The 144179-nt window shown below is 30.7% G+C and overlaps 6 protein-coding genes across 6 annotated transcripts; 2 read left to right on the top strand and 4 right to left on the bottom strand.

Moving 5' to 3' along the window:
- Nucleotides 1–8062: 8062 nt before the first annotated feature.
- On the bottom strand, nucleotides 8063–8711 carry LOC135955824 (tRNA-specific adenosine deaminase 2). Its single transcript, XM_065506194.1, has one exon. It carries the CDS (start codon nucleotides 8654–8656, stop codon nucleotides 8171–8173), a length of 486 nt encoding a protein of 161 aa, XP_065362266.1. The 5' UTR covers nucleotides 8657–8711; the 3' UTR covers nucleotides 8063–8170.
- A 1525-nt stretch (nucleotides 8712–10236) lies between these two features.
- Nucleotides 10237–10923, bottom strand: Det (Deterin). Its single transcript, XM_065506206.1, has 2 exons — nucleotides 10530–10923; nucleotides 10237–10462 (listed from the first exon to the last, which is right to left on the bottom strand). The coding sequence occupies exons 1-2, from the start codon at nucleotides 10836–10838 to the stop codon at nucleotides 10313–10315; spliced, it is 459 nt and encodes a 152-aa protein (XP_065362278.1). The 5' UTR covers nucleotides 10839–10923; the 3' UTR covers nucleotides 10237–10312.
- Nucleotides 10924–13289: 2366 nt separating this feature from the next.
- On the bottom strand, nucleotides 13290–15391 carry Smug (Single-strand-selective monofunctional uracil-DNA glycosylase). Its single transcript, XM_065502142.1, has 3 exons — nucleotides 15082–15391; nucleotides 14721–14950; nucleotides 13290–14003 (listed from the first exon to the last, which is right to left on the bottom strand). Exons 1-3 carry the CDS (start codon nucleotides 15389–15391, stop codon nucleotides 13467–13469), a joined length of 1077 nt encoding a protein of 358 aa, XP_065358214.1. The 3' UTR covers nucleotides 13290–13466.
- Nucleotides 15392–15629: 238 nt separating this feature from the next.
- On the bottom strand, nucleotides 15630–93074 carry LOC135963646 (serine-rich adhesin for platelets-like). Its single transcript, XM_065515582.1, has 3 exons — nucleotides 92900–93074; nucleotides 16517–27225; nucleotides 15630–16452 (listed from the first exon to the last, which is right to left on the bottom strand). Exons 1-3 carry the CDS (start codon nucleotides 93036–93038, stop codon nucleotides 16165–16167), a joined length of 11136 nt encoding a protein of 3711 aa, XP_065371654.1. The 5' UTR covers nucleotides 93039–93074; the 3' UTR covers nucleotides 15630–16164.
- On the top strand, nucleotides 32093–33117 carry LOC135955844 (phosphatidylinositol transfer protein alpha isoform-like). Its single transcript, XM_065506215.1, has one exon. The coding sequence runs from the start codon at nucleotides 32180–32182 to the stop codon at nucleotides 33008–33010; it is 831 nt and encodes a 276-aa protein (XP_065362287.1). The 5' UTR covers nucleotides 32093–32179; the 3' UTR covers nucleotides 33011–33117.
- A 40548-nt stretch (nucleotides 93075–133622) lies between the features above and the next one.
- Nucleotides 133623–135475, top strand: LOC135955855 (uncharacterized). Its single transcript, XM_065506225.1, has 2 exons — nucleotides 133623–135200; nucleotides 135265–135475. Exon 1 carries the CDS (start codon nucleotides 133669–133671, stop codon nucleotides 135058–135060), a length of 1392 nt encoding a protein of 463 aa, XP_065362297.1. The 5' UTR covers nucleotides 133623–133668; the 3' UTR covers nucleotides 135061–135200; nucleotides 135265–135475.
- Nucleotides 135476–144179: the final 8704 nt, after the last annotated feature.

The raw sequence follows: 144179 nt of genomic DNA on the forward strand, positions 1-144179 counted from the left end.
GGTTTTGATATTTCCGCAAAATTTGGTATAAATCGTCTAAACCACGAACAAGTTTGTAAGAATGATATAAGTTGTTTGAGATTTTTGGGAGTTGGACGTTTCAAAATAGCTGTTGTCTTTTCAGGATCAATTTCAATTCCATTTACTGTTAAAATATGACCTAAGTATTTTACCTTGGGCTTGCAAAAATAACATTTTTCTTTATTTAGATGAAATCCAATTGCTTTTAGCTTATTTAGAATGAGATCTAGATCAGATAAGTGAGTATTGAAATCTTTAGAACAAATAATAATATCATCTAAGTATGCTAGAATAAGAACATTTGGAAGGCTTGATTTTATCTTATCGATTACTCTTTGAAATGTTGCAGGAGCATTCTTGAGTCCAAAAGGCATTCTGTTGAAAACATATATTCCAAAAGGAGTAGTAAATGCAGTTTTTAACTTATCTTCCTCATTCATTTCAATTTGCCAGTATCCAGATTTTAAATCGATTGTTGACATATAAGGCGTAGTTTTGGCAGCATGTAATAGATCTTCCATTCTGGGTAAAGGGTAAGTATCGGTTACAGTTATGGTATTAAGTCTACGATAGTCGACGCAAAGGCGTATTGAATTATCCTTTTTTGGTATTAAAACAACCGGAAAGGACCAGGGAGATTCCTTTTCTTCTATAATTCCTTTCGATAACATGTCGTTTAGTTCCATTTTTAATTTTTCTTTCATAGTAGGTGAAATTCTGTAAGGTGGGTTAGTTATAGGTGAATGATTTCCTGTATCAATTTTATGTTTAATTCCTATAATAGGGGAGCTAATATTTTCAAAAACACATTTATACGATTTCAAAAGTTTTATTAAATTTTCTTTGTCGTTTACATTTAAATTAGATTTTTCATTTTCACAAATATTAAAATCGATGGCGTTTATGGGAAACGCTTTTATTAAAGGAGACTGCGAACTTGTTCTCTTCTTCTTCAATGGGGGAAATAAATCATCGTCCTTTTCCTTCGGCATCTCAAAGTTTTGTGGCAATGCATCTTCGAAAATCTTCAGGATTCCTCTTGGCGAATAGTCATTTTGTGGAGAGTAAATTGATTTTAAAGTTGGTATATTTTCTGAATCATTTTTGTTGTTAGATTCAAACCAGGACACAAAATTATTAATTTGGCAAACGTTGGATGAACTTGGTTTATCATCATTTATGTTGGCTTGGTTTAAATAAACTGCATCTTTAACCTTAGATGGTTTTGATTTAAATTCAAATATCTTAAGAGGTTCATCTTTATAATGCCAAGTTCTTTGGGCTAGATCCATTACAATACCGGCTTGCTCCAAAAAGTCAATGCCGAGTAAGGTTCTATTATCTTTGGCCTTTGGAAGGCAAATGAAACGAATCCGCTTTAAGCGATTTCCAATAATAATGTCAACGATAGTTGAATACACATTCTCTTTTCGAGATATTCCATCAGCTAGGGTTATTTCCGCAAAGACTGACTGGAATTTAACTTTTTTCTCTATCAGCTGTTTGTACAGGAAATATCCAGCAATACTGGTTCTGGCAGCTGTATCCAGGTAAGCTTCACCTTTTAGACCACTTACATTAATTTCTACAGTTGGCACATTTCGACCCACAATATTTGTTTGGATGCTATGGAAATCCATTTCTTTTGGGCTTTCTAATACCGTTTTGTAGTTACATGTAGGGCAATTCGACCTATAGAAACCTACAGCTCCACAACCATAGCAATTTATCTTGGTTTCTTCGGGTTTTTTCTTCTTCTCCATCTCTAGGCGTTTGTAGCAAACATCAGCCGTGTGGTTCTTCTTCCGACAAAAAGAGCATTTTACTTGGATATTGTCTTTTACCTCACTGGATCTTTTGAAGGATTGTGGATTGTTTTCATTATTTAATAATTCGACATCACGAGCTTTCGAGAGCAAATCTTGGAAAGTTTCTATGCTTTCGCGAGCAATTTTTTCTCGTATTTGGATGTTTATTAATGAAAACACCATGTTAATTTTAGTGCTTTCTGGAAGTCTTTCTTTCAGCTGAGCAAATAGACGTCTTTTCCTGCAAATGAAGCTATCTATAGACTCAGACAACTTCTGTTTGTCCTGAAAGATTTCCGCAAATATTCTCCAATCTGGTTTAGGCGGAGCAAAGGCAGTACGTAAGAGTTCTATAGCTTCATCGAAATTGTTAGCCTCATGCTTCACACCTTGCCACCATGACGATGCGTAACCTTCAAGCAATAAAGGTAAACTAATTAGGGCCATTTGGTCAGAAATATGTTCAGCTTCCTTGAATACTAAAATTGTTGCAATAAAATCTTCTACTTTCGACGTACTACGGCCACCATTAAAACGGGCACTACAGGAGCTAAATGTCGTTTTAATCTCTTGACGAACTTGTAGCGAGCCTAGGAGGTCAGAAAATTGACGTTCTGTCAAGTTAATGTTCATGGGAGCATTGGGAACGGATGTTGGTGTTGGGTTGGTTCCATTTGGAGCAGAAGAACTTTGCTTAATGCTAGTACTACTGGTTTGCCTATTCATAGAAGAATTTGTAGGAACCACAGGGGTCGAAACATTATTTGTTTTTTGCATTTCAGCAATATTCATCGAATTCATAGTTGATCTCGGCATCCTTCTGAAAACCCTTCTTATAACTCCTTCAAATTAACCACGCTCTTTATCTTATGCTTATTAGAGATAATTTTCTCTTAAAAAAATCTCTTAATATTATTTATTAAACAAACGTGACTGATGTAAAAACAACGCATATACTTTTGAAGAGAGTTATAGTTGTGATGAATTTAAAAAAAGTAGCAAAATTGGAGAAAAAAACACCGTTTTATAGCAACAACACTTCAGGCAGATGATAATCAAAGAAACAAATATCGTTGACAACAACAACAACTACTGCAGCTTTTGGTTTCTATAAAGTTCTTCTTCCAATTGTTTTTTTTTTAAATTTATTTTGCAAAAATTTGTCCAATATTTATTGGAATTTTACGTTGGGCGCCAGTTGTAATAAAGTACATTTACTTTATTAAGGGGGTTTTATTATTTTATAAAATTTATTTAAATTATAACTAGGTCAAACAAGGCTGAAGCCAGTGTTCGTCCGTAGTTTTGTTAGTCACAGTAGCCTTAAGGTCTTCCTGCGACAGAACAATTATTAATTTATTATTTTTTTAATTTTTAGTTTAAATCAAACTACCCGCTTTGTATTTTAAAAGTTCTTTATTATTCAAGCGTTAGTTCATGAATGATAATAACTTGCATGTGCAATGACCTTATTTGATTTTAGTCAAATCATACAGTCGTCTAGTACATAAATAATGAAAATAATACAAAAACAAATCAGTACAAATAATAATGAGTGTGAGAGCGAATGATCAATAATACTCTTTTAGTGATGAATATTTGGTTAATGATTATTGATTACAAAATGATTATGGTTACATTGTTAGGGTGTCCGGTACATAAATAAAAACAAAACAAGTAGTCACTGGTAATAATTGAATAAAATAATGAATTAAATTTAAGAAAGTAAACAATAATAATGACATATAATTAACAAAATTGTAAATAATAAAGAAATGCAAATGATTTTAGGTTTTAGTAATAAAATAATAATTCAATATAAAGATATGTAATCTAGGCTGCTACATAACTCATTTAACCATGGTACAATTATTAGAGAGAGTTTCCAATATTCACCCCTAAGCGTCAAACTATGTATATATTTAATTACGTAACTTTTTTTTAATTTGTTGAAATTAGTATACAATAATTTAAAAAATTAGTCTTTCTTCAATTATAAATCAATTTATGGTTGAAATTGAATTTTTTTGTAAGAAAAATTAAAATTCAATTATTTTTTTTTAGACATTTCCTTTCATATTTTTCATTTTCTATTAGTTGTGTTCGCGTAAATGATAATTTGTAATAATTTGTACAAATTATCACTGGAAGTTACGGGATTCCGTTCGTTTACTTTTAAAAACTTGTAACGAGAGAGCAAGAGAGTGTTAAAAGTGACAGTTCGTAGATAGAAAACATGATATTTTTTACTGGACATTTTTTGTCCAGTAAAAAATATCAACATAAAATTGTGTTTAAAACATGTGGTTGCAAATGTAAACAGGACTAAAAAGTTGAAAATTAATACAATTTACAAGTTTTGCAAAGAAAAGAAGTAAAATAACCAAAAACAAACGTTTTAAATTGATTTATAATAAAATACAACTTATTTTTACAAATTGTTGTTCGCGTACTTTTTTGGATATTTTCTTAGATTGAGAGTAAAGCTGAATTCACCCATGAAACATTTTTTGTTCGGAACAATTTTTTTTTTATATTTAGTGAAGTCTCTCTCAAAAATAGAATGTCAAACTACATATAAAAAAAAAATTTTTCCGAACAAAAAATGTTTCTGAAACTCATGGGTGAATTCAGCTTAATTTATTTTTACTCTCTAAAATAAAGTTACTGGATATTTTTTACTGGAAAGTACGCGAACACACCTATTGTTTGACGTTATAGGGAATATATATTTGAGAACATACTATCTAATAATTGTACCTTGCTAGTACTGCCACGCATTTAACTACATTTTTTTATTGAAAACTATTATTGTGATAATATTGTTTATACGTTTTCAAATATTTTGCTTTCAATAAAATAAATAAATAAATAAATATTTGAAAAAAAAACTTCAAACCGAAAATCATTTAAGTTGTGGGTAATACGCTAACCATAGAATAAACACATAGAACGGAAGGAGAGAGTAATGTATATTGAAAAATTACTCTCTTTTCACACATACGGGTGATACAATAACAAAATACATGCAATACATTCTCATGAATTAGGTTTTTCACAACAGACTTAGGTTTTTGGCTCTCAGTTACCTATCTAGTTATTGTCTATGACGCTAACCTTTTTTAAATTTTTTGGAGTATGTATTGAACTGTATGCAATCTTTGAAAAATTCAAATATTTGCAACAAAATATGTACATGTGATCTGAATAAGATGAAAAACATAGAATAAACGCTTAGAACGGAAGGAGAGAGGAAAACAATTACTCTCTTTTCACGCATACGGGTGATACAGAAACAAAATACATGCAATACATTCTCATGAATTAGGTTTTTCACAACAGACTTAGGTTTTTGGCTCTCAGTTACCTATCTAGTTGTTGTCTATGATGAAAAATATGATGCTATGATTGGCTATGATTAATTTTATTTCAGGAGTTTGTCTTATTATCGAGTATAACAGATAAAAAATATAATTTTTAGTAATAAATACTGATGCATGGCGATATTACTATTGTTTTCAGCGGAAATTATGATACCGAAAACGATAACATTGTTTTCTGGATAAACAATATCAGATATCACCTATATGATATCGTTTGGTTTATTGGGTACATACTCGCATTATGAAATTAAACATGACGTAGTTTTTGTTATTGATTTTTTTTTGTTTTATAAATTTTTTATTAAGTTTATTGTTTTAAAAGATAGAGGCTTACGCCTGTAATTTTTGATGGCGTTATGAATTTATTAGGTCAAATAGACTCTCCTATTTACGAGGAAACTTTAAATAATCAAAATCAACGATAAACAAAGTTTGCAAATCAAAAGTTTTATTCAAATTTACTAGATTGTAGTAAAATAAAAATTTCAAAAAAAAACCTGTACATTCCCTAATGCATATAAAGTATTTTTGCTGAATGTAGGGGTTGGCTTTTTGCAATTTTCTTTATATATTTGGCATTTACAGTCGGATCTTAAAGTACGATATATCAATATTTTGTTCCAAAAAGACCAATATTTTGCTCTACATTTAACTACGATACTGCCTATTTGCAATATACGTAGAGATCTATGTGTATTTATCTAAGGTCTATGCTAAATATGATATAACTGATTTTGGCAAAATTTTTGACATACCACCACGTGATGGCCAATGTTGTATAAGTAATGAAAATCATTTTTTTAGGTCACTTGGAATCAAAAACATCACGCACCAACAGCAATTTCTAAAATAAACCAAATTTTTTTTCACTGAAAAATTATATAAATAATTTCATTTTTTTTTTGCAAGTGTGACGAATACTTCCCTTATTTAAAAATTATTTTATTACATACAGTTGTTATTAAAATAAAATATATTGTATTTCGAAATAATTGAAAATATTCAATGAAAAACTTTATTGCGTTTGGTGCGTGAACTTTTTTAACAACCGCGAAAAAATAATACTGTGGTTTTTCATATTTTTTAATGCTCTATCCGACTATGCTATGCCAATTTGCAAAAATTGTCAATAGTTATATCTCTAATGTACATACATACAGTGCCGAACTTAAGTATTGGCACAGGATGCCCATTGTACTTTAAGGTCTATTTAGAGGCATTATTGTAGAGATTTTTAATAAAAAAATATTTTTACCAGATAGACTGTTGAATTTCCTATAAAATATTACCTACTTCATTTCAACAATTTAATACCACTATTTATTAATAACAAAACAACATAAAAAATACTTCATTTCAATGAACAAAATTATTGGCACACTTCATTAAAAGCTAAAAAAACATTTGATTTAGGAAGCAACATTGCAAAATTTAGTATATAGTTGCAAGTGATTTTTGCTTTATAACTGCCTCGAGTAGCTTAGGCATGAATCCACCAACTTGTTTGTGATATCTGACCCAATACTTTGCCCTTCTTCAACTAATTCCTTTTTCACTCGCTTATCTAGCTCTTCCCACAGATGCTCTATTGGGTTGAGATCCGGAGATTGTGGATGGTGTGGTAGGGCATGCGAAATATTGTATAAAAGCCACATACGTCCAGTATAGGCTGAATTTTTGGGGTCATTGTCATTTTGAAAAGTGAAAGAAAATGGTAAAATTAACTTTTCTGCACTTTTTCTGAGGTGTATCCATATATTTCACTTTGTCCATTATTTCGTCAATGAACACCAGCTCTCCAACCCCTGCAGCGGACATACAACCCCACACAATTACCTCTCCAGCACCATGTTTTACTGTTGAAGCAATATTTTGTTTTTCCAGCTCTTTATTGGGTTTTCTCCATACCGTTTGACGGCCATCAGAGCGAAAATTATTAATTTTGCTTTCATCAGAGAGTAGCACTTGGTGCTAAAAATCATGTGGCTTATGTAAATTCCTAAACGGCATATTCTAAACGCTTATTTCGGCTCACAGATGAAATAAATGGTTTAGTCTAGCAATACGACAACTATAGTTTGTCTTCTGGAGCATTCTTCTGGCTATTGCTGCGTGAACTTCTTTCCCAAACTCTTCTTTAATCTCTGCAGCAACCTCTGTTAAAGATATTTTTGGACATAACATGACCTTTTTGATTATATGGCAGCATTTACGCTCACTTAAGTATCTAGGACGACCTGTATGTTTAGCACTTTCAATTGTTGATGCTCCCTTAAAACGTTGCGCGATAATCCGAATTGTAAAACGGCTCCTTTCCATAATCTCTACAATCTCAGCATACGATTTTCCTTGATTGTGCAAGTGAAAAATGATTTTGCGCTCAGATTCTGTTGTTTCCATTTTTTTGTTAGATATTTTCATCAAAATTAATAATTATTGTGCAAATTTTTTACAAATTGACATTAACAGTTTTAGAAACGAAAACTGTTAAATAAAAGAAGATAAAATGGCATTTTCTATGAACAAAAAGTGGATAGATTGATAAAATTTGAAGAATCTGGTTAAGTGTGCCAATAGTTTTGTTCGACGGAATTGGGGAATTTTTCGTCTTTTTATTATTAGTAAATAATATTGCAAAATTGTTGAAATAAAGTTGGTGGTATTTTGTAGGAAATTCATCAATCTATCTGATAAATATATTTTTTTATTAAAAATGTCAACAATATGGCCTTTAAATCGATCTTAAAGTACAATGAGCATCCTGTGCCAATACTTAAGTTTGGCACTATATGTCTATTTGAAAGTAGATGAAAAGTTCTTTATTATAGACATTTGAATTTAATAAACAAATTTTAGTTAGTTGTCTATAAAGTATCAAAGGAAAATGCCCGTTTTATTTATTGTATATAAAACTACTTCACTTATAATATAAATAATAACTATGTACCTATACTAAAATCACCGTTTACTTTTTGCCATAGGCGCCGATGGATTTTCGCCCTTATAAAAATCTTTAAGCAACTCCATGGCCTCGTCGGCCCTCAAACCACCTTTAATATTCAAATGGTGACCCACAACTAGTGGCACATCAACTACTGTCTTACCACCAAAACGATCGTTAGCACAACCATAAACGATTTCTTTAACTCTCAGATCATGCAAAGCCGCCGAACACATTATACATGGCTCCACTGTTACTACGACTGAAATGTGTGGAAAAACTTCTGAATGTTTCAACTTATTTGATGAGCAGTATTGCAAGACCTGATCGATGCAGATGAATTCAGCATGGCGGCTGGCATTTTTAGTTGCATTAACTTGATTACCACCACGAGCTATAATGGCACCATTGTATATGAAAACACAGCCCACTGGAACTTCGCCGGAGGCCAGAGCTTGGCGAGCTTCTGCAAATGCCTCTTCCATAAAGTCATCAACTGCCATGATTAAAGTGTGTTTGGGTTAAATTTATTTTATTTTGTCTTACAAATTTAAACAATAGTTTTTGTTTACAAAAAGAAAATATGTCAAGTTGTGGAAATGTTGTCAACAATTTAATAATTATAAAAGCGTTGAAATAATAATTCATACAAATGTAAATTGACTTTTGGAGTAGTATCTTCAAAATCGTATTTTAAAATTAATGGGTTTGGATTTTTACCTCCGCAGTAGTGTCGAAAAAACCGGCAAATTCAAAAACACACTTTTTCGGTTAAACCGGAAAGTGTGTTTTTGAAAAACCGGGTTTGGCTATTGTCTTTTAAAAAACTGTTTAAACGGTTTCGGTTTTTTAAAGACAAAAACCGTTAACCGGTTTATATTAAATTTTTATTTAGCACTTTTTAATTTTTAAAGCTCTATCATTATACAATTATTTTATTTATTTTACGAAATATTGTCAAACGCTACAATTTTCTTTAAAATAATTCAATATTTTTAAAAATTGTATCAAAGTTTTTTTAAATATGTTTGATTGAGCTTTAGAAAATATATTTCATTAAAACCGGTTAAACATCTTACAAAAACCGGTATGTCAAAAAACCGAAACCGGTGGAGTTTACAAAGATAAAAAACCGGTTGACCGGTTTTCGGTTTTGGATACTCTACTCCGGAGTATGTCAATAAGCAGTTTCGCATATTTTTTTAATAGTCCACTTCTAAACATTATACACCTTAAGATTCTGAAAGTCTATTAATTGTAAAAAAATTAAGGGCCTCATTTATTACTCTGAATAGTTCAATTTTTTTAAATTATATTTTCGTGAGTAGCACTTTTAACAGTAAAAAGTGAAGCACAAAACAATGCACGTTTTTTGCTCACTTATAGTTTAGGAGTTATATGTTAATACCTCCTTACCGGTTTGTCCGATATTAATAATATTAATGTCATATACATAATTTAAGAACAAATCAAGATCCCAGTAACTGTTTATATTTATATAATTTTTTTTTATATTTTCATAATTTTCTGTTATGCCAGGCATCGGCCGGGGAATTTTTATTCATTATTGGCCTGATATATTTTGACTTTATAACATTAACGTATAACATTTTAGTGTTTATAATTATGAGAGCTATCAACAAAAAAATTATTAAAATGCAAGCTGTTTCAACGATGTTTATTTATGCCCAAGTTTAAAAATATCAGTGTTCAAGGTTGTATATCTTTTGAAAGTTTTTGTCAATGTATTTCAAATGTTATATAATTTGTTGAAATCGGATATATGGCAGATGTGATATCTATGATTACATTTCAAATCTTTAAATGCAAAACAAATTTCTACATCAAAATACAAAAAAATCCGCTGGAGTTTTTTTTCCCATTTTTAACACTGAATTTGAATAGGAAAAAGATCCCGCAATTCAGTCATATATTTAAGCGATTTTTTACTCAGTTGAAGACCTTTGTACAAAATAAATCACAATATTTGTCGATTTAAAAAATGCTACATTGACAAATAGCCATTTAAACAGCTGCTGCCTACAACATTTGTAATAGCGACCACTATATTTCAAAACAAGCGTTCACATTTTATATATTTTATTAAAACCAATATAGAAATGTCATTATATGCTAAGATTATGATAAAAAAATTATTGCTAATGTATGCACTTTCCGATTTTTTTTTCTGCTATATACTTGTCTAATTCCGCAGAGGACAAAACACTAAACCGAGTCTTCACAGCATTCATACATTTCATCAATTTATTACGAAGCACAGCCGAGAGTATATTTAAGAATTCTTCCAACTTGAGAAAAAAAAAATAATATAAATTAGCATTTACTTGTACATAAAAAACAAACAAGAGTACTTACCGTCAATTCACTTTCTCTATGACCATATTTAACAAATTGACACTGAGGTGCATGTTTGATATGTTCCTTCCAGGGATCATCGGTGGGATCCCAACCATGCAATTGTTTGCTACAGACGAAACATGTAGCGGCATCGTCTTCTTCTTTATTTCGGTTACCCGTCCAATAGAAACCAGCTTCAGCCATTTTTGTAATACTGCATGATGAAGTTTCATCATACGGCCACTTTTCAAAACTATCAATGCGATGCTGCTCCATGAGATACACTTCCTTAAACTTGTCAAATTTATCAGATGTAATTTCACTCATCTTTTTATCAATTTTGAAGCGTTTTTAAACAGCAATTTGCACAAAAATGTAATAAATAACTCGCAGCTTACTTTGATTTGTACACTTCGTTTTAATAGGCGTCACTTTCGCGGTCTGATTGTTGTTGTTTGCAGTTTGGCGTTTGAATTTTTTCTGTAACCTTATTCATTTAAGTTGGCAACGTTATGAAGTGTCATTTAAAAAAAGAAAAGTCTGTCAACGAATTTTTATCGACGGCGGTAAAAGATTAAAAATTGTCGGCGTTGCACAGTGCGTTGTCACATAGGTAAAAATTCGGCCACCACAATTTGTAATATACTTTTTGAAAGCTAATAATCCATACTATAACTAGAATGGCCACCTTTTGAAATTTCCAAAACGGGACACCACTAAATGATCAGAGAAAAAAATCAAACAAATTCGTTTATAATTATTATCCTATTTTATTTATTAAATATAACACATTAATTTTAATTGTGTAAAATCTGGTGAACTATCTCTGTGAAAGTCTTCGAACTTTATACGAGCCAATTTCTTATCTGTGTAGGAAGTCTAACCAAAAATGGGACTGATCGGAATAGGGGGCGTGGTACGTTCTATAGAGATTAAATAGTTATTTTCGAATATCTGGAGAACTATAATTGTGGAAATCTTAAAATTTTGCCCTAATATCACCCTTACTATTATACATAGTCTGGGTGAAAATGTTATTGTATTAGTGGGCGTGGCACTTCTCATACAAAGTAAATAGTTAATTTCGAATATCTGGAGTATTATAATTGTAATGTATTTAAACTTTGTATGAATCATATTATCACTATACGGAGTTTGGCTGTAAATGGGCGAGATTGGATTTTTTGAAAGTAAATAGTTATTTTCAAATATGAATCAATTATATCACGACACGAAGTTTAACCAAAAATGGGAAGAATCGGAACAGGGGTTAGCCACCTACCACACAAAGGAAAAGAACCGGCTGTCGTGGGAATGTTATTTTTAGTTGTGTAGTTTGGTTCTACATATGTAGTCCTATTAAATGTGAGTACCAAATTTCATTTGTCTTAAAGCCGAGTTTTTAACGTTTTATAATATGAACTGGCAGCACCGCTGTAAAATATAATTAATTTGTTTCAAACTATATTTTATAACAACTCTAATTTGTTAATGATATACATATGTAATACAAATTATAGAGTATTTCGTTTGCTAGCTTCTACAAATTAGTTTTATATTGGCACCTAAAATGTAAATGACGTATCTTCATTTATACAAATTTTAAAGTGATGGGCGAATATACCTATTTTGATCTTGAGTGGCTCATATAATGTAGATAATAAAATTTCGAAATAAATTTCGAATATAAATAAAGTAGAAATTTATAACCGATTATGGCCAATAAGCTAGGTTGTTGGAAAAAAAAAATAATAAATAAATATAAAAAACCCTGTTCTGTAAATCGTGTGATTTCAAATATAAGCGATTTCCAAAAACGAATAATTGATAAATTCATGTTCTGCACATCTCACGATTTTGTACATTGAAACAGTATTGTGTAATCGAAAAAAATGTGGATTCGATTTACAGAACACTAGGGATGATAAACGAGGCTGGGTTATACAAATCCCGGGATTCGGGATTTTAGAAATGGAATGTAATCTTCCTAAAATATCAAAAATCTCGTAACTTTTCGGGATTGGCATCCCTACAGTTCACCAAATCATGTGAATTCGTTTTAAAATCAAATCAGATTCTGTAAATCGGAATCGAGTAACGATTTGGTGCCACAATTATATATACATATTATGTTAAACGCACTAAATAGGCTAAATATAAAAAGCAGATTAGAGTTAAACATTTATACGAAAAATGAAAAGAGGGAAAGCACCAGCACAACCATATAGTCTGAGAAATACCGATGATTTCAGACTACAGCGATCCATGGGAAAAAATATATATAATTCATTACCAAATAATGTAAAATCTGAAACAAATGAATATATATATTTCAAAGTATTAATAATACTAATAAACATAATTGGGGGGTATTCACACGGTCTACTATTTGGTCATATTGTCATAATGTCCTAATATATTAGATAGTTTAAACAAATTTTTGTTGTGTTTCAAACAAAAAAGTTCTAAACAAATAACACTATTTGAAGCTTGTTTATTGTTTTGCCATAAAATAATTCTTTTTTTTTTGTTTAAAACACAACAACAGCTATTGTAATATATTAGGACATTATGACAATATGACTAATAGCAGGCCATGTGAATACCCCAAATAATAATAATCTCTTGGACGAAATTTATTAGCTATAAAAAATTAAAATAACTCGAAAATTAACTTGTCATTTACAAGCAGTTTTTATAATTGGCGAATTTCTAAACGAACGATTCGTATATAAACTAATTCGTTACAAATATTATAAATTAAACTATTTAGTACAATTCGAGTTTAATGTTTTTATTTTTAAACATAGTACATATAAAAAATTAAATATAAATGAATTCAATTCTTTTTTTTTTGTTATGCATACATTTTAAAATAAGTCCAGCTTATTTGCATATTAAATTGTAAGAATTAAAATGACTTAAAATGAAAACTACAAAAACTATTAAATTGCTTCAAGTTGCATATAATTCATTTCTCAAATACTTTAGCAAATCCTCATCGTTCAAAAAATTTTCTGCTTTCTCTGGCCAATTGTTATTATTTAACGATCTGGGACTGGGGTGTGCCAGGCGTAATAGACGTTTATTTTTACAATATTCAGATTTTTTAAGAGTATCATGCACATACGCCCCAATAGCTACAATGATTTCTGGTTGTATTATTTGCAATATTTGTTCAGTGGTGCGTAAACATTCATCGCGAATTTGTTGCTTATAAGGACCTTTTAATTCACTTGGTGTGATATTGTTACCATTGCTGTTAAAAAACACTAGTGGGCAAAAGTTGTGTACAAAACACTGCTCAAAAAATGTATCAAGAGATCCCTTTGATAACTTCTGAAATAAAGTCCATAGACGTTTGCCACTTGGTTCTTCACGTGTACTTGCCAAGCCCTCGACAGGACGCTTGGGATGAATTATGGTCGGTTTGTCAACTGTACCGCGAAGTCCCATAATATTTTTTACGGTTGTGATATTGCCAAAGGGTATCTGAAAGAAATGAAAACGTTAAACTTCAACTCAAAATATGAGGAAATAAGATGGACAATTAACATTTTTCAATTCAAAAACATTTTTAAGATCTATTAAGATTTCCAAGACTGGCTACCGATTCGAAACGATTAAAAGGTTGTAGATTTCATTAAACTCAATTGTTGAAATAAAGAGTTTGTAGTTTTATAATTCAAATTGTGGAATAATATAGGGAATATTGGTTAAGGTATTAAAAGGTAATGGTATTTTAGAGGTAAAGGTAGTTGAGTTGAAAGGGTATGTTAGGAGTGACGGTAGCCAACCTTAATGTTTTCTGAATTGATGAAATATAATTTTGACCAAATACTTTTTTGTTACATTTTAAATTCAAATTGTTCCAATGTGCCTGCGTTTAAAAGTTATTTTTAAATTCATCCAGACTAGTGAATGGTATGAAAAGCTAATATTTTGCAAATTTTAATGAAAACAAAAAACGTAGACAATACTAAAAATTCAGGAATTTTATTTCTATTTCGATTAATCGCTATCAAAAACCGACTTCAGCATAAAAATCGGAGTATATGATGGATCACGAAATAATCGTTTTTAGACCCTGAAAATCGATTTTCGACCATAATCGTAATCGATTTACCATTTACTAAACCAGACAATCCTACTTTTGTTATTAAAATGTCCATGTTATAATTTGTAATTTACACTCTGTTAACTACTTACACCTGTCTGCACCATACCATTAGGTCCTGGATTCAAACCAATGAACAATAATTTTTGCCGTCCATTCAAATATTTTTTAAGATAAGCACAATGTATATCAGAGGCATACTCAACTGGATTATAAATATGAGATATTACTGGATTTGGTAGAAAATGTCTAAGTTTTTCATTTAAGTCCGTCTCTAAATTGTGAAATTGTCTCCATAGTTCTAGAGATGGATTGTTTTCGGCTAACATTTAAACAACACAATTATTTTATGCTTTCTGTAATTTTATTTTGCAACTACTCGCCCTCAACAATTTTTCAGTTGTGTATGTACATCAGCAGCATTTTTATCACTCACCCCAGTTTGCCCCATACCATCGTGTCCCGGATTCATACCAATAAACAATAACTTTTTAGTTCCTTTTAAATAATGCTTCAGATATTCGCAGTGCAGTTGGGCTGCATATTCAACGGGATTGTAAATGTGTGTTATTTCATGGCCAGGCTGGAAATGGCATAGGTTTTCATTTAGTTGACATTCTAAATTATAGACATGTTGCCACAAGGATGTGGAAAATAAATGTGACGTTTTTAATGCCTTGATATTATTGTTTGTCTCCTGCAAATTAATGTCGTTAGTAACAACTTTGTTTGTTGCTCTTCTGACCAACTTTTTCTTTAACATGTTTCTTTTGAATTTGGCAATTATTTAAAAAATCCGTTTTTAATAAAAAGTTTGTTTATTGTTATTATTTTTATGTATTTGTTTTGTTTGGAAAGCAATAGTCAGCTGTTTTGTGACATTCAATGGGAATGACTAACAAGAGCGATTTGGCTTCAACAGGGTGTGTATTTTTTAAATATTACAAAAATATTTTAACGGTTTTTCACGCGTTTGCAGATAATTCCCCAGTAAAAGAACGTTTTATTTTTATTTAATACAAAATTTAAATTTTTATTTTCATTCGTTTACTTAAATCTACATACTTTTTATGGCATTTTATTGTAATAATATTTTAAATAATTTATTTCAATAATTAGTTATTAAAAAATACCTTTTTAAAAATATCCTAAAATAAGAATAGAAAAACTGCTTACAACCTAAATGAACGGAAATTGGCAATATATGGAATTAACTTAATTAACTTAAAATATCCGACCATTTTCCTCTTTTCTAAAAGAAATCAAAAAACCAACACCGATACCCAATAGTTTTTCTTAGAATTAAAATACGTATTTGTTTAAATCTAAAATAAATATTGCTTATAGTCCATCATTTGTTATGCCTGCAAGAAAGTGGGGAAATGGAATACAACCAAAAAGAAATTAGGTCCGTATGTCGATATTTTGCAAGCATAGCAAACGAATCTTTTATTTAATATTACAATCTTAAAGCCTAACTAAGTCTAAGTAAGTATTTAGTAGGAGGGAAAGAGGGCGTATGGTGGCATTAATAATTTAAATTTTAAGATTTCTACGTCTATTGCCAATATTTGACCATTCCACTGGTATCGATGATGAGACATCATACTTGGTTGTTGCACAATTTTGCAATTTCTGTGTACGTTCGCAACGGCGACTTATTGACCAATAGGTGAAACCTTTAGGACATCTAAATATTTGTCCTTCTAAGCGTTGAGTTTGGGTTGAAAATTGACATTTCACAAAGAGCTGAGCGCATTCATCATTATTTAAGGCAAAGTGTCCGTCTTTGGGACACAGGGGTGTAGTTGAACGAATTTGAATCTAAACAAATTAAAAAAAAATTAAAACAGAGTTATTTAAATTGAATTGTTCTACTCTAACTTACCATATGACTGTGCTTGTACTCCTCTTCATATAATGCTGTTTGCGTTCTAGACTTTGTCTCACAATCTTCACCAGGCTTTGGGACATCACATCTATTGAGATTTTCGTGGTATACAGTGCCATTGGGACATTTAAAGACAACTATACTTTGATCATAGCTATCGGCATTTTCAGTACATTGATAGAACATGTTACAATGTTTTGGATGACGTCTGAAGCCTGTCGGACATATGAACAGATTTTGACCTGCACTGGTTGGTGGACAGGGAGCTGTTGTATTGCTAGAAGTTTCTGGTTGTGTTGTGGTTTGACCGGTAATTGGTTCAAGTGTTGTTGTTTCGGGTTTCGTAGTGGTTGTAGTGTCCTTAGATGTCTCCGTAGTTTCTAGAGGCTTGTCTGTGGTAGTACTTTCTAAAGGTTGAGAAGTTGTTGTGGTATCCTTAGGAATTTCAGTTGTAGTTGGTTCCGGTTTGCCCGTAGTAGTGGTGTCTTTGGGATTTTCAGTTGTTGTAGGTTCTGGTTTGTCCGTAGTAGTGGTGTCTTTGGGATATTCAGTTGTTGTAGTTTCTGGTTTTCCCATGATTGTGGTATCCTTGGGATTTTCGGTAGTTGTAGTTTCAGGTTTTCCCATGGTTGTGGTTTCCTTAGGTTTTTCAGTTGTAGTGGGATCTGTTGTGGCAATTGTGGTAGTTTCTTTTGGATTTTCAGTTGTTGTCTCAGGTTTTTCCGTAGTTGTAGTATCCTTAGCATTCTCAGTTGTTGTTGACTCCGGTTTGCCTGTTGAACTAATTTCAGTTGTTGAAGGATATTCAGTTGTTGAAGAACCTGATGAACAATTGCCCGATACTTTATCGGCATAGTTGCAAGTATCTAATGAAGTATCCCATACAGTACCTTTGGGACAACGGAAACTATATACTTGATAATTACCATTTTTATCTGCATCTACACAACGATAATAACGATTACAATCATCCGCATCCGGGAAGAAACCTTCACCAGAACAGGTATGATTTATGGGTTCCATTGTAGTACTTTCATAATACTCGGTAGTCGTAGACATTGGTGAAGTTTCAGTAGTGGTGGGTACGTATCCAGGCTTGTCAGTGGGTTTCATAGTCGTGGGGTAGTAGGTAGTAGTTTCTGCCGTTGTAGGAGAACTCGTAGTTGTGGAGGGTTCATATCCTGGTTTAACCGTTGACTGGACAGTGGTGTTGGGAGTTTCTGTCGTTGTAGGAGATTCCGTTGTAGTGGGCACATATCCTGGTTTATCTGTTGGCTGCTCAGTGGTTGTAGGTTTTGTCATTGCCATAGTGGTGGTTTCTACAGGCATTGTGGTGGTTTTTATTGTTGTACTATCTGTTGGCTTATCTGTAGTTGTTTCGTATCCAGTTGTTGTGGTGTCTGGTTCTTCTATTTGTCCTTCGCATCGCTCTATATTGGCCGCATGATCACAAGTTTGTTTGTCTTCACTCCAACCTGTTCCTTTGCCGCACATAAACTCATGCTGTTCTAATTTTTCACCATTCATTATACATCTGTAGAATTTACGACAATTATCAGGATCGGCCATGAATCCTTCACCTGGACATTTCTTACCGGGTGGAAGATTTGGCACTTGTGTGGTTGTGGTAGTCTGCATGGTTGTCGTATAATCCGTGGTAGTGGATGGAAAATCAGTTGAACTGGTCGCGGATTCAGTGGTTGGCTTGGTAATGGGCAGTGCGGTTGTAGGTGTTTGGGTAGTAGTGGTTGGTTTAAGTGAGGTCATGGTAGTTGTCTCATAACCTGTTGTAGTCTTATCATTTTCGGTCGTAGTTTGACTTGGAGGTGTGGTAGTTGGTTTAGTTGTGGTATATTCCATAGTTGTAGTTTCTATATCTGGTTCTTCAGTTTGTCCCTGACAGCGATCGATGTTGTCTCTATGATCACATGTCTGCTTCTCTTCACTCCATCCAGTACCTTTGGCACACATAAACTCATGTTTGGAGTAGCCGTTACCACTCTTCTCACAGCGATAGAATTTGCGACAATTATCGGGATCAGCCATGAAACCTTCCCCATTGCAGTTCTTTCCTGGTGGTAAGTTTGGTACAGGGGTGGTTGATGTTGGTTGCATGGTGGTAGTGTAATCTGTAGTAGTGGATTGTAAAGTAGTTGTTGGTAATTGTGTAGTTGACGTTGGTTTTTGTGAGGTCATGGTACTTGTCTCATACGAAGTAGTTGTAGTCACGGGTTTTTCATATTCCGTAGTAGTAGTTGGTTTTTCATAGCCAGTAGTTGTTGTGGGGCTACCAGTGGTATATTCCATTGTTGTGGTTTCCGGTTCAGGCTCTTCGGTTTGTCCTTGACAACGTTCAATGTTATCTCTGTGGTCACAGGTCTGTTTTTCTTCATTCCAACCCGTGCCCCTAGCACACATAAATTCATGTTTGGAGTAACCTTTTCCGCTTTTCTCACAGCGATAGAACTTGCGACAATTGTCAGGGTCAGCCATAAAACCTTCTCCATTACAGTTCTTTCCAGGTGGTAAATTAGGTACTGGAGTAGTGGATGTAGGTTGCATAGTGGTAGTGTAATCTGTGGTAGTACTTGGTTCAGTATTTGTAGGATTTGTAGGTGCTGTTGCAGTTGTGGGGAATTGAGTTGTAGGGGTGGGCTTTAGAGTTTCCATTGTAGTTGATTCATATGAGGCTGTTGTAGTTGTGGGTTTTTCAAATCCGGTTGTAGTAGTGGGTTTCTCATATCCGGTCGTAGTAGTCTCACTTGCAGTACTAGTAATTGGCCTATAAGTGGTATACTCTGCTGTAGTTGTTTCAGGATCTGGTAGTTCAGTTTGTCCCTGACAACGGTCAATGTTGTCTCTGTGGTCACAGGTTTGTTTCTCTTCATTCCAGCCTGTACCTTTAGCGCACATAAATTCATGTTTCGAAAAACCATTGCCCGTTTTTTCACAACGATAGAATTTACGACAATTATCGGGGTCTGCCATAAAACCTTCTCCGTTACATTTGTCGCCTGGTGGTAAGTTGGGAACAGGAGTGGTTGAAGTCGGTTGCATTGTGGTAGTGTAATCTGTAGTAGTACTTGATTCAGTACTAGTAGGTTTCATGCTAGTTGTGGGAAATTGTGTTGTTGTAGTTGTGGGCTTCTCATAACCAGTTGTAGTTGTTCCACTTACTGAACTGCTGGTCGTGTAGTCCATGGTTGTAGTTTCAGGTTCTGGTTCCTCAGTTTGTCCTTGACAACGTTCTATATTATCTCTGTGATCACATGTTTGTTTCTCCTCATTCCATCCAGTGCCCCTGGTACACATAAAATCATGCTTGGAGTAGCCATTACCATTTTTCTCACAGCGGTAGAACTTTCGACAATTATCGGGGTCAGCCATAAAGCCTTCTCCGCTGCACTGCTTTCCTGGAGGAAGATTTGGAACAGGTGTGGTTGATGTTGGTTGCATGGTTGTAGTATAATCGGTAGTTGAGGTGCTTGGCTCAGTAGTGGTAGGCATTGTGGTTGGTTTTTGAGCAGCAATAGTTGTGGTCTCATATGATGTTGTGGGTTTCTCATATCCCGTAGTTGTTGTAGGTTTTTCATAACCCGTTGTAGTACTTTCGCTGGTTGTTGGTCCATATGTGGTATATTCCATTGTAGTTGATTCAGGGTCTGGTTGTTCAGTTTGTCCCTGGCAACGATCGATTGAGTCTCTATGATCACATGTCTGCTTCACTTCGCTCCAGCCTGTTCCCTTGGCACACATAAATTCATGTTTGGAATAACCGTTGCCACTCTTTTCACAGCGATAGAATTTACGACAATTATCGGGGTCAGCCATAAAACCTTCTCCGCTGCACTGCTTTCCTGGAGGAAGATTTGGAACAGGTGTGGTTGATGTTGGTTTCATGGTTGTAGTATAATCGGTAGTTGAGGTGCTTGGCTCAGTAGTGGTAGGCATTGTGGTTGGTTTTTGAGCAGCAATAGTTGTGGTCTCATATGATGTTGTGGGTTTCTCATATCCCGTAGTTGTTGTAGGTTTTTCATAACCCGTTGTAGTACTTTCGCTGGTTGTTGGTCCGTATGTGGTATATTCCATAGTAGTTGATTCAGGGTCTGGTTGTTCAGTTTGTCCCTGACAACGATCGATGGTGTCTCTATGATCACATGTCTGCTTCACTTCGCTCCAGCCTGTTCCCTTGGAACACATAAATTCATGTTTGGAATAACCGTTACCACTCTTTTCACAGCGATAGAATTTACGACAATTATCGGGGTCAGCCATGAATCCTTCTCCTTCACACTTAGTGCCTGGGGTTAAGTTGGGTACAGGTGTTGTAGAAGAAGGTTGCATAGTAGTAGTATAATCTGTGGGTGTAGATGTGGTTGTACTAGACTCTTCGACTATTGTTGAGGTAGCAGGGTAAGTAGTTGTAGGTTTAAATGTGGTAGTCGGCTTCATAGTTGTTGGCTTCTCAAAGGTTTCAGTAGTCGACATAATTGTGGTAGAAGAATATTTTTCAGTTGTTGTTGTGCTCTGATATTCGATAGTAGTTGTTTCTGGTTCTGATTCCTCTGTTTGTCCGCGACAGCGATCTACATTATCTCGATGATCACACGTTTGGTTTTCTTCATTCCAAGCTGTATTTTTAGCACATTTAAATTCATGTCGTTCGTAATCTTCAGCAGTTTGAATACAACGGTAGAATATTCGACAGTTATCTGGATCAGCCATAAAACCCTCTCCTTGACATTTTTTACCGGGTGGTAAATTTGGTATCGGTGTGGTAGAAGTTGGTTGCATAGTTGTTGTCAAGTCGCCAGTTGGCATGGATTCTGTGGACGCAGTGGTTGGTTTGTACGTTGTAGTTGGATTTGCGCTTCCAGTTGTGCTCTCGTATTTAGCTGTAGTAGTGGTATAATAAGAGTCAGTAGTTGTTGGCATACCGGTAGGAGTTACGATACGACATCTAGGATCCGCTACATTAGCAGGATGATTACAACTTTCAATTTCTGCGTCCCATACAGTGTTATTTCCGCATTTGAATGAATGCTTTTCGAAATTACCGTTGCCGTTGTCAATACATCTATAGAACTTTTGACAGTCTTGGCTGTCACCGAAGAAACCTTCTTTTGAGCATTTGTCATTAGATGATATGGGCTCGTTTGGATTGGGTTTTATGGTAGTGGTTATAGGTTGACTGGTAGTTTCTGGATATTTACCGGATGTTGTAGTGTCGGGATATTTATCGGTTGTTGTTTGAGGATATTCTGTAGTGGGCTGGTAACCTGGCTTACCAGTTGTAGTATCTTGAGGTGTTTGAGTAGTTGTAGTTGGTTGATAACCTGGTTGCATAGTTGTTGTTTGAGTTATTTGGGTGGTAGGTACATATTCAGGTTTTCCAGTTGTTGTTTCCTGCGGTGTTTGTGTGGTAGGTTCATATCCTGGTTTTATTGTTGTTGTTTCTTGTGGTGTCTGTGAACTTGGTTCATATCCAGGTTTTCCAGTTGTTCCTTGTGGTGCTTGTGTAGTTGGTTGATATCCCGGTTTCGTTGTTGTATCTTGTGGCCTTTGGGTAGTTGGTTCATATCCCGGCTTGCTGGTAGTGCTAGTAGTGGTTTGAGGCTTCTGAGAAGGTGGTAAATAACCAGGACCTGAAGTGGTTACCTGTTGTGGTTTTTGTGTCGAAGGTCCTTCGCCACCAGAATTCACAATACATTTATTCAAATCGTGGTTACATGTTTGCAATTCACTGTCCCATACTGTGCCTTTACCACATCTGAAAGAATATTGTGTAAATTTTCCATTTCCATTATCTACACAACGATAGAAACGCGAACAATCATTCGGATCTCCTGTGAAACCTTCCGTTTTGCAAATTTCCTGGGAAGGAGGTTGGGTAGATGTCGCTCCTTCCATTGTAGGCTTCTGTGTCGATGATGGTTTAGACGTAGTTGGTTTTAAGGTAGAGGGTTTTTGTGTAGGCGAACTGGTAGGTTTTTGTTCCGATGGTTTGCTAGTTGTAAGTGTGCCGCTGTGTGGTCGCTGTGTGGTTGGTTTCGTTGTTGTTTGTTGTGTTCCCGGTTGAGTTCCGGAATCGGAACCTGTACCGCATTTTTTGTTTTTAACTGCCCATGCATGATTACATCCCTCAATTTGACTATCCCATACAGTGCCGGGTCCACAAGTAAATACTACCTTATCATATCCTCCTTTGCTATTTTTTACGCAACGATAGAATTTTGCACAGTCTTTGGAATCATCTAAATATTGATTGTTGCCTTTGCAAGTGCCAACGGGATTTTGTTGCTGAGATGATGATCCTGATTGGGATGATGATCCTGATTGAGATGATGAACTTGATTGTGTTGAATTTGATCCTGATCCTTGAGTTGTCGATGATGTATTTGATCCTGATGATTGATTATTTGACGAGGATGAAGAACCCGATTGGGAAGAAGACTGATTGCTATTGTTTTGCTCTGTGGTGGATGAACCTGTCGTGGAACTTGAACCAGAAGATTGATTATTGGATGAAGAAGATGATGTAGAACTGCTGGTTTCCGTTGATGATGACGACCCTTGGTTATTGTTGCTACTACCAGAAGACTGAGATCCACTTGATCCTGATGACTGATTATTTGAGGATGATGATGATCCCGATTGGGAAGAAGACTGATTGCTATTGTTTTGCTCTGTGGTGGATGAACCTGTCGTGGAACTTGAACCAGAAGATTGATTATTGGATGAAGAACTGCTTGATTCTGTTGATGATGACTCTTGGTTATTGTTGCTACTACTAGAAGACTGAGATTCACTTGAACCAGTTGACTGATTATTTGAGGAAGATGATGAACCAGATTGGGAAGAAGACTGATTATTATTGTTTTGCTCTGTGGTGGATGAGCCTGTTGTGGAACTTGAACCAGAAGATTGATTATTGGATGAAGAAGATGATGAACCGCTTGATTCTGTTGATGATGACGAACCTTGAGTATTGCTACCAGTTGAATTTTGACCACTACTTGATGTCATTTTACAGTTAAGATTTTGAACTTGTGCTGGATGATCACAACTGTTAGCTGGAGGATTCCATACAGTATCTGGTGGACATTTGAATGATACTTTATTATATCCTCCTTTACCGTCATCAATACATCTGTAGAATTTATTGCAATCTTCTTTGTCTTCCAAAAATGTTTCTTCGCTTTCGCAATGTGTTGCTGGTTTGAACGGTTTTTGTGTTGTGGTAGTTTGATTGTTATTATTGTTGGATTGAGATGAAGAAGAGGAAGTTGATGATCCTTGATTACTTGCAGAAGAGGAAGATGATGATTGATTGGATGAGCCGCTTTGATTATTACTGCTAGATGAAGATGATGATTGATTTGATCCTGATTGTGAGCTCGATGATGATTGGTTAGAGGAACCACTTTGATTATTGTTGTTGTTGGATGAAGATGTCGATGAATTGGAATTTTGATTGTTAGATCCTTGATTTTGGTTATTTGATGAAGACGATGATTGATTTGATTCGGTAGTTGCTGTAGAACCTTGTTGTGATCCTGATTGTGAAGTAGATGATGATTGGTTAGAGGAACCACTCTGATTATTATTGTTGTTCGATGAAGATGAACTAGAGCTTTGATTGCTAGATCCTTGATTTTGGTTACTCGACGAAGATGATGATTGATTTGTAGCTGTTGTAGAACCTTGTTGGGAACCTGATTGTGAACTAGATGATGATTGGTTAGATGAACCACTTTGATTATTATTGTTGTTTGATGACGATGAGCTAGAACCTTGATTGTTGGATCCTTGATTTTGATTGTTCGACGAAGATGACTGATTTGATTCGGTTTGTTGTGATCCTGTTTGCGACGATCCACTTTGATTATTATTTGAAGAAGAGTTAGATCCTTGATTATTTGATGATGACTGGTTGGACGAACCATTTTGGTTGTTATTGTTTGATGAAGATGAGTTGGAGTTAGAACCTTGATTGTTCGATGCTGATTCATTAGATCCAGAACTTGTAGAAGATCCTTGTTGATTAGATGATGAAGATTGATTTGCTTCTGTAGATGTTGAGGAACCAGAAGATGATGAAGACGTTTCATTACTTGCCATTACCCTGCATTGTTCTTTTTGTACATCTGTTGGATGATTGCAACCCTTTGAGTCTGGATCCCAAACAGTACCAGGGGCACAATCAAAAGCTATTGTATCGAAACCACCATTACCATTATCTACGCAACGATAAAACCGTGCACAGTCATATTTATCTTGTAGATAAGTTTCAGAATCTTGACATTTGCCATCAGGATTTGAAGGTTTTTGTGGTTTACTCTGTTGCTGTCCTTCATTGGAGCTTTGTTGATTGTTGGATGATGTAGATTGATTGCCGGAAGACTGATTATTTGAGGAACCTGATTGATTGTTGTTGTTCGATGATGATCCAGACTGATTACTAGATGAACTGGATTGATTGCTGCCGTTTGACACAGATTGGTTATTTGATTGATTATTTGAAGATCCTGACTGATTATTAGATGTATTCGATTGGTTATTATTGTTTGCTGATGTATTCGATTGGTTGTTACTACTTGTTGATGATCCAGATTGATTATTACCGTTCGATGATGACGATCCAGACTGATTGTTAGATGAACCAGATTGATTGTTACTATTTGACGAAGATCCAGACTGATTGTTACTGTTCGATGATGATCCTGATTGATTGTTACTGCCTGATGATGATCCCGATTGATTATTAGAATTTGATTGATTGCTGTTCGATCCAGATTGGTTGTTAGAGTGACTAGATTGATTGTTACTATTTGATGATGATCCAGATTGATTATTTGATGAACTTGATTGATTGTTATTATTATTTGAAGATGATCCGGATTGAATATTTGAAGAACTGGATGATCCTGATTGATTTCCAGAAGATGTACCTTGTTGTTTACATTTCTCACGTTGTGAATCAGTTGGTAAATCGCAAACTTTATCATCCTGATTCCAAACAGTTCCAGGTCCACAAGTGAAAGGCACTATTTCTAAACCAGCATTTCCATTATCACGACAACGGTAGAATTTAGCGCAATCTTCTTTGTCAGCTATATAAGTATTGTCATCTACGCAATCAGTGGCTGAGGGTTGATTGGAAGTGCTATTCGAGTTGGATGAACTTTCTTGTTGATTGTTATTATTTTGAGATTGTGAGTTAGACGAAGTTGTTGATTCGATGTTAGATCCGGAATTTTGGGAATTCGAAGTTGATGAACCCTGATTGTTTGTGTTTTGTGTATTAGAATTTGAGTTTTGTTGATTGTTGTTATTGTTAGAGTTTTGGGAATTAGAACTTCCGCTATTTGAATTAGAGTTTGAGTTTTGTTGATTGTTATTATTTGAGGAGTTTTGGGAATTAGAATCTTGATTGCTACTGGAGTTCTCGGAATTAGAGTTGTCACTATTGGAGTTTGAGTTCTGTTGACCGGTATTTGAGTTTTCGGCATTCGAATTGGAGTTTTCCTGATTGCTGCTACTTTGGTTTGAAGAAGATTGGTTACTTGAACTTTGTGTGGAATTGTCATGACTAGACGATGAGGTGGAAGATTGTTGATTGTTTGAAGAAGACGAAGAACTTTCTGTGCTACTAGATTGTTGAGATGATGATGACGAAGAGCTCGATGTAGATGAGGAACTACTAGAGCTTTGTTGTGAACTTGATGATGACGAGGATGTACTATTCTGATAATTTGTGTGTGACGATTGTGTTGATGTCTGCTCATTGTTATACTCATCCATTTGTATGCCTTGTTTACCTTGACATCCACCATTAGCACGTACACTTAACAAGTGATTACATGATTGCAATGATTCATCCCATGCTGTACCATCCGAGCACCGGAAGCCAATTTTATTAAATGTACGACCATTCGAAATACAACGATAAAATACAGTGCAGTCATCTGGATCGCTCATAAATCCATCATCTTCGCATGGTGGCCCTTGGTCATTATCTGTACTGCTGCTACTGCTACCGCTGCCCGTGCCAGCCGAGCGTGCTGATGAAGTTGAAAAGGAAATTACCGAAACACCACTTAATCCTGTGAGGCCATAATTTTGCCAATGATTGTATGCGCCATCCATAGCATTGCCGTTATTTGCAATGCCACCCTTAACTTTGGCTGTATTGAGAACATGCATCAAACGACTATCAATACTATCGCCATCATCATCAACTGAACTATTAATAACATCACCACCATAACCCCCAAAATAAACGCCTTGTCTCTTGTCACCTGCTGCCACTTCAGCTCCAGCTCCAGCTCCAATAACAACATTATCATCATCACTTGCCAATGTATCAATTTCATTTATATATTGTTGACATTCCTCGCGATTGGCCAGCATGGCTGGCATACACAATTTCAAATCACGTGAAAATATTGTACCTTTTTTGCAGTTTAACAAATATGCTTTAATGTAGCCATTTGTTTGAGCTTCACAACGATAGTACAATTGACATTCATAATTGTGTGCATATAAACCTTCCGCTGGACACGTGAATACTTCTGGCATTTCCATATTGCTAGTGCCAGTTGGGTTGCTACTGCTGCTGTTGCTGACATCGCCTTCCTCGTCATGGTAGATGGAATTTTCATTGTCATTGTAATGGTGCAGTAATGTTGGTGATACTTCTATATCTGGAATGAAAAGAAAGAAACGATTGCTTGTTGAAATAAAGTTGAATATTTTCAATCTTAGTTAGATGTATGTAACAGGATGTTAGATATAACGTTGTAGTTGTAGCAAACGTAGTTTTGGTTCCTGTTGCAGGAGATTTATTTGTTTCTGTTTTTTTTTCTTTAAAGAAATATACGGAAATAAGATAAAGAATATTTGAATTTTTAGTTAAGATTAAAGTGAGATTTTTCTGGTGGTTGGGAATTTGCGATGGAATTTAAATCGTATTAAACATGAATTGTAGAGACTATTTATTTGTAATAAATTGCATAAAACATTTTAAACTTCTTCTGTATTTACTCTAAATTAATTATTATTTCTTGCAACCCAACCATAACTCTTGGCACAAATACATACCTATAGAAAACGATTGATGTATTTTCTTTCTCTCTATAATTTATAACTCAATAAAATTCTAATTTATTTCTAAGTATGACTATCATGTTATAGGCTTCCTGTAATTATGAATGTTGGGGAGAATTTATTTGCAGACATGTGGAGGCAACAGTTTAAAGTCCTGTTGCCTACTAGTCACTAACTCAATTTATATCAATTTCCTTCCGTTAACAATTATTTACAATTTATAAAAAAAAAAATGTTTTTCTTTGCTACAAACAGTCGGTTTGTCGTTGTAATTGTATATGTTTGAAGCATTTATAAAAAAGGATCACATTTAATTTAATAGCTATTAAATAAAAATGAAATTTTATTTGATAAATTACAAGATAACATACAATTGTTAAAAAAAGTATACATATGTATATGTTTGTATGAATTCAAATAAACATTATGGCGGCCTCTTTGGCTACTAGAAATTCAGTTTTTGGCTCCTCTTACTTCTCATCCGAAAAATGGCAATAAAACGTTTACAAATATATTTTTATAGCGAAAATAATTTATGTTTTGTAGGGATTTAAAACAAGTGTCAGTTGCATAAAAAAATATTGTATTTATATGTATGTATGTTAAAATATACATCTCATACTCTTACACCCAAACAGGCTCAATGTTGGATAATCATAGGTTTTTTTTTTTGGAAGGTTATTCTTTATTATTTTCGGTTATGTAAAACAAAGCCAAACGATTTTTTTTTAAATATATACATTCATTTAATTTCCATATCGCCAACCATGTGTTTTACATGGTATATATTACGGCGATACATTATACAATATTTTTAGTACACTCTAGTAAAAAGGAAATTCATTTGTTAAGTTCATCCATTAGTTGAGGAGAACAAAATGAAGTTCTCTCATATTTAGCTTGACATTCTTATTTAATATGTATTGAAAAGCCCCGATGTCTGACGTAAGATATGCCGTTCCGCGGCATGTGACAAATTTATCTTCAACAAATAACCAGGATCAGTATTGTAGAAATTCTAGAGGGAAAGGAACCGGCACTGAACTGGTCCCGTAATTGACCGTTTTTTTTAGTATGAATCGGTTCTAACTCTAACACTTTATATGAAAGAGAATATGTTGAAGTGCATTGATGTAGGAGTTTGGCAAACTGCATTATTTTAGACATTATTTTTAACAAACTACGAAGCGTTCTGTCACTTGGATAATAAAATTAATATATTCGCTTTTAACATGTCACGGGTTTAAAACAATTGACACAAAATTTAAGACGACAAAAAAAATCAACGAATTCCTTGGAATTAATTCAGTTATTGGACCTAAATATATGCCAGGTGTAGAAGATATGCCAAATTTATGTTTGGAAATTGATCCCGTACATATGATATCCTCGAACATGTTAATAGCGATCCATTATTTAAATCCAATTTTCCGTCAATTTTCAACTCATATAAGGCGGTTCACCTCCTCTAATATTGTTGACTAGTAACCATAAGCCAAGGACCTAACATAAAGCTATATTAATAAATCAATTTGACGAACTTTCTCTTAAATATATCAATTGTTTGACCAGCAATATTCCATGTGCCACCATCTAGTTGGAACTGCTATATATATCTGATATCAAACAAACGATCATTAAATTCTATTGAAAGAATGAAAAAATGAGACAAAAATGAGCTACCAGGGTCTTCGGCAATAAGCTCAAACATAGTCCTACCAAATAGAACTTCGCAAATAAAAAGCATGCCTTCTGATAACATTTTTCTTCGCCACCATTATTTTGAGTATATCTCTGCTAACGAACCAGTATTTTTTACTGGGCTATAATGTGGTAAGAATATGAAGAGTGGTAAAAATAAAGCGAAACGAAAACGTTGAATAACTGAATTAACAATTATTTCTTTTTAACAAATATGCGACTATTGGTCCTTCGAACCCTTATAATAAAATTAAATCCATATAAAAATTACATTTAAGGAAAATAATATGTTTAACAGAAGTGACAAAGGAATACCGACAATTTTATTAATTTTTAGATGTAAACAACACGAATCAGCAAACACATGTCATATTCTGTATGTACCTCGTTTCTATATTGTATGGGAGAAACTTTTCATTCGAAGTATTTAAACACAGGACGAGTAAGAGTTTCAGTGTATTTAGTGTGAACGTTATCTGACTTTGTAAAATTGTTTCGATTCGAAAACTTCTCACAAGCCGGTCACTGAAGTAGTAGTTTGTGAAATCAATCATTTACTGATCAAAATATATTTGAAATACAGCAGATTTCAATGTTAATTAATACGTGAAATTCACTTTTAGAATGATTTTTTTTAAAACGATTAAAAAGATTAAAAAGATTGAAAAATGGACTTACAAGTTTTGTTGTTCAATTGATTTTAACAATCTGAAACTTTTGGTCTTTCGAACCTTATGAACCAAATATTTCATTTAACCTAAATCCTTGTCCAAATAGGCTTATAACACCAAAAACAATGTTTGCTGATTGTATGAAAAACGGTATCTCCTATTCGTTAAAGTCTTGCATATTTCCAGTTTACAAATAAATCAATGTTTCAGATTTGTGCAAATGTGTAAACAAGGAGTAAAAAACGTTCTCATTTTATTTTATTTTTATTTTATACCATCATGTTACATATACACATAACAAGTCAGTTTTATTTACACATTGCAAAAATTCGTAAAAAAAACTTAAAAATATAAATTTCAAACCTTTTTTTTGCGCACAATTTTGTATTACATAAAACAATTGGGGGGGGGGGAAATAACAACAACAAACATTGTCGCCTACCAAATTTTGAATAACAATAAATTATCAGTTTATAGTGAATGCCTTCAACCATTATTTTTGGGCAAAATAACAAAGAGAGCAAAAAATAAAGCATGAATGAAAAAAAGAACAAAAAAAAAACGGAAGTTACGCCATTTCAATTTTGACAAAATCAATGGTGGCTTGTCGATTTCCTTTGGGCCAAAAAATATCATTATTATTGGGTGATTTTGCGTTTGTGTGTTCTCAAACACATAAAAACTAAAAAAACACAAAAAGTGACCTCTCGCCCGGAAAAATCATAAAAATTGTTATAGTTGAACAGTTTGTTACGCTGATGGATTTTTATAAACATTTGTTTTTTTTTTGGTTGGACTTGTATTATTTTTTTATATCAATTTCGAGGACGACTGACTGTTTATATGTATGTATGTACATCATACATATGTATAAACATTTGGCGCCTAAACATTTGGTAATTACATTACATACCTACCTATGTTAGTATGTATGTTTTTTTTCCTTCTACTAGTTGTTGTTGTGGTTACTTACTGTTGTACATGACTGGTGGCTATAAAAATGTTTTGGTTTTTTAACGTTTTTATTTTAAATTACTTGTTTTTTATTTTGTTACAAACATTTTTATTTTGAAATATGTATTTGAAAAAAATAAACAAAATTTATTGCTACTAGGAAGTTATGAATTGAAATTTCCATGGGAAATTTATTTATAATTGAATTGGAATAAAGAGAAAATAAAATTTATAAATGCTTTTATACACTTCTTTATATGGTTTATAATTGGTTTTGTCTTTTCAAGGCGTAGGCATATCAAAAATAAAGTTCAATTAATTTTGAATTTTTTTTAATCGTAGGACTAAAATGGCAGTATAATAATAATATATTTCAAGTATAATCCTGGTTTTCTGAAACGGTGTTTCTAAAAAAACAGTTACTAAAACTACAATCCATAGAAGACAACTACATAGATAGGTAACTGAGAGCCAAAAGCATATAGAATTATATATAGAGACGAGACACTCCGATTTTTCAAATAAAAATACAACAAATCATGTTTGATACAAAAACAAAATACATTGACTAGCATGTATTTTGTTGTTGTAAGAGTTAGATTTTTGACAACATACTTAAGTTTTTGACAATTACGTCTCGTCTCTGTGTTACCCTATGTTACCCTATGGTTCTATTGTTTCTATTTGTTTATTCTATGCCATTGTAGAATTAGCAAGGTACAATTATTAGAAAGTATGTTCTCAATTATACATTCCCTATAACGTCAAACAAAAGAAAATTAAAAAAATATAAAAAGGAAATGCCAAAAAAAAAATAATTGAATTTAAATTTTTATTACAAAAATTTACTAACAATTGGAGAAAAACTATATTTTTTTAATAAGTGTGTATAATTTCAGTTAAAACGTAACAAATTTAAAAAATATCGCGGTAACAAATTAAAAAAGTAAAGTGATTAAATGCATAGTTTGACGTTTTAGGGGTGAACATTGGAAATTCTCTCTAATAATTGTACCTGGTAACTGATTGTACCATGATTCTATGCTACAATCCATTGCATATATTCTTATTTTCATTTTCTTTTGTCACTTTGATCCCTGACAATTTTTATATTACCAACTTTTTGTTGATCATATTTTATTTTCTATCAATACTTCTTAACATATTTTAAACCAAATTCGAAATGCTTTAAACAAATCTTTAAAAATTAAATTTATATTACAACATGCAAATCATTGAATATCGCATAACTTTACCTCTCACCTTGGAAGAATATCAAGTGGCTCAATTGTTTACCCTAAATGAAAGTTTAAAAGCGGAAACCAATAGTGGCAAAATTCTGATATTACGCAACGAATGTTTTAACAATTATCCTCTACTCAATGGCTGCAAGTTCACCTGCGGACAATATACATCCAAAATCTATCAATGGTCTACAAAAATTCCACAATTTTTTAAATCAATCTTGCCCCACGAAGCCATGGATGTGCACGAAGAGGCCTGGGATGCATATCCCTATTGTCGCACCATTATTACGAATTCCTTTTATCTGAAAGAACGTTTCTACATCAAAATTGAGTCGCTGCACTTGGCCAATGATCGCGGAGATCAAGATAATGTTCATGAATTGCCTGAAGAGTTGATGCGGCAACGTAAAGTGATTCACATTGATATAGCGAATGATGCCATAAGCCCGAAAGATTATAAAGCTCATGAAGATCCCACAAAATTTCAGTCCGTAAAGACGGGCCGTGGTCCTTTGTTGGGTCCATTGTGGCGCAAAACTTGCCAGCCAGTAATGACTTGCTATAAATTGGTAACATGTGAATTTAAATCGTTTGGTTTACAAAACACTTTGGAAACATTACTACAGAGATTTGAGAGAAGAATTTTTACCAATTTTCATCGTCAATTATTTTGTTTAATCGATCGTTGGTATGATTTGGGGTTGGACGATGTGAGAGGGGACAAGGCCAATAAATGCGAGGATGATAAGTGTAATAAGAGTGAAGAAATGGACTTGGCTGAAGGGGTTGAAACGAAGGGAACTCCTTAAGGTCTTTAAAAATATATGTGTTATTAATGACCAATAGCTTGGTTCATCGTACCACAACAAGAAATTTAAATACAATAATCCCATTTCGAATTAAATAAATTATCTTATTGGAGTGGTTTTCGTTATTCAAACGTGCATAGTAAAGACCTGCACATGCAGCATTGTTTAACATGAAGACAATTGCCACATGATGCTTTTGTCATGTCATGTTATGTTCTTTTACCTACTTAACAGCAACACGCAAAGGCAATGTATATCAAAACAAAAAACAAATTCAGCATCATTTTAACAACATCATAACACACACAACATTAAAAAAATTAACAGATGCATGGATGACATGGAAAATAATTTCAAGTCATTTAAATCATGTATGAGGCATTGTTTGTATGAGATGATTTCAATTCATTTGTGGTATTTATTGTGTGCAATAAGAAAAAATTGACTATAAAAATACAACTGGAATTTATATTTATATTATACTAGCTAAAACCCGGTGTGCTTCGCTACCCGTACCGTAAAGATTTACAATATATTTAGTCTATCTAAAATTAGTTTCTGCTCATGTGAAAAACATGGATTTTCTAGATTTAGTCCGCAAACTTGCAAACACTGACGTTGAGCTTTATCAATTATCATTGCAAATACTAAGCAAATAGGAAACTGCAATCGAATAAAATCAAATGGCATTTCCGAAGTTATAATTCCCAGTTATAAAGGGAAGTGTTCATTAATTGCCTTACTGTAAGTCGAGTGCCATTACAAATACGCAAACAATCAAACACACAAACAAACACACATTGACTTTTATATATACATATATAAGGGTTTCAAATGTATACATACAAATTTTAACATTTACTTAATATTTTTGGTAGTCCGCGCATTTCTGTACTAAATATTAATATTGATAGCTGCTATAGCTGTCCCTATATATAATTTTTCATCACATCTATGGGAGGTGCCACGCCCACTATTGCTATTTCGCCCATTTTTGGCCTAAATAAGTAGTTCATACAAAATTTGAACGCTTTACATACTACAATTATACAGAAAGATATGAATTTTAGTATTTATATTGTTTGGGAAGTGCCACGCCCACTATTTTAGTCCGCCCATTCTTGTCCTAAATATTAAAATTGATGGTAGAATATCCGTACAAAATGTATGGATTCTATCTCTTATTGTATCCCATATATTCGATTTTTTAAATAATCATCATATGGGAGGTGCCACGCCCTCTGTGGCTACTACTCCCATTTTTGCCGCAAATATTTAAACAAACAGTGGAATTGCTCATGCAAAATTTGAGGACTATAGCTATTATAGTTTCCTAAATATTTGATTTTAAAAATTAACTTTGTATGGGAGGTACCACGCCCACTTAAAATTTCAAAACAAAAAGTAGCCTATAGCTCCTTCCAGACATACATAAATATACTGTAAAAATTTCAAGCAAATCGGTTCAGCCGTTTAGCCGTCTATAGATCCCAAACTAAAAATAATAAACATACATACATACAGACACACATTCACTTTTATATATATAGATAGAGGTCAAAATAAAAATACGAAAGTACATCAATGGGTTTTTCAATGTTGTTTTGAAAAATTTTACAATATTTAGTAATATTACCTGTTATATTATTACTTAAAAAGGAATACGTTGAATATAAGCCATAAAATGCCAATAATTTTCATGGAATTTAATGTTTTTCACATACATATTTTAAATACTACCTGACTTAGGTACAACCGCTCGAATATTATTAACGGGGCATTTAATAATTACATTGCTAAATAAAATAAAACTCCATGAACAAAGCCAATTGGCCTATTAGACGGTGTTTAATTAAAGAAAATTAAATTAATGTATACATCCTTAACGGTGAAGTTTATAATATATTTAATGATATTAAAGACAAACGTGTTTATTATTATACGCGTTGTAAAAACGTGTTTAAATTTAATGAAGTGTCTCTGAATCATTCGCGGCATAATTGCTACAAAAATATAAATCTACGAAAATGTTCCAATGGAACAAATGCATCTGTCCAACGATTTGAAGAAAAAGTGTAGGGCATTTATTGCGTAACTTCACAGAAATTTTTTTCCTATTTTTTGTTTTCAAATAAAATCTAGGAGGCTTGAACAAAATTATTTAAATTTTCTGGTATATTTTTATGTTGTTCAAAAATGTTTGAAATTTTTCTTGGAAAATATTTAATTTTTTTATGATTTTCAGCTATATAATGAGAAAATATGGGCTAAATTTACTGCATTTTTAATACATTTAGAAATATTGGCCAATATTTTTTTTACTTTTCTACTTCTACTTTTATAATTTTTACATTTCTACTTTTTACATTTTTACTTTTATAATTTTTTACATTTCTACTTTTATAACTTTTTACTTTTTTACATTTCTACTTTCATAATTTTTTTGCTTTTCTACTTTTTATAATTTTTACTTTTCTACTTTTATAATTTTTACTTTTTTATTTTCTACTTTTCTACTTTTTTACATTTCTACTTTTATAATTTTTTGCTTTTTACTTTTCTACTTTTTCTACTTTTTTTACTTTTCTACTTTTATAATTTTTACTTTTTTCTTTTCTACTTTTTACTTTTTTACATTTCTATTTTTATAATTTTTTGCTTTTCTACTATTTTTTACTTTTCTACTTCTACTTTTATAATTTTTACTTTTTACATTTTACATTTTTACTTTTATAATTTTTTGAACAAAATTATTTAAATTTTCTGGTATATTTTTATGTTGTTCAAAAATGTTTGAAATTTTTCTTGGAAAATATTAAATTTTTTTATGATTTTCAGCTATATAATGAGAAAATATGGGCTAAATTTACTGCATTTTGTAATACATTTAGAAATATTGGCCAATATTGGGATATTATACAAAAATATTTGAACTACATAATGCAATTTATTATAAAATAGCAACAAATTTGTGTAAAAAAAGCAAACATTTCCTTCATGTACAATTTTATAATATTTATGAACATGTTCTTATTCTGAATGAAAAAAGTTTGTAAAAAATTCTTGTTCGATTAATAATATTTATTAAAAAATTCATTCCAATTATGAATTTATTTTTCCTGTGTTACACTTTATTATTTATATTTTTTAAAAATCCTTATATTATTTGTTCTAAATATTTAAAAAAAAAAATATAATGCTAAATAATAATAGTTCTCAGATTTTCACAGTTCAGCAGTTGTGTACAATTTCATTCTGCTATGCAATTTTATTCTGCCTAACAATGCGACACTTGTTAACATGAATTCAATTCATGCTACCACACATAACAACAGCATCATCAACAGTTATAGACATGACATGGCACAACACGGTTTTCGCGGGGCGATGACATGGTACAACATGGTTTTTGCGGCGCGATGACATTGAACAACATGATGTGCGCGTCGACACAACAAAACAAAGCATCAAATTTTGAAGTAAGAAATTTTTCTACAAAATGTTGTCTTGTGCAGGCCTTTAGTGCATAGCTCAATAGTCAATGATTATATTGGTCTATTACCATCATTTACAAATTTAATAGGAAAGTAAACAGTCCTATTATAGAAATGTTTCTTAAACTGTCATAAATGTAATTATATTTCATTACAAAATAAGTATAATTTATTTTAAAATCATCTAGCCAAAATTTCTCAGAATAAATAGGGAGATACGAAAGTATACTATTAGAAAGCTAAAACACATTAAGCCATTAAATGCTTTATAATATAAAAAAAAAACAAATAATCGTTTTTAATTTTATTCTGTTAGTATTATGGTATAAAATATGAACATACACAACAGAACTCATATAAAAGAACATTCAGTCATTTACATGAATAGAAGCAAAAAAGATGAAATTAAAATCCCCAAAAAAAAAATCAACACTAATGGCACTAAACCAACGTCACAGTGGGGTCGATCATAAAAAAACGTGGTAATAAATCTGAATCTTCTAAACTACTGGTCCGATTACAAAATCATGTATGAACGAATTGTAAATGAGGAAATAGGCTTTAAGATTTCAAATTTGTGACCATGTAGTAAGTTTGTAATTTTTTTTTTACAAATCAGAAAAAATAATTTTGGGCAATTAAAAAAAATTGCTACTGACAAATTGTTTATTTTAACAAAAATCGTCTCTCCTGACCACGTCCCATAAATACGTTTATTATCATTTGTAAACAAATTTAAAAACCAATGCAGAATCAATGTTTAAAAACTAGATATGAATTTTTGTTTGAATAATAAACTTATAACGTTTTAACTATGGTAGACCATTGCCTGAAGTAGGGTACCTATTTGTATCGATTTGACAATTTTTAGAGTGTGAAAACATATATTTAATAACATTTTATTAAAAAATCTTTGAGAAATATTAAAAACAATTAAGCTCAAAGTGTTGCTCAAATGTTGCCATTTTTAAAACTCATTTAAAAGTTTTGAAATGTAGTTATAAAACATTTTATTAGAAATAAGACGATATTTTTAGAAAAATAATGTCTAAATATTTTTCTAAAAATATCGTCTTACATAAAGTCAAGGTTAAATACGAAAATTTCCAAATTTAAACTTAAATATCTTCTAAACTCTAAGATATAAACATGAATTTCTATACCTTTTCAATAGTTTTATCACAAAACTATATTTTTTCTAGCAAGAAGCAGAACCAAGAACTTTACTTTTCTTAAAGCCTATGCCCTCTTCTACGATTCCTTTATACATAATTTTACTATCGGAACTGTAGCTTAGAAGATTTAGATTTTTTATCACGTTTTTTTTTTCGATTGAGCCCACTGTGCAACATGGTAGACCAGAACGTAGTTAAAATTGAATTGGGTGTGTGTGTGTGGGTACACACACTCATGGAAGAATACATGAATGAATATAAAGTACAATTGACCGTTTTATTATTTTAATTATGCATAAATGTGTGTACTTTCTAACTTATGAGCAGAGTAAATTTGTTTACCGCACTCAGTTTACTTATTTAATACCTAGAAGCACACATATTTAAACTCATTCCGATACATTAGACTGCTGCAAGCAGAAATAGGTAAAAAGGTATTAAGTTAAGGGGCGATGTACCTTTTGAGATTGTTAAAATACTGGTTTGTTAGATCAGGTTCTCTTACCAGAGATTCGAGCGTCCATCAAATAAGAAATACAAAAAAAACCTGTTTTGGTCTGGCAACTTTGGATGGATTGAGGATCACACTTCCCTTTTGTCATGCACCAACGTTTCTATACGATATTTAGATATTTAGCATACATTTTCCACTTTAGGGATCTCAATCTTCTGTCAATTAAGGAAATTCAATAATATTAATTTCGATAGTAAAATCAACGTTACATCTTAAAAGTTCTAGTTTCAGAGATAAGAAACGGTCTGTGACTGTCGCTCCCATTACAACAGATTACTGAGTAGTTCAACTTTAGGATTTTGGGGGAATGTTAGGCCCAATCGGCCTGCTATATGTTGGTGTATTCGCACTCTCATGTAAACTCAAACTTCTAACTTATCGGTCAGCTTGAATGCCAGGAATTCTAGAACCAAAATGGTCTGTTAATAAATAATATGCGACGGAAGGAGGTTTCACACAACACTGGTAACAATAGAGATGGTTAAGTAGATGGAGGTTATTACATTTAGGAACTAAAAATAAAATTAAACTAAAAAAGTTGAAATTATATGATTTGTTGTGCTGATGATTCAACAGGAATTATATGGGTTTCTTTTAGAACGGGTTGAATAACGTCTCGGAATTATCTGAAGCGAACAATTAAGATTATTGATATACATTTGATTATGGGATACTGAGAGGTTGATTATAATGACTACGGCAGGAGTAGTTAGAAACCCCTATTCAGCCGTAGACTAACTGTGTTGAAAAATAGATTCGTAGAATCAATGACGATCTAATAGAAATAGATCCCAGATTGATCTATTTCTTCAAAAGGGGACCTACAGATTATTTCGACTCTTTATATAGAGAATCAAATAGAAATATATCTCAGATTGTTGTGCTTTGGTAATCAGTAATCAGCCAGAGAGATTCGGGGTTCCTGAAACATAATCATATGAGCCAAAATGTAAAGAGTGATTTTTATTAAAATGTTTTAAAAATTCTTCAAAACGCGATCCTACCTACTACAGAATTTAGATTTATTTTATTTTTGTATGTAATAAAATCTGGCAGCAAGAGAGTATTTAACAAACCTTTACTTACAAACAATTTTTGTTTAAATTAGATAATTTTCCTTTGTAAACTCATCCATACTTTTTATGTATTTCTCACCACAACTGACTAAAATCTATATATATAAAAGAGTAACGTTACTGACTGACTGACTGACTGACTGACTGACTGATTCATCATCGCACAGCCCAAACGGCTGAAGCTAGAATCACGAAATTTTAACTGTGGGTTCCTCCCTCCCCAAAACGATCCGATAAGAAGGGATTTTTGGAAATTCGAACGTTTAGGGGGTAAAAAAGGGTAAAAACGGGTAAATTCGGTAACCTTATATCTTCAAAACTAATAAAGATACAAAAAAACTTAAAGTTGCATGTTACTCCATTTAAAAAATAAGCTGACAGGTGTTTCGTACTTTTTCGAAATTCAAAACATTTAGGGGAGAAAACGGGTAAAAACTGTATTTTGGTACTTTTTTTGCACCCTATGTATCTTTTAAACCAATAAACATATAAACAAATTTTAAATCGCATTCTTTACTTATCAAAAAATAAAAAATATAAGTTTGGTACTTTTTGGAAATTCGAACCCTTAAGGAATAAAAATTGTGTTTATTTTTGGTACTTTTTCATAAAATAAGTTTTTCTATAATTTGACATAGGCATACGAATATTTTATTATGAGCTCCCACCACGATACAGAAATTTATTTGAATTAAATTTTACCAAAGCAATGGGGATAAAAAAGGTACCAAAAAGGGGATAAAATCGGAAAAATACATTTTATTGAAATTATTAAGCCAATTTTGATAATTTTTTTAACACTGGTTTCTGGATTCATACAAAAATTAACTAACAGGGTGTTATTTGGAACTCGAGTGCCAAGGTGTATATTGGGCCAAATCCGGGTAAACAGTTTGGTACTTTTTTAAAACATATTTTTTCTTGGGCACATTAACACAAATTTTAATATTTTGAGACATGTCTGTAGCATAAACAATTTTGGCAAAATGGAATATTTTTAAAGGTCGAACTTGAGGGGTGTTCGAGGAAGAAAAGGGAAATTGGTACTTTTCTCCTAATGGTACTTTTTTAATATTTTAAATTATTGCACTAATCGACATTAAAGTTAGCTGATTTGTATCTGAGTGAAGTTTGTGTTAGGCATAGGGTATAATATTTAGATACCAAAATGTGTGAACAGAACTATAGGTACTTTTTTGTTCATCTAATGGTACTTTTTTGAAATTTCTATAATAATGGACTTAGAAACATGAAATTAAACATATATGGTCCTAAGTGAGTGAGAATTCTAGGGGGAGACTTTTTGGTACTTTTTCTTTATTGGAATGGTACTTTTTGTAATTTCTTCACCAATGAACCTAGAAACATAAAATAAAGCTTATATATAAACCGAGTGAGTAGGAAACCACAAGTGTGGGTTTTTTGGTACTTTTTCTATATTCTAATGGTACTTTTTTGAATTTTCTATAACAATGGACTTAGAGACATGAAATTAAGCATATATGGCCCTAAGTGAGTGAGAATTCTAGGGGGAGACTTTTTGGTACTTTTTCTTTATTCGAATGGTACTTTTTGTAATTTCTTCGCCAATGAACCTAAAAACATGAAATTAAGCTTATACGGACCGGAGTGAGTGGGAATCTACAAGTGACTGCTTTTTGGTACTTTTTCTATATTCTAATGGTACTTTTTGAATTTTCTGTAATAATGGACATAGAAATATGAAGTTAAGCATATATGGTTCTAAGTGAGTGAGAATTCTAAGGGGAGAGTTTTTGGTACTTTTTGTTTATTCTAATGGTACTTTTTTGAATTTTCTATAACAATGGACTTAGAAACATGAAATTAAGCATACACGGTCCTAAGTCAGTGAGAATTCTAGGGAGAGATTTTTGGTACTTTTTTTTAATCGAATGGTACTTTTTGTAATTTCTTCACCAATGAACCTAGAAACATGAAATAAAGCTTACATGGGCCAGAGTGGGTGGGCATCTACAAGTGACTGCTTTTTGGTACTTTTTCTATATTATAATGGTACTTGGACCTAGAAATATGTAATTAAGCGTATATGGTCCTATGTAATTGAAAATTTAGCGGATACTTCATGGTACTTTTTGTTTATTCTAATGGTACTTTTTTTAATTTTGTATAACAATGGACTTAGAAACATGAAATTAAGCATACACGGTCCTAAGTCAGTGAGAATTCTAGGGGGAGACTTTTTGGTACTTTTTCTCTATTCGAATGGTACTTTTTGTAATTTCTTCACCAATGAACCTAGAAACATGAAGTAAAGCTTATATGGACCGGAGTGAGTGGGAATCCACAAGTGCCTGATTTTTGGTACTTTTTGTATATTGTAGCGGTACTTTTTGAATTTTCTGTAATAATGGCCATAAAAATATGAAATTAATCGTATATGTTCTAAAGTGAGTGAGAATTCCAGGGGGAGACTTTTTGGTACTTTTTCTTTATTCTAATGGTACTTTTTTGAATTTTTTATAACAATGAACTTAGAAACATGATATTAATCGTATATGTTGTAAAGTGAGTGAGAATTCTAGGGATAGACTTTTTGGTACTTTTTCTTTATTCGAATGGTACTTTTTGTAATTTCTTCACCAATTAACCTAAAACCATGAAATTAAGCTTATATGGGAGTGAGTGGGAAACCACAAGTGGGGGCTTTTTGGTGCTTTTTATATATTCTAATGGTACTTTATGAATTTTCTGTAATAATGGACATAGAAATATGAAATTAGGCGTCTATGGTCCCAAGTGAGTGGAAATTCAAGGCGCTTGGTACTTTTTCTTTGTTCTCACACGTACTATTGTGCATTTACTATAATAATGGACCTAGCGTTTCCAAAAAACCAAAGAATTTCAAAACCGCGGTTTCGTTTTTTTTTTGGGTTTTGTGATAATTTTTAAATATTAATTGTTATAGAAACAAAATTAGATGATAATATAGGAAAGGCTATACAAATTTAAAATTCAAAATTGACGGGTTATGGTTTAGTGAATGCGAATTCAGAAATGATAATCAATGGTACTTTTTGAATATTTTATAATAATTTTAGGCACACATGATTTTAAATGAATTTGAATTCACAAAAGGTGACTTTAGTGGTAACTTTCTTTTGCATTTTCTATAATAATGGACCCAGAAATATGAAATTAGACATTTACAATTAGATTCACAAAGGGAGACTTAATAGTACTATTTCATTCTTCTAATTGGGGTGGCGAAGCGCACCGGGTCTGCTAGTGTGTCCATAAAATAGTAGAAGCATGTAGTAAAATCATATGTATGTATTGTACTTTGATTTTGTGTGTCCCTTTCGTTTGGGGTTTATTGTGTGGTTTTCTTACTGAGATATTGTTACTTTTGGTTTCCGTTTTCTGTTGTCTTTCACATTTATTTAAGTAATAAAATTTTAATACAGAGATTTCTTTTGAAAATTTGATTACCAAATCAAAGGACTGCTTGTGTACAATTCGAGAAATATTTAGTAGTAACACAAGTAATAAACCTTAATTGTCCTTTTTGCCCAATATAGGTTTGATAAAGTCATAATAAATGAAAATTGACCCTTTCCTTTTAAAGGGTTAGTTAGTTGGTACAGTGGTTAGTTGTTGAGTAATAGTTTTGAAATAATTTACATAAAATTTAATGAGGAATAACAAATTTAATGTGGAATCAGGGTAATAGCTTAAACTATTTTAATGTGCCTACCTTGAAAACAAAGTATTATTTTTAGCTAAATATTAAAACGGCTGTATTCTTGTTTTAGTATACAGTATAAAAGTGGTGAAAAACTAAAATGTCCCTAAAAATAGAAAGCATAGATGACAAAAAGCCTAATTCATGAGAATGTTTTGCCATGTATTTTATTGTTGTATCAGCTATATGTGTGAATTATTTATTATTTTTTCATTGACATTTCTCTCCCCTTCCATTCTATGTATTTATTCTATGATAGAACGAATTGAGAAATATATATAGAGCGGAAACTCTGCTATCAAAGACCTAACCATAGAGAAACAGAGCGGAAACTAGAAAAAAACTCAAACAAAAAAATTACTCAAAATAATCACACATACGGGTGTTGTTTTTGTTTTCATATAGTTTTTTCAACTAATATATTCTCACCACTTAGGTTTTTGACAACTGAGTTAGGTCTTTGACAGGAGAGTTTCCGCTCTATGTCTATTCTCTATGGACCTAACTCAGTTGTCAAAAATCTAAGTGTTGAGAATTTACTAGTAAAAACAAAACTATGTGAACAACATATGTGATTATTTTATGTATATTTTTTGTTTGAGTTTTTTTTTAGTTTCCGCTCTATGTGTATTTGTAAATATACTTTGCATATATGCTACAAAACTACTGTTTTCGTCAAAATTATTCCAATAAACTTCTATTCTATTTTCATTTTAATACTTTCAACTTAATTGCATTTTAGTTATAGCCATCTAAACGAAATTGCCAAACAAATTTGCCATCATCATAACGAACGCCCCCCTCCCCAAAAGGCAAACAATTTACGAAACATGTAAAATTAAATATTTATTAAGTTTTTGACATACATTTCATATTGAATCTATGGGGTTCTTTATACATATATTTTTATTTGTTTTGTTTGAAAATGAACAATAATGTACTCTGGCCCTTGTTTAGTTCGATAATGTCCCAAGTGCTTTTTGGTGAGCGAGACTTTGCATGTTTTTTCATAGATGATTCGTTCGGATGTGCCAAACAATTTACTATAATGTTCACAAAATTAAATTTCATTAGATTGTATTTGTTTTTTGGTTGTTTGATATAAAACACACAAACATTACTGTCCAATATGCTTGCCTAATGCCCAATTCGTGTAAAATTTTATTGAATTACATTTTGTCTGTATTACACAAAAAAAAAAATTAAAATCGTTTTTAATGAAGTATACTTAGGTAAATTGTAAAAATTTGAACCAAATATTTGAATTTGTAATATTTAGTTTTTATAACCATGGATGGAAATATAAGTTTGTCATTAAAAATGTCTTTGTAAGTTTGTTTGTTCCGCAATTACGGTTCAGCCGTTTGAACCGATTTTATTGAAATTTTGAACAAAGATAGATCATTACTTGGAAGCTTCAATAAGAAAGGTTCCAACTTCAGGTGCTTGTATAGGGTCGACATAACTGTTAGAAAGTTGTTTTTACTTAGAATTTTATCGCCAATATAGTTGATTTTGTAAAAAAAAAGTTCGACCCTCCGTAGGTCCGTCATATCTAAACAAATATCTCTTCAAATAATGGAGATAACGTACACGAATAAGCATATCTTTAGTAGAATATTTATATTTTAAACTAGCTGAACGCCCCGCACCGGTAGATACATATTTGCTAATGTTAGTTCTTCAAGTTTCTCCAAAATATTTCTCTTATTAAGAAAAATGAGAAGTGAAAAGGAGGCAATATATTGAAAATTTAAATTTCCGAATTTATGAAATTTATCTCTTGAAAATTTCGAATCGAATACAAAAAAAATCATCCAAATCGCTCCAGCCAGTGATGCCGTTACATACATGGACCATTTTATTTTTATATATATAGAAGATTTCAGCTCATTCGGATCAAAAAAAGATTTTTGGCGAATTTTTTTAAAATTTGAGAACTGAGGTGACAAAATTTGAGGAGCCATGTATTTGCACCCATTACCACTAGGAAGCTGAACAAGTGTAAATCAAATCGAAATCACCTCAGCTCCAACCATGTGAAATTTCGTAATAATATCTCCAATAGTTCACGAGATTTCGAATTACATATTTAAAAAAAAACAATAAAACTGTTATCGCATGCTAAATTGTTCCTAACTTTTTTTTAGTTTTTTATACCGGAATTGCTTAGGGGCAAAATGGGCTACAAGCTTTAATATATTTTGGGGCTAGAGGTGGGCTACAAACCATAGAAATTGGAGAAAATAAATATTTTTGGACAATTTATGTGTCATTACAAGAGTATTTTAAAAGCATGAAGCGATAAAAGGAATACGCTCATTTCAAACGCATTCACAGGTCAACTTTGAATGTCTCTGGACAAAAAAGTAATAAAGATATAAGGTTAATATTTTTGGTACATGATAATTAGATTGCTTAGACAAAACACATTTTTCAAGTGTCGAAGGAAGCATCCAGGTACTTTGGTTTTCTAAACCGGTAGGAAATACTTCACTCCAGCTATTTACACCACTTATATCCGACCTAAAATGAAATACAACTCACATGTATGGGCCGGTGCTTCGAAGTCTATTTTGGAGTTACTCGACCGCGTACTGGAGATGGCGAAGATGCTAATCGGTGACAGTATGGTATTCAGCTCTATTGACTCACTGGAACATCGTCGAAATTAGGAAATTTGTTCCCGAAACCCATAGTTTTTTACGCAAAGCTAGTTCTTCGGCAGACAGTGGATCGCACAACGCGTTAACAGTGAAAATTCGTTCTTTATGTGGAACAAGCTTCCTGCTTTCAATAAAGGAAAATTCAAATCAAATGTCCAGAAACACTACTGCCTCTATCCTCCCTCCTATAACCTATATTCCTAGTTATAACACAATGCATTGCATAAGTAGGGGTCACATTCTGAGTGCTGGTCCAAGCAAAAAAAAAAATAAAAAAATAAATGCAAAATAATCATCGGTCCAGAATAAAAAATCGGTCCAGAAATAAAAACAAAAAGCTAGTTTATTGAATTGAAAGGATATTTTAGGGGTAACTCTAGCCAGTCTTGATAAATACATATAAAACATAGACACACATATTTTATATATCAGAAATATTTTCCAGATTATATAGCGAAGCCAAATCGATCCACAAATGGAAGAGAGAAACGGATTTTAATAAAAAAACTTTATTTTTCATTTCACTAAGTGGAAGGGTATATACAATTCGTCACTGCCGTATCTAGCTTTACTACTTGTTAATGTTGTTGTTGTTGTAGAACACAAATTGTCTTTTCAAATTAATCTAATGGGAATTGTTGAAATATTTAAAATCTATTTCATTGAAATGTATGTATGTATGTACGCAAAAAAGAGTAAATCTATATACAAAAGCAATTATTTTTACAAAATGAGAATAAAAGAATACCTTTTGTGTTTGGGTATATATTATATTTTACTCACTACAATTAAAATTAATATTTTATATAATCTTCATCATTACCACTCATAGTGTTGTTCGAACAATGTATAGAGTATACTTTCATCAATTTACCATAATTATTTTGAATTCCTAAGTATAAGTTGAACTCCTAAGTATAAGTTCCCAGTTGGGTTTGGGGTTCGGGAATTACCGGAAAATAATTGTCGGGAATTCCCGGGAAATTTTAATTTTTTTCCTGGGAAAAGTGGTTGTTCTACTAGAAAATCATAAACGAAGATATCTTAAAGTTTAGTAAAAATCGAAAGTTGCTAGCTGACTGAAATTTTCCACTAATACTCTTTGCAATATCGGTCCATAATTTCACCTAGCCCTCATACAAATGTCCCCCGGTATTATAAAAGGTGCACCCCTCAGAAAATGACTTCAACATTCATAATTTTCGTATAATAAATAATAATATCATAATAAAATTTGACCTTTGTGAGGTTCGGTCCCTAATACAAAATCAAATATTTTTTCAGCAGGCAACTAGCTAAATTTGAATTATGTACCATAATGCTTTGTTGACGATAAAGCCAACATACGTGGAATCTGTGGATGGAATATTTGAAACCAAAATAAAAAATCGGATGTCAGATGTCTTTTTAAATACATTACAAAACAGCAACAACTTTTTGGTTGCAATCAAAAAGGTTTTTTTTGTAAAAAAATGATTTTTAGTAAAAAATGTGTGCAAATGTTATTGAGACATTTAAACGATATGTTGTAATAATGGGTGGTTGCGCATATCGAGATCGCATTATAGTTATTTTGAAAAATATATTTATACCCTACACCACCATAGTGGGGAGGGTATAATTCGTTTGTGCAGATGTTTGTAACGCCCACAAATTTCTAACACCTACCTTAAAGTATACCGATCGACTTAGAATCACTTTCTGAGTCGATTAAACGATTAAACATAAATCGCTTAAAAATGTTGGTGTACACACAAAATTCAACACAGTTAACTTTAATATAGACATAAATCACAAGACCTAGTTTCATGGTGATCGGTCCATAATTGGTCATAGCTCCCATATAAGGCCCACTTCCGAAAATCACTTAAAAATATAAATTATTGAAATTTTTAAAGATAAATGTTTTTGCACTTTTACTTAGTGTAAGGTATTATATGGTCGGGCTTGACCGACCATACTTTCTTACTTGTTTTTATACCCTTCAGCTTCGTGAGAAGGGTATATATAAGTTTGTCATTCCGTTTGTAATTTCTACATTTTTCATTTCCGACCCTATAAAGTATATATATTCTGGATCCTTATAGATAGCGGAGTCGATTAAGCCATGTCCGTCTGTCTGTCTGTCTGTCTGTCTGTCTGTCTGTCTGTCTGTCTGTCTGTCTGTCTGTCTGTCTGTCTGTCTGTCTGTCTGTCTGTCTGTCTGTCTGTCTGTCTGTCTGTCTGTCTGTCTGTCTGTCTGTCTGTCTGTCTGTCTGTCTGTCTGTCTGTCTGTCTGTCTGTCCGTCTGTCTGTCTGTTGAAATCAGTTTTCTGAAGACCCCAGATATCTTCGGGATCCAAATCTTCAATAATTCTGTCAGACATGCTTTCGAGAATTTTGCTATTTAAAATCAGCAAAATCGGTCCACAAATGGCTGAGATATGAGGAAAAAACCAAGACAACCTCGATTTTTGACCTATTTTTTTACCTATATCTGGATTACTAAGACATTATATAGACAATATGGATATCTAATGATAGATATTTCAAAGACATTTGAAACGACGTATATAAGACCATAGTAAGTTGGACCTACAATGGGTCAAAATCGGGAAAAAAAATTTTGAACCCGAATTTTTTTTTTTTTAAAAAAATTGAAAAAACAAAAAAAAATTTTTTAAATTTGAAAATTTGAAAAAAAAAATTTTTAAAATTTGAAAAAAAAAATTTTTAAAATTTAAAAAAAAAAAATTTTAAATAACAATCGAAAAATTTTTTTTTCCAAAAAATTCAAAACACAACTGGAAAAAAAATTAAATTTTGTTTACCTAAAAATATTTAAAATTTTGAAGTATAATTTGGTGAAGGGTATATAAGATTCGGCACAGCCGAATATAGCACTCTTACTTGTTTTAAATAGTTCTGTGACTAAACCCTATTTTATTTCTATGAAATATTATTTATTTATTTTTAGTAACAAATGATTTAATAATTGTTATACCTTTTTTGCTTTATGTTAATACAAGTGAAAGAAATTATACAATATTATAAAATAATGAATATTTTACCGTTTCCCGGCAAAAGAATATTCCGTGAAAACTCAAGCCCTAATTAAAGGTCATAGGTAACAGCTACAGCTTTTAAATTTCTTATTGATGAAAATAGGGACTATCAAAGCATTGGGTATAAACAATTTTGTAAACTTAATACTTTTCACTAGTCAACTTCTACACCCACATTCATATCGCTTTAGAGTAAACATTTGTTTCAGATGACAAGTGTAAGAGTATTGAAAATTTGATAACTACTAAAATTATTGAGTCCAATTTCTATCAGTTTTTCTACATACACATTTATTTTGAAATTCTTATCAACTTGTCTTTATACCATTTAGTTAGTCGCAATAAATAATGTTGAAAAATTTTCATTATGCTTCATAAATTCTCAAATTAACAATACTCAATTTTCAAAATATGACATTCCCATTAGTTGGTATAACTTTTTAGCCAGTGTCATATTATTCTACAAGCTTGTAGTTTTGTCATGCATTTCTTAAAGCTATTTTCATGGTTAAACGCTTTCATGAGAACCACACACATAATCATGATATTCCTTACAATTGGAAGGATTTCAAGCACACACACATTTGTACTCAAATTTACAAATGTGTGAGTGAGTTTAGTTAGTTTAGTTAATAATCATATGTTTGTGCTCTATTTGATCCTTAAGGGCCAGTGTGTCAGTATGGGTATGTGGCATAGCCCATCTGTTCTAGGATAATGTCCCGAACGAGAGATTTTACCTATCACTTAGAATGATAACTAGCTGGTTCAATGTGTAGTCAACACATTGGATTCACATACCGGTTACTTACTAGCTACCAAACCTTACAGCTACATAACTAGTTATTTCAACATGTATGGGTGCCAACTGACCTCAAATAGTCAGTTAAAAAAGACATCTCATAGACAGTCCAATAACCGATTGCTTGTAAATAAGCATTTCTCCGATAGATGCTTCTGGTGGATAAAATAACTACTCTTTAAAGTGCTCTACAGAAAAAAGCGTTTAAAGTGACTACACTCTACATTACTTAGAGACACTAAAGTGACAATTGTTTTCACGCTAGATTACATGTAAAGTATCCAATTAACATACGTATCAAATGACCAAAATATGTATATAAATTGGAGTCTATTAGTTATACATTAACTGTTGGCTAAACTGCAGGGAAATGTTTAGTGTAAGTATTTGTCTGCCATAGCCAGCCAAGTCAACACATTATTATGCATGACCAACGTGCAAGTAGATGATAGTGTCCGTAAGTTGTAAACGAAATTCAAAATGAACTGAGAAAATACACAAAACTAAAAAAATGCACATAAAATCAAAAAAAAAAACCTAATAGAAAATGCAATTTTCTATAATACCACTGGATTCTGTATTTTCTTCTATCCACTTTTTCTCAATGTATTACTTAGTTTGAAATCGCATGTTAACACAATTATTACATTTGACAAAACAAATCAACAAAAAACAAGTAAGATTTATATATTCGGCTGTTACGAATCTTATATACCCACCACCTATATAATAAGGTAACCGATTGTTGTGCATTTTGTATAAAACCATTTATCTTAGTAGCTATTCTTGTTTTCATTTTTTTTAACGACATTTTGTTCAAAAATAATTTTGGTTGGAACAATTTTGACCATTTTTAGCACCAAAAATTTCTGATCAACAAATAATATTTTGGGAAATTTTTACCACCCATCTAGGTCATATAGTGAATTTCACAGACAGACGGACATAGCTACATACATCGTCATTGAATTTTATAAAATAAAATATATATACTTTTGTTGTTCGGTGTGGTACAAATGGTATGAGAAAATCAATAAATACATATTGTTTTTTTTCCATATAAAGGAGCTATGTCTAATTACACTATACAACAATATCAAATTTGTTTCCAAAATTACAAGATCCGATAGAGGAGACAAAAAAAAAATGACACGTGTATCGGCGTTTTAAAAGTTTACATCTGAATTTCATTTGAGGGGTGGTTAAAGTTTCCCAACTCTGGTACATCTTATTGTTAATCGTCATAAGAAACCATATGATCCTTACATTTTGGGTATAAAATGTGTTCAGCAATGTTATGTAAAATGTTAGGGAGAATATTTTTGTAGAATATGTTAACCCTCTAAATCCTCAAGGCATGGGTCTTTTTTGTCCTTCTTTTAAAAAAGTGCAAAAACCACCATTAAGACAGGAATTTAAGGGGTTAAAATGTTCTGCAAAAATATTATACGTGACATTTTACTATAAGTCCCTGAATACATCAAAACGGAAAAATCAACCAGAAAGTCAGAAATAAGACATAACAAAAGAGAGCATAGGGTTACTTTCTTATTTATTAAGAATTTTATTTTTAAGTACCCCAAAAATTTAACATGCGCACCCATTGAAGAACGCTTATAGCTGAAATATACTGGACATCGTATGGTAATGAAGTAGAATTGCCTAGAGTTAAACAAAAATGAAATTAATGAACACATCCTATCCAAATTCTTAATAAATACGAAATTAACCATAAGCTCTCTTTTGTAGTGTCTTATTTCTGACTTTCTGGTTGAATTTTCCGTTTTGATGTATTCAGAGACTTATAGTAAAATTTCACGGATAATATTTTTTCGGAACATTTTAACCCCTTAAATCCCTGTTTTAATGGTGTTTGTTGCTCTCTTTTAAAAGAAGCACAAAAAAGACCCATGTCTTGGGGATTTAGAGGGTTAACATATTATACAAAAATGTTCTTCGTAACATTTTACATAAATTTGCTGAATACATTTTATACCTAAAATGTTCTTTAAAATAAAACTCTTAATAAATGCGAAATTAACCCTATGCTCTCTTTTGTTATGTCTTATTTCTGACTTTCTGGTTGAATTTTCTGTTTTGATGTATTCAGGGACTTATAGTAAAATTTCACATATAATTTTTTTGCAGAACATTTTAACCCCTTAAATTCCTGTTTTTAATAGTGGTTTTTACACTTTTGTCTCCTCTATCAAAATTTATTGGTCGGACCTCGTAATTTTGTTTGGTGTTGTACGGTGCTATGGGTCGATACTGGAAACAAATTTGTTTGCTTATTTTGGTTCCATTTCGTCTCAATAACGATTTTATGAATTTTATAGTTATTCTCTGAAGTTAATCTTATGTGAGAGCTATGACCAATTCTGGACGTACATTTTTGTGTAGATGAGGATTAGTTATTGATGTCGAGAGGATTATTTATAAGAGATTTATGCGTATTTAGGGATCTAATATGATCAAACATGGTCCGGTATCTGTTTAAAATGTCGGTTCGAAAACGATATTTATGTATATAGGGTAATATGTTTTTCGAAAGTGGTTCTTACTATGAGCTAAGACCAATTATGGGCCAATCTAAATCACATTCATTACGACGATTATATATTTGGATTATTTATGACAAATTTTAACCTGATCACGATATTTATAGGAGATTTTTGTGTATTTAAGTGATTTTCATAAGAGTACTTGTATGGTTGCGATTGTCAAATATGTACCGATAATGGAACTCATTTTTGCCGAATTTTGAATGTATAGGTACTGATATTTTATAAGCATTTATGTACAATAGAACCAAATTTCGTAAATAATTTTGTATGAAGTTTGGGCTTGACTTGTCTTTTTATCTACAATATATTTAAAGAAAATAGCTAAATATTTTTGAAAAAAATCAACTTTTTTAAAGGTTGTCTCGCATCTTGGTCCATAACTCTGGTTCAACTTGACCGATTATGGCCAATTTCAATACCAAAAATTTTATCAACAAAGAATATATCCTCCGAGGCAAGCACAGATATACATAAGTACATAGCTAGATCGCCATATATACATTTTGGTTTCGATAAGTTACAAACGGAATGACAAAATCAATATACCCCCCATTATAATAAAACGAATGGCATGAAAAAAGAAAAAAAAAATATATAAAAAAACACAACTGCATATAGAACTTTCACTAGAATAAACTTAGAGTTATGAAGAAGAACTAACAACCTAATTCATTCATATGAACACGGCAAATGCATTTATACTTGTGTGTTGCCATGTTGACAGACCAAAAATTAACTTACAAATATTTGAAACTGTTGCAAGTAGTACGTACAACACATTTCCAACCAAAAATGGACAACTAAATGAAATGCCAGAAAGTGAGAAATAAAACAGTTTAGTTTAGTCGTGCATATAATATTTGAGTTCTACTTTTTTAGTTCCCTTGTTTTTCCCCATGTTCTTTCGTTTTTTAAGGCAACGAACAGCTTCAAATGTTTGCAAAGATTTCAGGGGTCTAAGAAAAAAAAAATATGAGTAGGAAAATGTGGTTAAAAAGTCACTGAAAATGATAAATTTATGGGAAATGATAATTGTAATATTGTCCGTAGGAGAAAAAAAACTAACATTTCCACATAAATTAAGTGTTGAAACAGATGAATGTTGCATGTGGTAAAAAGTAAACAGTAAAGCTTTATACAGTTACATTGACTAAATATAAATTTCAAACATCTTAATTAAAGGCATCAGTAAAATAAAAATTAAAAAAAAGTACAATTGCAAGGAGAATTTAACATAATTTTCTATATGGAAAGATGACATACAAAAAATATAAAATTTAGCAGTGCTCACCACTGATTAGATTAAAGAAGTGGTGGGCACTCATAGACATCAGTAACATAATCTGTTATTTACCTGTAAACAACGCTAATGTCGACGAAATTCATAAAAGTTACGAAATAAAAAACAAAAATCATAGTCAATATCTAGTCAGATTACAACGGATTTTTTCAATTATGTTAAAATAATTTGAAAAGCTAAGCTCTTTGAAATCCTATTAAGGATATATTAGTCGACTGATCAAAATTTTCTACATTTTTATTTATTGTCGCTCTGTGTTATTTGATTATATGTTTACATAAGACGGACAAACAGACCGAAGTGTTTCAGCAAGTGATTCCCCAACTATAAGGTCTAATTCAGTTTTTAATACCTACTGCATATCAAGTTCATTATATCTTTTTAATAACAAAATGTGATCTTACAGTACAATTGTATAGCTACTGCTACAACTATTTTGTAATTTTTCACATTATTTTAGCTGTTTTCCTCCTTCTTTTTCGTCTGTTTTTAAACACAATGAATTTCGAACTTTATTATTGAACTCGTAAAGAAATTTAACGAAATGTTGCACAATTTTGTTGGTACTATGGCAAAAAAAAAAAAAAAATCAAGATAAAAAAAAAATGCAAGACAGAAGTTGTTAAAAGAGAATTTTTAACAATTTGTTACAAAAGAATACCAGTTGGTATCATAAAGTTTAGTTGATTTTCTTTTTAATTTTTCCAACAACTAGTTGGCATTTGGCATTATTGTTGCAAACCTAGCTGCATCCCCTCCACCCGCTAACAAAAATTTCAAGGCAAATAATTTATATTATGACGTCTGTCAGTAGCAGTTGTAGAGTAGAGTAGTAAGAAGTAAATTTAATTTATCCAAAATATTGATGGATCAAAAGTTCATAACTTTAGTTATGTGTGTGTAAGAGAACTAACTTCTTTGAGTTAGATTTACTCGTATAAGTAAGTACTTATTTCGTTATTTTTTGTTCGTTTTTTATTATTTTTAAAGAAGTAAAAACATAATTCATTTCAAAACTTTGTAGTACATACTATTTTTTTCTTTTTTTCTTTTCACAAAATTTATGACTTTATAAAAATTATTAAAAAAGTAGTGGATATTTTACTTTTTTTTACATTATTGCAATCAACTTTATTGCATTTTTGCCAATATGTTTGAAATGTTAAAAAAATACTTTGATAGTTTCATCTGTTATAATTTCGTTTTATATTTACGTAGCTGTGAAAAGATTTCTATCAATAAATAAATATTTTTGTTTACATTAAAACGTCTATCATGTTGATTTAAGTTATTACCAAGTGTTAGTTTGTGTATTTAAATAGTTTAAACTTATTTGGTTATATTTATTTTTAAATATACCATTTCCACGACTGAAAACCCAAAAACTCTTGAAACTTTTTTCAAGAAGATTTGAATAGGATAAAAGACTAAAATATTACTATCAGAATACGGAAACAAACAAACAAACGTTTGCTCTCGTTTTGTTTTGTTCTTTGCAGTGAGTAAAACAAAAACCAAACATAAACAATGAAAATGATTGTCCCATTTTGTTTTGTATTGTTTTTGCTCGTGAGCGCAAACTGTTCATTAATACAAACGTACGCAGCTAGAAAAGAAAAGAGTAAGAACAATATTGAAACATTCTATGAAAAAACGTTTAACAAACGTTTGGTAATTGATTTACTCATTATAATAGAGAACATAGTGCAAAAACAAACAAAACGAATAAAAAATACGTTTCTCTATCTGTTTTGTACTCAAATGTACGATTGTAACGGTAAATTAAATAATGCAGATGAGTGAAAAGCGAATTGTTTCGTTTTCTCTCTTTGTCACTTGAAAAGTTTATGTTTTGTTTTTGCTCATGTACACTACAATTTAAAAATTTTGATTTGTTCTGTACATTTTGCAAACGTTTGCAAAATGTTTTGTTTGATTTCATAATCTGATTACTATGTGTAAGTATTTAGAGCCTATTACAATATTTTATTGGCAAAAATAATAGTTTAAACTGACCATATTTAATTTTTTTTTATTTCATTGGCATGTTTTAGGTTAAAATTGCGGTTAAAACTAAGCTCCCAATTAGCATATAGTATGAAATGAATTTGACTATGATTGTTTATTTGCTATTATAAAATTGTTTATTGAAACCGAATGTATATTTTCTATTATTTTTTTTAGTTTTTGTATACATATATTTACAGAATATATATTGTTTTATTATAAGAGAAAAATCTGTCACGTACGGTATGTCACGTACGATATTAAATTTTATTTATTATAAAATCATCCACAGATTGTTTTTATTTAAATATGACGGATTGTAAAGGAAAAATATTTCGTTTAGTTTAAGAAATTAAAAGAACGCCTCTCACGATTTGAAAATTTTCTCATATTTCTACATGTACCTCAAAATTACTTCCGTTTTATGTCACGTACGATATACCCCTATTTTGCTCGATATTTTGGAGAACAATGTTTCGAATGAACTTTTCATTATTTTAAAATGGATGGAATGGAACATTAAGACCAAATTATTTTTCAGATACTCTTATTTTTGCAAAATCTATTCCACTCTATAGGCGTAAAAATGTCACGTACGATGATATGGAATTGCCCATATATCGCTATGACATTACCAACCAGAAAAAAGTACTTTCAAAGAAGTGAACAAGAAGTTCGATTGCAATGGAAAGCCATTGAATCATCAATGAGTGACTACTACTCATACATTTTTTATGCTATTACTCCATTGTTATACAACGATATACTTTCTAAGCAAAGTCCACGCCACATAAATGATGCGAGTCCTTTTTAAAGCTCATTGTATGCTCTAATTGTAGGGCCGATGGGTCAAGCAGTCTACCGAACGCAAACTATTCCATGAAGATAATTCGTTTCCTCGTTATCGAGAAACAATTGCATAAGACATATTTAAGGATTTTCTGCTCATTGATATTCCATGAAGATAATTCGATTTCTCGTTAACGATGGAGAATGTCATAAGATATGTTTAAGGTTCTGCTTATCATCTCTGCAGCAGGCCACCCAATAAGACACAAGTAAAGAGATAAGAGATAAGAGTAGTCACAATTCACTGCTGTGATCTGGTGGTTTTCTTGACATATAGAGCTTGATATTCGTGCAGAATACCCCAACCATCATGAATGTGCAACATCAAAAGTTTACAGTTCCAACTTACTAGTGCTCTTTGTGTCAGATATGTATGTATATTACTAAATCTACTTCTACTAGATTTGGTAGGAAATTAGGTGGCGAATTAGGGTGGAATTCATCTACGTTGTTCTTGTCAATGGATTGGAAACACCTGGCGCCATAGCAAAATTTAAGAAACTGAATAGATGATGTATAATTTCCGTCCTTTAGTGATGATGGAAAGTCTCTATTATACGCTTACAAAATCCCGGGAGGCTTGGTTGACTGCCAAACATTCTGGTTCGACATGAATATCGCGCCATGTAGAATCCACTCATTCAGAATTTAATTCATTAACAACAAGTAAGAAAGTATGGCCCGACCATATAATACCCTACACTAAGTAAAAGAGCAAAAGCATTTTTCTTTTAAAATTTCAATAATTTATATTTTTGAGTGATTTTCGGAAGTGGGCATTATATGGGAGCTATGACCAATTATGGACCGATCACCATGAAATTAGATCGTGTGATTTATGTCTATATGAAAGTTATTTATGTTGAATTTTGTGAGTATACCAACATTTTTAAGAGATTTATGCTCGTTAAAGTGATTTTTGGAAGCGGATCTATATGAGAGCTATGACTAATTATGGACCGAAAATTTGGTGACATGAATTTTGTATATATAAAACTTATTTGGAGCTAAAATTTTGCAGATACATATATAAATTAAACATTTATGACCGATAAAGTCCAATTTCGAGAGAACATTTGTATGGGGGCTAGGTGAAATAATGGACCGATTTCAGCCAGTTTCAATTTGGTACATATTCAGATATGTACCAAATTTGATCGAAATATCTTCAAAATTGCGACCTGTACTCTGCGCGCAAGGTTTTTTTTTAATCTACTCAGAATTATACTTTAAGGTGGGTGTTAGACTAATATTTTTCTGCACAAACGCATAATACCCTCCCCACTATGGTGGTGTAAGGTATAAAAAGTCTGTCTAAAAAACACTGCATACAGCCGGAATTCTTCTTGCTGGAGCTTGAGATTCCTGGAGAGTACCCCATAAACCTGAATGTATCAATGTTCACTATTCTGAACTTTTACAATTACATTGGTTCCTACTACAAAATAAAATAATTTCAGCAATCTCAAATTTAGTTACAATTAAAAAAGTTGAAGAATGGAAATGGTGTTCACGTCTTGTTTGTTTACATTTTAGTATGTAGTTAAAGCAACCATGATCTTGACATTGACCGTGTATCTTAAATGAATAAATGAATGAATGACAAAAACAAGTTTCATTCAAACACTTTTAAAGCCAAGTCCGTCGACTTAACAAGTATTAACAATACATAACTTTTAAAATTTGGTTGTTATTGTTATTACTTTAAAAAGCATTCGTGAATAAGTAAAAATTGTGGCCAACGATAAGATCTAGTCTTAACGATTTTATGCAAATTTAGTTTAAACGAAAGTGGCTTTAAATCGTATGCGGTAATAAAATTGTAAGCAGTATTATAAACATGATTTATTTTAAATAATTTTTTTAAAAAAAAAAACATAAATATTTTCTCAAATTAAAAAGCACATCTTGTTAATGCTAGCTTAATTTTATGCTCAAAACTTTTACTTGCTTTATATAAAATTAATAAAATTCAATTTAAAATTTTATAAAATATTTAACGAATTTGAAATTGCAACACATGTATTTTTAATATTCCGCAGAAGTTTATTGTGTAAAGCTATTTTTGAGGTATTCATTTTGTAAATTGTTTGAATATGTGGAATAATTTACTCCTCAACTAGAAATTTAACTATGTGGTATAAAGCATCTTACTTCATCCGCATGCTGATGATGGTTTGTTGCTTTTTTTCTTCGAAAAACAGCAGATTGAAATATTTTGTGTATGTATGAAAAATATCTTGTTAAAATATAAACAAATTACAATAAACACCCGCGGTTCTAATATCACATAATACCAAATAGCACCAACTGTAAAGTAGCAATAGAAAAGGCGAACATTGTTAAATGAAGTACATACATATGTATGGATGGATGTATGTATGATATGTAAGTAGTAACAACGTGCATCAGTTGCAACAACAGCTAAACAAATTTAAACAAAGTATACAGAGAAACAAACCTGTGTGTATTGAAAAGTATACAAAACTGGCAAGCTATTCATACAGACATGGTTAAATGATGATTGTTCTAAAGGATGTTTAAAGTCAGTATGTGTGTACATATTTATTTACATTTTCACATACTTTATATACCTTATGTACAACCCAGCAGTGCTTGACAACGGTCCCGAACTAGTGGTTTTACCTAGCAGTTAGGGTGACAATTAGTTACGTAATGTAGTTATTTTAATTACCGAACTGGTCACTTGATCAGCTACATAACTACTTATTTTAACATGTACGGGTACTAATTGATCTTAAAGACCTCAACAGTCCAATAAAATAACTAGTCACGTAGCTAGTTGTCACCCTAAAATATAGGTAAAATTATTAGTTCGGGACAGTCCCCTAGAACTGCTGGTATATAACTTGATACACACATACGGACATATATATATGAGTTAGAAGTTTGTTGTTTTTGTTATATAAATTACTTTTATACTGCAACAACTAGTGAATATTATAAATTGTACGACACTATGGCTTACAGATTGCAACATTGGAAATTACAGTTGCAGCATTTTATCAATATAAAGATTTTGTTTCATTATTTATTTCAGTTGGTCTTTAATCCAGCATTAAACGAGATTAATTGATAGAATTTCTGCCTTAAAAACAGATAGCAATTAATCAAATTTCGATCATAAAATATTCTCTTAACGTGTCGAATCGAAATCCTCAGACCTTCCTTCCTCAAAAAGTTGTCAATAACCAGCGGAAATTGGTAATATATAAAAGCTGGAATGTAATCGTAATATTGACTTAACATAAGACTTTACTGCGATTATAGAACACTCAAAATGTGTAAAAAGCAGTTATCCAAGGAGACAGTATCGAACTAGTAATTTAACCCATTTAGGGTGGAATCTAGTTACTGCAATAGCTATGTGCATGTCCTAAGACTACAATGAGCTGGTTTAAAGTGGTCAACACATTGGATTCATATACTGATTACATAGTGTCAGCTATTTTACTAGCTAACTAACTCAGCGTTGCCGCTTTGGTCCAATTGGACCAAAATTGGTAGTTTGAAGTTAACAAATTGACTTTTGGTAGTTTGGTTGGTTTGTTCCGATATTTGTCGTATTTTGGTAGGCTACGATATTTCTGAATACAGAAGTATTTTTAAGAACCAAATAATTAAAATAATAACGAAAAAACTACTTATGTTAAGCCAAAATAATAAAACTACATATTTGCAAAACATGAAGATAGCATTTTCTAAAATATTTAGTTTAGTCAGGTAAATGTGTATTTATTTAGTAGTGTTGAGTTCAAAAAATGCAAAAGAGCTCTCAGAACTTTTATTTTCTAATAATATGTGTTAAACTCTGCTTCAATATCATTCTTCCTCTGGATAATTTTATAGCAGCAATAATTTTAAGTTAACTATTAATTTTGAAACGAATTCCTATAGCATTTCTCAAGTATTTTAAATTTGGTAGGTTTTTGTAGGCTTTGGTAGTTTTTAATTAGAAATTTGGTAGGAAAAATATTTTATGAGTTGCAACGCTGAACTAACTGGTTACTTGATCAGCTACACAACTAGTTATTTTAACATGTACGGGTGCTAACTGACCACAAATAGTCATCTAAAAAGACATATCACAGACGATACAATAAACGATTGCTTGTAAATAACAAAATAAACGTTTAAAGTGACTACACTTAGATTAATTAGAGACACTTAAGTGACAATTGTCTTCACGCTAGATTACCTGGGATTTATAAAGTAACCAATTGTCTTCTATCTGCACTACAAATGGCATATACGTGTCAAATTATCCAAAATATATAAATTGGAGTCAGGCCTGTGATCGGACATTACAGACAATTACTGACAATTACTAAGGAATACATTGACTACTGGGTAGTGATCAAAATCCAAACAACAAAATTTTTTTAATTCTCGAAAGTCGTTTTTATGGTAAATACTTAATTCAAGCAGATAGTCATGTAAAAACGTTACAGTTACGTTATATTTTATCACTATAATTGCTCTAAATACTTTAACCTAGTCTGAATATCAACTAAAAGAACATTTTGAGGCTAATAGCAGTGTTAATGGGTCACTGGACGATCGAAAAGCATGGAAGGAAGAAACATATCGTCACATGCTAAGACCCCTTTCACACTAGGCGATTTAGTTGCGCAAGTCTGTTGTGTTTGTAGATGCCAGAGGTAATGTCGGGTTAAGGAGAAGAAAATTGTGCATGCTGCTTTGTTGTTGGTCAAGAGAATTGCGCAAGTAAATTGCCTAGTGTGAAAGTGGTCTAAGTAACCTAACATCAATTTTAATAAGTTTAAAGAAGAAGCAAAATAACTTCTAACCTAAACAAATATATAAACGACTTTGGTTATTAGCATATAATTTTATGAAAGTTTTTAAATCAGTAGTTTTTGAGATATTTAACTTTAAAATCTATAAGGGCACATATTTAAAACACCATTGCTTTCATTTAGAAAACTGAAGATTCTACAGAAACAGTATGATTATGCACTGACCATGTGATTTCAAAATCGAGAGTAATGTGCTGTAGCTGACATTGACATGGTCGTAGCTTTCTTCAAATCAAATGGGTAATTCCAAACTACTTTATTTTAGTTATTATACATTTTTTAGCTAAAAAGAAGTACTAAATTTAAAATCTTCTATTCAGAAGTTATGGATTGTTTTTATTTTTCATTCGGTGAAGTTTTTCGTCTTTTCGTATATCTGTATGTTGAAGGCACGATATGACCTAAATGAAATGACTTAAGTATTGGAAACAGATTTTATAATTTATGATTTCGGAAAAGGTTATACCTAAAACAAACAAAATTTGAGCTTCTGAGAATTAACGGTAACATTTCGGTAAATTTGTATACTTCGATAAATTTAGAGGCCTTTATCGTAAAATAATCCATACAAAGTACTTAAACTCATCAATCACTCATATAAGACCATAGTGCATTGACTAATATTCTCGTGTAGTTAGTTGCTGCATAGAAAGGAAAGTAATAATGTGGTTACTTGTATAAAACGATGACGACGAAGTTGGTGTTTGTAAAGGAGCATAAAATGCAAACATTGAATATTTGTTTCATTGTTACTTCTACATGCGAAAGCAAGTACTTGCAACATACAATACATTACACAACTAAACTATTGTTTTAACTAATAATAGCATGGGGAGGGAAACGAGGTAGTTGGAGGACTTATTTAATCATCTTCCAACCTATATACATATACAATCATGGTATTTGTAATTTTACAATACTTATATTGTATGCAACAACATACATACTCCTGCTTTGTTTGCCACCAATGTTTGTTCTTCTCGTATTGCTGCATGATTGTGTTTTATTGTTTCATTGGTTGTTAAACATTTATGCTTAAAAAGTAAGTAGATTTTTCTGATGAAGCTGATGCACAATGTGTAGTTTATACAAAACTTTTTATATATTTTTAATTTATAGATCTTTAAATGTTATAGTTTCTATACAACATTTGCTTGGCTATACTTTATAATTAAAAGGTTAGCAAAGTATGCTTTTTTTGCAAAAGTTTTCTTTAGCAAACCACAATATAAAATAGCAATCTTTTGTGTCTGTCAATTGATTTTAGCTGGTAATATTGTAGTTAGTTTTTGTGTGGCCTGAATACATAGGCAATTGATAGAACACTATAAATTGTTAAATGAATTAAAAAATTAATACAGGCAAATCCCGGTATAACTAATCTCACTTTAACGAAAATCCGATTTAACGCAAGGTCAAATTCATAACATTGACTACCTTATATAACGAACGTTTCAAAAATTGTATGCTCGATATAACGAATGGTGAGAAAAAACAAACTAAATCAAACAAACGATCAAATTTATAACATTGACAACCTTATATAGCGAACATTTCGAAAGTTGTACGCTCAATATAACGAACAGAAAGTATAAAAAACAAAAGTGGTAAAGAATGTAAAAATTAGAAAATAAGTCGTTACAGTACGGTTTTCACTCTATTTAATAATAGGTGCTGTCATTTTTTCTATAGTGGTTTTAATTGCTTGTTTCGAATGAAAGATTTCGTTCGAATTATAAGCGAAAGAAAACTGATTCGATCACATAGGGAAGTTAGGGAATCCAAAATCAGATTCTTTTGCTTAGAATGCGAACGAAATCTTTCATTCGATATTGTGAAACTGCAAGTGTTCACGTGAATAAAATATGGGAAACCGTAAAAGAATTTCATTGAAAGAAAAAATAAAAAATTTCGATGAATGAATGAAATATGAAATAACAAAATTCTCAACATGTATCTATATATATAAAAATGAAATGGTCCATGTATGTAATGTCATCAGGTGAGAACGGCGGGAGCGATTTGGCTGATTTTTTTTTATTCGATTCGAAATTTTCAGGAGATGGTTTGTAAAGAAAAAAAATTCAAAAATTCCGGGTAAAACTCGGAAATTCTTTTTTTTTGTGAGTCCAGTCAACTGTAATAAAAAAGCACCCTAAAGTAAGCAGTACAAATTTAGATATTTTATTTGCAAATAAATAACAACAGGCTGGTGTGCGTGGGTTGGAGAAACTTGAAGAACTAACATTAGTAAATGCTATCGGGCGAAGCCGAGGCGATCAACTAGTTTTAAATATTTTATCGTGACTAAGTGTTTCCTGTAAATTATCTTCACACAAATTAAGAGGAATCTGGAATCTTCAAAATCATTTTTTTTAATGTTTGTCCCTGAGTTTAATTTTCTACAGATTGTATCATTTTCAAAATCGAAATCCCTTACAATGAAGGCTTTATTAATCGTGGATAATGCACCAAGACACCTTCCAGAAGAACAATTAGTAAAAACTACTAAAGATATACCAATTTGGACGATATTCATGCCTCCTAATGTCATAGAAAAAGTTGTCCAAAATTAAAAAAACATCTCGATATAACGAATTGTTCAATTAAACGAATCCCGTTATACCGGGATTTGCCTGTACAACATTTCCATATCCTATTAATAAATTTAAAAGTTTCTAACAAATCACTGAACTTTTTAATGGCTTATAGTATTTTAATTGGTATATTATTTACTTAAAAATAATATGTACTTATAACTTTTCAATATAAATATTTTTGTTTTCTTTGAATACAACCCCTCAATATTTAATTTCCAACCTAACCAGCTCATGGCAACGCGACCTTCACAATGACAAAAATGTCAAAATTACAAAGACGCTAAAATAACAAAAAATTTATTTTAGGAAAAAATAAATAATGAACTGCTTAAAACTGTATTTAAGTTTAAGTAAAAACGTCTATATTTTCCATTAACTTACAACTTTGCTACAAAATGATTAAGACTAGTCGAACTTTTTTATTACAGTTTTTGTATTTGCTTTGTTTTTGCAATTATATGACATCAAATTTAAACTTTCTTATTTAATTGCTGATGTTGTCATTTTTTGTTTCTTAACCCCCATACCCTCCATAAATTCTCTAGTTTTCATATTTTCCCTTTAGAGTTTTAATTTTCTTAAAGAAAGGAACGGCACTTGGTGACAAAGAATAACTTTGACTAGTTTTGTTTTAAGTTTTTTTCATACTTTTTCTTGAGTCTTGAGTTTTTTTTTCTAGTTAGATTCCTTTTCAGAGCATAATAGTGTTGCAATTAAATTAAATATTTAACTTGATTACAGTTACTCATTGTATTTTGTAACTAATGTTTTTGTATATGTAAGCTTTATACATTTAGACGGGGACAAAAAAGGAACTTGAGTAGAGTATAAGTTTAAAAGGCTTAGTTGTTTGATTGAAAAATGTATACAATTTTAGTTTTTAGAAAGGCATTTGAAATACCTTTTATTTGATATACAAATTTTCTATATAAAGAATTTATTATGCAATATAAATTCAAAACAATTACAAAAGGATGGATAATACATGATGTGGATTCGTCTGATATCTGGGCCTACGTAAAATTGACTACAACCCACATTGGAACATCGCTATATGAACTTCCCTGTATATAAGGATCCAATAAATTAGAAGATAAAAAAGCGAAATTTGACAAGTAAGCACGGAATCAGAATTCATAGATAATGATGATATTAAACCTAATATCTATAATTATGTTGGATCGTTATAGATAGCTGTGTAGATACATATCTACGTCTGTCAGTAAGATTGATGTATTTGCCTGTGCCGAATCTTGTATACCCACCATATTGGGGGGTTTAGGGTCAATTATAGACCGATCCTCACAAAAGTTGGTGGAAAGATTTCGGTTCATATAAAACTTGTTTATGTTCAATTTAATCATGACAATTATGAATGTTGAAGTCATTCTCTGAGGGAGACCTTGTATGGGATGGGGACTTGTGTTGCCCGCATTTTTTTTCATACTTTAGATTATAATTTCAGAGTACTAAGAACTAATTTTGAACTAAATTAAATTATTATAAGACAATTATGAATGTTGAAGTCATTCTCTGAGGGGGACCTTGTATGGGATGGGGACTTGTGTTGCCCGCATTTTTTTTCATACTTTAGATTATAATTTCAGAGTACTAAGAACTAATTTTGAACTAAACAACATATTTATGACTGCTCAAAGAGTATTCCGGGGGAACATTTATACATATGTGAAATCATAGACCGATATTGCTCATTTTCAATACCAAACAAAGCTTATCAACATAGAGTATTTGTGGACAATTTCAGCCAGCTACACAGATAACACCGATTCATAATAGCAACCAAATTTGTTGTCAATCGAATGATTCTGTCATACTGACCGAATTTTACAGTTGTGGCTACAAAATTTTAGAACTGCTAACAAAAGTTTGGTTGCTTCAACCGAAATTCTTCTTTATCCACTGATTTTCTGTAGCTAGAACCGAAAAATTCTATATGTGCAACCGAAATATTCGATTGGCAACAAATTCGGTTGCTATTATGAATCTGTTTTCTCTGTGTATAGATCGTAGCTAGGTCGTCTTAGAATTTCATAAGGACCCAGAATATATACATATACTTTTGTGGGTCTGCGATGTATATTTCGATGTGTCATATTTTTTATGGAGGGTAGCAATTATGTCCATAGAGTACTGAAATATCGTAGTTTTTCTCGATTAATTCGTTTAAGTGAAAGGTATAACTTCAAAACATCATAAATATGTTGTTTTGAAACTACACAGACAAAACTATTTCTTAAACCGTTTCAATTCAAATATTTGTCACATATTGAACTGGTTTCAATTATTTCATAATTAAATCAAGTATTCATTTGCTGAAAAACTAAATTTCTTGATATTTTCTATTGAATTTTGAGTTTTGAATTTGATTATTTTGACAATTGAATATACAATTTTCGTTATTGGTTGAATTTCAAATACAAAAATTATTGAATAGATAATTTTCGTAATTGAAAACACATTTTTGTTATTTTTTGTGTTTCAATTACGAAAATTATCTATTCAATAATTTTTGTGTTTAAAGTTCAACCAACAACGAAAATTGTATATTCAAGTGTCAAAATTATCAAATTCAAATCTCAAAATTCAATAGAAAATATCAAGAAATTTTGTTTTTGAGCAAATGAATACTTGATTTAATTATGAAATAATTGAAACCAGTTCAATATGTGACAAATATTTGAATTCAATATGGGATAAATGTTTGAATTGAAATATATTTTTTTCTGTGTAATTTTAAAATTATTTCTTTAGTTTGAAAGATATTTGTTATAACTCAAGGTCTATTAATAAGGTCTGTGCAACTCTACAACAATTCAAAACAAAAAGAAAAACAGGCATTTTGTTTGTGTAAAACTATACTGAACTTGTCAAAAACTGCTGACTACAAACATAAATAATATAATTTTATTTTCAACTACATATTAGTTTTTTTTTTAAATATGTATGTATATCAAATTCAAGAACTATTAAACATGAAAAAAGGCATCTTGCAGTTGTTCACAAGTGTGGTCAGAATGTGTAAGGCTTTAAATTGTGATGCTGCTGATGTAAGAGCTATATGAATGATAAACGTGCGGCCGAAAAAGAATTGAATGCAAAACGAAAAGCAGTTGAAGAACAAAAAATTGAGTTAGAAATCTACAAATTGAAAAAGCCAGATCTGCTGTATCAATAGCGCATTTTTATTACTTTTTTTTAACGTTTTTAATTTGTTTTAATAAAACTTTAGAATTAAAAAAATGTCACGACACACAAAAATAAACAAATTAAAAAAAATGTAAACAAATTTTGACAATCACAGTATGTAAACACAAAGGGGCAAAAAATTATCAGCTGATTAGTTGCACAGACCTTATTAATAGTCCTTGTTATAACTTTCAAACAGAAGGGATCTTTTGAAACAAATTTGAATTCTCTTCTTTTATTTTAATGAAAAACTATTGTGTTTTAAGTCTAATTTTTTGTGATACCATGTTTTTCGGCTTTTTAGATTTTAGTTGGAGATCATCCTGACTTTAAGCTACCGTAGCCATTTCCTAGCCGATTTTCTGAAATATTTTTCTGGTTAAATGGTGAGATTTTAATTAGTTGTAACTTTAATAATACCGTTATTTCATTAAAACAAAGTAGTCGAAAAACACTAAAAGTATTTCCGAACCCTATGGGATCCAACAAAACAGAACCCCCATTCAATTATGTATCACTGTGTAATTAACAAATATCATCAGGTATAGTCCTGGTTCGGTTGCTATTTAAAAGGGAGGAAATCAGCAACATATAAGCAAGAAACCTCAACTACATCGATTTATTTATTTTTTTTAACTATATTTCGATTAATAAGTCATGTACAAAAAAAAAAATGATGGAACATGCGTTAACATGACTATTAATTTTAGTTCTAAGGAATATAAACGAGTCACAGCAATACTCATTCTCCATTATTGTTCCAATAACACACATTTTAACAATTTTGTTTTAGATTCACAAAGAATATTAGGATTTAATAGCTTTAAACACTGCCTTTCCAAGCACTGATTCAAAGTGACTTATAGTGGGTGAATTTTTCTTTTATTATTGTCTTCATTTTCTTATAAATGAAACACTCGATAATTTTTTACAAAAACAAAACTTTTTTACTATATTATATGTTCTATTCAATGTTGCAAATAGCAGTTGGTTTGTACTGTACGGTTCGTTTTTTAACATTATAAAATAAGCATACAAGTTTAACATTACATTTGCAACATGCAGAATATGCTACATTAGCGTAACGAAAATTTATTTACGTACAGTTGTGAGTATGTTCAATTAAATTTTTCTCAGCCTATTAAAAGTTGTAATAAGTTTTCTTGGTCTATATATAGACTCTATATATAGTGCTAAAAGTGTTGAACAGGGCGCTAATTAAAAATCAATAAAATTGTTGTTGAAGGGTATTTAAAATTCTATGCAGTCTTTTAATAAAGTATTATTAGTTGTTTTTTCTTCTTGTAAAATTTTCCCTTTTCCACAGAACTACGAGTAAGAAGAAGTTGTATCCTTGCCTGAAAATTCTTGAACATTGTGATTGTCTCTAGAAAGTCTAGTATAGTTTTTGGTAATTATCTACAGTGATGCTGCTGCTGATGGCTGCTGCTGTGTTTCCAATGACAATGAAAATGTTGCAACTCTAAGAATAGTTTTTGTTTTTCGATTTGACTTCAACACTACTGCTGTATTTAGTTATTCCTTTATATATGAGGAAAAAGAAATAATTCTATACGAAATGACTGACAGTCTAAGGGAATGTAATAGTATGACTCGTTGGTTGGTTGGTTGGTTGACAGTGTGAATAAAGCATTATGTTCGTAACATTTACTTTATTTTAGTTTCGAAAACAGCAATTTAATTTAATGAAGTTTAATTGTGTAAACATAATTGTAGCACATAGAAATGGCTGTAAAAAAGTGTGTGAAATGAGAAAAAACTTTATGTTTTCAAAAATCTTTTCAATGTCATACTTTTTTTTGTCATAACGTAAATTGCTGTTGAAGCGAAAATAGATTTTGTACGGATTTAAATAAAATCGTTAATTTTTCAACTCCAAGAATGTTTGAGAACGAGGTTATTTGAAACTGAATTTTTTATTGAAAATAAATACTTAGGTACGAATTACGAGAATGTTATAATAGTTTCGCTGCAATGCTGCAAAGTAGAAATTGAAACTAAAGTGTTTGTTGTAATTGGTGCTTCAAGAGATTGTCAACATATACACACTATTCCAGCCAAAACTTGTCCTGGATTCAACAAATTATTATTTTTTTTAATCACATTAGCTTTTAAAAATATGTCAGGTATTATATTTTCTAAATCATTCATTTTGAATAGTTATTTTGGACAGCGAACAAAAAGTAGGTGAAAAATAGCAAATGATCTGAAGGCTCATCGTTAAACTGCTTCAAAAGCCATTAAACATTATAAGGAAGACTTGAAAATTGAAAGAAAACCTGGATCAGGAAGAACCAGGTCGAACATATCTGATTCTTTTGTGCGCAGAGCCAAAGCTAATGCTGGGTTGAAGTCGTATAATATTCTAGATCGCAATGCGGTAAAGAACTTAGAAGCAAAAGATCGAGCGAAAAAATTTAGGTCATATTTTATAAAAAAATACACCTGTTGTGTGATTGATGATGAAACTTATATACTGGCAGACTTTTCACAACTTCCGGGTCAAGATTTGTATGTGGCTGATGGATGAGGTCATGTTCAAGAACAAAAAACAAACAAAATTCACCAAGAAGTTTCTTGTGTGGGTAGCCATTTGCCATTCAAAAGATTCGAAATCGAGTTTTTGATTGATTATGGTTATTTTTATCAAACTACATGCTCACGCAAATTTTTAGACCCCTGCGAAAAAAAATTTATTTAGCGAAAATATTTAGTGAAAAAAAATTCTTTTTTTTCTTTTTTTTCCGATTTTGACCCATTGTAGGTCCAACTTACTATGGTCTTATATACGTCGTTGCAAAACTCTTTGAAATATCTATTATTAGATATCCATGTTGTCTATATTAATGACTTAGTAATCCGGATATAGGTCAACAATCGAGGTTGTCCTGGTTTTTTCCTTATAAATCAGCCGTTTGTGGACCGATTTTAAATAGCAACCAAGCCGGAAGAATTCCGGAGATATTAATGTATGAATCGTGTATGTAAGTTATTTGGGGGCTTCGGAAAGACAGACGGGCAGACAGATAGATGGACGGACATGTCTTAATCGACTACGCTATCTATAAGAATCCAGAATATATATACTTGATAGGGTCGGAAAATTATATTGTGGAAATTACAAACGGTATGACAAACTTATATATATACCCTTCTCACGAAGGTGAAGGATATAATAAAAGTGTAGTTACATCCGTTTGCATTTAAGGTGACGATATATTACGGAATGTCTACATAAACGGCTTTTACCTTTCTGAAAACAGCATTGAGTGCCTTCATATTGCTGGCCCGATTTAGCATCATCCCATTATGGAAAAAAGTACCTTGAGTGGTAGACACACACAGGTGACCAATCCACCCAACTATCCATAATTTCGGCCTGTGCAAAGGTATTGGGCACTTGTAAAAAAAGAATTAAAGAACACAGGAAAGGTATCAAAGGACATGTCCGATTTTAAGCCAAAAGTTTAATGAATTTTAACAATATTTGAAAAATACTTTTGAGAATTTTTATATTGAACGGTCTAAGTTTTATACAACTTAATGCAAGTATAAGTTTTTTAAAACTAAACAACTTTTAGTGTAATCCTCGTAAGGAGCTTCTTAACCTAAAACTCCATTTATCTCTATTAGTTGTGCTTGTCTACCATTTGCACAACAATTACAAAGTCCAAATTACACCTCGATGAAGTAAATTCCTTAAGACATGTTTATTGATAAAATCAGCTGTAAATGCCTTCATAAATCAGTTAAAGGCACAACAAACAAATTATAGGGATCCAAAACAAAACCGAATTAAGACAGAATTACATACAACTGAAGCAACACAGCAGAAGTAATGGTAGCTGGGCAAATGTCTGCCAACTATGAACTACTAGAACATTTATTGCGACTTCCTTTGCTAGAGCGTTCGGACAGACACCAACTAGTTACTATAGTTGAAGTTTACAAGTAATTTGCTACAAAACACATAAAAGTATCTGTATGGTAATCGAAGAAGTCCTTTTATTGTGGATGGCGTGACAACATGTTGAAAACTTGTGCAACCAGTAAGTAACGCATGTGCAGTCAGCTTTTGTTAAAACAAAAAACTAAAGCATGATTTTAGTCAAGATTTGCTACAAAGTGTGAACATACAAATATTTATTGATGCATGGCTCCAGTTTCTCCAGTAATAAGATTTACTTGGTCAATTCTAAAAATAATAATCAACACATGCAACAATTTCTTATGTCTTAGGTTTAATTCATATAATTTTTAATACAAAAATTGCGAAATATTCAAAGGAGTTTCTTTTTTTTGTTTAAACCATATGTTTAAAGAAGTTGAGTTTGAAATGCATAGTTTGAAGAGATTACCAGGAGTTGATTATTTGTTAGAGATGATGATGAATTTGTCTGCAGTAAAGAAAATTAAGTCTACGCAACTCTTAAACTGAGAAGAAGATCAATTAGTTTTCGTTGAATAAATTTAAGGTAATTTTAAGTATTTAAAGTGAAATAAATTACATAAATTTTAGACAGTGGGCCTATTTAAAATGGGCTAATCACAGGATTTTAAAACAAATAACCTGAGAGCGGAAAAAACTCATATATTTAGTGTTAGTAACTTGTTAAATTGTGAATAAATTGTTGTGAATAGAACTAAGGGTCCATCATTCTTTTAAACAAGACTAATTGTCAATCATATTAGTATTGTTAGAAGAAGATGTTACAAACACTAAATACATGTTTTTTCCGCATTCAGGTTAGTTGTTTTGACTACCTGTGATTGGGTCAATTAAGTTACTTGGCTGACTATAATTTATATATTCTTGGGTTTCCTTTATAATGCAAAGTAAAGTAAATTGTTTACTTCAAACATCTTTGGTAATCTAGAGTGTAATCTGTTTATTAATTGAGAAGCTTTTGTTGAAATTACTTGAACTAATTCTTATTACAAACGAAGCGGAAAATTATGTCGCGTGCTAAATCATGCTAAAGGTTATACAAATGAATCTAATGCAAACATAATATATAATTATATTTTAATTAAAGCTAGTAGGAATTTTATATTCAGCTGTGCAGAATAGAACTGATATCGTTTTTGTACTGGGTGTATGACTTCAAAATGCTGTATTTTTTATTTTTTTAAATTTATAACTTTTATTTTGAAGCATTTGCACAATATGTATTTTTTCAAAGTATTGGCCATTGTAAGCTATAACCTTTTCTCATTGTTCTGGGAACATATGGATTCCGCGCCAAAAGAACTGCTCTTCTTTTGAGGACAAAAACGAATCAAGCCAATTTGTTTATTTGATTACAACAAACACTAGTGAATTTGACAGTTCGAGTATCTAAACACTATATAGATTTGATGCATCATGGTTAGCTAAGTACAAAAATGGTACAATTTTTTAATTCTATTAATAGATTTTTTTTTTTTAAAATTACGAATTTTTGTAGATGTTTCTCCACATAATTTATGATAACCCAAAAAAGGTTAGTCCGATATTATTGATGTAAACTTAAAAAAAGTTCCAATTTACATAGCCTCAGTACTTTCGGAGTTGTAACAAAAAATATATTTTTTACGTGAAAATAGCAATTTTTGTTTATTTTAAAAAACTCATGAAAAATCAAAACGGTAGAAATGGTTCAGGTTTATTGCTTTATCACAAACCAAAATATAACAGCAACTAAATTTGATATTGATTAATTATTATCGAATTTATTCACAATTAAGTGAATTCGCTTATTTTTACAAAATTTAACTTTTTTGTTTGATATACATAAAATTGAGTAGTTAATGTTCTTCTTTCGATTGATTGAGTTTTGAAAACATTTTACCCATGCTATGTATAAATTTTCACATATATATTACGTTTTAATCGGCTCAGTAGTTTCGGAGTTATAATAACAAATTGAAGCAAAAACTATATTTTTTAAGTGAAAAATGCATTTTTTTGTTTTATAAAAATCAAGAAAAATCGAAATCCGCAGAAATTGTTCAGATTTATTGCATTATCGAAAAGCCACATGTAATAAGAACAAAATAAGATATCGATCATAAAAATCGATTGATTCTTTTCGAATTTATTCACAATTAAGTGAATTCGCTTATTTTCAAACTACAAGCGTGTACTTTGAGTTTTGTATTTTGTTTTTGTTAAAATGTTTTTTACAATAACAAAACACATTTAAAATTTATACGCTTCTAAGCACATACAATTTTGTGAAAATGGGCGAATTCACTTAATTGTGAATAAATTCGAAAATAATCAATCGATTTTTATGATCGATATCTCATTTGGTTGCTATTATATGTGGGTTTGTGATAAAGTAATAAACCTGAACAAGTTCTGTCGTTTTAGATTTTTCATGAGTTTCTTAAAACAAAAAAATTTGCTATTTCCACGTAAAAAATATATTTTTTGCTTCAATTTGTTATAATAACTCCGAAACTACTGAGTCGATTAAAACGTAATGTATAAACAGATTAAAGGTTATGTAAATTTGAAATCTTCCAAGTTTATTTCAGTAATATCGGATTAACCCTTTTTGAGTTATCTACAAAAATTCGCAATTTTAGAAAAAAAAATTTTAAAAAAACTTCTCTACTACTGGAACCACAATACATCAAAACTGTGTAGTGGTTTAGAAAGCTTCTAAAATTTTTTCGATTTTGTTGCCCTGTGTAATAATCAGCTGTGCTATCGAAACCACCTTATAATGAATACTCAATTTTCCAATTTTATATTCTCTACATTCCACTTTATTATTTTGAAAGAGCAAATAAAAGGAAGTCATACAAAGTTCATCATAAATGAATTTACATTCTTTGTATTTGTTTCGTATAGAAAAAGACACTATTATTTGCTACTTAATTATTATTTAAATCTTTTTAGTCTGTTTTAGATTTTCTCTGCATAGTAAATATTTTCTTCTATTATAGCTAAAACTTATTTTTGCGCAATCTATTTGCAAAATAACGTGAGAATATGTATATTATTTTACTGTGTTAACTTGTGATCATTTATCTTCATAAATTATGCATTTGCCATAGCAGCAGCATCAATGGAATCAGCTTGAGTTTGCTATGATAAAGTCTTCTTAGTTGTATTCGATATAGCATATCAACCAGACGTATTACCAAAAAGATACTCTCTACTGACGGCTGACAGACAAGCTTAAAAGCATCAATTTCAAACAGCAGTTTAAGATAAATTTACATTTTACACCATCCATCCAGCAACCAACAATTCAACCATTCATTCCAACATTCATCCAAACAATTTTAGAGAAATAAAAACGTTTTATATGTCACTATTAACACCTGTATGCAGCAAATACTATTCGATATATGATGAAAAATATAAGATAGATGAAGATAGTATGGAAACTAAAAAAAGCAACTATTTTAATTTGGTTTTCCTCTTGCAAAGTTTCTAAATCATCGTCATCATTGTCACCATTGACTGCCTAGTTGGTTGGTTGGTTTGCTACATGGGTGTCTGGCTTAAACTCACATTTCCCAGGAAGAATACAAAAAAAAATGATAATTACTCTAACGATTTTACTCCAATGAGTTGTAAAGTATGTAATTGAGTTTTGTGCATCCTTTTTACCAGCTGCTTTTTTTGTGCTCTGATTTTGCTTTAGCAAAAGGGATAATTAGTAAAATATAGTTTCCATACGTTGTTGGTTTTTTATACCCTTCACCTTCGTGAGAAGGGTATATATAAGTTTGTCATTCCGTTTGTAATTTCTACATTTTTCATTTCCGACCCTATAAAGTATATATATTCTGGATCCTTATAGATAGCGGAGTCGATTAAGCCATGTCCGTCTGTCTGTCTGTCTGTCTGTCTGTCTGTCTGTCTGTGTGTCTGTCCGTCTGTCTGTCTGTCTGTTGAAATCAGTTTTCTGAAGACCCCAGATATCTTCGGGATCCAAATCTTCAATAATTCTGTCAGACATGCTTTCGAGAATTTTGCTATTTAAAATCAGCAAAATCGGTCCACAAATGGCTGAGATATGAGGAAAAAACCAAGACAACCTCGATTTTTGACCTATTTTTTTAGCTATATCTGGATTACTAAGACATTAATATAGACAATATGGATATCTAATGATAGATATTTCAAAGACATTTGCAACGACGTATATAAGACCATAGTAAGTTGGACCTACAATGGGTCAAAATCGGGAAAAAAATTTTGAACCCGAATTTTTTTTTTAAAAAAAAAAAATTTTTAAATTTAAAAAAAAAAAATTTTTTAAAATTTAAAAAAAAAAAATTTTAAAATTTAAAAAAAAAAAATTTTAAAATTTAAAAAAAAAAAATTTTTAAAATTTAAAAAAAAAAAAATTTTTAAATTTAAAAAAAAAAAAAAATTTTAAATTTAAAAAAAAAAAATTTAAAATAACAATCGAAAAATTTTTTTTTCCAAAAAATTCAAAAAACAACTGGAAAAAAAGTTAAATTTTGTTTACCTAAAAATATTTAAAATTTTGAAGTATAATTTGGTGAAGGGTATATAAGATTCGGCACGGCCGAATATAGCACTCTTACTTGTTTTTAAATAAAAATGTCTATTTGACTTTTTTTGAAGTTGTTGTTGCTGTGGTAAATGATAAGGTTGCTAATTTTATTTTAATTTATTCCATGAATTTAATTTATGACCAGTTTAATGAGTTGAAGACACAAAAAAAAGAAAATAAATAAAAATAGAAAAAAACTTGTTGCAAATTAATTTAAAATTTTTATTTTATTATTTTGGTTTTTTTTTTGTTTTATTGTTTCTATTTAACTAAATCCAATTTAGTAAATTTGTAAAAAAAATAATAATTTTAATTAAATGAGATAAAAACGTGTGTACACACACCACTAAATTTATTTATTTGTGCTTTGTGGAAAAAAATACTATTGTATTTAACTAAACCTAATTAAGTTAAATTGCATTGAAAATATAAAAATTAAAATTGAAATATTTTATAAATTAAATGTCAAATAGGTATGCGCCAAACAATTAATGGTTTATTCCAATTGTAACGTTAATGGCTGTGTATGACTTTTGGGACAGTAACACAAATAAAATCCAATTCGATTGTAGTATGGTTTTTTGATAACTTTCACAATATCTCATAAAAACATAACACATTGCGCGCTCTTGCTATGTTATAGCTGTATAACACTTTAATATAGAGTTTCCAATAAACAGAAGAATTTCAAAACCGCGGTTTTCATTTTAAAAAATTTAAACCCGATCGGTTTTGTGATAATTTATTAAATATTAGTTGACCGTCCCCGGCTTCGCCCGGTAGCTATTTACTAATATTAGTTCTTCAAGTTTCTCCAACCCACTGTTCTTATTTATTTGGAAATAAAATATCTAAATTTGTACTGCATACTTTAGGGGGCTTTTATTACAATTTACTGAACTCAATTTCCGAGTATTACCCGGAATTTTTGATTTTTTTTTTCTTTACAAACCATCTCCTGAAAATTTCGAATCGAATAAAAAAAACAGCCAAATCGCTCCAGCCGTTCTCACGTGATGCCATTACATACATGGACCATTTCATTTTTATATATATAAATATAGATCAAGTGTTATAGAAACAAAATCAGTTGATAATATAGGAAAAGCTAACAAATTTAAAATTCAAATTTGACGGGTGTTCAAGAGGATAAAGGAAAATTGGTACATTTTATTTTAATGGTACTTTTTTAATATATTAAATTAGTTAGCTTATTATCTCAGTAAAGAAATAATCAAGAAAAGTAGAACTAAACCAAACTAAGGAGTACTTTTTCGTTCTTCAAAATGGTACTTTTTGAATGTTCTATAATATTGAGCCTATAATCAGGAAATTACTTTGATTTCAAACTTGGCGGGGATTCAATTGTGTCAAATTGGTACTTTATCTTCTAATTGTACTCTTTATTATATTAAATTATTTTACATATGTACATAATAATTGGCCATAGTACTATTTCTTTATTGTAGTAGTACTTTTGGATTATTTTATAATAATAAACCTAAGAATTAGGCACACATGATTCTGAATGAGCTAGAATCCACATTACAATGAACCAACAAACTTGAAACTAGAGACATGTTATTCTGAATTATTATTAATTCACAAAGGGTACTATTTCATTCTTCTAATTGGGGTGGAGAAGCGCACCGTGTCAGCCAGTACTCCATGATTTTATTGGATATTTGAAAATAACTAAGTCTTTGTTAAAAATACATTGCATTCTTTTTTTTTAATTAAATAAATAGTCATTTGAATTTTAATTGTCAGGAAATACTTGGATGATTCTTTGGATGAAAAAGTTTGTTTTTCATTTCTAAATTTTTAATTTTTCTACTGAAGATAGATTAAAAGTAAAAACCGAAGAATAATTGTCGGTTTTAGGCATTGAAAATTCGCGGTTTCGATTAAAACCGAACACGAAACTCTACTTTAATATGATGTGTTAAAATGTGTAAAGTTCAATTAACTCGGCTAATTGAACAATGTTTCTCTAACGTGTCTGGATATTTTTATACCCTTCACCTTCGTGAGAAGGGTATATATAAGTTTGTCATTCCGTTTGTAATTTCTACATTTTTCATTTCCGACCCTATAAAGTATATATATTCTGGATCCTTATAGACAGCGGAGTCGATTAAGCCATGTCCGTCTGTCTGTCTGTTGAAATCAATTTTCTGAAGACCTCAGATATCTTCGGGATCCAAATCTTCAATAATTCTGTCAGACATGCTTTCGAGAAGTTTGCTATTTAAAATCAGCAAAATCGGTCCATAAATAACGGAGATATGAGCGAAAACCCGGGACAACCTCGATTTTAGACCTATTTTTGATCTATATCTGGATTACTAAGTCATTAATATAGACAATATGTATATCTAATGATAGATTTTTCAAAGTCCATTGCAACGATGTAAGTTGGACCTACAATGGTTCAAAATCGGGAAAAATATTTTTTAACCCGAATTTTTTTTTCATCAAAAAATTTTTTTGTCATAAATTTTTTTTCAAAAATTTGGAAAAAACTTTTTTTTAAAAAAAAATTGGAAAAAACTTTTTTTAAAAAAATTTGGAAAAAACTTTTTTTAAATAAAATTAAAAAACTATTTAAAAAAAAAAAATTTGAAAAACAATTAAAAAAAAAATTAAATTTTGTTTACCTAAAAATATTAAAAAAAAATTATTTTAAAGTATAATTTGGTGAAGGGTATATAAGATTCGGTACAGCCGAATATAGCTCTCTTACTTGTTTTAATTAGAACTTTAAATTTTATTTCAATATTTATTAGTTTATTTCATTAATAAAAATCAAGGATCAAATCAAGCTAAAATAAACTTTCAGTACGACTACCGTTAAAATATCGTTATTCTGAAATGAAATTACCGTTAACGTTAAAACATCCATATTGAAATAAAACAAATTGGCGTTACCGTAACCATTTGACCGTTTCGAATCGGTAGCCAACCTTAATTAAAATTAAAAGCAAAACGTACCAAAATAAGGTTATTATCATCCAAAGAATCATCCAAGCAAGAAGACAACGTAGAATTTCAATGCGCCCGTGTAACAAATAATAAAAGAAATCAAACACAAATTTGAATCCACATACAAATTTAGTTAATTTTTGTCTTAATATCCCTGCCAAATTCTTTTTATACCAACCACCAAAAATATGGGGGTATTTCGAGTTTATCATTACGTTTGTAACATATCGAAATAGTATATATCAAAAAGTATATACTTATATTCTAGGTCCTGATATAATTCTAAGACGATCTAGCAATGTCCGTCCATCTGTCTGTTTAAGGTACAATAGGGCCTCGGTGGAAGGACGTAGGGGTATAAAATTTCCCCAAAAATTAACATTAACTAGTTGATATTTTGATATATTGCTGATAATATCATGAAACTTTGCAAACATTTTTCATTTGATAAACAGTTGAGATGAACAGATTTTTTGAATTTAGATGAATAAATATAAGCTAAAACGTATTGGTTCACTTTTTTTTGCAACGAAATTTTAATTTATCCCTTAAATCTGCAAATTTTGATTTTTTGTTAAGGTTATCATCGCTATTGCATTCAGATTTGAAAACTTTCACGAATGATCTTGCATGTGACCCAGCAAAATGTTCAGTCATATGGATGTGCCTCAAGAAACACTGTATTTAAAGCAATGATGTCCATTTCATTGTGCTTTCGCGCTGACTAAAACACACATATTCTTACTCTCTTTCGTTTAGTAGTCACTGAGACAGCGACGAATGCACACACTAAGTGGATGTATTGCTATTTTTTTTATTTTTTTTTAAAGTTTTGTTCATGATCACTGAAAGAAATATTTGGATTGTTTAATATATTTAGAACTTTAAAAAATCATTGAAGTGTTGTCTGGTTGTTCACATCAATTTACTTCTGTGAAAAATTTTCAGATTTTAAGCAAAAGAACGTAATAAAATAAGCCAAAAAAATATTTTAAATATTTACGATTGTTGGCTCAATTATTGTTAACAAATAAAGTCTTAAAAATATGATATATTTTATTTAGTTTAATGAACTTTTCTTGCAGTGCAGCTCTCTTTCTCTCACCAATACTATATCAGTTTTAGCTTTGGACATCACTGATTTAAAGCGATCATACTCTGTTGTTAATCAGGGCACATAAGTTACATAAGTATTAATCGAAGCATAATTACTTTGTTAAGAAATGTTGGCTTCAAAATTTAGCACCTAATAACTTTTTACCGGATGGTGATTGATTAATAACGCATATAACAATATTGGTCCTTCATATCTGCCGAACAGTTCATTCCTACAACTCAAAATTCAAAAGTTCAAATTTGTGGTAAAAAAATTAGAAAAATCTAAAAAATCAAGGGTATTATGCAATTTAGCTGATTTTTGTAACGCCCATAATCGATCGAATCACTTTCTCGCAATTTTGAAGATATTTAGATCTGAGGTATGTGCCAACCTCCCGAATAGGACTTTATCAGTTTTATGTATTTGGAAGTATGCGATCTAGTTTTATGATGATCGGTCCATAATTAGTCATAGCTCTCATATATGGCTCACTTTCGAAAATCACTCACGAAAATAAATAGTTGAAATTTTAAAAGAAAAATATTTTTGTTTATTTACTCAGGGGATATATGGTCGGGCTTGACTTTCATACATGTTTTTTTATATTTTTCAAAATTATGAAACTATTACTAATAAAGATACAGATCTTGGATTCTGAAAATTGCCATATTGTTGCTAGTAGTGTCATTGACACAAAACTATTTGCCATTTTGTCAATATCATTAAGTTTCATAGATTTTAAAAGAAAAGAGTTTTTTGTCCAAATACGTTCATGCTTTATTGTAAGCTAATTTTGATTTATTTTATTTTAACAAATTATTTACCAGCAATTTGGTTGCCAAATATGAATAAGTATCTTCGTGTGTGTGGCCTAAATTTAGTACATAAATATATTATTATTTTTTTTTTATATATTTGTAATTTAAATATCTGTTATTTATTAAACAATTTATTTAAAAGCTCTCACATAAAACCGGTTATCAGTTGCACATAAACAACCAAACAAAAATAAAACCCAATTCGTTATTAATAAATTAAAAATCGTCTGATATAAATGCTATACACTTTAGGCAAGAGCGCCTTATATAGACACTACAAACTAAATTATATCTAAACAAATTGAAAATTTTGAAATATTGTTCAATACATTTTCCAATTTACCTCAAGGCGTGGTTGTTTTCTCACTAAAATAACAAAACAGTCAATAATTTTTAGATTTTCACTGCACAAAAAAAAAAACATAAAAAAATAACTCTATAAATGGATGTTAGTTGGAGTAAAATAAACAAATTGTTTTGAAACATTTTAATAGAAAATAACCAAGAATATGGCAGCAATTTTCTTTATGCTAACTCATACACATTGTATACTTTTTATGTACGAGTGTACGTTATATATTTTTTATTTAGAACCTTTCAAGTTAATTGTTTTTATGTTGTTGTTGTTTTGTTTAAACAAAAAAATTAAAAAAAGAAAAAAAAAAATAAAGTAAATACAAAACACAAAATGTATCTGCAAAATTGTATATTTTCAATTCGCATGATTGCCACTTCACTCGCAATGTAAACTGTTCAATTTACTTGAATGTATTTTTCTGGTTTTCGTGTAGTAGTTCTTTCTTTTCCGTAATTTTTGTTTGGTTTTAATATTTTTATTTTTTGTTTATTTTAGTACATTGTATTTTGACCACTTATATTTTTACAGTTCAATGAATGATTTGGGTACTTGTGTCTAAAAAGAGGAAAACTATACAGTGACAAAATAATGGACAAATTTTTTTAAAACTAAATTCCGTAATTTCAGTTTTCAAAAACGTGACCTTTTACCAATTACAAAACATGTGTATTCAAATTTACTAGGATGTCTAATGAAACCTAATAATATCAATACCAATACTTTTCCGTTTGTTTCATATTTTTAGAATTTCATTAATTATGTTTTTATATACTTTTTAATATTAGTAAATAAAAGTACAATTTTATAAAATATTATATATAATTTTATAAAATATTACTACATATGGGCAATTCCACGAGAATGACTACCACGAATGAAAACCCAAAAACCCTTGAAACTTTTTTCAAGATGATTTGAATAGGAGAAAACACTAAAATATTACTATGTGAAAATATTTAGATCATATTACAACATTTTAAAGACAAAAATAATAGTCCATAATTAGTCTGACTATATTTAATTTTTTAATTTAATTGGAATGTTTTAGTCTAAAATTGCGGTTAAAACTAAGTTCCCAATTAGCATATAGTGTGAAATGAATTTGACTCTGATTGTTTATTTGGTATTATAAAATTGTTTATTGAAACCTAATGTATATTTTCTATTAATTTTTTTAGTTTTTGTATACATATATTTACAGAATATATATTGTTTTATTATAAGAGAAAAATCTGTCACGTACGGTATGTCACGTACGATATTAAATTTTATTTATTATAAAATCGTCCAAAGATTGTTTTTATTTAAATATGACGGATTGTAAAGGAAAAATATTTCGTTTAGTGTAAGAAATTAAAAGAAAACATAACGTCTCTCACGATTCGAAAATTTTCTCATATTTCTACATGTACCTCAAAATGACTTCCGTTTTATGTCACGTACGAAATACCACTATTTTGCTCGATATTTTGGAGAACAATGTTTCGAATGAACTTTTTGTTATTTTAAATGGAATGGAATATTAAGACCAAATTATTTTTCAGATACTCTTATTTCTGCAACTTTATAGGCTTACAAATGTCACGTACCATGATATGGAATTGTCCATATGTATACAAACAACTATAACTAACACAGTGGGTAAAGGTTTATATCTCTTGGGTGGAGGAAAAAGTAATAGTCTTAATAATTGTTAATTTTAATGACAAAACCTGGAAATGTAAAAGTGTATTAGAAATTGTCGTTAAACTTTCATATAAAAAAAATAAATAAGGATTAAAGGTCACCTAAATATAATCCCTCTAGATATTGTAGTTTTATTGGTTTTAACCGAAACTTTAACCGCGGTTTTTCAAGGCCTAAAACCGAAACCGATAATTACACTCTGCTACAAAATTACACTTTTTGTCAGAACTTGAAAAGCGACCTAATGGGTGTTATAGGCATAGGTGAGGAGTCCTCATTTAAATCATTCGAGTTTTTCCTTACAATTAAACTTAAAATTACTGTTTATTTAGTTAATTACAAAAAAACAAAAAACAATACAAAATGTTTGTAACAAAGACTTAGTTATTTTCAAATATCCGATAAAATTATGGTGTACTAGCTGACCCGGTGCGCTTCGCCACCAAAATTAGAAGAATGAAATATTACTTTTAAGTCTCCCTTTGTGAATTAATACTATTCCTGGATAACATGTCTCTAGTTTCATGTTTCTTGATTCATTGTAATGTGGATTTTAGCTCATTCGAAACGTATTATCAGAATAAAAGAAAAAAAGTACCATTTTGTATTCCCACTCATGAATGCCTAATTTCATATTTCTGGGTCCATTATTATAGAAAATGCATAAGGTACCACTAAAGACCCCTTCGAAGATCGAAAAAGTACTCCTGAGTTTGGTTTAGATCTTCTTTTCTGGTATCATAATACCATTGAGCCCCCTATTCTTGATTATTTCATTACTGAGAAGCATATTAGTCAACTTTAATGTATATACGCTAACTAAATTAATATATTAAAAAAGTGCCATTAAAAGAAAGTGTACCAATTTTCTTTTAATTTTTTTTTTGCTTTCCAAATAAATATCACTTTGTGACGTGATTTACAAAATTAGGGCCTTAATATTTAATAAATTATGACAAACACGAAAACAATCCGAAACCGATCGGTTTTCAATTTTTAAAAAACCAAAACGCGGCTTTGAAGTTCATCAGTTTTTTGGAAAATCTAGTGTATACCCTCTATATCTATTATTAAGGAGAATAAATAAGCAGGTTCCCCACAATTGAACATTTTTCGAGCCATAGTCATATTCGAAAGTTTCAAAAAAATTGGATGGTGATACAATTTTTAAAAGTTCTGATCAAGTGTGCTGTTGTAGTATTTTGCATTAAGTGTTTAAGTAAAAAATATAAATGTTGTGCTTTTGAATTGGCATCAATGTATAGGCTTTTTTAATTCTGTGTAATTTGAGATGTAGCTGGAGGGTATTACGAATATTTTTATTTATTTATTCCAAGTAATATAAAAAGCCTATAAGGCCAATAAATATATATTACAAATGTAAATTCCTAACTTGTATTTTTAATAGCCACAAATCCGAAACTACCCTTTACTGAAGTTAATGCCTATTTGTAACATACACACATTTACTTTACCACAACAATTCAATTAATTTGGAAAAAAATTCCAATAAATTGTATCACCTCATAAAATTCTGAATAAGTATAAAAAAAAAACTAATAGAAAATCTATAAAAACATAATACCTGGTTAATAAATTACAGTTTTTCATTCATATACAATTAAACGAGTAATCAATTAGATTTAACTTATAAATGCAAATGTACATATATGGATTTGGAATTGTGGTAATTGAGTCAATCCAAACCGAAATCGATCATTAGGATGGTATTGATAATTTCCTATAATTAGGAAAGTATAGTTATGCCCAATAGTATTGGTACTAGGGAAATATGTTATGAGAAGGAGAAAAGACTTCTAAATAATAAATTCGGTGGCTATTTTGGTAGAATGAGTATTACATAAATATATGAAAATATCGGGTAAGAGTTTCCTAATTTCATCTCAATAATTTCCATTCTATTATGGATAAAAGAATAGAGAATAATTCACATGATTCTGTGAATCAATAGAATTGTATACACTACTGTTACCGACAATCGAATTGTAATTTATGTGGTTGAGAAAGCAATCGCCCATAATTTGAGTTGTATTTAATATTCGAGGTACTAATATCATTAGTAGGGTCTATTGGTGTAAGGTGTAACTATTATATTGAGTTACACCTTTTTTAAGAACCGATGTTCTTAATTTTTTCACAAAATCTCGGTTGAGTATTACATATTGCACTCGTTCAACAGTACTGTATTAACTCAAAATTTTAAAATGTTCAGTAGAGGGCAAAAACTGTTTGTGATTACATTTTAAGAGAATTTGAAAACCCGAATACATCATATTAAGCAAATTCCATTTGAAAATATATTTACATTGGTTTTCTTTAAAACTTTTGCAATTATTGCAAAATAAATAAATTTTTTGAGTTACTACTATTTTTCTGGAACTTCTCGATATTTTTTTGTATTATTTTATCAACAAAACAGTATCAACTCAAAATACAACCAAATTTAAATAAAACAATTTGATTATTTTTAACTTGAATAAATGCTCAATTCAAAATAATACTTTTTTGTATGAAAATATACGATGTATTTCTTTTTAAATTTTTGTATTAACTTAAAATAATACCTTTTTGTTGATACAAGGTAGTCACTAATTATCACGAAAATGGTCTCAAATGTGGTTTTCAATATGAAAGAGTAATCGGAATACGTTTAAATTTTTACATTAGATTGATATTGATGTGGTTAGTTGATTTTTTGCAAAAATTGAATTTTTAAAAATTTTGAGTTAATATAGTATTGTTTAACGAGTGCGATATGTATTCCAGCGCAAAGTCCTAATCTCTAATGGAGTTGGACTTTAGCTTAATGATAATGAATGGAAAATGTAGCTCAAAATAAAATTTCATTTAGAAAAATAGTGGGGGAAGGAAAAGGACTTTAGGGTGCTTCTGAATCCCTGAAAATAATATCCGAAAACGTTGAATGGATTGACACCGTTTTTCGAAAAAAGAGTCTAGCAAGTCTACCTTACAGAGTCCTCTACAAAAACCAAATGAAATTATTGCTTCTTTCCTTCTGATTTTCATGTGGATTAGTTTTCATTGCTCCAAGCTGTTTAACCGAAATCGGTTAAATAAATCAAAATATGAGATAACCTTAAACGAAAATATGTTTTTGTTTTGTGATATTTTTTTCGAATAGTTTCAATAAATAGGATTTCAAGATGATTAAAATGGAATGAAAAAACTCTTTAATAAATTAAAGAATCGATGATCGAGTATTTCTTCTGTGAACATAATTCTATCAAAGTTTTTGCGGAGCCAATACCCATTTGACAAAACGGTTCAGACTATAAACGAATGGAGAAAATCAGACTAAATTATTGCTTAAGCTCTCAATCGGCTAACTATGGTTGATGAAAATAGATACTCTCAATCGGTTAACTACAATATAATACCTATGAACAAGATTGCAAGATACTTTTCATTTCTATTTCCAAATATGTATTGTTTTTTTTTCTTGAATAAAATAAATATTCCAATTAATTAATTCTAGTTTTATATTACACTATAATACAACAAACTAAAATTTTTTCCAAAATTACAAGGTCCGACCAAAAATTACAAGGTCCGACATAAGAATGTGGCAGAGTTGGGAAACTTTAACCTCCCCTCAAATGAAATTCAGATGTAAACTTTCAATACGCCGATACACGTACCTTTTTTTTTGTCTCCTCTATCAAGATTTATTGGTCTGACCTTGTAATTTTTTTTGGGGGTTGTATATATAGTGTTATAATATGGTGAAAGTTCCTTGAATCCATAATTCGTATGAACTTATTAAAATTTATTTTCGAAAATAATATATTTTACAATTAAAAAAAATCCTGAATATATAGACTTATTGGTGTCTTAGATTAGTACTTATTTTTAAATATTACATATGGAACCAGTTGCGAATGCTCTTTTGTTTTCATTAAATACAATTCCATAAATAATTCATATTATTATAAATATATACATACGTACATTCAATCACATTCTTTTTTTGTCGCCATTTATCTTTATATACGAGAATTTAAAAATTATTCAAAATAAAGCATGAACAAATATTTTTATCGAAAAATGTATACTGTCTCTTCTCCCCAGTTTTTGTTATTTTATACATTCTACATAAATACTAAAAACTATATACATTTTAATTTTTTTATTATATCGTACTAGCTAGTGGTAGTAGTAAATTTGTACTGAAGGTTTAGGGGGCATCAGCATTCATAAAATGCATTTGATTGCATTTTGAAATAGCTAAAAAACAACATTTCATTTTTTCATAGAGTGCAACTGAAAGCAAAAACTATAAATTTTTAAAAAAAAGTTAAAAAATATTTATACAATGATTTAATATATGAGGGATTTCATGACAAATGAACCAACTTTTGAAATCTTTCGAAATAAAAAATTAAAAAAAAAAAAAAACATTTCTTTTGAGCAAAAAAAAAAAAATTAAAAAAGGGCCCATTTTGACAGAACAGTTAGATTTTGCCAAAAATGTCAAAAATTTTATGTCTTACAAAATATTTATTTTGATACATATCCCACTCGCATCCCAACAAGCGACCAAAAAGGTCTTCAAGAAAAGTCCTAAGCTTGACTTTTTTAAAAGAAAGTCAACAAAATGGGCCCGTAATTTTTTATGCTCAGATTAAAGCTTAGTGCAAAATCTAAAATTTTTTCATAATGGGACCTTTTTTTAAATTTTTTTTGTTCTAAAGAAAGCTTACGTCCATTCCTTTAAAAGGTTTTTGGTCGTTTAGTGGGATACGAGTGGAATATACATCAAAATAAATGTTTTGTAACTCTAGATATACAATTTTTAATTTTTTTTGGCAAAATCAAAAACTTTTTAGACTTTTTGCAAAATAGGCCTTTAAGAGATTTTTGTTCTCTTAGTGGGATGCGAGTGGTACCATTTTGGAAAAAAGATCGATTTTGCAAAAAAAGTCAAAAACTGTATGTCTTGAGTTACAAAATATTTATTTTGATAGATATCCCACTCGCATCCCACTAAGCGACCAAATAGTTCTGAAAGGAATAGATCTAAGCTTTCTTTTGAGCAAAAAAAGGGACCATTTTGAAAAAAAGTCAACAATATTTTTGATTTTGCAAAAAAAGTTTAAAAAAATACTTTTTGATATCCAACTCGCATCCCACTAAGCGATCTAATAGGTCTTTAAGGAAAATATCTAGGGTTTCTTTCGAGAAAAAAGGGCCCATTTTGAAAAAATGTGAAAAAAATTTTTGATTTCGAAAACTAAAAATTTTAATTTTTTATTTTGAAAGATTGAAAAAATAGCTATCTAAACTATTTGGGACACATTTTGCTAAGAAGAATAGGCAAAGAATAACAAGAAGAGAAGCCTCTCAATTTTTGTATATGGATTCAACACACTTCAAAGAGAGATTTAATTTCAAAACTTTTTCTTGAAAATTGCAATAAAATTGCAATTCTAATACGCTCTTTCACAAACACATAATATTCTTTTATTTTTTTTACACAAATTTAAACCATTAAAGTAATCGAAACATGCATATTTTGCATAAACGAAAAATATTTTTTTTTTAAATTTTTGGGGATTGAAATTAAAACTGAACAAACACACTTGTAAAATTTCGTATTAAAAATTAATAAAAAATTCAAATAAATTTAGTTTTTGCAGACATTTTGGAATAATAAGCAAAAAAATCTATTTATAAAATATTTCCAGGTCAAATATAAATTAAATAATTTGAGAATTGTTTGAATTTTTAAATTTAATTGTAATAAAATATTGTTATAATTTTTAAGGTCTCTTTTTTACAACTCTGTGTGTTTGAGGAAAGTGATTTGGTGGTGAAAGTGATTTGAAAACCAATACATATAAACAAAATGTTACCAATACATTCAAAGAGTTAGGTTTTTTATGACAACCGTTTCACTTCTTGTTATTATTCTTTGACAATAGGTATTAAGTGAAATGGATGAGAAGAAACACCAGTTTGGCCAAAATGACAAATGTTGATCCCCTCTAACTCAGAGAGTTATTGACGGATCTTGTTGAAAAATTGTGTCTGAATTACTATCCAATAGTTGCAAATTCATCCCGATCGGAAGCCATCGATTTCAAAAGTTGCTTCACTTGACATGAAATCCCCCATATACATACATATATTTTTTCTTTTTATAGGAATGTATTTATTTTACCGTTGGTATTTATATTGTATATATATATTTTTTTTAATACATTTTGTTTTAATTATTTTTTTTTATACATATATAGGTAGATATGTTTTTGTTAAAACATTTAATTGTTGTTTGTTATGCGTTCTTTGTTTTAAACATCATGACAAAACGTTTTAATTAATGTCATAAGCATAGATATTATTTATCTAAGCATATATTTTAGAGGAATTTATATACTTTTTTTTGTTAAGCCAAAATATTTATTTGTGGTGTTAGAAATATTATTTTTAATATTAACAATTTTTTTAAAAAAAAAACTATTATAAGTATTTTTCGAGAATATTCCATGAACAGAGTTTCTTATTGTTTATATTGGGACTTTTTAAATCTAAACAACAAATTGCATACTTTTACGCTTTTCCGAACAAAAAAAAAGACAAATTTTTTCAATTTTCTTTAAACGATTCTATTGAAATATTTGAACAAAAAATAGTTTCATTATATGTGTTTCTCTTCATTATCTGCATTTTATTATTTTTTTTTTCATTTCAGCACTTTAAACATGTTATTCAACATATTTTATGTTTTATATATTTGATTTGCTCAATAAATTTATAAAATATGTAGTGCCAAACATTTATCGTTACTTAGTGAAGAAAATAAATTTTCCTGACCTTAATTGAATATCTATTTTTTAATTAATAGAAAACTAATCACTAAAATATCATATTTTTGCAATTACAACAAAATTTTTTTAAATATAAATTTTGTGAAAAGTCAGTGCAATAACACAGTTTTAATGCGAGTATTTAAACTAATAAAATTAGTAGGTATACTAGTTTTCTCATGATGATCGTAATATATAAGGGACATGTCTAGACATGTCTGTGAAAGCTGTGTAAAATATGCAATGCCCTATCGCCTTCAGAACGGAGAATGGACAAAAAATAGTTCAGAAAAACTCGAAGCGTTTGCCAATCACTTGGAGAATGTATTTATCCCAAATGATACAAATGCATCCATTAGTGATAATGTTATAAATAATGTGGTGCCACCCCTAATAAAATTGGGGTTCTTTACCGTGAAAACGAGGTCTAAAGGCAGGAAAATCTTCTGGTAGAGCTAAAATTACTAAAACGATGATAATTAATCTGCCCAACTCAGCACTGAGAATTATTTTGTTCATCTTTAACTCAATACTACGTATTGAATAACTTCCATCCTCATGGAAAATATCTGAGATGATTCCAAAACCGGCAAAATCCGATTTTTTTTTTAAATTTTATATTTTTTGATGCGAAACAGAACCCCCGAAGTACCGAAAAATTCCTAAATCCCGGTATTTCTAAAATCTAATCCCGTTTTGTATTTCTAATAGTTAATTAATAATTGTTCCTTGCTATGACGATTCAATCGCATTGTCATGATATGAAATTGCAGCGCAACTAAATTATTAAAAAAATTTAATGCCATTCAATAGTAAACACATTGAAACTAAGGTAGCCAAAAAATTAGATAAAAATATTGTCAATTGTGTGCGTGGCATACTGTTAAAGTCAAATATTTTATGTCATTTTATAAAAAATGTGATTTTTGTAAATTTGATCAGAAGTAAATTATCAGTATTCGCAAACTATTATCGATAATTGGATGATTTTTTTGTTATGTTGGTAGGATAATAGTCTTTAAGAACTGGTATGATTTGTCACTGTAACGTTTATACCTGATGTGTTATTAATTTTTTTCTCAGGTACTATATTTTAGCCAAATTTGAATTTCAGTGGAATAAAAGTGCTTAGGGTCAAAAGGGGTTAAACAAATTTTACTAGCAGGAGAAAGGCCAAAGTGTTCTCTTTAAGCCTGTATATACTTGTTGTTTTGACCTGTTTGTTGAACACTTTATTCATTTGAATGAAATTACTCCCAATTTTTTTTCCTATTTTTATTTTACATGTTCATATGACTGGCGCAATGTACAAGTTGTAATTTTGAAGATATTGCGATAAAATTTGGTACATACATTTTTTCGCCCTGAAGTCTATTGAAAATGCTTGAAATCGGTCCATTATTTCACCTAGCACCCATACAAATGTTCTCCCGGAATTATACTTTATCGGTCGTAAATGGTTAATTTATATATGTATCTATACAAATTTTGCTCCAAATAAGTTTTATATAAACTGAATTAATATCACCCAATTTTGTGATGATCGGTCCATAATTAGTCATAGCTCCCATATAAGGCCCGATTCCAAAAATCACAGCAACGAGCATAAATCTCTTAAAAATGTTGGTATAAGCATACAATTCAACAGAAATAATATTCAGATAGACATAAATCACACGACCTAATTTCATGGTGATCGGTCCATCTATGATTAGTCATAGCTCCCATATAAGGCCCTCTTCCGAAAATCTCTTTAACGAGCACAAATCTCTTAAAAATGTTGGTATAAACACAAAATTCAACTGAAATAACATCCATATAGAAATCACACGACCTAATTTCATGGCGATAGGGCCATAATTAGTCATAGCTCCCATATAATGCCCTCTTCCGAAAATCATTCACGAAAATAAGTTATCTGCTTACAACTTTTTTATAAGTAAAGTTGATGCAAAAATAAAAAAAATTCGCATTCTCAACAACTGCTAAACCGATTTTGATGAAATTAAAATTGGAGAAAAAATCAAGAATATATAAAATCTATAAAAAAAAAATTATAAAATATCTCTATCGGTTCAAAAGTTACAGAGTTTTGGCCGATGAAAAACGATAATGAGCCACTGTGCGGCGGGGCAAAATCAAAATCTTTTTTAAATACATAAATCTTTCATTTATAGTGTAGAAAATGAGTATTTTAGTTTAAGTTTTGACGATAGACTCTTCGGAAGAGGCGCTGTGGGGTCGCAAAATTTCCAAATTTCATTAATCCTTGACCGATTTCATTAAATTTGTTTCTGTTACTTAAGCAATAAATAAAAAAAAAGTTATGAAACTTAAAACTTAGTTAAGTTTTAAGTCCAAAAATAACAAAATCGAAAACAATTTTGATGTATTGTGGTTCCAGTACACATTACATCAAATTTAAAATTCTATGGACTGTTTTTTTTTAAAACAAATTTTATGTAAAACTGTGATTTTTTAGAAGTTTCTCCACATAATTAATGATAACTCAAAAACGGTTAATCCGATATTATTAAAATAAACATAGAAAAATTTAAGTTTACATAGCCTTTAATCCGTTTATATGTTGTGTTTTCATCGGCTCAGTATTTTCGGAGTTATTATACCCTTCATAAATATAATTTTGTCATTCCGTCCGGGATCCAAATCTTCAATAATTCTGTCAGACATGCTTTCGAGAAGTTTCCTATTTAAAATCAGCAAAATCGGTCGACAAATGGCTGAGATATGAGGAAAACAAAACGGATAACTTCGATTTTTTACCTATTTTTGACATATATCTGGATTACTAAGTTTACTAATTATTAATTACTAATGATAGATATTTCAAAGACCTTTGCAACGACGTATGTAAGACCATAGTAAATTGGACATACAATGGGTCAAAATCGGAAAAAATATTTTTTAAACCGATTTTTTTTTTCACCAAAAATAAAAAAAAATTATTTTAAAATTTAAAAAAAAAAAAATTTTTAAATTTAAAATAACAATTCGAAAAAAAAATTTTTTCCAAAAAATTAAAAAAAAACTGTTGAAAAAAAAATAAAAATTTTGTTTACCTAAAAATTTTTAAAATTTGTATTTTGAAGTATAATTTGGTGAAGGGTATCAAAGAATCGGCACAGCCGAATATAGCACTCTTACTAGTTTTATTTTTAAAAATTAAAAAAAACATTTTTAAATAAAATTAAAAAAAAACATTTTAAAAATTAAAAAAAATAATTTTGAAACAAATTTTTTTTTTAATATTTTTGTTGAATTTATTACTTTAAAATTTTTATTTTTTAATTGGTGAAGGGTATATAAGATTCGGCACAGCTGAATATAGGTCTCTTACTTGTTTTTTTTTTTAATTCAACAAAAATCTATAATATTTGTTTGTTATTTATGAAGCTTTGTGGTTTTACCATAAAATACGCGTTCATTTTTGTGGTGAAAATCAAAACAATATAAACATTTCTTGTTTGTGGATAAGTTTAAATAATATCGAAAATAAATTGAATTTAAATGGAATAAAAAGCAAACAGAAACAAACTACTACATGCATTTTAATTTAATTTAATTAAATTAATAATTTCAATGCATTTGGTGCGTTACAATAAATTTATTATAAAGGTTTATTTGCTATTATTTTTATTATATTTTGTTTTGATGAAACTTACCTTGTGCTAAAATTTGTTGAGTTTTTAATAATAAAATGCCAATTATTATTGTTGTAATTATTTTCAAATTATGCCAGCTAGTTGTTGTGTTTGTTCCTGCTGTTGTTGTCAGCGGAAATGGCGTCAGTTTTGGCGCCATTTCAAAATGTCTGCTATTATAAGTGACTAAAATGTAGTTTTTTCCAATATTTTTTTAGTTTTTTTTCACTTTTGTATGTAAAAGTTTAACTGCAAAGAAAATAGAAGAAAAAGAGACACAGAGTTATGTAAAAACATTGTTGTAAATGAATTAGAAATGAAAAAAAATATATATAAATTTATTTTAAATTACTACCATCTTTTTCAATTAGTTTTACTGCGGCAATAACAATATTTAGTTGTAAATTTCATGCTTAATAAATTTCAAATCTATTTAGCTAATTACATGATTGGAGAGAAAAATGTCAAACCAAAATGTGAGCAATTGCAAAAAAATAAGAAATTTCAATTTAATTAAAATATTATGTGTTTAGTAGGGGAAGGGTAGAATGATTTAATACAAATTGTATACTAAAAAATGTGGCATAGGGCAGTTCCAAAAATAGTAATAGTAGTTTGTTTTAAGGAACATAATTTAAAAAGAAATAATACAAAAATGTTTTATAGTATCGGGAGTAATAGGATTATAATGCTTTATTAGTTTGTTGGATTATATAATATTTCAAGAACTTGTGTTCCTATAAATTGATTGAAAGTAATTCATGTACTCAAAACAGTAGCATACTTTAAAGCAGTTACAAAAATAGTAATATTCAATATGTTTTATAGGGACATAGTTTAAAAAGAGTTAATCAACAAATATTTCCAATCCATTTAAAAAACTACGTATTTTACAAATTACGTGCTTCTTTAAATAGATTCTACCATAATTTTAAACAAATTAACAAAACGACTTTATGATTTATTGCACTAATTTTAATATTACAATAAGGAGAGAAAAGACACACAAATCAACATGAATAAAAGGAAACTGAAAATAATTTAAGCCTAAACCACACAACTACTATTGTATCTGGCTAAAACGGAAGTCGAAGTCACACAAAAATGGAAGAAGACGAAAAGAAAAATAAGACGGAATCCCATTTAATAAGTTAATTGTTCCTCGTTTTTTATCATTATTTTTATTTTTTTTTTTTTGCAAAAATAAGTCCTTGTTATAAAACTATAGAATTGTACAAAATACATTTCCTTTGTTAATTCTTCCTTATTTCAGAAATGCTGCCACCAGTTCTTTTAAGGCTGCTAATTCTCATTTCATTCATTGATACTATTTCATTCGTACTACATCTAATATTTGTGTGCCACTTTTTAGTTTCTTGTCGCTTGTTTTTTTGTTTCATTTAGCCCCCTGCTGTCTTTGCTACTTTCGACATTCTTAAACTCCAACAGTGGTTTCCTTATAATCCTGTCAACACTTTGTTCTCGTTTGTAACGGGAATTTATTATTATCGCTTCTGTCATGCCAGTGGCTGGCTTCTTTTTTGTTTTTGCTATACCCGTGCGAAAAAGTGGTAAATGATAATGATGAAGAGGAGGAAATATAAGTGAAAGAAGTTACTCATTGTTGTTGTTGCTGCTGCTGAGGACCTCCTGCTACTTATAGGAATTAACAAACATCACACCAAGACTCTCACGTGCACATTAACATTAGTTAGTGGGTCATGGAGTGGCCCGAAATATTTGTATTTGCGTTTGTGTTGGGTAAAAGTATGAGCAGAACATAATTGTACCACCTATTAATCGTTGTAATTTTAATTTCTCCTTAGCCTGCTGGGCACAATGGTGTGGTAAATGTGCAGAAAAGAGCAGAATTATAAGATTATCATTAATGTTCAGACATAAACTATAAACTAGTTATATAAAAAGTAGTTGGCTTTGTTATATTTAGAGATTTATTTATATGTTTCCTGTTCCTAAGATTTACTAAAGCTACCTCTACAGTATCCCAGTTCTCTTCTTAGTTGAACAGCTGATTTAACAACAATTCATTAAATGATTTCGAAAACTTTCACATAAGTAGATGAAAAAATGAAAATAGAATAAATCAAATGGAATCTTGATGACTTAAAATGGTTTTACAATCTTCAACGTTTAAGATAATTCCTTTTGGATATATCCAAAAAGCCTCCATATAACTTACGCACTTGTGTGTTGGTGACATCTATCAGAAGTACTTTCTATCGTTTTTGAAATTGCTGAGATATTAAAAATTCTTGAAGCTGTGTTTTCACTAAAAAACTTAGTTCTTATCTAACATACTCTTTCGTTTTTCAAATGAACTTGTTTTCCTAAATTTTTCATAATGACCACCGAGGCTGCTCGTCCAATTTAGGAGAAATATGGTCCGATGAGGGCGTAAACCATAGCTGCTGGTGTATTTTTCTGCATATAACGTAGTCTGTAGGGTCTGTTGTGAATTGGAGTCTGTGGCGGGAATCGAACCCGCAACCATCAGATTGATAGCCACCCATTCATGATGATTTGCCAGAGTATACTACTTCCCTACTCCCCATTTTTAATAAATAAGTTTGAAAAACCTTTTTCATAAAAGAAGTATTTTTATTCCAAAAAATTCATATTACAAAAAGGTTTTTATCTAACAATAAAAAGCTCTTTTCACTAAGAATGTTGTTTTCATAAAAACTCTGAAGTATTCTTTTTATCAAAAATACACAAGTAAGCTTTCATCACAAAAATATCGTTTATAAAAAGCCTTTTTTTTAAAGGATTTTTCTAGTTTTTTTTTATATAATTTGAAATTCCATAAAGATCAGATTGTTTAAGATTTAAATTGATTAGATTACATTTAATATTATTTGGCAATTTTATTTAAAAGAATGTTTTGTAGAAACGTAAAAATAGTCTTTACTTATTTTTATTTACTCTGCCTCATTGTGCAGTGATGATGGCAAGAACAGGAAAATAGTGCCAGTGTTACACTACAATAACAAAAAGGATGTTTCAGTGTAATAGTGTGGTTGTACTTTATGGTTAAATGTATAAATTTCAATGCACTTACACAATGTTGATTGTAAAGTACAGTGTCTTTATAGTCAATAAAATTCAATTCTACTATACTACACCATATCCTTGAAAACGTCACATTTTATTGGGAGAAATAAAAAGAAAAATAAATAAAAGTGGGCTGAAGATTTAAATGAAATTATAAAAAGAAATAATGTTCTTATCATAATTCTGAAAGCACGTAAAATTATTTTAATATACTTTAAAACGTTCTATTATAATAAATGCTCTAAACTAGGCAAATAACTAATAGTAGAGTAAAAAAACATTTACTGGAGTTTTAAATTTTTAAATATTTTGTTTTCAAATTTCTATAAGTTTAAGGACTATTATTTAATGAGACAATAAAAATTAGATCTAATAGAGGCTGCGAATGGAAATGTTCTAATTGAATTTTTCATTATAATTAACGATTTTATTGCCCTCAAAATGGTGTAATTGCATGATTTTATTTATTACAGTGTAACCATTCGTATGACCAACCCACTGTTGACTTCTTTTTCTGTTGCCATTCTTTTTTATCATCATTATGCTTATGTTTTCCTATTGAAACTTTGGCAAATTCTATTAATGTACCAAGACACTCGAGGAGACAGTGAGTGAGAGTAAAAGAGATTACACAAGTACAGAAAAGAAAACTTATTACAAAAAGTCATTAAGTTTCGCGGAATTAAAAAGAAAATTCTTAGTTATTTCTTTATTAATTGATTTAAAAAAAATAAGTAGAAAAAATGTGTAGCAGATAATAATAATGTTGAGGTTGAATTTTAAGAAGCGCTACAAATGGAATATAACTTTTTTAAACAAGTCGATTATTGAATATCAGGTCTCAAAGTAAAATATTTCTTATTTAAAAACTGTATATTTTTGTTGGTAATTTTTTGTTTTCAGCCAATTTTCAAATTTTTTACTTTATTTCAATGCAAATTTCAAACAATATACTACAAGTTTGGAATATTTAAATTTTTTTAAAATAATTTTTATTTTAATTAAATTTTGTAAGATTTCTCTTGAGGAAATTTTCCTTTGAAAAATATCCCTTATGTAAGACAATTTCCCTATTAGGAAAATATTTATTTTTTCACAAAATTTCAACATTTTTGATTATGCCTTAACCATGTTTAAAATTTTGATAAGTTACCAGGCCTAAGTGTTAAATAAAATATTTTATTAAATTTGGAAAAATATCCCTTATGTAAGAAAATTTCCCTATTAGGAAAATATTTACTTTTTCACAAAATTTCAACATTTTGCCATATGCCTTCAAAATTTGTATTAATTCATGTAAAATTTTCCTCAATTACGAAAATTTCGCTTAGAAATTTTATATTTTTTCGTCTAATTTGGAAATTTTTTTTTAGATATTTTTAAATTTTCATTGAATTTAAATACTTTTAAGATAAATTAAAAGTTTTTAGACAATTTCCTAAAATGTCCCTTTTCAAAGTTTTTAAATGAATTCAAAAATTTTTTTAATTCATGTAAAATATCCTTTACATATGAAAATGCCCTTCTGAGAAAATGTTTGTTTTTCTAATTTGGATAGATTAATTTTAATTTTATTTTTAACTTTTTACTTGAGTACTTTTAAAATAAAATAATATTTCCCTAGTTGGGAAATTTTTATTTATTGTATAATTTTCCAAATTTGTATTTCTTAACATTAGTTTTTATGTAAATTATTATTTTTTTTAATATTTGTAAAATTACTTAAAATTAAGAAAATATAAAATTTCCCTTGTAGGGAAATATTTATTTTCATACAAAATTTCAAAATTTTGATTGATTTCTTATGCCTTTAATATGAATTTAAAATGTGTATTAATATATGTAAAATTTTTCATACTTAAGAAAATTTCCCTAGTTGGGAAATTTTTATTTTTTGTATAATTTTCAAAATTTTTATTTCTTAACATTAGTTTTTATATAAATTATTATTTTTTTTAATATTTGTAAAATTACTTAAAATTAAGAATATAAACATATGTTGGGAAAATTTTATTTTGCATTAATTTTATAATATTTATATTGCATTGAAAGCTTTGTAATTAATTTCATAATTTTTATCGCCAAATAAAATATTTGATTAAATTTTGTAGAATTTTTCTTAAGAAAATGTCGCTAAGTATTACTGTGAATTCCAAATTTTTTGTAGTGATATATAAAATTTCCCGTGTAGAGAAGTTTTCATTACAGAGATAATTTTTAAAATTTTTATTACTTTTCATTAATTTTATCGTGAAATAAAATATTTTACTAAAATTATTCCCTGACATAAGAAAATATTCCTGACAGTCTCAGAGAGCATCTAAATTGTGAAACCTAGATACTAAGTTACTGGGGAAACTGAAAACCAATTTCACCATTTATATTTAAAGTTACTGAATTAATAATAAAACAAATTTTCTTCTCAGAAAACTTTTCATAAGGTCAACAAACCTTTTAATAAATTTAATACACCTTTACAAAGTCAACACCTTTTTATTGTTCAAGGAGTATAAAGAGCAAAATCATTTTTGCAGCAACCCATCAAGTGTCATAAAATATGAATAAGTGCAAAAGCAAAGTGTAGAGTAGAGTAGAATAGAATGAAAAGGAAAACTGTTTCTGAACAACTTTTTACTTAACGAAAAGTAGCAACAGCAATGAAGAAAAAATAAAGAAAATAATACAAGTCAAATGATAGAACTTAATTGGTAATCATAATGGAAGGAAATAACATAATTACTTAGGAAACTATGAAAGCAGTATTTATACATACTCGCAGTTCTTGTAGGTATGTATTATGTTTAAGGACGTTTACATTAACTTTTAAGTAAAAGTACTAAATTTGAAATATTACCACCATGTAAAAGTTTGGAAACTCATTTAAAACACAAACAAAGTATAAGAAAAAGATCGCAATAACAAAGTGTAATAGTTAAATGCTATTGCCGTGCTTTATAGGCAAACAATTTTAGGAAAACTTACTTTAATCGTCAGCAATACATAGGCTATATCGCTGCTAGCATAGGATCATTGTTACTATAGTAACTATATATAGATTCATTATGGGTTTCTCTTGCATTCTCCTCTCTAACGAAATCATTATTGCGATATCTACATTATGTGAATGACAACGAAGTCAAACATAATAGAAATATGTGCCCAACTCACAATCGGTGTCGTAGCGTTGTAAGGTTTTTGTCATAAATATTTTTCAAACTAAATTTTTTGAAACAAATTCAAAATATTAATAAAAAATTACGACATACAAAGATACAAGGCTACGACACCGATTGTGAATTGGGCAATGGTACACCCAGCGAAAAAATGAACACATCCGTGTACAATTTAACACCATTCGGTGTCAATAGTGTATCAACCCCGTATGTGTACAAATTGTACACGAACGGTGTCAATTTGACAACGAAAAAATGACACCATTCCGTTGCCGAATTGACACCATCCGTTGTCGATTTGACAACGTTCGTGTACGATTTTAAAACGGACCGTTGACAATTTGTCACCGTTTGTGTACGATTTGACACCAAACCGTTGTCTATTTGACACCATAAGTTGACGACTTGATACCGTTCGTGTACGATTTGACACCTGACAATTTTTCCTTTCTATTTTTTTGGTAATTAATATAAATAACAATTTCTTTATTTTTTAAATTTTTTTTATACAATACTTATACATAAATACTTAAATATAAAATAAATATAAAAACTATAAGTTTCCATTTGGAGTTGTATGTCGTCACTGGATTCGGTGGTCTTCTCTGCCTGGATCTTCACTGACTTCACTGCCTGGATCTTCATCTGCATCAACACAAATTTGCAATCAAACACAATTACATTTTCTTTTATATTTTGGTTTTTAAACCACTTATTTGCATCACTATTACCATTCACTATTTATTATTTATTAAAATATTTTGAATTTTTTAATGTAATTACAATTAAAACACACTTATAAAAACCAACTCACGTACCCGTTTGTTTACAAATTGTAAACGTATGGTGTCGAAAAAAGTGACACCGTATGGTGTCAAAATGACACCAACCGTTGTCGATTTTGCAACGTCGTTTTTCCCTCAGTGTATTGTATAAAAGTTAAAAGCTTTAAAGTTTTCGAGTTTTTTAAATTTCAAGTCTTTCTATATAATTCTCATATCTCATACATTGCTGTTCAATTGCATCAGTAATTAAGAAAATTCAACACAATTTATTACAATTGATTATCATACAATATTTGTTAGCCGCCACACTGTGCCGTGTTATACACGTTTTATGATTTCAATCTACAAAATTTATTAATCAATTTTAAATAATTTATGACTAAATCCGTTACACATTAAACAATAACAAACAACAGCAACATGCGTCACACAAAAAAATGTCATGTAAAAAATTACCTCAACATTAAAATCGTGTAACAATAAATGAATGAATGTTTGTATGTATGAACAAGTAAGACAGTAAAGTCGATCAAGCCCGACCATATAATATCCTACATGTGCAAAATAATTTGTTAATAATTTGTTATTCGTGAGTGATTTTCGAAAGTGAGCCTAATATGAAAGCTACCACTAATCATGGACCGACTGATCGTCAGGAAATTAAGCGTCGAGATTTCTTTCTGTGCGGCATAGTTGGGGGTTGTGCACTAAATGTTGATTGAAATCAGCATTGCACTATCACTCACTAAAATTGCAAAAAATTTAGTTTGCACTATTTTTTATCAGCTTTAGTGATAATGCTTATTTCTTAACTAGCACTAAAAATAATTAGTGATAGTGATAATTTCTTAACTAGCACTAAACGAAGATTAGTGCAAATAATTAGTGCAAAATTTTAAGCTGCAATCAAAAAAAGGCTGCATTAAACATACTATCACTAAATTTTCAAAAATGAGTAGTCATGAAATTGTTGTCGAAAAATACAAATTTTAAATATTTTTTGCTATTTTTAATGAAATATTAGTCTTAAGTTTTAAATTAGTGTACAGGAATAAACTTAAACCATTTTGAATTTAAAAATTTAGTGCACAATTTGAAGTTGCACTCAAATTAGTGCATACAAAAAAGTTGCAATAAACTGATGATTGCATTTTTTTAAATCAACTAATTTAATTTTGAGTGCAAAATTTTTTAACTTACTATCACTAATGTTTAGTGAGGCTGCTAATTTTCAACTCAGCACTAAATATGAACAAAATGATTGCACTAATTTTGCACTACCACTAAGTATTAGTGCAAACTGCAAAATTAGTGCACTACCCCCATCTATGCTGTGCGGAACTTATTTGAGTTGAATTTTATGAGAGATTTATGCTTATTAAATTGATCAATTAAAAATGTATTTTATAAAATAAAAAAAAAAAAATTATTAAAAAAAATTATTCGTGAACAAAAATTTGGGGTAGAAAAAATGGTTATACGTATCTACTCCGCTATCTATAAATTTCCAGAATATTTATACTTTATGGGGTGGTAAATGAAAAATGTGGAAATTACAAATTTACCTCTGACCGGGTCAACCATTTTTCTTTTTATATTAAAACTTTTCGATTTTGGCGGGGGAAATTTCGTTTTTCCAATTATTTTTCAGATACTCTTATTTTTGCCAAATCTATTCCAATCTAAGGGAGTAGAAACATGTCACGTACTATGATGATGGTATTGCCCATATGAAAGGTACTCAATATGAAAAATTGTCTGTTCGCTAAATGCGATGTTCGTCAAATCGGAAAACGACTGTATATGAAATTTATTTTTGTTGAATTTTATGAGGATAAATACCAACATTTTAAAGAAATTTATGGTCCTTAAAGTGAATTTCTGAAGTGGGCCTTATATGGGAGCTATGAACAATTATAGACTGATCTTCATGAAATTAAGTCCCTCCTCGATTTCTGTCTATATAAAACATATTTGTGTTGAATTTTATTTGGATACCGACATTTTTAAAGTTCATTAAAGTGCCCAAAAATATCGATGCTCACAAAATTTTTAAATATTATCTCATTTTATATGGGACATATTTGTAAATATAAGAATACCTAATTCTTGAGAATATTTGTAAGGGGACTTTCAATTGTTTACGTCTTTGGGTCAAAAATAACTTCAAAATTGCGGCCTATATTCTGCGGCCTGTTAACATGGAAAGCCAGCCGACAGACGAATGAACGCACATCGTTAAATCGATTCAGAAAGTGATTCAGAGTCGATCGGCATACTTTTGGGCGTTACAAATATCAGCACAGATGCTTAATACCCTACGGTGGTGTATATAAAGTCAAAAAATATATAAAGTCTGTATCTGTGTGTGTGTATGTGTTACAACATGTCCATTTTTATCATTTTGCTCACACACACACACACACAATAAAGGAAGAAAAACAGCAACAAACATGAAAATGAAACGCGACAGCTTATTTATTCATGTTTTTTTCGGTTATTGGTTATTGCTGCAAAAAGGCATTAAACAACGTGAATTTCTTTTTATTTTGTTTTAAACGGATAAAATATTTAAATTTTATTTTGCTTATTTCCCAGCACGTGAGTATGTTTATGGAATGGTGTGAGTGTTCAACCAGTTCACCTGCTTTAGAGCCACTCAAATGTAGTTTTAAATATTTTTTTTCTGTTTTTAATTTTAACATGAAGTTGTTGTTTTAAGTGTTGTAGTTGTTGCTGTAGTTGTTATCATGTAAACACATTAAAGTTGTTGCATTGAAATCGAAGAGAGTGCACAATGTGAACACACACAGCCACACATACCTTCATTCAGGGGAAAAAAAAGTTAAAACGGCGAAAAAGTATTAAAAATAAGAGCAAAAAAAAAATATTGTTTTATCGACCATTTGCCATCTCATTACCTTGTCAATTTTTGTTAAAATCTCCAAACTACTTGCGCATCTACGTATACAAAAGCCAACGAAGTTTGAAAGAACTCAATCGTTGTGAGATAATAAAATCTTCCTTCGGATACAATGAAAAAAAAAACATACAGAAAGTGGTCCACTTTGACGCTTTGTATTTCAAGTTTAATTTTCAAAAAGCTTACGTCTTCCACACATTTTCAATACAATATTTTTCAATCGGGCCTGCAATTTAGGAAATACATATGAGCTCCAAATGTTTAAATTTTAAACATTTGTCTATGACTATTAGGGTGGGTAAATTTTTTTGGTCAACAGGGGTATAACAAAAACGTGATCTACGAAAAATTCTAAGAAAATTTTCTCAAGAAACTATGGGTCTAAAATCAAAACCTAGCTCCCGCTGAGAGAGATATAATGATGATTAGTATAATGATCCCTTCGTTAAAAAAATTAAAAATTTCTCCCACTGTAAAAAAAAATTAGGACCAGCTGGACTATTAATTTATTCTACAAAAATTATCTACTCAATACGCCCTTTTAGAATTATAGGGTCGTTATTCTGTTCCAATCAAAAAGTCTCAATTTGTTGGACAGTGAAATTTCTTAAACGTGTATTTTGAAGTCTCTCAGCGGGAGAGAGCTTTTGTTTTGAAACATTTGTACAATATGAATTTATTCAAATTATTGGCCATTCTTAGCTTGGCCCATCTTTCTGGCAACATATGAACGGTTCATAATTTGAGGCCAATAACGAATCAAGCCAATACCGGATACTCTGTTCCAAAGTTAAGCGTATCCCAAAGAGAGCATTCCACATTGAATGTTTCACGCATAGAATAAACACATAGAACGGAAGGAGAGAGTATATATATTGAAAAATTACTCTCTTTTCACACATACGGGTGATACAATAACAAAATACATGCAATACATTCTCATGAATTAGGTTTTTGACAACAGACTTACTTAGGTTTTTGGCTCTCAGTTACCTATCTAGTTGTTGTCTATGGTTTCACGGGTTATCGTAATGGATCCATTTTTCATCGCAAGTAATGATTTTCGAAGCAAAAGGACGTCAGTCAAGCTCATTCTATTTTCAAATATATATGGGGGATTTCATGTTAAGTGAAACAACTTTTGAAATCGATATTTTCCGGTTGAGATAAACTTTGCACCAAGGTTAGTCCTATTTTTCAACAAGATCGGAGGTCAAAATTTGACATTTTGGCCAAACAGGTATTTTTTCTCATCCATGTAACTTATTACCTATTGTTCTTAGCAAAATGTGTCCCAAATATGTAGTTTAGATAGCCATTTCTTCAATCTTTCGAAAAAATAATTTAAAAAAAAAATAAAAATATTTTTAATTTTTTTTCCGAAATCAAAAATGTTTTTGACTTCTTTTGTCATATCTGAAATCTCTGATTTTCCTCTACTTTTTTTTTGTAAGAGCTCACTCCTTTACACCTCTTCCCTCAGGCCTATAAAAACAACCATGTTTGTAGAATTTTATTTTATGCTCATGATATTTTTTTTTGTTTTTAAACTGACTTCTTTTTCGGCCTTTGGTTCTGGTCATATTCAATTTGCTGCTGTATTGTCGTTATAACGGGAAAAATGCAGAATGTCATTATTGATTGAGTTCTACAATAGCCATTCATGCATGTGTTTAATTGACGGCATGTAATGAAATTCAATTAACACACCATAATATGAACACACATTCTGTGGAAGGTACAGACTGGATAATACAACAACTACAACTACATACTGACTAGATGCAGCCAACCAACCAATCAACCATTAATCCACACATATACGAGAACATCTATCTATCGACTCATTTATACACATATTTAATGTTCATACGCATAAATAAAATTTTACTCAATTTTAAGTACTAAAAATAGTACGTTTATTTATAAAAATAGTACATTTATTTTTTATAAGGCAGAATATATAAAACATATGTATTTGAAAATGTAGTAAATGGAAACGCTTTTTTTAGGAGATCTTTTGTACAAAATTAAGGAATATTTGTGTTAAATTTAAATTGGAAACTAAATCTTCTTCTGATTTGATTGCTCCTAACTTATTTGATCAAAGTTTTGAGTATATGTTAACCAGTCCCAAAGTTGACAGTACTAAACGAGGACATTAAATATAAAATTGCATATCATTCATCTAGATAATTGAAGAAATGTATCCACAAATGCGGAAACTTTATTAACTCAAAAGATAAAACTTTACCAATCTATGGAACGGAAATGGAAAAAATCCATGAATTAGGCTACGAATTGCTCCTTCATCCGCCTTATTATCCGTTTCCAAATACAAAACGTGCAATAGAAATATTCAAAGCGCTTGTGCTTTAATAACATTAGTTCAGTTTGATTGTTTCGCTATGAAAATATGATTTTTTTTGTCTCGGTGGACCCTTTGGGAGAAATGCCCATATGCAAAACTACAACACTACAATACCTTATTTCTTATAAAATTAAATTATTTTATGTTTTTAATACCCTCAATATAAATTCAAACTACCTCTCCCCCATTAAGCATTTTCCCCGAAATATATGAATATTATCATCAATTGACCATCATCAGGCTCGTCATGACAGCAAATTTCTGTTAATATTTTTCTTTTAAAAACCTGAAAGACATACAATTTTCATCAATGAATAAAATAAAAACAAAAAGTGCCATCCTTCCATCAGTCACAGAGCCAGTCATTCACTTACTCACTCACTCATATGCAGCAATAAATGTTGTGACAATAACAACAATCAACCTGATGGGCTTGTTGTTGTTGTCCTTTCCTCATATTTCAATTTAGTGTCTCATGAAACGTTGGAGATCCATCCATAAAAGAAGAATTGTTGTCAGTTTGCTTTTTTACGAAAAGGAAAATTGTGTAAATACAGATTGGCGATAAAAATGAAAATAAAATGATATTAAATATTTAAAATAATTATTTACTTTTCTTTAACAATGAATGTTTTTTAAAGAAGAAAAGTATCAGAAGTTAAGATAAAAGAGTTGTTTACACTGGCATGCAGGAGGGTTTACACTTTGGTATACAAATATAAAATATACCTTAAGATCATATATACAAGGTGGCGCAAAAGTAAACTTCCGATGTTTTTTGGCTGTAATTAAAATGATGTCATGTAAATGGCCGCCGCCACAGTTGATTGTCATTTGAGCCCTTTTTATGGCATTTTCCATTACTTTGGCCAAAACTTCCGGCGATAGGTCCTTACATTCTTGACGGATATTGTCTTTAAGAGCTGCAAGAGTCTGAGGCTTGTTGACATAAACCCGCGACTTCAAAAAGCCCCACAAAGAGAAGTCTGGAGCGGTCAAATCAGGCGATCTTGCTGGCCTGTGCAAATCTTCAAAACGGGAGATTAGGAGCCCGGGAAATGCATCCTTCAGCATATCGGTTGTGGCACGTGCAGTGTGTGCCGTTGCACCGTTCTGTTGGAACCACATGTTTTCCAAACCCAATTCATCAAGTTGCGGCAAAAAGAACTCGTGCCCCAGAAGCTTACATTTTGCTTCTTTACGTACCCGCTAAGATCGAAGTGGGCCTCATCACTCAGCTGCGACGAAATTCACGTTGTCCAAAGTCACCGACCGATTATTGGTCAAATAAATAGTCAGCAATATTCCGCGTTCTGGAGCAGTGTAGCGTAACATTGTTTATTAACGTGTATTTTTCATGTGTTTACTACACAAATGTCAAAACAGAACTGACATTAGGGGCCAATCGCAAAATTTATAGCATTTTCTGATAGGAGGATTACGTTTGCGCCACCTTGTATTTCACTAAAGCGAAATAAATGTATTTTACCTCAATTGTTTGTCATTGTACAATGATACAGATTGCTGAAAACACAAATTTGGACGCCTCGAAAATGATTTTTTTGATAAGTCGTAGTAGACATTTTTTCCCTCATGCCAAAAACTATCGAAAAATCGGTGGCACAATATCAACAAATTTTGGAATTACAAATTGACCCAAGCTACTGTACATAGTAAATGCTTTGCCATTTACTTGTAAACAACACGAATGTAAGATTACCACAGATATGATAAGTGCATCATAACATGTTATTAAATCAATGTTCTCTTTATGTCGATCACTGCACAGTGAGGTAGAATCAAAATTTTTATTGGAAATAAATCCGGCATTTCTATCGCCTGGTCCGATCGGGATAAATTCGAGTTTTAGTTATTAAAATATGCCCAACAAGTGCTCCGGGTGCGGCGCTTTGGATCTCAAATTAGGGTACCTGGAATGGGTAAAGTTACCAATTGCATTGCAAGCACGTTTAGAATGAAGCCAAAAATATATACAACTAGACATTAGAGCAAAATACGGTCATTGACACTGTCAAAACTAAAAAAGTATGTTGCTAGTGTGAAAGAACTTACAAAAAATTGCCACACCTTTCTGAAGTCTATTCAAATCGAATTTAATTTTTAAATACAGTTGCATAATTTATTTAAATAAGTTTTTAATAGTTTAACATGACAAACAAGCTGGCTGTTGTTGTTTTAGTTTAGGCAGGTTTGTGGTTAATTTTGCGCATTTTGCTTATAGTCTATGACAGACTAGTTTACCTTGAGTCGTTGTAGAGTTGGGATCGTTTGAAGTTTTGTCTGGTTGTTTTTTTTTGTTTTGTTTTTGTTTTCTTTGATGCCGATGTAGGAACGTGACTTTAAATAAATAAAAATTCAAGCTGTTGACAATTTAACCGGTAGTTTAATGGTTTTTAATATACTCGTATTTATTAAAGTGTTTTTTTTTATTTTTGTTATTGCTGCTATTGTCTTCGCTGTAATCTGTGTCAAAAGTTGAATGAACTTTTTGATTTTTTTTATAGAATTTAAACAAGATTTACAAGCATTAAAATCATGTTTAATCTGTAAGATGTTTATTGAAAATTAACATCTTATGGGGGAAGTGTATTTGCACAGACGGCTAATTTTAGTACGATTACGTTAAAAGCAAGAAAATAAAGAGTTTTATTACTTATGTATGTGAAATCGAAACTCGAAGAATTAAGAAAATAAATATAATTACTTACAAAATATTTATAATGATGGCAGAAAGCGTTAAGAAATTTGCTGGTTAAGATTTTTGTTATTGTTTTTATTGGGTTGCTAAAGAGTAAAGCTGATTTAAGTTAAAATTCGGAGAAATGTTTTGAATCAATTAAATCAGCTTAGTTTGAGGTTTGTTTTTATTAAGATTAAAACTTGATCTGTTTTTAAGTTTAGTTTTAACGTCACTGAAATGCTTTCAAACAAGTTGTCTGGTATACATGTTAAAAACAAACTTTGACATAATTGGTATAATAGCACTTAGCCTTAACGGCAAATTAAAGGTTTTTATAACATTTGGTTATTCAAAGGGCCACCCCTCATAGATATTGTCTATCAATTTCTATTCCATTTAGCCCAAACAAAAAAAAATAACTAAGGTTGAGTATATACAGTGAGTGACATTACAATGGAAACCTTTTTTGAAAACTATATTCCGTAATTTCAGTTTTCAAAACCATGAGAATTTACCAAATATATACGAATATTTCTAAAATAAAATTTACTAGGGTTTCTATTAAAATATAGCAAATTTTAGCGTTTTTAAGCTTCAAAGATTGAAAAAACAATATAAACTTTTAAACTCCTAAGGATATTCATATTTAGAGATATTCATACTTAGTAGTTTTTAATTGTTCATATACAATCTGATTTGAAAAATTTCACTTTCGAAACTATCCAGCACAAATTTTGTAAATTTTGTTAATGGCAATTAGTTACCACATACATTATTTTGTAATGAGTGGTCGTTACCCATCACATTATTTTATTTAGTAGAGTAGGTAGAGTATTTTTATACAGATTTCTAGTGTGTTTGACTGAAAAACGGGTAAGTGAATTGTTCAACTCCAGTCAAAGCCATTCATTTATTTCTTCATATTATATTATTTTGTATGTTTATTAGGGTGGGTCGATTTGTTTCACAAAAAATCGTATAGCAGAAACGCATTCTACGGAAAATTCTAAGAAATTTTCCCCAAGAAACCATAGGTCTAAAATCAAATCCTATCTTGCGCATTTCGTCTTTTATCCAATGATATTTCAGTATTTAATTTTTTTTATTGGATAAAAGACGAAATGCGCAAGATAGGATTTAATTTTAGACCTATGGTTTCTTGAGCAAACTTTTTTAGAATTTCCGTATATTGCGTTTCTGCTATATGATTTTTTACTTTTTCATCGTCCATACAAATCGACCCAGCCTAATGTTTATGTTAAAACCATTGTTAACTTATGTTAAAATAACTCATACATGGAGTAGCTAGACTTTCAAAGACAAAAAAACAATCAGCATGCTGGTTCGATTCCCATACAAACCTTTTTTCTGTTTTTTAGCTACATATTCCTGGGGTGAAATGCCAGATGAATTCAACTACAATTTAAGAGGTAGTGACGAGCGAACATGTTTTGCAGTGGAAATATTATGGTGTGTTGATGGTTTTCATATCATAAAATATACTAGGACAGCAATCAGTCACAATTACATGTAGTTTGGAGATGCCAACAAGACATTCACCATCACACTCCTAGGGTTTTAATCGAATGTTTACAATCCAATGAATTACTCAGTACCATAGAGAAACAAAATTATACCACGAAGGATGTTGTTATAAGGGTATGACAAATATGTATTTCAAAGCAGACAATTAATTCTTTAATTAGTTCAATGAGTCAATAAAAGAGCCATACAATTTTCTTGTTAAATAAAACCTAAGTTTCCTTTGATTTGTCAATACCATGAATACCTTTTAGTTGTTTTCTATTTCTTTTTTTAGTTGTTAATATAAGTTAGCACTAGCAGTGAATAAAAGTATTTAGTAATGAAATACAAAAATCATATAAATTTTTTGATAATTTTTGAAATGATTAAATATTTGGAATAGATGCCATTCCATTGTCAGCCACTGTATATCAGTATAAAGGATATTAAAACCATTATATGTCAACATAGCCACCAAAAAGCATAAGTCAATGTATGTACTATGTATGAATATCCACCTCTATTTGTCTGTAAATTCTGAATATTTTAGCCGTAGTTTCCTACAAAATAAAGGCAGCTCAGAGAAAAAAAAGATGCAAAAAAAAAAATGAAAAATGAGAGACAACAAAAACGAAAAAAGGCAGCAGAATTAATCGTATGCAAATTCAGTTTATGTTTACCCGCATAATTGGTGTGAATTTACGATTCATTTAGTTGCCGCAAAGAATGGACATTGTGTAGAGTATTTTCAACTTACAAAGCCCAACAAACTTTAAACTAAAAACGAGGTAAAATAAAAAAATAGTCTCTCAACAAACATTAAAAAACGCAACACCAAATCCAGCCGTCCCAATGAAAAACAGTTACAAAATTCATTTAGCAATACAAACAAACAAATGTACCAACGAACAGCACAGCACAGCAACAAGGTGGAATACAGAGTTTCATTTCAGGCTTTTAAGATTTTTATTTGTAATTCGACAGGACTAAAAATTTTAGCCAAAAGCTTTAAAAGTAACAAACATGGTAGGATTGGTTGGTTGGTTGACTGTTTTTAATTTTTTTTTACTTTTATTTATAAAATGTTGTTTTGGCGGGTCTTATGAAGGATTTTAATACTGTAGCAACTCCCTTACAAACATACTTTACGATGACACTGAATTTATTATTTTGTTATTTCAATATTGCTGTGGTACTTGCTGTTGTTGTTGATAATTCAACAGCCATTTAGTCCACTCAGTCAGTCAGTCAGTCAAGCAACCAACCAACCAACCAACCAGCCATTCAGTCATCCATTTAGCCAAAAGTTATTTGAGTTGGTCACTATACCGATAAAGAAGAAATAAAAGGGAATAATTTAAAGTTTTCCTTTTTGTTTAAGTATTTTCTGTTTTACTTAACAATACTTAAGTTGGCGAAAAAATGCCATTTTAAAATGTTTTTAAATTTTTCTTTTTATTATTACGAGTACTGTTATGGTTGTTGTTATTATAGTTGTTGTCGTTTGTTGTTTTTATTTTTTTTGCTTTAGACATCTTTAAAGTTAATTTTTTATGACTTTAGACACTCGTTACCAGGTCGGTTGTACTTGCCATTTTGGCGGCACAACAGAAGCTCAAGATTGAGGAGAGTATGTATAGTTTTCAGATAGCTTAGTTCAAAACAAACTGTTCTAAAAGTTCAGTTACTCGCTGATGTCAAAACAAATTTAAAGACAGACATCCTGCTTTTGTTAAGCTTTACGACAAATGAGAAAATAAATATTTTCCACGATTTTGCAAGCCGATTTTTTGCTTTCAATATAAAATATATTGTCGGCAGTGGTTCTAGTAATCGGAGACACAATACAGTGCATTAGTGGGACAGAATCAAAATATTTTGTAAATATATCTACCATTTCTAACTGCCTGAGAGGCAGTTAGAAATCTTTAAAAGTGACTCTATGGTGTCTCTCTGATTAGGCCTATATAAAGTATAGTTAGCGTGTTATAAGCATTTGAATAATTTCAAATTTCTCCTTACTTCCGGTCCACTTTTTTCAAAATATTCGTCGATTTCGAAAAGAAAATTTTCTTAAGGAACGTAAAATGCTTTTATATTTATATTTTATAAGGATATTTCAAAATAGAAAATGTCTAAAATATACTAACAGCGGTTTTCCTGAAGATACTTTGAATTTAGGCTAAGAGTTCTACGCAAAAATAAACTCTTTAGCACAAATTATACTGATATGCATCAGCAGGTTTTAGTAATAGAAAACAAACAAAATAAAATATCAAAATGGTTATGGTATGGAAAGAACGACAAATATATAATACACTTGTACAGCACTCACATAAGTGTCCTATCTGAAAATAGTTAAGTTCTCATAATTATATACATACCTAGAATCTGAACTCGTACTCCCAAATTTTATACCGATTGGTCAACAATTTTTCATAGCTATCCAAATAAAATTCAACACAAATGTACGGAAATCATATCAAATTTATCTGCTCGTATTTCATACAATTCTGAATACATATATTTTGGAATACCAAAATTGTGATGTATCCAGGGAGATGTATATGGCATCCATTTCTGTATAACTGTATCATGTTTGCCAACCCTGGGAATAATTTTATTGGTCCGAACGTTTAGTTGAATCGTTATAAAAAAGGACTCCTTATGATGTTATTATACATAATGAAAAACATTTTCTGGCTGCCCTTTGATTTTTAATAACAACATAATCCAGTTATATAAAATATTTTCAGCTCTCATTGTACACTTTAGGATCAGTGATAAATATCATATATTTATCTCCCAGTTGTTGAGAAAAATATACGAAAAATACAAAGACTTAATCATATTTCTTTAAATATTGAGAAAATCGAAGCGAAATATTGAATAGTCTGGTTATAACTAAAGGGTATTTAAAATTCGCCGCGGCCATATACTTACAACAATCGAAATTGATTCTTTTCTGCATTACCAGCAGTTAAAGGAAATTACATTTTTTTCTACAACGTCGGCTCTTTTGTGGAATTTATAAAACTTTTAAATCGTAATTGCAGTCAACAACAACAACAAACACAAACACAAACATATTATTGTCGTCTTTAAATATCCTTTGAGCTACGAGTATTACAATAAAATTTATTTATACAGAAACAACAAAAAGCCAAAAAGAAATACAAAACAGACCTAGACTACATTTAAATAATATTTTAGCTTACTCGTGTTATTATGGGTCAAAGGTTTAACACAATAAAATTAAGAAAAAGGGCAACAAAAATATAAAAAATAGGTTTTTTAATGCATGCCTAAACTTGGTGTGATTTTGTTATCCACTCCGCCATCAAAAAAGGTCAATTATTTGGAATTATATATATATTTTCTGTTTGTTCTTAGTAATTTAACAACGATTTGTTGGACCCTCCTTCCGTTACAACCTCCATTCCACCACAAACATATACAAAAAAAAACAATCACAGCAGTACTGTGAAATACACAAAGACAGATTTACGGACAGACAGACAAACACGCAGTTACATGGTCGGCGTAGAAGAGATGAAAAAGGTTTCATTGGGATTTCAAATTATATTTAAATTGTGTTTATTTTGGAATGTTTAAATATCCAAACTCATCTTCCCAATGGATTTTAAATTGATTCAGTAATTAATTTAATTCTGGCATATTCTGGTGTTTACTCTTTTTTTTTTTATTTATAATTTTTAAAAAAAGGAAAACATTATTTTTTAACAAATGTTTGTAAATGTTTATAATTGTTGTGATTTTATATTTAATTTGTTGTATTTTATTTACTTGTTCTCTCATTAAGTCAAATAAAAATAAAATGAAATATTGAAATCCCATCAAATTGTCACTTAATTATAATAAAGTTTACATTGACATTTATTCGTTGCTGCATTGTAGGGGGAAAAAAGGGATACAAGTACAATTAGTGGTGCTTAATTGCATGTGATAATCAAATGATGATGGTAGAAAACATTACGATTAATATTTGATTATTGGTTGGAGTGGAAAAAAAGCAACATTATGTTATATTTTGGTTTTAATAAAAACTTTTAGGAATAACAAAGGACCTTTGATAAATACATACTATGTGTGAACAAAGTAGAAACTGGTGCAAAATAATATAATATTAATATTTTTTGTGCATGCTATCGATATATTCTTAAAAAAATTCAAGTTATCGATAAGTTTTCTAAACAAAATTCAATTATATATAATTTCAAAATAATTGCAAATTAACGGAAAATTTCTACATAAAATTCAAGTTATCGATACATTTTTTACAGAAAATTAAAATTACCGATAAATTTTCTGGGGAAATTCATGTTAACAAGACATTTTCCAGAGGAGATATTAATTAACGGGACATTTTTTAGAAACAAAAAACTTTATCAATTTAAAGTTAAAATTATTAAAGTTATCGAATTAAATATACCGATAAATATTATGGGCAAAAGGAAGTTATCGTTAAATTTTCTTGAACAAATTAAAGTTAACAATAAATTTTATGGTTGTCGATACATTTTCTATAGACAATTAAATTTATGGAACATTCTGTTTCGAGATAATTAGGACGGCGTCACGAAATACCACCAAATTAGGAAAATTAAATAAGTCCCAATAAAATTGGAATGATTTAAAATTTCATTACATTTTTACATTGGGAATTATTTAATTATAAAATAACTCCCAAATGAAGTAAAATCAAAAAGAAAAAATAATTGGAGTTTATTTCATATAAATAAAATATTTTTGGGCTTAATTTCATTTATTTCTGTTACAAAGTGAAGCGTATCCCAGAGAGATCGTTTTGCATGGATCGAAACAAAAATCGTAGACTGACGGCGCACGGTCTGGACCGTGAGGCAAAACTTCCCAATCACTTCATTCTAAATACTTTTTAACAGGTATTGCAACATGAACGCATCATATTAATTCAAAGAAAATTTCAGTTGTCTATAAATTTTCTTTAGAAAAAGCAAGTTATCGTTAAATTTCCTATACAAAATATAAGTTATCGCTAAAGTTTCTATTACAAATTTACCTTTTCGATACCTTTTAATTCAAGAAAATGCATTATATAGTCAATTATGTTTGCGTTTTTACATATTTCCATTTTTCTTACAAAAAAACAATCTTGATTTAAAAATTTAAGCTCCTGAGATTCTGCAAAACAATTGCATTACTTCCGTGCTGTGAATTCTCGTTGCCAGTTATTTAATGCGATTTCTCATTTCTCTTCCACCGGTAAAAGAATAAATATGCAACATTTTACAATACGTCTTAAACTACCTCATCAACTGCCTGGGAAAATTAAACAAAGCTAAATAAACATTACAAGACTTTGTATTTAGTTAAAGACGTTAAAAATAAACGAACGTTTGAAATTAAAGAAACAGTGGGCATGCCAAGTTAAACTAATTGAAATCATCATTGTAATGCTGTAGTAATATTAGCATGAAATTTATAATAATCTCATTTGAAAAGTTAACTATAAGATTCTGAAAATAAAAAAAAAATCTAGCATTTTTTCGATAATCGAATTTTCACCAATATAGATTGCCTATCAAAAGCAGTATAAATAGGAAGCAACGTCTCCACATTTAAATTTTTATTTAGTTAATTTTCTCCTTCATCTCAACCACTGTTGGCAGTCTAAACGTGAATGAGTTTATCTGAAATTACGTAAAATTTTATTTTTTTTTTGTTTTTCTTTTACTTTCGACAAGAAAATTTATATCAAATAAATCCTTAAAAGTAAAGCTAAACAAGAACTTTAAGTAAAGCTTAAAAGAAAACGACAGACAACCAAAGAAATGTCTTAAGTGAAATGAACAAAAAAAAAATTTAATTTGTATGCATAAATATTCAAACCAAAGATGTGGTGGAAGGAAAAAAATGGAAAATGTAACGGCACACAGGAAACTTAAATATAATAAAAATAGAGAATCTATAGGAAAGTGCAACGACTTTATGGAAACGCTAGCAAGCTACAAGTACAAGCTCAATATTTTAACAAATTGAAACGACTGTGGAACTAGTTTTAAAACTATTTTGACTATAAACTGTAATGATGTATAACAAAAAAATGATTTAAAAATTGCTCGATATTTCTAATAATTTTCTTTGAAAATTTATGAATATCTCTGAATTACTATGACAAATTTGTCGATAATTATTATTATTATTGTTTGCTATAGAACATTTATCGCTAACTTAAACTTCATAGCGAAATTTTATGGATAAATTAAATTTTTTAGAGAAAATTAAAAGAATATTTATCGATAAATTTAATTTTTTATAAACATTTTATTGATAAATTTAATTTTTTATAGAAAATTTATCAACAACTTTAAATTTCTTAAAAATAAATTTATCTGTACTTAATTTTTTTTTAGAAAATTATCGATAACTTTTATGTTTTTATAGAAAATATCGATAACTGTGATTTTCTTTAGAATATTTATCGAAAACTTTAAATTTCTTGAGAATAAATTTATCTGTAACTTAATTTGTTTTTAGAAAATTATCAATAACTTTAATTTTTTATAGAAAATTTATTGATAACATAAATTTTTGTAGAAAATTTATCGATAACTTTGATTTTCTATAGAACATTTATCGACTAGTTTTCAATAAATTTTATTTTATATAGAAAATATTTCGATAAGTTTAATTTTCTATAGAAAATTTGTTGATAAATTTATGCATAAATTAAGTCCTCTACAGATTATTTATTGATAACTTTATTTTTGATAGAACATTTATTGATAACTTTAGTTTACTGTAGAAAATTTATCGATAAATATAATCTTCTAAAGAAAATTTATCGATTTATTTAATTTAATACATACAATTGTTCGATAACTTTAATTTTTTTATAGATAACTTAAATTTTCTATAGACTATTTATCGATAAATTTATTTTTCTACAGAAAATTTAACAGTAACTTTTAATTTCAATACAAAATTCAATTCTATAATGTTTGCTTTATATCTTCAATATTCCTTAGAAAATTCATCGGAAACTTTCTAAAGAAATAACAATTTTAATTAATTAATATAGCTATACGACTATTAGAATCGTATTTACTTACAGTAGAGAGTGCATTTTCCTGCTGCTTAATGAAAATAAGATAGAAATAAGTTCTTTGAAATACTTGCAAATTTAAGAACAACAATAAAGTTTCTTACGTTTAGGCCTGACCAACACACGCACTTCAAATAAGAACAATTTATATTTGCAAAAGTTTTTTTGTTATGCTTTTCATTTTATTTTTTTATGCAAAAAACTTAAACGACAATATCAAATACTCAACAATGAATTTATAAAACAAAAAGAAATGTGAAAGAAATAAAATCTTAGTTTTGTGCTTTAGATTTTGATGAGGCCATTTTTTGTTCCAGGCTTATTTTTCGTTACTGCTCTTGTTGTTGCATCTTTAAGTCGCGAGAAAAGACAAACGAGCCAGATTTTGTTGTATGACATAAAGTAGTAAATCTTGTTGAATTCCATACGAAAACGCCAAAGAAATTAAACGAATGAAAGCAACAGCAAAAACTGCGATGCTCAAGTGATAAACTTTTTAAAATGCCTAAAGGTATTTCGTTGAGAAGAAAAGAACAAATAGAATGAATTAACATTTAAATTCAACATAAAAATGTAAATTTATTTTTGCAATAACATTTACTCGTGTATTTATTTTATTTTATCGCATTTTAAATGTCTGGATAAAAGTCAATCATTTAACAATTTATTTTATTTTAGCAATGCACGCGAATTTGTGTCATTTAAAATCCTTAAATCTAATATTTTGTTAATTTATCACTCATTTATGTATGGTATTGTATTATAATAATATTAAGTTTTGGTTAAATTTAATCTATATTTAAATATGATATTTAAAACATGTTTTGGCATGAAATGTAAAGATTAAATTTAACCTTTAAATGGCAATGAAATTTGGTGGATTTTTCTCTAATCATTTAAATAAATTTTAAATAACTTTCATGAAAAAAGCAATACATATTTAAGGACTCATACCGCTGGCTTAACATGCAAAGGCTCCAAGTCCACTTTTTTAGAAATTGAGATTTAAATGCAGTAATGTAGAATAAGTAAAAATACATTGATTACAAAGAAAAAAATTGGATTTATCTCGCTTTTTGTAGTTGTTTTGTAGTGATGAGCAAAAGCGCTTAGTCCAATTTATCACAATTTATCACAAGAAAAAGCTCTAAGTCCCTATAAAAAGTACAGTTTAACCATTTCTGTCAAATTGTTCAATGACATGTATTAAAACAAGTATGAAAAAATGGTCGGTCATGCCCAACCATTTTTTTCTTTTAAAATTTAAAAAAGTAATTTTCGGAAGAGGGTCTTATTTGGGAGCTATGACTAATTATAGACCGATCGCCATCAAAGTTATTTGCGTTGAATTTTATGTGTATACCAACATTTTTAAGAGATTTATGCTCGTTAAAGTGATTTTTGGAAGCGAGCCCTTTATGGGAGCTATGACTAATTATAGACCGATCGACATGAAATTAGGTGACATGATTTCCATAGTATTTCCAAGTATTTCGGGAGGACATTTGTATAGGAGCTAGGGGAAATAATGGATCGATTTCAGCTAGTTTCAATAGGCTTCGTCCTTGGGCCTAAAAAAAGTGTATATACCACATTTTATCGAAATGTCTTCAAAATTAATCGACTCATAAAGTGATTCTGAGTCTATCGGTATAATTTAAGGTGGGTGTTAGACTAATATTTTTGAGCGTTACAAACATCTACACAAACGTATTATAGCTATGTATATTTGGCTGTGCCGAATCTTATATATCCTTCACCAAATTGTTCTTTAAAATACAAATTTTAAATATTTTTATGTATACAAAATTTAAAAAAAAAATTCAAAATTGTTTTTAAAAAAAAAAAAAATTACCAAATTTTTTATTTTTCAAGTTTTTTAATTTTTTTTAAATTATTAGTGAAAAACAAGTAAGAGAGCTATATTTAGCTGTGCCGAATCTTATACATATATCCTTCTAAAAGAGTTTTTTTCCAAATTCTTTGAACATTTTTTTAAAATTTTTTTAATGAAAAAAAAATTCGGGTTAAAATATATTTTTCCTGATTTTGACCCATTGTAGGTCCAACTTACCATAGCCGTATATACATCGTTGCAATGGATTTTGAAATTTCTATCATTAGATACCCATATTGTCTATATTAATAACTTAGTAATCCAGATATAAAAACTAGTAAATAAGAAATGAAAGACAAGTTCTAAGAAAAAGACCTAAGTCCATAGAAAAAATACAAACTAAGCAATAGAAAAAGCTCTAAGCCCAAAAAACCTTTTATCTCGGCAAATACTTATGTTATCATTTTGCTTTTACGCACATCGAAAACAAAGAAAAATACAAAAAAAAATTGCGTTTACAGAATTCAAAAATATTTACGCAAAAAAAAGTTTGAATGTTTTTTTGTCTCTCCTGTACAATTTTAAAATATGCATGTTAAGCCAGCGATATTATCTTTAGAAAAACAGAAATTAATAACCGTAATAACCAAAAAGACCCTAAAATATCCCTGCTGTACATTTTGGTGTTAATTTCAAAATTTATGAAATTGTTGATTGTTGTTTTATTTTTATGTCAATGATTTGATGGGGAAAGTAGCAGCTCTATTTGATATTTCAAAATAATTTCCTCTCTATCTTTAAATGGTTTCTGGCTGTCATAGCTAATGCTCTATAATGTTAATTTTATAGATACAAATATTAATACAGACATACACAGATACACTTATACATAAATATTTATGTATGTATCTATGGATGTATGTATGTGTGTGAGTGTGTTTTAATGTGGCTTATTATATTCTCATTGTCATTGTCATCCTCATTGTGTCCTTATTATAGTGTATTATTATGAGTACTCATGTGTTTGTGTATCTGTGCGTGTTTTGTAAGTATTTGTATGTTTAATGATGTTTGGTGGTGATTATGGTCACATGGATATAATAGAATTATTTTATCTTTTGCTGGTCATGTTTTTTATGTGTCACACGATAATAAAACTTAAGGCCTTTAAAAATATTATTAATATTTATCACATTGGGATTTAGTTTTTTGTTTTTTTATAATATTACAATTTCGTTTTTATTAATTTTTGAGTTTTATGCAAATCATCATTGTGGGCAGACAAAATGTTGAATATTATGAAAAATTATTATTTTCTAGCTTAATTTAGTATTTTAGGTAGGTAGGTTGCAATGAGTTTGTATAATATTATAATATACTTCCATGGATTATTACGAAAATAAAATATATTCTACTTACATATGTTTTTTTTTTAGAAATATGGAATGCAGAGGTGTTTTTTTTTTTAAATTTAAAATTTTACCTGAAATTAAAGATAAAATATTAATTTTTTTTATTATTTCAATTTTTTATTCTTTAGAAGATTGATCAAAACATTAAATTTGTCAAATATTTATCGATAATTTAAGTTTATATAATTTTAATTTTCTTTAAAAAAATTATCGATTTTATGGAATATTATACACATAAATATTAAATAGAAAATTTTATATGGAAAATTTATAGATAACTTGAAAAAATTTATCGATAACTTCATGGACTTCAAAATTTTGGCAAAGAGAATGACAACCACGACTGAAAAAACAAAAACCCTTAAAACTTTTATTCAAGATGATTTGAATAATACTTAGAAACACTAAAATGTTACTACTATATGAATGTATTATATAATAGTTTAAACTGACTATATTTAATTTTTTATTTTAATTGGTATGTTCTATGCTAAAATTGCGGCGAAAACTAAGCTCCCAATTAGCATGTAGTATGAAATGAATTTGACTCTGATTGTTTTTTTGCTGTTATCAAATTGTTTATTGAAACCGAATATATATTGTTTTATTGTATTTAAATTTTATATATTATAAAATTATACAAATAATGTTATACCGTACACCACCATAGTGGGGAGTGTATAATGCGTTTGTGCAGATGTTTATAACGTCCAAAAATATTAGTCTAACACCCACCTTAAAGTATACCGATCGACTTAGAATCACTTTATGAGTCGATTGAACGATGTCCGTCCGTCCGGCTGGCTGGCTTGCAAACCAAACTGAAATTTGTTTGATGGTCTCCTAGCAATATTATCGCCATATATAGCTAAGCAGTATTAGCTGTTCTCCAAACTGAGTATAGGTTTTTACTACCCTTTTGTAGTAGAATCGAATCTATACTATCATGAGTTTTTTGCACCGTTGCACTGTGTTATTTATTTATAGCAATTACTTTCATATTATTCGCTCCTGCAGCTGCTTCAACTTCAATAGCTATATTTTCGAAGTATATATTTTCTTTTGTCTTTTCGGACTGTTGTCTTAACGGTCTTTGCTACGGTGTTGTATTGTAGTTTTAGATTTTAGTCTCCCAATTGCTGTTGTTTTAACTGATTTCTTTCCTGTCTCCATTTTCGACGAATACACGTGTGATCTACCAGATTTCGCGTATTGACATTTGGAGATGACCACGAATATTTATGAATATCTATGTGAGGGAAGATTGAACCACAATATTTCTGTAAATCGATCACTATTGTTGTTTTTAGTTCCCATGCCGTGTGTTCCTATGATGTGAGCTTAGCCATGGTTGTCACTATCAATCTTTGCATTAAAATCTACTGTCATCAAGTGAATATTACGATTTGGTATTTTGCAGATTGTAGCAGTTAACTGATTGAAGAACTCATCTTTAGTAGACTCCTCAGCATCCTCCGTTGGTGCGTAGCATTGAACGATTATGATGAATTTTCCGACATTGCTGAAAAAATGGGCTGTTTATGGATTTTTGAATATCCTTCGAGATTATAAAAGATACTCCACTTTCGCTCCTATTTTCTTTCCCACTGTATATCACAACATTACCTTTTGGCAGATATTATTTCACCACTACAACACCACCGCACTTCACTTACACCCAACACAGAAACATTAAGTTTAACCAATTGTGACTCTAATTGCGCGAGTCTTAATGTTTATTATCCGTTTTCGTGTGTCAAAGGTCGTGATCGTAGTAGGGAATTCTTCAATTTCTGTTGTATTCATTGTAGTAGTTTCGTTAATCATTTCAGTTTCAGGTAAACGGATGATTGGGTTAATGTATCCTATGGTGGTACTGAGGCTGTCAGTTTATAGACTCCATTCTGACAAAAATACACTTTTATATAGTGATCCGCTTTAAATGGGATCATGTACTGTAACAGCTGTACGATATAATTTTAAGCTTTCGCTCAAAAATGTATCGATAATTTAAATCATCTTAAACCCTCCGTTAGTCGCAATCATTTTCAATCGAGACTAGTCGCAATGTATCAAATTGATATCAATAAAAGAAAGGCGCATTTGAAAATAATCTCTTCACTTTTTATTTCGAATACATTAAAAAAATATTAAATTCAAAGTATTTAAAGAACAATAAAAATAAAATTGCAGTAAAAATATATTTTTATTAAAAAATAGCTGTAAAAATGTCTGTATCAACTAGATCAGTTTCGAGTAACGGAGGGTTAAAATTGTATCCGTATTTTCACTAAAAAGTTTATCGATAATTTTCTGTTTCTCTCGATAATTTCAATTTGCTCTAAATAATTTATCGATAATTGATAACTTGAATTTTTTTATAAAAAATTATCGATAATAACAATTTTCACTTCGATGCATCGATAATTTTAATTTTAACTTGAATTTGCTGTATAACATTTGCAGAGAACTCAAATTTTCTACAAATAAACAAACAAACAATTAAACGTTGTATAATTTCTTAAACAAATTTATTGATTAGTATAATTTTTAGCAGATGAATTAACGATAACTTGTATTTTTATGAGAAACATAACGAAAACGTATTAATTTCAAATCAGTTATTAATTTTATCCTATATCAACGGATTAATGGTTAAATATTTCCATTACTCATTCGTCTTTTTAAATATTATGCACGCTTCACAAGAAACATGACGAGCATTAAGTTTGCTTGCAAATAAATAAGTTAAAACTATTCACCGCTATAAATGATATGATTAGTGTTCCTAAGCAATTTATTATCAAGCTCATTAGCTTCCTAATACATCAAAAGAACAATTATGATTATGATTAAGCATTTAAACTGTTTCAGAACTCCACATACATAATTAATAATTTACCCAACTTTGAGGATACAAATTAAAAACTATTAATTTGAAAATTCCAAGAAATAAGGAGAAGATAGAGCAAAACAAAAAAAAATAACATAAACTTGCTAAAATGTCATGCAACAAATTATGTTTTATTTATAAATAACAGCTACAAAGAAACACAAAAATAAAGGGAGAGTTAAGAATGAGCAAGTTACAAAAAGAATGAAAAAAAAACACAGAAATTATTATAATGAATGTGCGTGTTAAAAGGAAATTAATTATAAGGTGTAGATTGTTGCCTTATTTACCATGATTAAGTTATACACAAGACACGCTCACATAGATAGATACACACTGACATTGGAACATACCAATACTATTACTTGTACTTACAGCTTAAAAAGTACAACAATTTCTATAAATGAAATTAAAATGTATTTTATGATGGGTGTGAAAATTGCTCATAAAACAAGAACTAAGTAGAAACACCAAAAAGAAATAACAGCAGCAACAAACAACAATATTAATGGTTTTAACAAATACTGGGGAGTAAAAGTGTTTTTTACTTGGATTTTTCTATCGTTTATTGTTTAAAAAGTCAGACTTTAAAGGAATTAATAAATTGCATAGATTTTTATGGAAATTATATTGCAAAATTATGCTTAACTTTAACATTCTAAAGAGAATTTATATACTTTTTGGTATTATCCACTTGAATTTGTTATACAAAATTAACGATAGCCTCTAATGTTTTCAAATAAATTGAGAATTTTAATCTTACAGAGATTTAAATATTAAGTTTTTCTTCTATGGCGTATAATTATTAAATATTTATTACTTTAAATAAATATTACTCATACGTTCACTGCACAATGTAAAATAAATTTGAGAATTTCCATGTGATACCCAATATTCGAATCAAGAAAAATGCTTTTAAATAAAACACATTCAACAATTGTATTTATTAAATAGCTTTATCTCATTACAATACGAATCAAGGTATTTTTTGAAATTATTCATTTAAAACTCTGCTTGTAAGCCAAACACATATACAGAACATAACAATGGCATGCATTTGCTTAATTATGCAAAGATACAAATAACAAAAACAACTACATGCAATAAGAATTCCAGCAACAAAAAAAACTGAAAAAGAAAATTTATGAATGTTTCTGTAACTTTTCAAAAGGACGTTTTTTTTTTAAATTTTTTGTTTGTTTTTTGAGCCACAACTTTATACTTCTACATTTGTGCACGCGTAAGTGAGAGCGTGAGTATGTGTTTTAAAAATTCCAACTTTTGAATACTTTTTTTGTTGTTGCCACAAATTTGTGCTACTACTTTTGCTGTTGTTGTAGTCATTATCATAGATGTTTTTGTTGTTGCTGCTATTTTTGTAACATCATAAAACATGTTGTTACAAAAAATACTTAAAAACTAGATGAAACAAAACAAAACTAACAACAAAAAAAAACAACATGTTTAAGGAGTGTCATCCATGATGAATCACACGAAAATAACGTTTTTTAAATGAAAATATAATTCTTTTTATACTCTTCCACTTCTCTAATGGCTAATAACTTGATGGTTTTTGATGGGTATTTTTCTGTCATTGTTCTTCTTATTTTCATGAATTTTAAACTTTTTTGGCGCCTTTTGCTTTGGTCAGTTAGCAGGATGTCTTCGAAAACTATGTGTATATTATCTTTAACAAATATATTTTGTTTTGTTTGTGTTTTCATTCTTACGGTTTTGGCTGCTTAACTTTTAAAAATCAATTTACACATCTATTTGCCAATAAAAAGTGAAAAAAAACAAGTAAGAAAGTATGGTCGGTCAAGCCCGACCATGTAATACCCTACACTAAGTAAATCCGCAAAAACATTTTTTTTTTTTTTAAAATTTCAATAATTAATTTTCGTGAATGATTTTTGGAAGAGGGCCTTATATGGGAGCTATGACTAATTATGGACCGACCGCCATGAAATTAGGTCATGTCTATATGAATTCTATCTGTCGAATTTTATTTATTCTTAAGAGATTTATGTTTGTTAAAGTGATTATAGGAAGCGGGCCTTCTATGGGAGCTATGACTAATTATGGACCGATCATTATAAAATTTTGTGATATGACTTTCGTATATATGTAACTTATTTGGAATATGAACATTTATGACCGATAAAGTCCAATTTCGGTAGAAAATTTGTATGAGGGTTAGGTGAAATAATGAACCGATTTCAGCCAGTTTCAATAGGCTTCGTTCTTTCGCGAAAAAATGATGTATGGAATGGAAATACATTCCGAAAAGAAAGCACAACACTTATTAGCAGTTGATTTTAATTAGGATAGTTTCAGACGGCAATAATCTGTAAACCAAAATTAGATTAGATTTTCAAATAATATGATACTTGAGTTTTTGACAAATATTAATACTTAATATTGTCGTCTGTAAATACCTTTATAAATACTTATAAATAAAAAAATAGATATGCACAATATAAAAAATTATTTCAAAATTCTTTCCATAAAAAGCGTTTTAAAAGTGGTCGAATTTCGGCCACCGGACAAACCGAATGGATTTATTTGTCTTATTTGTGTTTACATTCTAAAGAAAATTCATCTATAACTTGTATTTTCACTAAAAAAATATCAATCAATAAATAATGTTAAGAATATATATCGATAACTTTACCTTTCTTAAAAAAAAATTATTTATTACTTTTGTTTTTACTAGAAAATTTTTTATTACTTGGGAAAATTTATCGATAACTTGTATTATCATTAGAAGATTTATCGATAAATTTAAATTTCTTTGGAAAATATATTGATATCTTTCTAAAGTTAATAAATTTTGTATAGAAAATTCTTCGATAACTCAAATTTCCTTCAGAAAATTATTTTTATTGCAAACAAAATTTTAATGTGGCAGCTCTTCAACACTTCACCGTTAATACAACACAGCAACAACGACATTGCAGTGCATCAAGTGTCAAACTATTATGGGCAACAACGACACGTAGAAAAAAGAGTCAAAACCGGAAACAAAAGTCAAAACATCAACACATAAAGAATTTGAAGGTAATCAATTACATTTCCAGAAAGAAACAGCAGCAACAAAATAATAAACAATACATTTTTTTTAGTTATGTTTGTATTTGTGATGGTCGTTACGATAGTTTATTTTTTGTTATTTTTATGGTTTGATAAAAGTTTTATAAAATCCAACACATAACACTAGGGTATCCATTCGAATAATAATCGAACAATTTTTTAAGAAAATGTATTCGATTAATTTAAAAATTACCATTTTCGAATAACGAATAATTCGAAAAATTTTATAAAGAATTTTTTTTGTCGAAATTATTTTTTTTTAATTTTTTTACAATTTTTTGTTTTTAAATTTACTAGTGAAACAAAATTTATGACAAAAAAATCGAATTAAAAAATATTTTCAAATTACATCATTGCAATGGACTTTAAAATATAAATTATTTGATACCTATATTGTTTACATTAATGACTTAGTAATCCAGATATAGATAAAAAATAGGCCTAACATCGAGATTGTTCCGGTTTTTTCATTATATCTCAGCCATTTGTATGCCGATTACTTTATTAAGAAAAAACTTAATATTTTACATTATTTTAAAAAATTTAATTATTCGAATAATTCGAATTGAAACATGTAATCATATTATTCGAACAAATTGAAATCTCTTATTCGAATTATTCGTTTTATTCGAACAAAAGAAAAAACAAATAATTATTGGATTCCTCTTTCCAAAAAAAATTGTTAGAAATATAAAGAACAAAGTTTTGTTTTGGTTTCAGTTTCTTTGAAAATTGTACCAAAAAAGGACAACAGCAAATAAAGTTTTGTCTTTATTGGTTATCTGCCTTTAAAATATATAAATGTTCAACTGTGTGAACTAATATACTGGTTCTCTTATTGTTTATTGGCTTAAATTTGTCTTCACTTTTTGCCCACTGTCCCATGTAATTGGTATTTGGAAGTGTCAATCAATCGATGAAAATTAAACTTTCTTACCTTATTTTCTATATTTTTGTGAGTTCTTTATTTTTGTTTTGTAAGTGTTTTTTCTTTTGTAAGTTAAATAAATCATAAAGATTTTCTTTTCTTCTTTTATTTACAGTCGTATGCCAACAAAAATAATTTTAATTTTTCACGTGTTAAATTTTGTATTTTTATACCCTACATCAGCTTAGTGGGGAGGGTATATTGGGATTGTGCAATTCTTGTAACGCCCAAAAATATTAGTCTAACACCCATTGGCGTAGATAGGGGGGTGAAAAACCACCCCAGACTCGCATCTGCCCACCCCAGATAAAAATTTGGAATGTCGAAGAAAGATTTTTTTGGATTTGTAGATTGTTCCGTTATGAGATTCCTGTGCCCTAGAACATTAATCATGGAGTTTTTGGAACCCAAAAAGTTAAAAAATATCCCAATGCCAATCGTACAACGGAGCACTTGTAATGTATGGTTTTTACAAGCTAAAATAAAGGAGTCAAATCCGCTAGCCATTTTGGTTCATTGTTTATCCGACAGGCTAAACTTAGTTATTGTGGATTCGTGTTCACACATATCATCAGCGCAAACATTATTAGCATAGATGCTTTATGCATTCACTTTTTGAAACCAGAAAATAATAATGATTTATAAAGCCTAAGCCAAGCTCTTCAAATAAACAGCCTTTGCATAACTAGATGGAGTTGTAGATATGAAAATTGTAAGTCAGTAACTAAAAATTACGCTGTAATTAAAAGTGTTCTTGAAGATTTTTATATAAAATCAACATAAGGTAAAAGCTAAAATCTGGATTTGCCGGATTCTATTCCTTCAGTTGATTATTGGAAGTTAAATATATAAAAATATTTTATAAAATAAATTAGCAGTTTTAAATATTAAAAATGAAGTAGTTATGTTAGCAAACTGAATTTTTGTGATATATTAGTTTAGCTTAATAAAAAATTATTTTTTTTTATAAAAAAAAATGTTTATTTTTACTATTTGGAAGGACAATTGCCCACCCCAGAGTAATAGTCTAGCTACGCTTATGCTAACACCCACATTAAATTACATCGATTGACTCAGAAACACTTTCTGAGACGATTAAACGATGTCTGTTTGGCTGACTGTCCTTGTAAACCTTGTGAGCAAAGTTCGGGTCGTAATTTTGAAGATATTTCGATGAAATTTGATACATACATTTGTCCATTATTTCACCTAGCCCCCATGCAAATGTCCTCCCGAAATTGGACTTTATCGGTCTTAACTCACGAATATAAATTATTGAAATTTTAAAAGAAAAATGTTTTTGCTCATTTTCATAGTGTAGGGTATTATAGGGTCGGGCTTGACCGACCATACTTTCTTACTTGTTTTTTCTCGATTTTTTTCGCTTCGTAAATTAGCACCTAAAATATTGTTAAAAGTCATTCTTTTTTCTCATTTATTATGCGCTCATTAGTTTTTCTCTTCCTTTTCTAGGTGGAATTTTTTTATTAACTTTTATATTAGTTTAAGCTAATTTAAATTTTCATTATGCGTTCATTGCGTTTTTTGGATTTTCTTTGCTTAAAAATTTTTAATGAAAAAATTTCTCTTTTTTTCCAAGAAATTTTATTTTTACTCTGTGAGTTTGTTAGTGTAGAAGATTTCTTATATTTTGTAGGGTCTTTTACCTGACGCTTTAACACACGAATGATTGACATCAAAAGTTTTGAATTTTGTATACGTTTCTTATTCTCTTTCATGGTTTTACTGTCTACTGACAAATAATTAAAAGATGTCTCGTTAGCTGGCTGCCTTAAAATAAAGACAATTTTGCTAAAGATTTATTTTATGGATTTAAATTAAGGAATTGTTTAAAAAAAAAATTACAATGAACTTGATTTGAAATGGGTCATTAAAAAATGTTAAGAATTATTTGTTGTATTAGAGAGATATATTTTTATTTATATGTATGTACTATGTAAATAATGTTAATTAAACACGGCTTGGATATGAAGTAATAAATTTGAAAAATGTCTATATTTTTTTAAATTTCTTTAATATTAAACAGTCTTTCCTTAGGCTGTTTTGTAGGATTGGTTATACAGGCTGTGTAATTTCTTTAGTTATTGCCTTCATAATTTCATAGTATTATTTTATTCGTTTATTTTCTACATAATTTGCCATACATTCCTGTTTTTGTTTCTATTATGTTGTGTCAGCATCATCTGTTCCAGAACTACAAGTGGATCACGTTTTGGAGCCAACAGGCAACTTTTTAATATTTCGTATTACTTAAATTTAAGCTTATAAAACGTGTATATTTCAGTTTGTTTACTTAATTTTGATCTGGCATAACAATAACAACAACTATACACTATCTTCACCTACACTAACTTATTGTTTATTTTTGTAAATAGTCTTTGGATAATCCAAAAGGAATAATATTATAAAAATAACAATAACAACAGGTACAAAAACTTGATACGGAGAATATTAAATATAGATATCAAAAATAAAAGAGTAGCAATTGTTATTTTCTATTTTAAATGCCTTATTAGAAGACAGACTTTATATGCTACTTCATGGCCACACATATTCTAGAGAAGTTTTCTCTTTGGTGATGTAAGTAAACTAAGTAGTTTATCATACTTTTGGCGAAATATTTAGTATGCTTATTACTAACCATAACATGAGCTACCTGTATAGTTTCTGAGTTTTCATCTGAGTTGTGGTAGTATAACTGTTCTCTAATTGGAGTCAGACAGCTTTATCATATGTTGATTAGGTTATGTTACGTGGGCGCTCGCAGTTAGCGATACCTTCCCAGTATGCAACATTTCGAGTCAGTTCTTTTTATCGAACTTATTTCGAATTAAAATCGAAAATATGAATTTATTATGATGCTCTATCCAATCTACATTTTTTTAGAATATCGTATTTTAATATTTTGTAGAAATGGCGAAAATGTTCGAGTTTTTTTTAATGTCAAATTTTATTTTTTCACAAATTGACAAATTCATATACATACATATTATTTTTTTGTCAATTAGTGAGAAAATAAAATTTTATTTCTTATCCTATCAATAACATATACATAAAAATATAGTTTAACACGAAAAATGGATCGAAGACGCCTTAAAAGAAAAGCGCAGCCAATTATTGATGTTGTTTTTGACAATTCGAATCATCAAAATCAGCAAACATCAGAAATATGTGCAGAGCTTATTGCATTTGAAAATGAAAACACATCTAACGCAACATTATTGGCTAATAATAAAGGTATTGAATATGCATTATTTCAAGAAGAAATTGCTCGATGGTATAAAGTATACGAAATTGTTCATATATTTAATCGAAATCGATTCATTTTATAACATTTTTAATACCGAAAAAGGTATAGTATATCGATAAAAATTAGAATCAGAATAATAAACGATTTTCGACTCTTTATCGCTCTGCACTCTACTTAGGAAAACACGCACATTCTCGACATTATATCGAAGTCGATATCGATAAAATTTTACGAAAAAATGATTCATTTTCGATATAACTTCGAATCATTTTGCATACTGGGTTGTGATACTACTGTTATTTAAAATCGTCCTTCCTAATATGTTAGACTTTATAACTACTGTGATCCTGTGAGAATCAACCCGGTAAAAGTAGGTAATGACTTCTCTGAGTCATTCCACATTGTGATTTTTAGTCTATACCTACTCCTCTTCATCCAAACTGCTTCGGTAATAGTTGTTGCGTGGGTAACCATAAGAGTATTGGCTCTTTTCCTTGCCAGAGTATTCTGGTTAATTTACAAGTGGCAATAGTAGATCTCCTCAGATGATGCTGTATTCAATGAGGTCATGCTTTAGTCCGCCTGAAAACATGAGTTTTAGAGCAGCCTTAACAGAAATGCATTTCATATACATAAATATCGAGGCAAGGTAAATCAAGTCTAGCATTGTCTCCAGCCAATAACTTCAAGACAAGCTAGTGCCTGTAATTGTACCTTATCCAGAATGGACGTACATATCATCAGACAAGAGTATCATAGGTCAGAAGAGGTTGTACGACCGCAGTGTACATCCAGTCAAACCTTGCATAGTTTGAGTTCCCAGCACTTCTGAATAGTTTTCTTACAAATATAAATAGGCTTTCCCATTTGACTCTCAGCATACCGATACCATGAGAGCTTAGAGTCTGGAATTATGGTAAGGTATTCTGCTTTTTTTCGAAATTGTCAGAATGGTACCATCCAACCGTTACGGTCTGAATTCAAGAATTCTATATCTTCTGCTTTTTATAATTCGATATTTTTGGAGTTTTCCTTTGCCCATAAAGGTAGAACCCTAAGCACAGATTGAATGTGTTCATTTATTGAGGAAGAGATTACCCTTTAATGAGAAGTAGAACATCGTCAGCATATGCGACTATCATGGCACATGTTCAGCGAGGCTTGAAACGTATTTTATTTACGACAAAGTTGCACAGAACTAGATCAATAAAATCACTTTGTGGTGTATCACTTGTCACAACTTCCGTTGCCCCTTCACTTACCCAAATTGGAGTGTATATCTCTGCTCTTTAGAAAATCCAGTTCGTTACATGCTGGCCAATCCTTAAGATTTTTTGTAGTGTCCTCTCGTTATTACCGACACGTCATGCATGGCTGTTTTCGCCGACCTCGCTGTCAGTGCATGTATATTCAAGTATAAGTTGTCAGGTGAGAGGATATTCCTGACTTGGACATAAACTAGTCTTTCCAGTGTTTTCAGTAAAAACAATGACAGACTGATGGATCTTTGATATCTTTGGGAATAACTAACAAGCTGTCATTCTTTCGGAATATATCCTTTTTACAAGCTACTCTTAAAGATCCTAACAAGCAATGGCATCAGATTAAAATAATTGGAAGACAACGGAAGTAACTAATACAATTATGTGGATTTGTGATGCTGCAAAGTGCTCTGAAACAGGCCCCTCATTTGCTTCATTCATAAGTAGTTCTAAAGATTCGTACTACTACTTCAGTAAAATTTGCCATCTGGAATCCTGGCGTACCGGGATCCTTGGATAGCTGCTTTCGTAGACATGAAGTCCCCGTATGGTATTTCCAAAATCTTTGCAAAAATGCTGCCTTTATTCCCTCTTGGAGCTTCTGGCTTCTCTCTTGAGAGTATTGAAGCTTGATGATATTCGTCACAGTTAGGGATGTACAACCAGAGAAAAATATTGTTACGTTTTAACCTTCTTAAAACGCTGGTTTATTTCCTTTAAATAAACCGGATACTTTTGATTGCAAATAAAAGCCGTTTAGTAGTTTGAAAATGGTAACAACTCTTTATTTATTCAAATGTACAACAACAGAATTAAATAGTCGAATTTACAAACGTGTATAAAAAACATTGAGTTTTTTATACACGTTTGTAAATTCGCAGATATACAGACACAATTTATAATGTACACGAATTTACTTGAAAAACACAACACACTTTAAGGCACTCAGTTGATGTTTATTCGAAAAGCGTCTCTGATAAACTCACTCACGACTGCAACCTCTGCCACTATTTATATCACTGCCATCTGCACTCGAATATTCTAGATTGCTCTTTAACTGTCAAAGTTCGAATTCGAATACAGCGTTGCCAACTTACGGTCAAATCAACTGAAAGCTTTTATTTAATAATGCCCACAGATATGTTACAGTTTGCTATTACAGCACTGTTATTTGAAAGCATTATGCTACTTTTAAATCAGCCCTTAAAATCGTTATATTTGAATTCAAGTACAATTTCGTAACAATATAATTGTACATCATTACAAAAATCATTTTAATGACACTACAAATTATTTTACAATATTATGGTTACGGCTATCATAATATGTTGCAGTTAGAATTCGCATGATTGCTGCTATCATATAAATGCTATCATATATATTTGTCGTCTTGCCATACCATCAATATTTAGTGTAGGGCCACATTTATATTACTTTAAACTTAGAATTGTTTTATCGAATTGGATGAGAAATATTAGTTCGTCTTTAAGAAGAGGATGTTGAAAAGGTTTCTTGACTTTTTTTTATACAAAAGTAAATGGTATAAATAACAATAGCAACAACAGCAAAATGCTCCTGATTACTTATAAAAATAACTGTTGTTTCTAAATGTGTGAGTGTATAGGTTTCTTTAAGAATTTGTGTAACCCTGCAGTTCAGAGTGACTGAACTTGTGAGTTTTTTGTTTTAATAACTCAATTTTTTTTGTTTCTTATATCTATGCGTTTCAATATTTTCCATAAAAAACGCTTAACCGGTTATTATTAAAAAACCGAAACCGGTTTATATTAAATTGCAATTTTTCGAAGGAACCGAAAACCGGTTTCTAAACAATGTCGAAGAATCGATCACCCTAGTATATACTACACCTCTAATTACAAGGGGTCAATGTGTCAAGATGTCAATATCTTAAGATGCATTTTTAACAAATGGTCTGAACTTCTTGACATAGCTAGGTCGGTAAACGGAAATGTGTCAGCCGACTATCATAATACTGTGATGCATTTTATAACAAATGGTCACAGTAGGATGTAATTGGTGTTAGGATACTGTTATTACTGGTGATACATTTTTGACAAATGGTTACCTAGTGCTAACACATTCTCTCTCTCTTCTAGTGTTACTACCCGCGGACCAAAACTGTTCTTTCTCTCTCTACTCTTTCTTTCCCCCCCACTTGTAAGGTCAAGGTGATGGTAGCAGTGCCGAAGACCTGAATGGCTAGTAAGTGGTTAAAGATAACTAGTCGCTAACAGCTCCCCTCCGACGCCAGGGCACGGGTCGGTTGTAATACAGTTTTCGCCTAATCCATGTACGCCGTCCCTGCATGGAGTGTCCATCCCCTTACGCGCTCACTCGTGGGAACAAAATGAATAACACAATACAAAACAATAATAATAACAAAAAACAAACAGCAAAAGGCCAGCAGGGGAAACCTATGCTGGCTGATTGCAAACAGTCGACTGTCCAACCTTCTGGTGACAGTTTGACTAAAAGCAGCGAGGTAGCCTTGGACTTTAAGCCAAGCACCTCAAAAGCTGCATTAGCCCTCGCTGGTAATATACCAGCAACAGCCCCTGCATTGGACACTGTCGAGAAGACAGTTGTCCCTGCGAAAATGCTACAGGTTGGATCGTCGAACCAGAAGTCGGGTCCAACCACCGTAGCCCCACCCGCCACTACGGCAGAACCGAACGCCCCCATTCGCAAAGAACCATCCAGGAGGGCTTTCGTGCAAAGGCGTGCCGCCATGCGCATTATCGACCGGCTTGGATCCAAGTCGGCCGATGCGCTTAACATCGACGAATTGTCGAAACTAAGTTGGGCTAAGGCTCAACTGGCTGAGCTGGACAGCTCAAACACTCCTCCAAGCGCAGATGCAGCGAACCAAGGCGCATCTGCTGGGCCCAAGCGGCAACGCTCAGAGGAGGAGCTGCTCCAGCAGCAAAACACACAGCCGAAGACTAAACGTCCGAAGCAAGAGGCTCGTGTGATAAGAAGGCCTTACAGTGAAGTTGCTCGCAATCCACTTGTAAGGGCTATTATCGACAGGAGTGTTGATGACGGAGCTATCTCCCAGGAGAAATGGCTGAAAATCCGTCAGGGTATGCTGGGGGTATACTGGAAGATTCTCAAGGAGAATCCCGGTCCATCCCCGCAAAACGACGATGCTGGCTGGTATCAAGGCCATGTAAAACTGCTAGCGTGTACCAATGACCGCTCAGCTCTACTGCTAAAATTAGCAATTGCGTCCCTAGGGGAATTGTGGCCTGGCGCGAAACTGGACGTGATCCCGGTAAACGAGATACCTCGTAGACCGAGATCAGTCACAGTTATTCCGGCGGAGCCACATGAACCTGAGGAGATTCTGGCATACATTCAGAGCGGTAATCCCGATCTACCAACCCATAACTGGAAGGTGGTTAAGGTTTCCGCTCCTGAAGGTGCGCATAGAAAGGTGGTCGTAGTCCTTAACAAGGAATCCTTGGCGCCACTACGTGAGAGGCAAAGCAAGATTTACTATGGTTTCGATAGTATCAAGCTGCGCATCTACCGTGGTGACGACAAGCTCGACCCCGAAACTTCTGGTGTTAAACTGGAAGCTCCGCAGGATATGGACTGCAAAATTAAACTGGACGACCCCGCAAGCTCTGAGGACAAAATGGAGACCCAATCACACTCCAGTATGGTTGGGGACCTATTCTGCGCTCTGGGTGATGTGGAGGATGAAGATGTTCTTCTGGAATCAGACCCAGAAGACATCGACGTTACGGTCATATATGATCCAGACCATGGTGAAGGCGATCCAAGTGAACCTTCACCACTCTAAGGCAGCTTCGGCTGCCCTGCTCCTCCACATTGCTAAATATGGGGAGGACATTGCGTTGGTCCAGGAGCCGTGGATTCACAATGGCGAAATTCGTGGACTCAACGCCAAAAAGTACAAACTTTTGTACATAAGACGCACAGGTAAAATAAGATCTTGCATTTTGGTTAAGAACCATCTTAATATCTTCATTCTTCCTGATTACAGCGATGAAGATACAGTAGCTGCTGCTTGGGAGACAGGTGCAGGTAAGGTGTGGCTGCTCTCGAGCTATATGGCGCACGACCAGGTTGAACCACCACCGAATAACCTGGTATCTAATATGATGCGTGCCGCAAATAGGGCCAGAACTCCTGTAATTATCGGAGCTGATGCAAATGCTCACCACACAATCTGGGGTAGCTCAGATAGAAACGAACGAGGTGAGTACATTCTAGACTTCATATTAGACTTTAATCTGGTAGTTGTCAATCGAGGTTCAGAACCTACTTTTGTGGTTGCAAATAGGCAAGAAGTTCTGGACATTACGCTTGTCAGTGCAAGCCACTCGCAACTCATAAGGAATTGGAAGGTTTCAGATGATTGCTCTCTGTCTGATCACAGGTATCTGACATTCTTAATAGAATTGGAAGTTGAGAAGGAAAAGCCTTTTCTAAATAGGAGGAAAACCAATTGGGATGATCACAGGCGGATCCTTGATGGTTTACTTCCCTCACCCCCTCTCATAGGTGACACTAGGGACATTGAAAGCGCTGTGGAAAAGCTCACACTTTCTCTCAGTGAGGCCACAAGACGTACATGCACTCCCTCTGCTCGCAGAGGAAAGGTAAGACCTCCATGGTGGTCTTTAGACATAGCGAACACTAGGCGTAATTGTCGTAAACTATTCAACGAGGCGAAAAGATCAGGCAACTGGTCAATGTATAAGTCTATGTTGAACAAATTTAAGAATATGGTCAGGAGCGCGAAACGTAAGTCCTGGAGGAATTTCTGCAGCGGCGTCGAAAGTTCCTCTGAGACAAATCGTCTGCGCAAGATCTTATCGAAAACACCAACTGTTCAAGGTTATATTCAGAAACAGGATGGTAGGTGGACTACTGATGGACGTGAGACACTAGAAGTACTCATGGACACTCATTTTCCGGGGAACTTGCCTCCGGATATTGCTAGTGCATCCCAACCGAACAATCGGACAACTTCGTCAATTATACTTGACGAACATTTAATAAAATGGGCCATACGGAGTTTTGACTCTTACAAGTCTCCGGGCCCAGATGGTATAATACCCGCTGATCTACAGAATAATATAGATCTAGTCACTCCTTGGCTGATAACTATCTATCATGCCTGTCTTGCATGGTCCTACATACCAAAACGGTGGACCGAATGCACTGTGACATTCATCCCGAAAGGGGGGAAAGCGTCACACACCAAAGCAAAAGATTTCAGACCGATAAGTCTATCATCATTCTTGCTGAAAACCCTTGAAAGAATCATCGACATCCACATACGAGTGTCTTTGAAACAAGGATCAGTATCTCCCTCTCAACACGCCTACATGAAAGGCAAATCCGTTGAGACAGCACTTCACTCCTTAGTGGGATATATTGAGAAATCCCTTGAATTTGGTAATTTCTCGTTAGTGGCCTTTCTGGATATAGAAGGAGCCTTCAATAACGTAGAATCTGCAACTATCGTTTCAGCTCTACAGGATCTTGGTTTAGACCAATCAACTGTAAGGTTCATCACAAACCTTCTACGATACAGGATCATTCGCTCCGAAAAGGGAACGGCAGTGATCACGAGAATGGCCACTAGGGGTACACCTCAGGGAGGTGTCTTATCGCCACTTCTGTGGAATTTGGCCATAAATTGTCTGCTCAGGAAATTGGATCTCTTAGGTTATAAAACTGTCGCCTACGCGGATGACGTCGCGGTGGCAGTCTCTGGGATCCACTTGGACACGATATCACAACGCCTGGAACATGCACTCAGTATACTGAGTCGGTGGAGTACGGACAGTGGATTGAGTGTAAACCCAGGCAAAACTGAACTTGTACTGTTCACAAGGAGGTACAAGATTCCTCATTTCTCGCTTCCCCGATTAAATGGTGTTGAACTAACACTATCGGACAATGCGAAATACTTAGGAGTTATTCTGGATAGTAAACTATCCTGGAAACCCAATACCCTTTCAAGGACGTCAAAAGCCTTGACGGCTATGTATGTCTGTAAGAGGGCGATAGGTACGCAATGGGGTATTAGACCCCAGTTTGTCAACTGGCTATGTGATGCGGTCATTAAGCCGACACTATTTTATGGAGTTTCTGTCTGGTGGAAGGCACTAGACAGTGGCTCGACGTGTATGCTATTCGAGAGAGTGTTAAGGAGAATGGCAATCCTGATAACAGGAGCTTTAAGAACGACCGCAACAAAGTCGCTCTTTACTATATTGAACTGGATCCCTGTGGATCTTATGGCAAGAAAAATGGCATTTACTTCTGCCTTTAGGCTAAACGCGATTGGTGCGTGGAAACACACTCCATATGGTCACGCCAGCATAATAGGTAGTATTCAGACTCTTCCGGAGAATATCGATTACTGCATTTCTAGGCCCTTCTTAGCGAGGAATTTCGATTTCTCAATTCCGTGTGGTACGGAAGCAATGAACGGGCCCTTACATGACACAACGGGTCTCTCAGTCTATACGGACGGTTCTGTGAAGGGAGATCGAGTTGGCGTAGGTGTCTATATTCGGGAACTCGATATTAGGTTATCTTTCAGACTTCCGAATGAATGTAGCATTATTCAGGCTGAATTATCGGCCATCAAAAGGGCGGCTAACTGGCTTAGTTATAACAAGATATCTGACAGGGATATTTGTATATATACTGACAGTCAGGCAGCTATAAAATCCCTGACAGGTGTATACACAACATCTAACTTAGTCCAGGAATGCCGGGCATCCTTAAACAGGATGGCGAGACATTCAATAGTCGTACTCAAGTGGGTACGGGGACACGGGGATATTACTATTACGGGCAACTGTGTTGCCGATGATCTGGCGAGAAAAGGCGCCATGTTACCTGACGGAGACATAGATTTCCTATGTGGGATTCCGTTATCCAAATGCAAGCTACAAATTAGTAACTTCTACTATGAGCTCGCTCAGGCAAGATGGGACTGTGAACCCACATGCACTATGACCAGGACGATATGGCCCCGACTAAATCGGGGACGGACAATTCATCTTCTTGGCTTTACACGCTCACAATTGAGTGGTGTAGTGGCGGTCATAACTGGACACTGCACCTTTGGTAATCACGCTAGGAGACTTGGTTTGCCGTACCACGACTTCTGCAGAAGTTGTCAAAATGAGGAGGAGGATGAAACTATTTTTCATCTTCTTTGTCATTGTCCGGCATTAGGAGATCTACGCCTAAGGTTTCTGGGGCATCGTTCCCTTGATAGTCTCTCTGAGCTCTCGAATATGAGGCTTGAGGGCATTAGTGCCTTTATAGGTAGAAGTAATTGGTTGAAAAGACCAGACACGGGGATCACTTTAGAGTGACCCAATGATCGCCGACTCATTGGCACGTAAATTCTCCAAGATCTCCTCCCTCCTCCCTCTCTTTTTCTTCTTACATCTCCTCCTTAACTTCTTCAATCTTCTTCTTCTCCCTTTTCACTTATATCTGTCCCTCCTTCTTCTTCTTTCTTCTACTTTCAGGTAACACAAAAGGACCATTGATGGACCCATGTGAGCTGCACTTTCTATCTTCCTTATTTCGTGGCTGCCTGGAAAACCTAACCTAACCTAATTACAAGGGGCCACAAAGTGACAATTGACTCTCCAATAGATTACTAATGGTATGTAAAGTAAGTGGTTACTAAATTGCAGAACAAAATCAATGTTTAAAATGACTACACTCTAGATTACGTAGAGATGTTAAAGCGACAGTTGACTTCAGGCTATGAAGTATAAAGTAACTAATTGACTTCTCACTGCACTACTAGGAACATATACGTGTCAAATGGACCAAAATATAAAAATTGAAGTCAGCCAAGTGATTAGACTTTAGTGACAATTACTGTCTATAAGGGATACATTGACTACTTGTAAAACTGCTGGGAAGTGTCAGTGAGTATAGTTTTATATACTTTATACTTGTTAAGAACAAATAACCCAAAGGGTGTTGGAATTAAAATATATAAATTTATATCGAAGTAAAATAAAAATAAAAACACAGAAAAACAATATCAAATGAGTACGAAACTTAAAGAGTTTTCTAAAGACGGGTTAAGAATATTAAGTACCAGTATTTTCTTTTTGAAAATAAAACAATAAACATTGAAAAATTCTTTAAGATGCTGATTTTTATGGTTTAAGCTTTTAAACAATTTAATGGATTAATTTAAGTAGCAGTTGAAGATTGAAATCAGAGGGGTATATCGCCGTTAAGGACATTATAATTATTAAAACGTCATGGTGCTGGTAATAAGATGGTTACAGTTAAAGTGTCTAATTAAGGGAGTTTTTTGGAAATGAGATTAGAATCCAAAGGATTTTTGGTTTTATCTAAAAATACAAATCGGTTGCAGCTGAGACTCTAGCATGTCAATAGAAACTAGAAAAAAAAACTCAAACAAAAAAATTACTCAAAATAATCACACATACGAGCATAGAGAAAATATACATAGAGCGGAAACTAGAAAAAAACTCAAACAAATAAATTACTCAAAAAAGTTACACATACGAGTGTTGTTTTTCTTTCACATAGTTTTTTTTTACTAACACATTCTCACCACATAGGTTTTTGACAACTGAGTTAGGTTTTTGACAGGGTAGTTTCCGTTCTATGTCTATTCTCTATGCATACGAGTATTGTTTTTGTTTTCAAATAGTTTTTTCTACTAATACATTCTCACCACTTAGGTTTCTGACAACTGAGTTAGGGCTTTGACAGGATAGTTTCCGCTCTATGTCTATTCTCTATGCATACGAGTATTGTTTTTGTTTTCAAATAGTTTTTTCTACTAATACATTCTCACCACTTAGGTTTCTGAGTTAGGGCTTTGACAGGATAGTTTCCGCTCTATTTCTATTCTCTATGTTTTAAACTGCCTTCTAAATTTTTTAATTCAAATACTAAGTATAAGATTTAATAAGCCTTTTTTATTTTGATTAATCTGCTACACTCTAAAAAATGCATGTAAAACTACTACTACTATAAAGTAATTTTTCATGTAAAATTACACAATATGCGTAAATTTAAGCACAATATGTTTATCAAAATCAATTACATACTTTTTTCAGCAAAAATACAAACAAAATATTGTATTTTCAATTTTTATAATTTAATAGGCATTTTATGTTTAAAATTACATATATTGTGCATAAATTGAAGTTTTACACATAAAGTGTGTAAACTAATTTATACGTTTTATATACAAATTGTCAACATTTTATTTCTAAAAAAACAAAAACCATTTGTTATCAAAAAAAAAATATTTGAATTTACACACAACATGTATTTTTACCCTAATTATAGAAGGAGAAAAGTTTCCTACTATTAATTTAGGAAATTTACATGAAAATTTATTAGAGTGTACTTAAAAATATGCCATTGCTTAAAAAATAAAGCAATTCGGTGGTATTAATTTGTTGATATAGCAAATTCCACTGATTTCTGCAGCTAAGCTTGAATAAGTCAACATCACAATCTTAAAACACAAAAAAGTAAATTTAAGGAAAATGTAAAATAAATTTAAGTAATTTATATAAGTAGTACTTATATTTGTGCCAGTGTTTGTCTAAACATTACTCAAAGACTCGTGTGTAATAATCGCATAAACAGAAGAACAAAAAAATCAAAAGTCATACTTTAATTCAATAAATAAAAATAAAATTTACTCAAACATTTTCCGGCAGATAGCAAAACGCTGTATAAAATGATGTTAAGAATTGTTACAAGGGCAAAACAAAATAAGTAAACTCCAATTGATTTTCTTTATTTACTTGCCAGCCCTCTAATATCTATCTACTCATACATATTTGTATATGCTGTGAAAATATCTTATGTCATATACACCTAAACGCATGACTTCTCCCCACATTACAAATATAATCGCAATCATCATTGGAAAAAACGTTTCCCTTTTTGTTTTTTTTTTTTGGTTGGTTAACAAAAACTGGCAAATCATCTTGATAGACAAAGATCTTTTTTGATGTTGTTGTTGTTTGTTCATTATACTATATAGTATAATATTATTTTTGTTTACTCATATCAGCTTCCAGACTTCATCTATATCATCATCACAAGTAGCTGTGACGGATTATAACTAACAATATTTTTTCAGCACAAGCAAAGAATGCTAAAAATCAAATTTTCATAAATATTTTTTAGATATACAGTGCATATAGATAAATAGATATCGCTCATTTGCTGCAACAACCTCATAATTCATAAAACCCAAATTTCGAGTTAATAGCTCCATTGCATTTAAATTGTTTTAATAACTGACAAAGTCTTGTGAACTAGTTTCTAAAATTACACGCAGAATCACCATAGAAACATTTCTTCCTAATTTCATAGCCTACTGTATATTACTAGCAATAACGTATTATTAATTGTGCCTTGCTATTTGTGTGTTCAACATCGTTAAGTTATCTAGAAAAATATATCGGTTTAAAAACTAAAAATGCGTTTCCTGAAAAATTTAATTTTTGGAGTTATGACGATGTTGCAGCAAATTAGCGATATGAATATGTATGCTTTGTGCTGATGTGACGTGCAAGTTAGAATACACTTAGAGAAAAGTAATAGAATAATGGATCATTTCTTTAAAATGCTATTAGAACAAATCTTTACTACGTAGCCATCAGCAGTTTCCCTCATTATTTGAACAGTCATCATTGTTTGTGTCCCAAACCAAACTGAGGCATGATCACAGGTGACATGTCACAGTGCCCATTGACAGTATGACACCCCATTAAGTGACATTATGTCCATGGACATTATGTCATTTCGGTTATGTCATAATGTCCATGGACACAACATTTTTTTTAGATAAACTCATTTTTATAAAATTTTTTAAACAAATCAAGATCCCAGTTAAGAATGAATTTGACAAAAAAAAGAAAGTTCAATCAAAAATTTAAGAACTTTCACTCCAAAAAATATTTTTGAATCATTTATTTGCAAGAAAGGAAAAGGAAACCGCCTGCCGCGCCAATAAGAAAAATCTTTTTCTCTTGTTAGAATAAAATGAATAAGAGATTTTAACTTGTTCCAATAATTCAATCACACGTTTAAAATTAATCGAATTATTCGAATAATTTAATTTTTTTTAAAAAAGTACAGAATGAAGTTTTGATGTCGGTTTTCTTAATATTTTATTGTTAAAGAAAAACAAAATATAACGTTAAAGTTAACAATTCAAGTATTAATAATGTTAAAAAACATTCGAAAATGAAGTCCATCCTTCAATTTTCAACAGAAATATTCTGGTCAGATTAACTCCCGAACAATCTACAAAACAATTGACTAGCAAAACCTTTAATTTCCGTTTTGGAGCTATGCTTTAAAAAATTTGAGCTAGTTGGACATGATCCTGAATTCAAATACAATATAAACGTATTAAGAACTTTTTTATGTCGTTCATTAATTTTTTTTTGTAACTAATTTTTTAAATTGAGTATCTAATTCTTTAGTAAATTAATTATTCACTATTCCTAAATTATTTATAACAAATTGTATTATGCATCAAACCTATCAACGTTGCCGAATCTTTGCTTAATAAAGTGGTCTTGGGGAATTACAAAATAAAGGGAATCCGTCCAAAGTTTGATGTCATTGTCAGTGAACGTTGCTAATTTTAAGTCAGGCATATTTTGTGTAATTTTTTGATTGAGTTTTTTTCTAGTTTTCGCTCTATGTTTCTCTATTGGTGATTCGCTTAATGAAAGCGAATTAGAATTGCTGACACTCCAAATTGGTGAGAACAAAATACTGTTAAAAGTAAACATATTTTGTAGTTAAATTAAACTAACAATTATATGTGTGCGACAACAATATATTGTTACAGAGAACATAGTATAGTTGTCGTAAGCATGTCGAACCATGTTTTTTCTCTGTGTTTGTATATGCAAAATGAAATTGTGAACTTTATTGCGAGAAATCTACAGTCTGACAGCAAGCAAGTCTCTTAACCCTCCGTTAGTTGCAATAATTTTCAATCGAAACTAGTCGCAATGTATCAAAATCAATAATAAAAGGTGCGTTTAAAAATAATCTCTTCACTGTTTATTTCGAAAACATAAAAACAATATTAAATTCAAAGTATTTAAAAGAGTAATAAAAATAAAATTGTAGTAAAAATATATTTTTATCAAAAAATAGCTTAAAATTTAGGGTGTTTAAAAGAATTTACAATAAAAAAATTTTTTTTGCATATATCAACGATCAGTTGCGACTAACGGAGGGTTAATTTCAATGGGTAGTCTTTGGAAGAAACTGTGGTTGTGATTATATCGAACATATGAAATGAATGGGTATTTAGATTTACGGAACTTCTAGAATATCCATTTTGATCCGACACTCATTGCCTAGAGTAAGGGCCAAGAGAATCTTAGATTTGTTAGCTACATCGATCATATTTGTTATAAATATGATATAGTTCTCAGCTATATGATTTGACTCACGTCAGACGAAAGTTTTTTGACTGATGAGTTAGAAAAATATTTAAAATATAGGCATAGATTGTTACAAAGGATTGTCGCTGATGGATCTGGATAGATTTGTCAGAACTATCGGATGGTTTCTATGGCAGCCACAAGAACTGAACATTTATTTGGATGGCACTGTTTTGAAAGAAACGAAATAACAGCCATGATTATGTCCAACATATTTAGCATTCAGATAATCAGAGTTATGAAACTTGCAGAATATCCAAAATATTCTGGCTCTCATTGATACAAACAAATATTAGGAAACTCATTGGTTTTCCTAGAGCCAAGATAATTATAATTGTCTTATCATAATCGATCGTACGTGTTTAAAAATATGCTTACTTAAAATTTTTGGAAAGATTTAAAAAAGTTTGAATATTTTTTGATTTAG

This window comes from Calliphora vicina, chromosome 1 (genome assembly GCF_958450345.1).
Source record: "Calliphora vicina chromosome 1, idCalVici1.1, whole genome shotgun sequence".
Lineage (NCBI taxonomy): Eukaryota > Metazoa > Arthropoda > Insecta > Diptera > Calliphoridae > Calliphora > Calliphora vicina.

Coding starts and splice junctions, on each gene's coding strand:
- LOC135955824 (XM_065506194.1), bottom strand. CDS start 8,656: ATGGCAGTTGATGACTTTATGGAAGAGGCATTTGCAGAAGCTCGCCAA.
- Det (XM_065506206.1), bottom strand. CDS start 10,838: ATGAGTGAAATTACATCTGATAAATTTGACAAGTTTAAGGAAGTGTAT. Junction 10,463..10,529: donor ATAGAGAAAGTGAATTGACG/GTAAGTACTCTT, acceptor TTTTTTCTCAAG/TTGGAAGAATTCTTAAATAT.
- Smug (XM_065502142.1), bottom strand. CDS start 15,391: ATGTTAAAGAAAAAGTTGGTCAGAAGAGCAACAAACAAAGTTGTTACT. Junction 14,951..15,081: donor TATGAATCCGGGACACGATG/GTATGGGGCAAA, acceptor TTTAAATGTTAG/CCGAAAACAATCCATCTCTA. Junction 14,004..14,720: donor ATGGTATGGTGCAGACAGGT/GTAAGTAGTTAA, acceptor CATTTCTTTCAG/ATACCCTTTGGCAATATCAC.
- LOC135955844 (XM_065506215.1), top strand. CDS start 32,180: ATGCAAATCATTGAATATCGCATAACTTTACCTCTCACCTTGGAAGAA.
- LOC135963646 (XM_065515582.1), bottom strand. CDS start 93,038: ATGGCGCCAAAACTGACGCCATTTCCGCTGACAACAACAGCAGGAACA. Junction 27,226..92,899: donor TCAACAAATTTTAGCACAAG/GTAAGTTTCATC, acceptor TTTTCATTCCAG/ATATAGAAGTATCACCAACA. Junction 16,453..16,516: donor AGTACAAGCACAGTCATATG/GTAAGTTAGAGT, acceptor TAATTTGTTTAG/ATTCAAATTCGTTCAACTAC.
- LOC135955855 (XM_065506225.1), top strand. CDS start 133,669: ATGCTGGCTGATTGCAAACAGTCGACTGTCCAACCTTCTGGTGACAGT.